The sequence below is a fragment of the Vigna unguiculata genome, chromosome 3 (assembly GCF_004118075.2).
Source record: "Vigna unguiculata cultivar IT97K-499-35 chromosome 3, ASM411807v1, whole genome shotgun sequence".
In the NCBI taxonomy this organism is placed as follows: Eukaryota; Viridiplantae; Streptophyta; class Magnoliopsida; order Fabales; family Fabaceae; genus Vigna; species Vigna unguiculata.
Window position 1 is genome coordinate 64,686,950 of NC_040281.1, and position 107,630 is coordinate 64,794,579.

The 107,630-nt window shown below is 32.7% G+C and overlaps 15 protein-coding genes, 2 non-coding genes and 1 pseudogene across 26 annotated transcripts; 7 read left to right on the plus strand and 11 right to left on the minus strand.

Moving 5' to 3' along the window:
* Window positions 1–7,061: 7,061 nt before the first annotated feature.
* On the minus strand, window positions 7,062–8,553 carry LOC114179304 (annotated as a pseudogene).
* Window positions 8,554–13,931: 5,378 nt separating this feature from the next.
* On the plus strand, window positions 13,932–15,392 carry LOC114176996 (probable F-box protein At4g22030). The gene has a single exon (XM_028062204.1). The coding sequence runs from the start codon at window positions 13,961–13,963 to the stop codon at window positions 15,227–15,229; it is 1,269 nt and encodes a 422-aa protein (XP_027918005.1). The 5' UTR covers window positions 13,932–13,960; the 3' UTR covers window positions 15,230–15,392.
* Window positions 15,393–18,061: 2,669 nt separating this feature from the next.
* Window positions 18,062–20,968, minus strand: LOC114178290 (aminomethyltransferase, mitochondrial). The gene is made up of 4 exons (XM_028064111.1): window positions 20,712–20,968; window positions 19,493–20,068; window positions 19,024–19,142; window positions 18,062–18,759 (listed from the first exon to the last, which is right to left on the minus strand). The coding sequence occupies exons 2-4, from the start codon at window positions 20,048–20,050 to the stop codon at window positions 18,213–18,215; spliced, it is 1,224 nt and encodes a 407-aa protein (XP_027919912.1). The 5' UTR covers window positions 20,051–20,068; window positions 20,712–20,968; the 3' UTR covers window positions 18,062–18,212.
* A 1,028-nt stretch (window positions 20,969–21,996) lies between these two features.
* Window positions 21,997–24,326, plus strand: LOC114178013. The gene is made up of 7 exons (XM_028063675.1): window positions 21,997–22,268; window positions 22,367–22,631; window positions 22,738–22,857; window positions 22,945–23,103; window positions 23,484–23,656; window positions 23,812–23,917; window positions 24,047–24,326. Exons 2-7 carry the CDS (start codon window positions 22,389–22,391, stop codon window positions 24,074–24,076), a joined length of 831 nt encoding a protein of 276 aa, XP_027919476.1. The 5' UTR covers window positions 21,997–22,268; window positions 22,367–22,388; the 3' UTR covers window positions 24,077–24,326.
* A 180-nt stretch (window positions 24,327–24,506) lies between these two features.
* On the minus strand, window positions 24,507–28,148 carry LOC114178012 (U3 small nucleolar RNA-associated protein 6 homolog). The gene is made up of 6 exons (XM_028063674.1): window positions 27,641–28,148; window positions 26,813–27,463; window positions 26,083–26,532; window positions 25,481–25,653; window positions 25,195–25,378; window positions 24,507–25,021 (listed from the first exon to the last, which is right to left on the minus strand). The coding sequence occupies exons 1-6, from the start codon at window positions 28,043–28,045 to the stop codon at window positions 24,929–24,931; spliced, it is 1,956 nt and encodes a 651-aa protein (XP_027919475.1). The 5' UTR covers window positions 28,046–28,148; the 3' UTR covers window positions 24,507–24,928.
* A 1,269-nt stretch (window positions 28,149–29,417) lies between these two features.
* On the minus strand, window positions 29,418–33,039 carry LOC114175743 (L-ascorbate oxidase homolog). Of its 2 annotated transcripts, XM_028060530.1 has the most exons (7): window positions 32,804–33,039; window positions 32,553–32,662; window positions 31,242–31,512; window positions 31,066–31,168; window positions 30,638–30,983; window positions 30,042–30,410; window positions 29,418–29,933 (listed from the first exon to the last, which is right to left on the minus strand). In XM_028060530.1, the coding sequence occupies exons 1-7, from the start codon at window positions 32,948–32,950 to the stop codon at window positions 29,642–29,644; spliced, it is 1,638 nt and encodes a 545-aa protein (XP_027916331.1). In that variant the 5' UTR covers window positions 32,951–33,039; the 3' UTR covers window positions 29,418–29,641. The 2 variants fall into 2 exon arrangements, with proteins under 2 accessions (XP_027916331.1, XP_027916332.1); XM_028060531.1 differs by lacking the exons at window positions 32,553–32,662; window positions 32,804–33,039 and adding an exon at window positions 31,766–31,788.
* A 2,883-nt stretch (window positions 33,040–35,922) lies between these two features.
* TRNAF-GAA lies at window positions 35,923–35,995 on the plus strand. Its single transcript has one exon. It is a non-coding gene; the product is annotated as a tRNA-Phe (tRNA).
* Window positions 35,996–37,145: 1,150 nt separating this feature from the next.
* Window positions 37,146–39,355, minus strand: LOC114176342. Of its 2 annotated transcripts, XM_028061359.1 has the most exons (4): window positions 38,795–39,346; window positions 38,571–38,716; window positions 38,368–38,478; window positions 37,146–37,907 (listed from the first exon to the last, which is right to left on the minus strand). In XM_028061359.1, exons 1-4 carry the CDS (start codon window positions 39,297–39,299, stop codon window positions 37,323–37,325), a joined length of 1,347 nt encoding a protein of 448 aa, XP_027917160.1. In that variant the 5' UTR covers window positions 39,300–39,346; the 3' UTR covers window positions 37,146–37,322. The 2 variants fall into 2 exon arrangements, with proteins under 2 accessions (XP_027917160.1, XP_027917159.1); XM_028061358.1 differs by having other exon boundaries at window positions 38,571–39,355.
* A 605-nt stretch (window positions 39,356–39,960) lies between these two features.
* On the plus strand, window positions 39,961–40,033 carry TRNAF-GAA. The gene has a single exon. It is a non-coding gene; the product is annotated as a tRNA-Phe (tRNA).
* A 793-nt stretch (window positions 40,034–40,826) lies between these two features.
* Window positions 40,827–44,179, minus strand: LOC114179136 (glucan endo-1,3-beta-glucosidase 1). The gene is made up of 4 exons (XM_028065363.1): window positions 43,686–44,179; window positions 42,287–43,597; window positions 41,443–41,470; window positions 40,827–41,288 (listed from the first exon to the last, which is right to left on the minus strand). Exons 1-4 carry the CDS (start codon window positions 43,744–43,746, stop codon window positions 41,117–41,119), a joined length of 1,572 nt encoding a protein of 523 aa, XP_027921164.1. The 5' UTR covers window positions 43,747–44,179; the 3' UTR covers window positions 40,827–41,116.
* Window positions 44,180–47,571: 3,392 nt separating this feature from the next.
* LOC114174957 (5'-adenylylsulfate reductase 3, chloroplastic-like) lies at window positions 47,572–49,588 on the minus strand. Its single transcript, XM_028059692.1, has 4 exons — window positions 49,316–49,588; window positions 49,108–49,222; window positions 48,182–49,007; window positions 47,572–48,076 (listed from the first exon to the last, which is right to left on the minus strand). Exons 1-4 carry the CDS (start codon window positions 49,536–49,538, stop codon window positions 47,846–47,848), a joined length of 1,395 nt encoding a protein of 464 aa, XP_027915493.1. The 5' UTR covers window positions 49,539–49,588; the 3' UTR covers window positions 47,572–47,845.
* A 3,128-nt stretch (window positions 49,589–52,716) lies between these two features.
* LOC114176201 (lactoylglutathione lyase GLX1-like) lies at window positions 52,717–55,916 on the plus strand. Of its 2 annotated transcripts, none has more exons than XM_028061157.1 (9): window positions 52,717–52,801; window positions 53,245–53,348; window positions 53,432–53,556; window positions 53,770–53,834; window positions 53,919–54,131; window positions 54,745–54,792; window positions 54,887–54,994; window positions 55,106–55,258; window positions 55,612–55,916. In XM_028061157.1, the coding sequence occupies exons 2-9, from the start codon at window positions 53,260–53,262 to the stop codon at window positions 55,651–55,653; spliced, it is 843 nt and encodes a 280-aa protein (XP_027916958.1). In that variant the 5' UTR covers window positions 52,717–52,801; window positions 53,245–53,259; the 3' UTR covers window positions 55,654–55,916. The 2 variants fall into 2 exon arrangements, with proteins under 2 accessions (XP_027916958.1, XP_027916959.1); XM_028061158.1 differs by lacking the exon at window positions 52,717–52,801 and adding an exon at window positions 52,828–52,999.
* A 581-nt stretch (window positions 55,917–56,497) lies between these two features.
* On the minus strand, window positions 56,498–64,377 carry LOC114179169 (arogenate dehydratase/prephenate dehydratase 1, chloroplastic). 2 transcript variants are annotated; one of them, XR_003603440.1, is made up of 11 exons: window positions 63,844–64,377; window positions 62,279–62,349; window positions 62,105–62,197; window positions 61,806–62,006; window positions 61,389–61,469; window positions 61,207–61,302; window positions 58,155–58,232; window positions 57,993–58,082; window positions 57,846–57,913; window positions 57,369–57,574; window positions 56,498–56,818 (listed from the first exon to the last, which is right to left on the minus strand). XR_003603440.1 is itself a non-coding variant. In XM_028065406.1 (11 exons), the coding sequence occupies exons 1-11, from the start codon at window positions 64,130–64,132 to the stop codon at window positions 56,762–56,764; spliced, it is 1,206 nt and encodes a 401-aa protein (XP_027921207.1). In that variant the 5' UTR covers window positions 64,133–64,374; the 3' UTR covers window positions 56,498–56,761. The 2 variants fall into 2 exon arrangements, 1 of the variants encoding a protein (XP_027921207.1); XM_028065406.1 differs by having other exon boundaries at window positions 57,369–57,450; window positions 63,844–64,374.
* A 4,713-nt stretch (window positions 64,378–69,090) lies between these two features.
* LOC114176169 (ankyrin repeat domain-containing protein 13C-like) lies at window positions 69,091–71,633 on the plus strand. Its single transcript, XM_028061115.1, has 2 exons — window positions 69,091–70,574; window positions 71,033–71,633. The coding sequence occupies exons 1-2, from the start codon at window positions 69,210–69,212 to the stop codon at window positions 71,396–71,398; spliced, it is 1,731 nt and encodes a 576-aa protein (XP_027916916.1). The 5' UTR covers window positions 69,091–69,209; the 3' UTR covers window positions 71,399–71,633.
* Window positions 71,634–75,246: 3,613 nt separating this feature from the next.
* Window positions 75,247–76,024, plus strand: LOC114179277. 2 transcript variants are annotated; one of them, XR_003603451.1, is made up of 2 exons: window positions 75,247–75,358; window positions 75,668–76,024. XR_003603451.1 is itself a non-coding variant. In XM_028065548.1 (2 exons), the coding sequence occupies exon 2, from the start codon at window positions 75,684–75,686 to the stop codon at window positions 75,888–75,890; it is 207 nt and encodes a 68-aa protein (XP_027921349.1). In that variant the 5' UTR covers window positions 75,306–75,358; window positions 75,545–75,683; the 3' UTR covers window positions 75,891–76,024. The 2 variants fall into 2 exon arrangements, 1 of the variants encoding a protein (XP_027921349.1); XM_028065548.1 differs by having other exon boundaries at window positions 75,306–75,358; window positions 75,545–76,024.
* A 1,236-nt stretch (window positions 76,025–77,260) lies between these two features.
* LOC114179792 (autophagy-related protein 8C-like) lies at window positions 77,261–80,213 on the minus strand. 2 transcript variants are annotated; one of them, XM_028066249.1, is made up of 6 exons: window positions 80,005–80,213; window positions 79,863–79,912; window positions 79,342–79,397; window positions 79,199–79,251; window positions 77,630–77,748; window positions 77,261–77,544 (listed from the first exon to the last, which is right to left on the minus strand). In XM_028066249.1, exons 2-6 carry the CDS (start codon window positions 79,897–79,899, stop codon window positions 77,450–77,452), a joined length of 360 nt encoding a protein of 119 aa, XP_027922050.1. In that variant the 5' UTR covers window positions 79,900–79,912; window positions 80,005–80,213; the 3' UTR covers window positions 77,261–77,449. The 2 variants fall into 2 exon arrangements, with proteins under 2 accessions (XP_027922050.1, XP_027922049.1); XM_028066248.1 differs by lacking the exon at window positions 80,005–80,213 and having other exon boundaries at window positions 79,863–79,929.
* An 11,520-nt stretch (window positions 80,214–91,733) lies between these two features.
* LOC114175597 (probable beta-1,3-galactosyltransferase 3) lies at window positions 91,734–97,786 on the minus strand. Of its 4 annotated transcripts, none has more exons than XM_028060356.1 (13): window positions 97,275–97,777; window positions 97,046–97,191; window positions 96,282–96,375; window positions 94,886–94,971; window positions 94,787–94,794; window positions 94,582–94,701; window positions 94,396–94,459; window positions 93,943–94,015; window positions 93,689–93,809; window positions 93,148–93,235; window positions 92,949–93,074; window positions 92,639–92,748; window positions 91,734–92,226 (listed from the first exon to the last, which is right to left on the minus strand). In XM_028060356.1, the coding sequence occupies exons 2-13, from the start codon at window positions 97,162–97,164 to the stop codon at window positions 92,078–92,080; spliced, it is 1,158 nt and encodes a 385-aa protein (XP_027916157.1). In that variant the 5' UTR covers window positions 97,165–97,191; window positions 97,275–97,777; the 3' UTR covers window positions 91,734–92,077. The 4 variants fall into 4 exon arrangements, with proteins under 4 accessions (XP_027916157.1, XP_027916156.1, XP_027916158.1 ...); XM_028060355.1 differs by having other exon boundaries at window positions 97,280–97,776; XM_028060357.1 differs by having other exon boundaries at window positions 96,282–96,386; window positions 97,280–97,776.
* A 3,246-nt stretch (window positions 97,787–101,032) lies between these two features.
* Window positions 101,033–102,952, minus strand: LOC114179361. Its single transcript, XM_028065684.1, has 2 exons — window positions 102,206–102,952; window positions 101,033–101,964 (listed from the first exon to the last, which is right to left on the minus strand). The coding sequence occupies exon 2, from the start codon at window positions 101,928–101,930 to the stop codon at window positions 101,376–101,378; it is 555 nt and encodes a 184-aa protein (XP_027921485.1). The 5' UTR covers window positions 101,931–101,964; window positions 102,206–102,952; the 3' UTR covers window positions 101,033–101,375.
* Window positions 102,953–107,630: the final 4,678 nt, after the last annotated feature.

Consider the following 107,630-nt stretch of genomic DNA (forward strand, 5'->3'; position numbering starts at 1 on the left):
CAAATGAGGCAGATTAATGATTTGGAGAAGTCATTGAAGGTTAGAAGAGGCTGCAATTAGTAATAGGGTTCACTTGTGTTGTTATTCTATTATTCGTACTGTTATTGTGTGTAATCTTTTAAAGTTCAATCTTTGTACTATTGTTAAATGAAGAAATGAATTAGTTGGATTATGTTGATATTAGTCCCAACATGTTAAAATGGCATCTTAATCTGAGCATTGAAGTAAGTGATATTGATCTAAGCTTGGGAAAAATTAAATTGATCTAAGTCTGGAAGAAGTTAAATTCATAACATTAATTCATCCCCATCAAAATGCACTACATCAATGTTTGGCAAAAGTGAAATTGAACGAAGTTTAAGGAAAGTCAAAATGCAGTACATCAATAATGAATTCTACATCAAAAATTTCAAAAAATAACTAAGACATTTGTAGCTGCTATCATGGCCTCATCCTAAACTGCTGAGATGGTTCTTCTGGTGTTGGTAGTGATGTTGCTTGACTCTCCACTTCATTCCTTGGTGGTTGAGTTGTTTGAGTTTCCGCAGTTGGTGCATTCTCAGTAGTTGGTGCATTCTCAACAATTTGGACATTTGGTGCAGTCTCAGTAGGTGTTGCAGTCTGCTCATCCATAGGCTTATCTGGGCAATTGTTCTTGTTATGTCCAATCTGACGGCATATGCTACAGTTTTTTCTATGACCTCCTTTGCTGATTTGTGTGTTATCCTTTCTCAACTCCCACTCTTCCAACCTTCTTTTTTTCTTGGGTCTTCCTGGTAAGATCCTCTTGTGTGGTGGATGGACGTCAGGGTAGGGAGTTCTTTCTCATAAGAGTTCACCATTGACTGAAAAGATAATGAATTGATATATTTTTTCATAAATGGATCTCCTGAAGCAGATTGGTATGAAGTCCTCAGCATTGACATTGATGAAATTCATTGCTGCAATAGCATGGCTGGCAGCAAAGGATAGCAGTCAGAAGCCATTTCCTACAGCTGCAATGTTGAGCATCCACATTCACTATGTACTTATCCATTTCTCGTTGAACCACCAACAGTGCACGAAGTGATACAACACGGTTGCCTCCAACGATTACAACCAGAGGTAGAGGAAGAAGATTGGGACCGTAACATACTTATATAATGGGATTGCAGGAAGAAGAAGAAGATTGCAGCAACATCAATCGGGAATGGAGGAACAAGATTGTCAAAACTCACCAACTGCCCAAACATTCCTTACCAAAACCCTAGCTCACTTATTTCTCCCCAAATATCTAATTGCCACACCTGTACAGTACACGTAACACACCCTAATACAAACAGTGTCACCTGTACAATGCTCCGTTAATGATTTAGACGGCATTACAGAAAAGGACCAAATAAAACACGAATTGCGAAAATGAGGACCATTTTAAACATTCGGTAAAAATGAGGACCATTTTAAACATTCTATCAAAATGAGGACCATCCGCAACAAACACTACGAAAATGAGGACCAAAAAGGTATTTAAGTCTATTTATTAACTAACAAATGAATGACTTACAGGATAAACAATTAATAAAAATACTAAAAGTGGGAGAGATAATAGAATGTAGGACCTAAAAGCTATTTAATTAACTAAAATTGATTGTACACCATTTAAACATAACTAAAAAAAATGTAAAGATTGTGATAAGAAAGAAAGTACCTTCGAAATGTTATTAGATTTTATAAATATAGATAAATAAAAAATAGCAGTTAAAACAAGTAATTTAAATAATGATGGAATGAAGAGAGGGATAGGTATTGAGCGGAGCGGATATGTACATACATATACTCATTTTCATGCCTAATTAAAAACTTGGATATTACTCATAACATATTCATCTATAACAATATATAAAGAGGATATTCTCTTTTGTGTCCATATTTTAATATTCTGGTTTTATCCTTAATTATTATTTTTAAAATTAATTATTTTTTTAAAATTAATTATTCTTTTAAAATTTCTTGTCTCTTTAACTGTTATGTTCAAAATTTCTTCTGTGTACATATTTTATTTTTTAAATTTTACATTTAATTATAAATTTTCTATTCATCTTAATTCAAATTTGTATGAAAACAAATATACTCTATATTAAAACAAGAATAGATTCAAATAATATTCACAAAAACGAATCTATTTATCATCTTAATACCGTTATAGTTGTAGGTATAATATTCGTTAAATCCAAAACTTTACTAGGATTTTGTAACTTAGCTTTTAAAGACTTTAAAAACACGAAATAATAAGATTGGAAAAGGAGTCTATGGATTTATAATATTGTAAAAGAAATGATGTATTTAAAAATAGAAATTGCAAGTAAACTATGCTATACTTCATTCTGCAGAGTGAATTTTCATTTCGATGTGTAATTCTTCAATTCTTTTCATTATATTTATGTATACTTCAGTAGTCTTTAACCATTTCTTACATTTCCATGTGTCTTTGTTATTAAATAGTTATTTTGTCTTAATCAAAAAAGTTTTTATTTTATCTTTTTGAAAGAAAAGACTTTGTAGCTTAATTAAATATTAGTTAGAAGTAGCATTTGAAGTATTATTACTTTATGTTTAGTCCAAACCTTGATTAAATAAACATATGAGATAATCCAACCTTGATTCCTGTCAAATGTCTTCTTAAATATGTTTTTTCTAATTAAATAATTTAACATTCATACACCATTTCTTAGATATTGATATTTAATAATTGTTTAAAAAAATGTGTAAAATAATTAATTTAATAATTGTATTTATATGTAATAAAAGAACATTGTTAATCTATATTTATTTATACTATATAAATGTTTAATTTATGTGAAGAAAATAAAAAAGTAGGTGAGAAAGAAAGAAGATAAATGGGAATGGAATTTGTGTTGGAGGAGACAATGGTTCAAATGGGAAAAGTCTCAAATCCAACTTTTTATGCAAGATATAGAAAGGATAAATCTAGATAGAAGCCACCAAGATACGTGGGAATGGGTGGATGGACATGATAAGGTATACACAGTTAAATTGGCATATGCAAAGATGCAAAGTAGTCTAATTGGAGAACAATCAGTAGTCTTTGATAGTCTACTCCATCTGCACTTCATTTAGCATGGCGTGTCATGTCAAATGGTGTACCTACAAAGGTCAATCTCAAGCTTAGAGGAGTTTTACTGAACAATTATGATTGTGGCCTGTGTGAGGATCAAGAAGAAAGCATAAGTCATTTGTTCTTTAGTTGTAAAGTTGTCAACAAAGTGTGAAACTTGTGCAATAGATGGGTAGGGGTTTTGAGTGTACAACACAACCAGGCTCAAGAAAACTTTCAACAGTTTCACTTAATTGAGCTTAACTACAAAAGGAATATAATCTGGAAAGGGGTGTGGATGACTATCATATTGAGTATATGGAAACACAGGAACAATTTAGTGTTCAGGATAAGTTGTTCAAATTGTATAAGATCTATATCATATTCATTCACAGCTATACATGACTACGTAGATTAAGAAGTACTTCCCTGGCTTGAAACATGTAAGGAATGTGTGGAAGGGAGGATTGATTTTAATACCTATAATCCAGGTTTTCTATTCTATTTACAGGTGTGGTTACATGTGATTGATGAATTAGAAGATGGAGGAAACAAAAGTTGTTTACTATTACAATAAGATCACAGAGATACTAGTGTGCTAGTGACCTTCTCTTCCTACGAGATAGGGGACATATTGAAATATTGATTAAAGGATGTGAGAAGTCTGATTTACAATGCAAAGTATATTGTTATTTGGAAACATAGGTGTGAATAGTTTTGTGGTGTATTCACACATTGGCCCTTGATATGTGAATCATATAGTAGCATCTAGAGTTTTCTTACGTATTTTGCCTCTGTGATGTTGATTGTGTTCATTGGCTTGTATGGAGTTTTCTATTTTGATGAGGCTATGAACCTAAGCTTTTTCTATATATACAAGTTGTACATCCTTCTGTATACGGATTAGAACACTCCTAAAGTGTTCTATTTGATTATTTTATTCTTTGTTGATAAAAAAAAAAAAAGTCACAGATGGTCACAAAAAATCGTGTGTGTGGTGGATGGTATGGACATTTGCAAAAGTTATAACCAATTATAGTGTACTAGTGCTGGTCAATAGAAGTATTTTCAATACCCTAAACTTTGATTTGTATGATTCAAAATAAGTATTTGACCACATCCGATTGCCAACTTCTCTTCAGCCTACAAAATAGATTCTCGCACGAATTTTGTCAAGCCTTTTGACTAATATTAATGAAATATTTTTAATAAATATTTGGGATATTAATATCTTCCAGTAATTGTTCTGGTCGAAAGTTTATACAGAATTCTAAACTGGACCATTCAATATCAGATCTTGGATAATAATATATCCAAACTCTTCTGTATATTTTCAAACAATGCAAAGAAACAATTTTGTAGGCCATCATTTTCATTAATCCAACAAATTAGATTCGTGGACCAATGAGGCATTCGTGCCTATAAAACTTAAAATTTTATTTTATGGGTTAAATATGTTTGTGTTTCTTAAAGATAAAAATTAAAATTAATTTCTCTTCAAAATTTTGATCTGTTTCCAAATTTTAAAAATATGTGAATTTATTATTTTTAATCAAATTTTTGTTAAGTTCATTTGACGTTTTAAATGTGTTTTTCAACTAACATTAAAACGAAAATGTATCAAACGGTGTAAATAACTCAAATACTATCACGAAACATGTTTGAATAGTCAAATATATTTAACAAAATTTGGTTAAAAGGAATAAAATCACATATTTTTAAATATAGAAGACTAAATTAATTCAAAATTTTAAATAGAAACTAATTCTAATTTTCACTCAATTATTTACTTTAAAGTATAGAAAATTAGATGCCTAAAATGACTCATCTTCCTCCTAGAGTTTTTCATTCCTATTTTTATGAATAATTGATTTTTTTTTCTCTTAAAAGACTTGAAAGGTCGAATATTCTTTTTCTCTTGAATTATTGCAGTATTACCAGACATGAACCAGAGTTTTACTGGTATAATAACTTTTAAAGGTCGACATCATTATTCATATTCTATATTACTTTCTAATTCATTTCTTTTACTTCCTAACTCATATTTCTGGTTTAAACTCTTACTTATAATAAAATATAAATGGTACATATTCCTCCAAAACGTAATACTCATTTACTTGAATTAGAATTATAAGATTGAATTAGTAGTAAAAGTTTGGTAAGAGTTTCAACTAATTTTGCTTTTGTATAATTGATTTCTTAATTTTTAATTTTTTTATGTCTTTTTTGTGTCGGATACACTTAACATGGAATTCAGTCCCTCAATGAATAGTTATGTTATCTTATTGCAAACTTCACATTTACAATTTACTTGAATTAATTATTTTATAATCTCTTTCATTAATTATTGTGCATCATGTCCCTCAATTGTATAATCCCCTGAAGGTGATTTTAAAAGATAAAGCATTTCTTAATAAAATATTAATAGTTCCCACCAAATTATTCAAACGTGTTTATTTCAAAACAGAAGTTGTTTCTTTCCATCATGATTTCAACTTTAATCACATAATATTGAACTTATATTATTTAGATACAGTTTTAGCTTCAATTCTAATTGAATTGATGTCATGCTCTCTTCGCATAAACTTTAATATAAATGAAAAAAATAACTTTAAATTAGACAAATAAAATTGTATTTGAACCGTAACGTGTCAAATAGTATAAACAATTTAAATATAGGGACGACAAAATATGTTGATCCGATAGGCCGGCCAAAATTGACTAGGTTGGGTTCAAAATTTTAACATGATAGTTTGTTCGGTTCACTTCGTTTGGCCCAGCCTGCCCAACTCTTCAATTTAACAGACCAAAATGCGAGCTAGCCTGAACTGACCGCTTGGCCCATTTTTTATAAATTAAAAATTAAAATAAAAATAATTTACAAGATTAACACTTCTCTATTATATTTTTTAAAGATGTAAATATATAACAATATTGTAATTTAAATTAATAACACTAACAAATTAAATTACAATTATTAGTTATAATAGGATAATTTAACATGTAAATGTAATAAACTTATCTAATTAAAAACATTAACTAATCAATTAAAAACTTAAAAACTATTTTATAGAATTAAATAAGCTTTTAATATTCATTTATATATGTATATATAAATAAATTTTAAAAATAAATAATTTTAAAACATTGAAAACAAATTAAAAAGAAAAAGTGATGGGCCAGCCCGACCAAACCCATCAACCCATCCTATGCTGGACATGTTACCATTACCGGCCTAGTTTTGTTTGACGGTTGAATCGACTTGTTTTTGACAAGCCAATGACGAACCTGGCTAAAATGGGTTGGGTTGGCCTATTTTGCCACCCGTGTTCAAATATCAATCTAAAATATTGTTTAACATGTTAAAATAATTTAATGCAAGTGAGTAATTAGGATAATATATCTATTAATTTTTAAATTTGGTATGGTAGCAAAATTTGAAATATAGACTAATTCTATATTAGCATAAATATTTAAAGACAAAAATCATATTTAACTCTTATGAAAAAAAAAAATGCATCTGCAAGACTAAAGTGCTAATACAATCCTGAATTTGTTTCTTTAGTGACATTTTATGGGAAAGTTGTACATTGTATATCTTAATTCTTGGAATGCAACTTATGTTGAACAATTTCATTTAATTTGATTTGGTTTTAAAATAACTTACATACTAACTTAGTCTACACAGCACATCTAGCCAATTGCCTCCAATAGAATATATGACCTTAGATGTAAGTTTTCTTTCTAAAACATCGGTCTGAGTTGCTTCGCTTGAGGTTTGGATTTATTCTCAACTCCTGTCGAGTAATGTCTTCCAACCACCTATGTCAGCAGCAGTAACGTTATGTTTATTGCAATGCACCATATTCATCAAATTACAGTTCCTTCGATGTGGCTATTTTTATCAGAGTTATCTCCATAAAAACCAATCTTTCAAGTTAAAATAAACATTTGCACCATTTAATAGACAAAAGTTTAATTAATATAAGAACAAAAGAATATATACAAACACGTTGTCGCCAGTGTACAAAATATATGTCAGAGGACTGTACAAAAGAATAAAGAATCAAAGAATAAATGTATCGTTCGAGATGAAATGAAATCCCAATTAGAAGAGCTTGCTCGCGAATTCATCTACGGCTATTCCTTCCATTCCACAGGAGGCAGATTTTGAGGCAAGGCGTCTCAACTCCGAAACGCTTCTCCCCAACTTGATTGCCACCTTCATTTCAAATACCTCACCGTTTTCTCTTTTTTCACTGTCTTTCTCTTCAAGCGTCTCCTTGATCGTCTCTTCCAAAAGCGTGAAGAATCCACCACAGTTTCTGTACATTTCGAAGACCATGCCCACTTGGCCACCGTGCTCAAATGCATTAACTGCTGAAGCCAACGAGCCAGCGAGGAGAGGCACTAATGCAGCCAATGAGCCATTCCCCAGAAACGAAGACCCCACTGCTGCTATCCCACTCAGTAAAGGCCCCGCAATTGCAAGACTCTTGCTCACCTTCAACGCTATGTTTCCAAGCCTCTCATAATCCTCACTGTCTTTCTTCTTTATCACTTTCATCACTTCCCTCAACTCCTTTTCAAGCTCTTCACTCCATCCATTGTTACCCCTTTTGCTTTCTTGTGTTTTACTTCTTCTCTGGGACTGAGACGAAGGCCACCAGACCGCTGGTTCATATTTTGCGGGAAACTTTTCAAGCATGGCTCCCAACAAGGGAAGTGGGTAAGCTCTGTCGAGTGCCAACACCTTCTCCATTGAACTCTTCACATCTTTCTCTGTGGGATTTCCAATTGCGATTAGGGTTTGGATCTGGGTATGAAGCTGTTTAAACAACCTTGTAGCATTGCGCTGCTCCTCGGCGAGCTGAGAGGGCTGAATTTTGTTCATGATGAGTGACATTCCAGTGGCCGCAGAAAACAAGAGAGTGGATGATAGTTTCAAGGCCAAAAGCGGAGCCCCGGCGTCAGCAGTGGTGACTGCAGCAACACCAGCCATGGCTGTGGCAGTTAGAGTGATGATGTTGACGGAGTTAAGAAGAAGAGTATTCCAGTTGTTTCTTTGTTCGCCGATGTTTGCGTGCATTTGAATCCTGTCAGCGACTTCCTCCAGAATTGCGTAGAGTTGAACAGTGGAGTTATTAGATTTGTTGGTGGTGGGAGTGAATAAATGTTGATATATGTGTGTGGTAACGACGTTGTTCTCTAATGGAATAGTGTGTTTGGATCCATTAAGTTGATGAATGGTCAGAGTTGTTGTTGATGGTAGTTTTGGTAGGGAAGAAGAGAGTGGTGAAGGATTAGGGAGACGGATAGAAGCGTTGATTTTGGTTAGAGAAGAAGAGAGTAAAGGTGTGGTTTGTAAAGAAGCCATGGATGTGTGTGTTGATGAGATTGAGTTTGGAAATTTTGGAGATGAGAATGAGAATAAGATTGAGAGATAGGAGTAGGGTTGGGTTTGGGTTGGCGTGTATATATACAGAGAGATCCAAGGGAAGAAGTCACGAATAAGGAAAACTTTGACTATATATATATATATATATATATATATATAGAGAGAGAGAGAGAGAGAGAGAGAGAGAGAGAGAGGCTTAGACTTGGCCTTGGTGTGATGGCGGACTCTTTCAGCTCTGAGATTTTGGTGAGTTGGAAATTTCAACGGCTTTGCCTTGAATGTGAGACGCAGTAAAGCCACCAACAATGCCATCAATATGAGAATTCAATCTCACTAGAACATAAAGTCAAGTATTTTTTATTTAATGGTTTTCAATAATTCGTTTCAGGTGTATTTAATTAAATGTTTATTGTCTTTATCAGGAGGTATAAAAAAGAAAAACACTGACTTGAGCTTCTCATTTAACTGTTAGGTCGTAGTGTCTCTAGTATTTCAGTATTCTATGTCTTAAAATGCATCTATGTCTATATTTATATTAAACACATCCATGAAGACTGTCTATATTTCTTATCAAACTAAAAGGTTGTTGAACTAATTGATATATAATTTCAACTTTCTTATATAAATTAAGATATTGAAGTTATTTTACAATTAATTAGTTATTATACTTTTGAATCTTAGCACCATACATGTACCTATCTTATTGTTTGGAAATCCAACATAAAAGAGGTAGAAGAGAAATATAAAATTATCTCTTGAATAATTTAATTTAGCACTTTGTTTCTTTCTATTTATATTTTTTATTGGCAAAAAATTTCATCAAAAATAGATATTGATCAAGGAGAATGTTTTGATAATTTCGTAGACAAAGATAAACAAGTAATTTGAAAAAAGTGTTGAGATAAAGAAATCAAGAGTTAAGTACTAATAAACAAAAAGTTACCGAGTTTATTCTTGATGTTCATTCAAGACGAAAAATGTTGAAGGTAGTAAACTTAATTTTTTTTATAATTATTTTTTTTCTTAGTTTTGTATAGGTTTTCTTGGCATTTCTTTTCATATTTAGATTTGTATTGGCTTTTTAGAAAGTTATTTCATCTGTTTTACATAGGTTTAGTTGATCTTTCATGTTTTTTTGTTTGTTTAATAAATTTTTATTACAAATGATAAATATTTTTTATGGTGTCAACATAACTGAGATGTCAAAATATATAATAATACCTAATATGAGTTTCATAAAGAAGAAAATTTAAAGAGAAATTTATTAACCATAAGAGGGTTCAAAATATTTATAGATGTGTGTAGTTATGTGAAGACAAGAAGCTACAAGTCACAAAAATTGTGCATGTATTTCAATGAAGTTTATAGAGGTATTATACCTATGAGAAGATAACAAGTGCTAAAGATTTTCTTACTTAAATTAAAAATCTTTAATAAGCAAAAGACGATAAGACGAAAACATGTGTTTTTCTTCAAAGTTTGATTTCCATAAGACAAAGGAAATATGAGAGAATATATTATGGGAATGTCAAATTTGTTTCAAAACTTAAGACACTAAAAAGAAAAAAAAATGTTTTAATGAATTTATTTTATATTTGTTAGGAAGTGGACTTTAAGTCTAATTCAACTCCACAAAATCGGTTTGCAAGATGAAGTTTGCATCAGGTGCGATCATTTTAAACGACCAAGGGAAGCCACGGCTCCCTTTTTTTAATTTATATATATTTTAAAATTTTTAAAATTTTTTATTATTCTATTAATTTAGTTTGGAAAAGTTGTTTAGGATTTGAAAACTGTGTTCTCTTCCTCTTCTCTTCTGTTATTTTTTGTTCTCCTTTATTTGGTTTCTTCATTTTCCATACCTCTCTTTCTCACATCTTCTTTATATCTCAATTTTCACTCTTAATTTGTCGTCATTTTCAAAATCAAATTGCACTAAAGTAAAATTAAGGAGTTAAGAAATATTTTTGGACCGAACAATTTGTTCATTTTCTATCCTTTTTTTTTTGTTAGAAGCAATATGTTTTCGTCTTGTATGTAATTTTTTTACATTATAGGTATATCTCTATTTGTTATAGATAATAAAATCATAATCTAATTATTGATTGAACTAATCATTTAAAAGTTGTTAATTTTATTAAAATATTGAGTTTTTGTTTTGAGATTTAGTTTGGGTATTCATATTTTTTTTAAATAAATACTAAAAAATAAAAATTAAATCAATCATGTATGTACACAAAATAATTTTACTTCAAAAATTTAATTAAAGTTTTATAACTTTTTTTATCGTCCAAAATATACAATGTTTGATGAAAGGTTATTTAGATACCTAAAATAATATTATGATTATGAAAGGTTATTTAGATACCTAAAATAATATTATGATTTGACGAGGAGTCAAATTAAAATTATTAAATTTTGGAATGTGACTATAGTTATTATAAAATGGATAGTGGTCCCCAACAGACAAACAAAATTGGTATTTAAGATCCTGTACATATGATTGTGCTATACTCTAAAAAAAAAAAAAATATATATATATATATATATATATATATATATATTCGAGTATAATTATTATTTGTTACAAATTTCTTTCAGGAATTCTCAACCCATCATCGATAATATCATTTTCCTTCACAACTTTTCATAAATCTAACTCTTCCTAATAAGTTTGCATTGTTAGCATGGCACTGTAACCTTTGCTTTAGAAGAGTGCAATAATGATTTCTATCAACTTTTCTTCTTTTTTACATGTCTGGTAAGAATCATATTTGATATCACTTTTGAGAATTTTAGAAGTTATAAAATATAAAAGATAACAAAGATATATTGTATAAAGGATATTATTATTTTATTTTATTGATATTGTACACATATAGAACAAAATGTGATCGAATATCAAATATTAACAATATATAATCATAATTTTCTAAATATAAACAGTAATTATATATTTTTATCTATACGAAATAAATATATATAAATATATATATATATATATATAAAATCTTTTATTGAAATTGTTGATATATCGAGATATTTAGGCTATTTTGTGTTTTTTTGAAAAAAAATATTCATAGTCCTCTTTCTTACAACTAAATAGAAAAAAACAACGTTACAATTTTAAACAAATATGCTATAATTTGAAATTTACACGTTACAAAAATAAATAACGAAATATTAATTTCTTAAAAATTAAGATTTCTATTGTCAACAGTACACACAAAATTTAAAATTTGAAATATATGATACAAACTTTGAATTTGAAATTTAAAATGGCAAACATGATAAAAATATGATATTAAAGTTTGAATTTCAAATTTGAAATCCCAAAATACTATAAAAAGTTAAAACTTTTTTAATGAATTTTTTAATAATTTTAAACAATCGTCACATATTTCTTTCCTTTAGGAAAAGTTTAGCCAATAATTTAAAATAGAATTTTGATAACGTAGACACAAATGTATAATTATAAAGTGAAAATTATAATATTTTTAAAACATTTTAAGGATATAAATTTCACTGATGATTTTAATTTCATTTTTTATCCTAAAATTAAGATACATATTTCTAAATTTAAAATTTGAATTATACGATAATAAAGTTTGAACTCAAAATTCAAAATCATAAAAATTATAAGAATGTGGTGACAAAGTTTAAATCTCAAGATCTAATAAAATTATGAAAAAATAACTCTAATAAAAGAGTCAACCAGATGTCTAACTTTTTGTATTTTTACATAGTCTTCTTTATATTTGTTCTCCATGATTTTTGATTGTTTACAATTTATATCTGATCGAATGGATAACTTTTCCATAGTGATTTTTTGCAAACTTTTCTCTTTTTCTACGAGACCTATAAGAATAATATTTAATATCACTTTTGAAATTTTTAGAAGTTATTAAAATATAAAAGATATCAAAATTATATTATACTAGCATAAACATAGGCGTTGTCGTGCCTGTATGTACGCATTTTTTACATATGCATGATATTATATTAGTAGGTGATGATATTGTAATGTTATTCAGTTAATATATAAAATAAAATTATATTTATTAAAAGTAAAATGAAATATATTAGAAAAGACTACCATAAACACAGGCGCTATCGCGCTTGTGTGTATGCAATTTTTAAATATGTATAATATTATATTAGTAGGTAATAATATTGTAATATTATTAAGTTAATATATAAATTAAAATTATATTTTTAAAAAATAAAGTGAAATATATCAGAACATATGAAAGAATAACCATTGATAAATAAAGAAGAGAAAAAGCAGAGATAGTCAATTTTATAAAAAACTTGTAAAAGTAACGGTCAATTTTTAAAAATTTAATAAATTATTATATTTAAAGGATAAAATTGGTATTTTGAAATGTGTACACACAAAAAAGAATTTTCTTTATATATTGTTATAGATAAGAGAATAACCGTTGATAATTAGGGAAAAAGACAAGAAGCAGATATAGACGATTTTATAAAAAACTTATAAAAATAACGGTCAATTTTTAAAGATTTAATAAATAATTATATTTTAAAGGGTAAAATTGGAATTTTGAAATGTGAACACAAAAGAAAGAATAAAAATAACGGTCAATTTTAAAAAATTTAATAAATAATTATATTTTAAAAGGTAAAATTGAAATTTTGAAATATGGATACAAAAAAGAGATTTTCTTTTATATATTGTTATAGATTATTATTTTATTTTATTGATATATTGTATCTATAACAATATATAAAGGAGATTCCTCTTTTTGTGTCCACTTTTCAAAATACTGATTTTACCCTTTAAATATAATAATTTATTAAATTTTTAAAAATTAACTGTTACTTTTATAAATTTTTTATAAAATCGGATGTCTCTGATTCTTCTCATCTTTATTTATCAATGGTTATTCTTTTATCTGTTCTGATATATTTCACTTTATTTTTAATAAATATAATTTTAATTTATATATTAACTTAATAACATTATAATATTATCACCTACTAATATAATATTACACATATTTAAAAAATCATACAAACATGCACGTAGTATTTATAAAGAAAATGTGACTGGATATCAAATATTTACAAAATATAATCATAAATTTCAAAATATAAATAATAATGATATATTTTTATCTATACGAAAGATATTTCTAAAAACTGATTTTTTAAAAAAATAATTTAAACAAAAATAAATATTAAACAAATACTCCGAATAAATTTGAGATTCTGGCGTTGTAGTGATTTTACTGTGTCTCACATGAAGGCGAAGGCGCTGAAATCTGGAAGTCAGAAAAGTCTGAAAGCTGAAAGAGTCCGCCATCACATCAAGGCCAAGTCTAATCTTATATTAGTCAAACTTTTTCTTACTCCTGACTTCTTCCTTTCATCTCTCTATAAATATACACGCCAACCATACCCTTATCCTTCATTCTCATTCTCATCTCTCATCAACACACACATCCATGGCTTCTTTCCAAACCACACCTTTACTCTCTTCTTCTCTAACCAAAATCAACGCTTCTATCCGTCTCCCTAACCCTTCACCACCCTCTTATTCCGTCCCAAAACTACCATCAACAACAACCCTGCGCGTTCATCAACTTAATGGATCCAAACACACAATTCCATTAGAGAACAACGTCGTTACCACACACATATATCAACATTTATTCACTCCCACCACCAACAAATCTAATAACCCCACTGTTCAACTCTACGCAATTCTGGAGGAAGTCGCTGACAGGATTCAAATGCACGCAAACATCGGCGAACAAAGAAACAACTGGAATACTCTTCTTCTTAACTCCGTCAACATCATCACTCTCACTGCCACAGCCATGGCTGGTGTTGCTGCAGTCACCACTGCTGACGCTGGGGCACCGCTTTTGGCCTTGAAACTATCATCCACTCTCTTGTTTTCCGCGGCCACTGGAATGTCACTCATCATGAACAAAATCCAGCCCTCACAACTCGCCGAGGAGCAGCGCAATGCTACAAGGTTGTTTAAACAGCTTCATACCCAGATCCAAACCCTAATCGCAATTGGAAATCCCACAGAGAAAGATGTGAAGAGTTCAATGGAGAAGGTGCTGGCACTCGACAGAGCTTACCCACTCCCCTTGTTGGGAGCCATGCTTGACAAGTTTCCCGCAAAATATGAACCTGCGGTCTGGTGGCCTTCGTCTCAATCCCAGAGAAGAAGTAGAACAGAAGAAAGCAAAAGGAGTAAGAATGGATGGAGTGAAGAGCTTGAAAAGGAGTTGAGGGAAGTGATGAAAGTGATAAAGAAGAAAGACAGTGAGGAGTATGAGAGGCTTGGAAACATAGCGTTGAAGGTGAGCAAGAGTCTTGCAATTGCGGGGCCTTTGCTGAGTGGGATAGCAGCAGTGGGGTCTTCGTTTCTGGGGAATGGCTCATTGGCTGCATTAGTGCCTCTCCTCGCTGGCTCCTTGGCTTCAGCGGTTAATGCATTTGAGCACGGTGGCCAAGTGGGCATGGTCTTCGAAATGTACAGAAACTGTGGTGGATTCTTCACACTTTTGGAAGAGACGATTAGGGAGACGCTTGAAGAGAAAGACAGTGAGAAAAGAGAAAACGGTGAGGTATTTGAAATGAAGGTGGCAATCAAGTTGGGAAGAAGCGTTTCGGAGTTGAGACGCCTTGCCTCAAAATCTGCTTCCTGTGGCATGGAAGGTATAGCCGTAGATGAATTCGCCAGCAAGCTCTTCTAATTGGGATTTCATTTCATCTCAAAAGATACCTTTATTCTTTGATTCTTTATTCTTTTGTACAGTCCTCTGACATTGCTTACACATTATTCGTTGAGAATCTGTAGATATATTTGTAAGTACCTTCATGTAATTGACACTCGACAATCGAACTTTAATTCTCACATTTCCTTGTCTTATAACTCAATTAGATGGCAGATATATTGTTATGCATGTGCTTAAGGAATTCAATTTCTAACTTTATATGGAACGCATATATATATGCATAGCACAGTATATACAAAACAATATACATATAGCAATGCCACACCAGATTTGAAATGAGATCTTCATCCATTTTCCTTAACTGTCAAGTTTTTTCAATTAACAATAGGTCTTATGTTATATTCTTGGAAAGAAATGAATTGTAGGAACATGTAAAAGAAAATAATTAACAATAATGAATTGTCCGTGTTGAAGGCGTCTGTTCACCTACCACCATAATTTCAGAAGACATTTGTGTTGGTTTGAAAAAAATTAAGGAGCTTGGATAGTCATGGCCATTGTATTGAAAATTGAATAAGTAAAAGGTAATGCCTGAAATAAAAGGCAATAGTATAATAATCAAGAAAATCATAACAGTTGCCTTAAAGTTAGTGTATGATATAATTATCTAATTCTTTTATTTGGTTGTGTGTATGATAAAATAGTGATTTTACTAGTCCCATATGTTGATAGCCCAACTGGGCATGCGAGTGGGCGGAAGTCTTGATCAGACCAAGTCAATAAAATGAATCGGTGACATATAGGTTAGGAATTTAATCGCGAGTCTAAGTTCTACATCGGTTAAAAATGTAAAAGTATAGTATTATATAAGAATAAAGATCCATAAACTCATTGTTTTAAGGTTTTTGGTTGAGAATGGTGTCAATGCCTTATGTGGTTGAATTCAGGTCTCATTGGTGTTGTATCTCTTCCTGATAGTTAAGAAAAAAAAATGACGGGGTTGAGAGTGGTATCAATGCCTTATGTGGTTGGACTCAGGTTTCATTGCTGTTGTATCTCTCCAGTAATATCCCTCCTTATAGACCTAACAGCATCAATGTTCTTCTCTTGATTTCATTTGACTCTTTCTCTTCCTTTTGGTTAACTATTATGAATAAATACTCCTATCCCACTATTGTTCTTGTAAATCCAACAGAAGAAGTTGTAAAGGGTTGAATGGGCAAGTAAGTGTAGAGAAATTGCGGCGGAGTGTTGTATTGTAACTGTCGGAAGAGACAATGTATAGAATAAGATGAGGTGGAAGAGGAAGAGTTTGAGAGAAGAGAAAATGGAGAAGACTTGGAAATGAAGTTAGGTTTGTGATGAGCCCCTAACCATATATAAAGTAACATTAATACACACATCTTGTCTTCTAAAAGCAATAAGATTAATTGTTATGAGTTTGATGTTGGGGAGAAATGCATCGCAGCTGAGAGAAGTCGCCACAAAATCAGCTTCTTGTCGAATCTGTGGTGATCTTAAGTTTGAGTATTCCATAGTTTATTTAGTTTAGATGGTGTTCCGATATAAGGTTGACTTCCCTTACTCTTTTAAGTATTTGGTTCTTCTATATATGCTTTGCCAAAATGGTAGAATTAAAGTAAGAAACTGGAAGAGTAAAATGATGATAAAAATTTGGATTGTTTAAATTGTCTGATAGGAATGAAAATGAGGTTCATATTCAACCTATATAATCCATATAATCAATTATATAATAAATATTTATTATTATTATTATTATTATTATTTGCAAGATGATTAATTATATATGATTTTTTTTGTATAGATCTTTTTACGTAAAATAAAAATTAAATACAAAAATATGATATCGTTTGGTTGAAAGTTCCACATTAACTAGAGATCACATAATTTCATAATATATAAATAAGTACAAATTTCATCTTATAAACTGAATTTTTATTTTATTTTTTTTTCTTTATTTTTCCTTTTTTTTATCTTTGCTTCGAAATCCAAATCTTAAAATATATTGTTAATCATAATAAAATAATAATTAATATTATCCTGAATTTTAAACATAATAGTTAAATAGAAAAAATTAATAAAAAAATTGATTGAATTTTAAAAGTTATAATTAAATAGAAATAATTTAAAAAAATAAAAGGTGAGCTTTAGGTAGAAACAAAGAAATAAATAGGTGTTTTGAATTAAAGGTGGTATGATATTTAAGTTAGAGGTAATTTAATTATTAAAAACACGTTTATTATAACGATAATATGGTGTATATATAGGAGTAAAAGAAATGGACAGTATTTCGTGTCTTGGTATACATATGGATAACAGTATTTTGATTCTGTAGGGATAATCTAATTTTATTTTTTTACAGAGTTGCAATTTGTACACAATGGTTAATTTAGTTATCCTACTGTTCGTGTTGACCTGGTGTAACGTTTGTAGTTTTGGATTAATCTAATGTTTAGTTGGATTTAGAATTATTGTTATACGGATTGGTTGAAGATGAATAATAATAGTTACCCCAACTTGATATATTTGCAAAGCAAGTGCATCAAATTATATGATTGTAATTGTCCAATTGAATTTCATCTCTTCCACTTGTACCATATTTTCTGACATCTTGTTCATAATTAATGTCATTGCTTTTAATGGAGTTTTGCGTAATCAGAATCAAGTTTATCTTCACAAGTAATTTATAAAATAATAATATTTTAACTATACTTCTAACCTAAATCTTTAAGGTAATAGAATAGTGGTCTTCTTCTTTATTTCATGTTTCAACATTTTCATTGTAAATGTAGTCTTCTTGTATTTCTAACAAAATTCAACTCACAGATATCTAAAAATTGATATGAAATTATGAATGCAATTGAAAGCCTGTATTTCAGACAATGACATTAACATTGACTTTTAACACTCGGATTATGGGAAAATTTGTCATGAAGAAGAAGTGATTAGGAAATGTTTGAGGTAGAAGTACAGAAATAAATTAGGATGGCTTATAGTATTTTGTTGGTACAAATGGCATTTTGGTAACGACTCCTTCATTGGCTTTTCCTCGAATGATAATCTTTACTTTGGTGCCTGCCTTGTGCAATCCAGATTTGATATATCCCATGGCTATGTTCTTCTGAAGGCAGGGACTGAATCCACCACTGGTTATTTCCCCAATGTTCTTCCCTCCATCATCGTGAATCTCACTGTGGCTTCTGGGAGGTGGACCAGAAGAAATGAAACCAACACGCCTGATGGAAGGACCTTCTTCAAGCTGTTTCAGGATAACATCAGCTCCTAGAAAACCACCTTCTGCTCTCCTTCTCTTCCCTATCGCCCATGTCAGTCCTGCTTCAACTGGTGTAGTGTGCTGTTCCATGTCATTCCCATATAAGCACAATCCAGCTTCAAGTCGCAGACTATCTCTTGCACCCAATCCTGTCAATCTTATCTTCCCTTCAGATTTTTCCAGTATTGCCTTCGCAAGATCTACACCATGCTCTGAAGGAACTGAGATCTCAAATCCATCTTCTCCAGTATACCTGAAAGTCTCGATGAATGAAGCGTTATTCATTATGCTTGGTCTAACCAATTAGATTAAGCACGGTGTCCCTGATAAACTCTACTAACAACAAAAAACTTGCAAAATAAAATCATGATTACTCGGTCAGAATAAGAAAGTTAGTGTATCTTGGAAAGGAAAAGGCGAGATTGTCAAAGTAGTACAAGATGGAGTCTCAGGTAAGTTGATTAGTACTCGGATGAACTTTGAAGAAGGATTGATGATGTTGGTAAGAAAAGCATACCCGGTTCGGGTAAGAAAGCACTGTGAACCATTTATATCCAACACACGGAACTCCCCAAAGTATAGCTTGCTCAAATCATCTTTTGTGAGGTGTTGAAGAACGGGGGCAGCAAGAGGACCCTGCACCAGTGACAACAAGAATCCTAAATTGAGCCGTCTATTAATTCAAAAGCCCCTCAATTTATTTGAATATTTTAACACGAGCACAAATCACATGAACAAGTGAATCGTTATACCTAGTTTTAATCTTGTGACTGGGAAAAGAATATGCGATACTAGAACAAAAGATACAAATGCCATGTGATATGACAGTGTACTAAATAGTTTCCTAAAGCATTGGTTTAATGTTTAATGTCTCTACAGGAGAAAGCCTCAAGCAGCAGGATATAGGCAAATAGGTAACACACGGCAGAAAAACAAGTTAAAAGTGTGTGTAGCAGGTGCCAACGTAGAAGAGCATGTGAAATTACCTGCAGAGCAAGTAAAGATCTCTCATCATGTATGTGCCATGACACATCACCTCCTTTGGCCTTGAATGCCTTCATATGCTCCTCAATATGAGCCAGATCTTTATCCCTGCAGCCAGCATTCACAACCAAATAAATGTGATCATCCGTCACCTTGGTGATTACTGAATCATCAATTGCCCCTCCCTTTTCATTTGTGAAAACAGTGAGTGTCCCAGTTCCAGGGGCAAGCCCAGCAACATCAGCAATGACCAGCTTTTCAAGGAATGGAATAGCATCCTTCCCTTTGAGGCTCAGCCCACACATATGAGAAACATCAAAAAGGCTACCATTCTGCCTACAGTTTATGGTTGAGTCCATGATTGAGTCCTTGTATTGGATTGGCATGCTCCATCCAGCAAATGGAACCATCTTCCCACCGTGAGCAATATGGAAGTCATGAAACACTGTCTTTTTCAGCTCAGCTTCAGAGGCAAAACATCGACGAACAACAGCCTTCTTGCCTCCATTAGCAAGACGACGTGTGACCAATTGCCCAAGTTGCCACAATCCCCCCCTCATTCTCTAAGCTAGAGATATCTGAAGAAACACTTAAAAGGTTAATAAGATAAGTTATTTCAGACAATGGTCACAGGATTTCATGATATTGTAATTGAATCATGTCATTCCTAATTTGGGATTTATAACTCTTTATGACACAAGACGGTACGTCATTCTCCCCAACCAAAATTGCCCAAAATCCCAATGTCAGAACTGGAACAAGAAATTCGATGACGTTGCAGTCAGAGACAAAACCAAGGCCAATTGTAACAAGCCAGATGCGACCCAAAAGGAAATAAAACTCCAATAGAACAATTAAACCACACATTCCATGAAAATTGTCATAGAAAATCTAAAACCACGATATTTTGCAGAACTCAAAAATTGAAACAACATATCAGTGTACGGTGACAAATGAAAAACCCTGCGAGGAATCAATCATATCATATACCGTATAATAAAACAGATAATACTAATAATGGCAACAATAAAACGAGGTTGTTTATCACCCACCATGCACCCGGAATGAAATAAAGACGATATGGATACACTTTCTAGATCTAAATACAATTTCCAGATGATGAGAGTGAGTAACTAAATATACGGATCAACATGACATTATTATGAAACGAAGTGGTAAAATGAAACAGAGAAAAAGAGAAGTGAAAGGTAGAGCACTGACATGAGAGAGATTGGTTTGTTATGTGTGTGGAATTGTTGAGGAAAATGAAGCAAAGGTTTGAGCAGAAAACAGAGAAGAGAAAAGGTGCGAAGTGTGTGTATGAAAGAAGAGAGAGGCTTATCTGTTGGACTTGGACATAAATATAAGATACATAAATATATTTAAATGAAGAAAAAAGAATAAGAAAAAAGCTGGAGTTGGTGGCTGAGAGTGAGAGAGAGAGGTGAGGGGTTCCTCTTCTCAAATCAACAACATACTCTGTCGATAATACCACATCGTTAGTGAGTGGTCGAAGCACTACCAAACCACACTCACTCCTTCCCCATCTCTTTTCACCAACAATACCTTCTACTATTATAACTTTCAGACAATATTCATATAAATATTTTATCTTCAAAATTTATATATGTTCGAACTATCATATGATATATAATATCTTATCATGCTTTTGATATCAACCACCTCAAATTGATTATCACAAACTAATTTTCAATATATAAAAATATAATTAATATCAACTTTGTGGTTTGATTTAATTTTATTATTTACATCAATAAAAAAAGAGTAATGGTTTAGCACGTTATTTTGTAATAAGAAAATTATTTTCAAAATCCTCTTATCCTCCTAATTTTTATATCTGATCACAAACTTTGAGTAATTATGGTATAGCGATTTGCACTAAAAAGGAAAGGCGATAATAAAGCAATGAAGTTGGTGAGATGGTCTGGTCATGAAATAGAAGTGAACCAAAACCTGACTGAAGTGGTTTGAGAAGATTTTCATTGTTACATATTGAAGTGTAAGTCTAAGTTCTAGATCGGATAGAAATGAGAAAATAAAACACTGTATAAGAATAAAAATTCATAAACTCATTATTTTAAGATTTTGGGTGGAGAATAATGTCGATGACTTATTAATTGAATTTAGGTATCAATTCATGTTGTATATCCTAGGGAAACCTCTTTCTCGGTAAACCTATCGTTTATGACAAAAGTTTGAAGAAAGCAATTGGGTGGTTGGTGGCAATTAATCATTGTTTAAAACTAAAAATTGAAGTTGTAATGCATATTCTTATATGAGCCAAAACTTGTTATCTCTAAAGTTCATCGAGTTCAGATTTTTTTTTTTTTTGTTGAATTAGAGTGTAAAAACTTTATACCGCATCTATTGATTATTTTTAAAAAAAAAATCTTAGTTTAACATTATTTGAGCACTGATCAGCTGACCAGGAAAATAATATATAAACAAATTACTGAAATGAGCCTTTGGTGATGGCAAAAGCATGAGATAACATTTTTGGAATCGATACTAAATTTAAATGAAACCTTGTGGATGTTGGGAGCAGAAACGAAAAACAGTACACGGAACGTTGGTATTGTCTGTTGCGCGGAGATTTATGATATTAAGAGTTGAAAGCGATTGTTGGTAGCCAGAAACCATTCATCATATTCGTGGTTCCGCTGAAGCCCCGTTTCGCAGATACTTTTCTAAATTCTCTCTTCTCATTTTCTATTTCTATTTGGTGTATCAGTGAAGTCTATGCTTACCCTCCACCAGGTATTACTCTCCCTCTCCAAACCCCTTTTCCTTATTTTCTTCCTCTTGTCTTTATTGTTCTTGAACCAACCTTTTTTCATTCTTGGGTTGTTTTGAAGGGATCAATATAATGGTTCAAACATGCTAATGGTGTATGCTCCTAGAGCTATTCTGAAGTGCCATTTATACCAAGATTCAGCTTCTGCTCAACAAACATACCCATGCAAGATCAATAACAATGTTAATTTGGTGAATTGCAATCCTAAACCTTTTGGCAGTCCTTCTAGTAATATATTATTTCATAGTTCCTCCTTCTCTGGGAAATGTGATAAGCTACAGAAGAGCCTTCATCTGTTTCATCATGTTGCCACACATAAATGGCTCGTAAGCATGCTTGCTGGACCATTGACTTGTGTAGTTTAGTTGATTCATCAATTATCATTGCTCTTGCTGATTGATATGTTTTGTGTTTTTTTGGTATCATGTCAAGTGTGGGTTACAGGATTCCGTTTCATCTGATGATGAATATCGTTCTTCGCGCAACATAGCCATCAGCTTGTTCAGGCGTTACAGGAACTTCATTGATCGTGGTGGAACCGACAATCTAAAAGTATTACCATTGACATGCCTCCTTTTCATGTTCTTTCAATTCTTTATATTCTAATTACCAGTTTGTGTTGTGTGGTTTCACTCTCAGGAGTTCATCACTGCCGGGGTAAATGCATATTCGCTCGGATGCACTGATGAAGGATTGAGGAAAGAACTTATGGATATGAAGAACTCTGGGATTGAAATTGATGTAATGCAAAGCTTTGGTGGAAGCACCAGCTTGAAATCTAAGATCATCTCAGAGGAGGTCAGTTATAACCAGCTAATTCTAAGCCATCAATCATGATTATCGGAGAATTTCTTTTTAGGATTAGCCTTTTGAATACTGTAAATTGGTAGTGCTGTGTCCGTGTAGAAGGAGCTGATTTTCTCCAATATATTTAGCAGATTCTTAGAGACAGGTTTGTCTGCATATAAACAAACAGGTTAAGCCTCTTTGAAAGAAGCAACGGTAACAGAAATTATAGGACTGATAGTTGTTAGTTAAGCTTGCTAGTTTATTAGTTTTCTAAGTAACTACTAAATGCTAGCTCTTAATAATACAAAACTAAATTGGCATCACTTGCATTACCTGATATGTTCTGCTAGATCTGAGTTGTCTTACTCTTAATGACGTGTATGATGCAGGTTGATGAATGCATTTTCTGGTTAAGCATTATATTCATCACCATCTTGTGCACACCCCAACCAACCATTGTTAGATGGTCATCTACACCTCCGGTGTCAGATGAAGTGAGACTGCAATGGAAAGGCTTTTGTGCTCTTATAGCAAATGCATATTTTATGAAGGGAATGGCTTGGTGAGATGCCATCCTTGCACCTTTTTTTCCTATTCTTTTAGTTTTCCTTAATTTTCAAATATGCTTCTAGTAGAGTAGTAGTGTTAGTGGGGGAAGTTTGCAAGTAACAAAAGCCTGATGGAAATTCACAGTAGTGCTTAATGTGTTTATTGAAGGCTTCCGGTGAAGACTCTTCAATTAGAACAGACAGCTGTGATGGGAGAAGCTGAGAAACCGTCGGTTGTTGCTAGCCGAATGCGATTAGTCTTTAGCACGCTTGAGGTTAGCAGTTTACATATTATTTCGATCAATGTTTGGAAATGGTTACGGCATGCATGCGATTAAGATTACTATTCTTTTGTGTCTCGCAAAATAGAAATAGAATTTGATGTACCTACTTGACTGTTGTAGGTAGTGAGTCCACAGTGGCCAAGAGCATAGAACACGAGATCAAGATAAATCTTCCTCTCAACAATATTGCCCGTTGAGTTGTATTCCGTGTTTGCTGACAAATGTAGCAGCATTTTGCCTGCTGATATTAAAAGGGAAAGCAAATAAAAAACTAGATAACGATGTGGTCATAAGTATGTTGTGCAACCATTTGGATTTCTATTTTGTCTGTCATTTAAGCGATGCGTATATTATACACGTATAAATATAATAATGCCCTTCTGGTCCTTTAAAAATAAAATTTGGGGAACTTACCATCAGTTGGTGCAAACAATACAGAGGATTATTTCATTCAATGGTTGTTCAGTTTCCCTTTAAACGTTGATTTTACATACTTCCCTACGTCTTACATGATCCACTTCGTAATCACTTTCCAACCCGTAACTTCGGATTCTTACACACGATATCGTCCAAAATCATATTTGAAAGTCTTATAAGATAACGTCTATTAATAACTTTCTCTTCAGCATGAAAGAACACCACAAGGGTATATTACAATCAGTGTTAAGAACACCAGAAAACAAAAGTTTTGGGAGAATACACTGATTCTTACTCAGAACAACTGTGGTTTATAATACTTTACAGAAAACTTAAAGATACACGTTCTGCCAAGTTTACAACCTACCAATGACAGTTACCAAAATAAACCCTAGAAGAAAATCCCAAGACTTCACCAGTTAATCTCTAGCTTTCCGGAAGAAAGAACGAAGGAAGCTCTATTTCCCACCTTCTCGAGAAGGGAAAACAAATTTGTGTCTAGACTAGCCAAAGGAACAAATTTCTGACGAAAAATAAAGTGGTCAAAATTGAACTCTGATAACCAAGGTCGTAAGTTAGAAATTGTCACATATCTGGAGAAGCGACAAATTCACTAGCATCTTTCAGTACTCTCCTTGCACGCCAATAAATAGCAGTAGCCTTTTCTGATGTCCCCATCTGCACAATCAACCGAAAAAATAAAGATATGGATGCATCACTAGGGTTGAATGATAAACTATTCGCTACACATAGGTACAAACCAGATATGGAAAAGGATTTAAAAATAAGTAAAAGAGCAATTAAAGCAGTTTTCCCAGCAGGAGTAATACCAAAAGGCGGGAAAATTTTACCTTGGTCTCCATGCGATAATAATCTTGCCATAAGCTGACATTTTGGTCATAAGTTGCGAGTGCAGATTCATACAACTTCCTGGCATTTATGAGACCATCTTTATCTCCTATTGATGCAAGGTTTGTTTCTAAGTCGATGCAATGTCTATGTAACGCAAGGCCAGGATGCGGCAAAGCTAGAAATCTGCAATGAGAACCAATTGAGGAATTTATAGATTTAAGACATAAAATCCTGTGGAAGAATGTTTTGGTAACCAGTACCCTGAGGTAATCCCACTGCACATACCGTTTATAGATATCTCTAGTCTGCTGAATTCCATCTTTTTGAAGTACAAAACTTACAATGGCAGAAGAAAGGGAAAACCCATTTTCACTGCCACCATCTCTGACCAAAGTAACAACAGAAATCTCTACCAGTTTATCAAAATATTGTCTTTGATTTGCGTAGAATTTAAGGGCCTGTATTAAAGAAGAATAGAAAGATGAACTATATGAAGAACTTGGCAGTTTTAATATTATACAAAATAGTTCAAGTGACGGACAAATCCATTCACAAGCTGAACTGAATAAATAAAAATGCATGACCATTTAATAAAGAACCGTACATAAATCTTTTCAGCACTAAGTAGATGCATTCTTTTACCAATTTCAGTTTCAAGTTCAACCGGCAAACAGCAATAATAAAGCATATGGATATCATATTGAAAAAAGAAAACCAGATAAACTGAGACACGGTTCAAAGATCAAATGATCAAGGAACAAATGTTGTTTAATTTAAACCCTGGAGGCAACAGAAATTTGTGTTCAAAAATAATTTGATTGGAATAGATTTCAAGATATGATTGATCGTAGAAAAATAGAAACAAGATATTGCTGGTAACAGCATACCTTTAACCACAAGTTAGATGATTTTGAAGCAGAAAATTTCATTAAACTTTGTTGAAAGAGTTCAAAAAGGGTTTGCATATCAGCATCACTAGGTGTAGGAGAACTTCTTGTGATGTATCTAATTTCAATAGTAATCCTCAACACCCATAACTCCACCGATTCTGCAAGCTTTCCACTGCAAAGCTTTGCTGCCAGTTTCCGAGCCTCCTCCAGTTGTCTCAACTGCAAATGTAAGGACACGTGCTTGCAAGCAAGTTCTTCAGTTATACATCCCATGCTTTCAGCCCTTCCGTATATTGACAGGAGATGTGATATATAGTTTACAGCCTGACCAGATGGCTCAATGATATTGGTTTCTCCTTCTTTAGGAGCTATAATAGCTAATAGAAAATTTGCATACAAACTAAACATAGTTCCTGATGGCATATTTTTCAAAGCCTCGTCATAAACCTACAAAACATATAGGGGTCAGTCCCAACTTTCACCAAACCAACAGGCACATAAGAAGAATCATAGAAAAATCCAACATTACCACGATCTAACAAGCCTTATTCCTAGAGCTGGATACAATTAGATTATTTAAATAGAATTTACCATAACAACCTCCTTCATCAAATATACCTATTTTTCTTAGTTTCAGGCTAAAGCAGTCATAAATCTCAGTCACCAAAATAGCCTTTAATGACGTACCATGCTCACTATGATTTCAGAAGTTCCCAAAGATTCATACCTGAATAGCCTTTTCCACCTGAGGAATTATGACCTCTTCACTCATCCCCTGACCATTTTCAAGATCACATTCACGCCTTGCAAGCCAGTCCCAAAATCCCGGTTGTGATGAAAAATCCCTCTTCGTGTCATTCAATATCTTCTTACACATATCTTCGTAATCTGACAAATTTGTACCCTCCAATATTTCCAAAAATCGCTTCCTAAGACTGAGACTTGAAGGGACAGCTTCAACCGCTCCGCCGTATACAGTCTTAAAAATGTTCATACCATGTTCTGCAAACAATTCCTGCTTCTTTTCCGATTGATCACTTCCAACATTTGCTCCATCATTATCATCACCCTCCACTTTTTCATCCAGAGACATGAACAACTCTTTGTTTTCATCCCTCCATTGTTTTTCATCGTCACGGGTAAGAGTTCCCTCATCTTCACCCAAAGCAACCTTTCGTGCCTTCAACTTATTAAGGTAGGTAAGTTCCAAGCGAAGATACTCCACCCAAAGATCTTCCGAAGTTGGACAAACTCTGAGACCCTCCTGCATCAAAGCACGAGCAGCCGCAACATTCATGTTGTGATCAAATTCCCAAGCCGCAGCATAAATCCAAACTCCCGGAACCTTTGGATGAAACCTAATAACTTTAGCCAATGCCTGCATATTATTCAAAACAGCAATGTTCACATATACAAACCTACATATATAAACACATGTATGAATTACATTTTATTTTATACACGCATATACATACATGTATCCCATAATGAAGAATGCAAACGAAAATGCAATGAAAATGGTCGGAGAATAAATGAGTAAAACAAGATTAAGTACCTTCTTCATCCTGCCATGTTCTCTGATCCTGCAAAACTCGAGATAGCGAAACCAGAGATCGATGTCGCCCTTGTAGCGCTTCAAAGCGAGCTCGTAAATCTCTATGATCCTAAGCAAGCCGGCGACATCCGACTTGGACATCTTCAGTTTCTTGTTGCCTTGCTTTTTCAATTCCCGCGCCACGGACTTCTTGCGGAGCTCGCGGAGAGCGTCGAGCTGAGTCTCATACTCAATATAGGTCAAGAAATCCTGCTTCAGAGGACACGGACGCTTCAGCCTGTACTCGAATTTTCGCCGCTGCTTCACAATCTCGGCGATTTCGAGGCGGTTGAAGAGACCGCGCTGCTCGAGGTCGTCAAGCTCATCTACCATGCGCTCCAATCGGTACTGCACCACGTCCGCCATGTTGCTTGGTTACGAACACCGTCAAACAGAGGAGCAGCGCAAGGAACTATGAAGCTTTTAGTTTCGAACCTGAACCTATCTTTCTGCCAGTTGAGGTAGAAGGAGGGTTTTTCTCACGTTGGGGCTCTTATTGAAAACGGCCCAATCATTGTACGGCCAACCTTAATATTGGGATGGGCCTTTGTGGGCTTCAATTAAAAACGATATGGGAAGAAAAAAAAGAAAAAGCCCACCAACCTTACTATACATTGAGAAGCAAAAGATGTGCAAAATATACACTATCCAAGAAATTTTTTGGTGAAAAATTAAATACCAAGAAAATTTTTATTTATATATATATATATATATATATATATATTTGTTTACAACTTTTTTTATCTTATTTATGCTTGTGGTTAGAACACTGAATTAAAATTTAGGTACATTCTTATCTTAGTAAAAAAATAGTATATTTCTGTTTTTAGTTATATTATTGATATAAGTTATTGATCGACTTTATTTATTTCCTGTCTAAATATATAATTAATTACCTTTAATGTGATATCATCTTCCGAATACTTCTTTTTTCCATTCACCATTTTTGAAGTCAAGAACTTGATTAAGTATATATATATATATATATATATATATATATATATATATATATATATATATATATATATATATATATATCCATCATGATCATTGTAACAACAGCAGTCCAGATTTTATTTTATTCTGAAATATAATTAAGAGTAAAATAGGAATATAAAAAAATGTCTTCTTATATATTATTATATAAAAATAAATAACATAAATATAATATATGTATATGTAAAATACAAATGTTATAGATGAATTATTAAGGTAAAACAAGTATTGTCATATTCTTTTACACAAATGCAAAAAAATAGTTAATGACCAGTTGTACGATTTTACAAAATTAATGTTATTATTAATATTTCTTTTGCTATTAAAAACACATATAAAAAATAATTAGTATTATTAAATATAAAAGATAAAATACTCTTATTTCTATAACTTTTTTCTCATAACATTACAGTTCTTGTGAGGATAAGAGAACACTAATCATGAAAGATGAAATACACTTGTCCTATAACATTTTTTTTTATACAAGGAAACAAATTAAAAAAACATTTTCTGTTTCAATGATTCTAAAAGAAAATATTTTTATTATAATCTCAATTATTAGGCCTTTACTCAATGATTGTAAATAAATTTTATTTATTTTCTGAGACATATGTACGCCCTCCCATCCAAAACGTTTTTGCTTTGTACTATACAAAATTATAAAAGAAAAACGCATACCGAGTCAGAGACACGAGTACGTTGAAGACAATACTACATTGGTCAGAGTCACGGGTGACCATACTTTTGGTTCACGTACTTCCAAAAATGCTGGCTCTTTCTTCTTCAGCATCTGATTTATTAATGAATACGTGAAAATGATGGAACTTTGAAGTTCATACTTACTACTACCATTACTACACATCTCAAAAAATTGAAATACCCGTAGTAAATATGCCACCCTCTCGTGACATGGTGCAACTGCGATGCATGTAGCTAGCTACAACCTAAATAAATCGAATTATGAAACTAGAAAGGCCTTGTGCGACGACCACTTGCCCTGCCACAAAGAAGTGCATTCTTTGGGACAGGATATTCGTCTCTCCATGACTTCGATGGTGTATACACCCTCAGATAAAATTGTTGTCCCAAGTATTGCCTTGCCCAATTCTCGGACCTTATGTTCCACATTCCCACGTTGTCTAGTGCCATGTAGATTGCAGTCCACGACCTTGGATACACCTGTACGGTGCATCTAGCGACCGTGTCTCTCAGATTGTAGTGTACTCTACTGTCTTGTGTCCACTGTCCGCTGCCAAACCTATTATTCACCTCACAAAACAAAATCATGTTAGTTGTTGTTACACTGTGATTACATGAATGCAATGCAGATTTAGTTGGTTAAATAGTAAAAAGCTATGGGGCATACCCTACAACAAAGAAGGAATAGCCATCAATATGCCATGACTGCACGGAATCCTCCCAATTTTGGAACACAATCTCCACGAACTCGTGGAAATTGGCCCCCATGACAGAGGTTTGGAGGTAGGCATTATTGCCACCGTTTGGATTGGTAGGAATGCTTCCAACGTAGAAAACTCCTTGGATGTTGAAGTAGTCGGCTATTTTCAAAGGGGTATCTGGTGCAACGTATGAGACACCATTCACAGCGTACCTCTGCTTGCCATTGATGTAAGGAGCAGAGTTTGCAAGCATGATGGTCCGGCTCGGTTGGATCAATCCATAGTGGTAAGATCCCTGAGGGTTTGGTCTTGGCCCACTTGCTGTCAGGTTCCACCTGGTTTGGGATCATCAAAACAGAATACTAAATTACTGGTATAATCCTAACAGGTGCATCATGTAACAGTTAATGCAAATTTGTCTCCTGTATATATCAAGCACCAAGGCAACACAATTACCACTTCAAGGACCAAATTGTGCATTAGCTCAACGTGTAACAATAATATGTACTCCAATAGTTATAAAGTTAAACAACAGAATAGCAATATCCAACCAAAAGAATACCGGATAGTTCTAGCCTGATAAACTGATGATGTGATATCAAGGGTAGGCCCTGGAGGAACTGGTCCAGAAACCCCAATGCGTGAATAGCTGTAATGAAGAATGGAAGTTGTTGTGAGTATCCGTCTGGTGAATCTTGTAGAGACAACTATGTAGTAATCCTTGACAGGTTGATCAGCTGTGACCAGCACGGAATAGGACTGTCCAAGATGGATGTCAAGGGAAGAATAGGAGTTTTGGAGGGTATGAGATCCTTCCACCTCCACAAGTTTCAAACTGTGACCCTGGATTCTAAAGTTGATTGATGTTGTGAGCCCCACATTTGATATCCTGAATCTATAAGTCTTACCTGCAGATAAGGCATTGAAATAGTGCTGTAATAAAAGCTTGCATTTTGAAAATTAACAATGACAAGTTATTTGGCTACCTACCTTGATCAACAGTGAATGTGTTTCCATTCCAACCGCGTCCATTGATAAGAAGGCCATCAGGGAAAGGGAGATTATGACCATTCTCTAGTACTCGTCTCAGTCTCTACAATAACAAAGCGTAAGTATAAATGGAATGATGAAGAAAGGATAAATAGAAATGAATGCGAAGGGTTTACTCGGTGGTCTAGCTTGAACCAATCTCCAGCAAGTATGGTAAAGTCTCCAGCAGGAGGAGGAAAAGGGACAGGAATGAGAGGGCGGCTCCAGATTCTGATGCCACCAAATGCTCCAGCAGCTTTGTGCATTCCAAGAGATGGGAAGTAGAAATAACTACCAATCTGGTCTTTTACCTGAATAGCATATGTGAGGTTCCTCCCAGGTGGAATTGGGCAATTTGTGCCCTCCACTCCATCCTGCCAAGAGTTCCTCCTGTGCTGTAACCCATTCCTGCAGAAAACATGCTAAGATCATCAAATCAAATTCTCACAAACGCAATTGTTTCTACCTGCTACATAAACACACTATATAACTTCTGTGTTTGTAAGAATCATTGGTAATGATTGGACGTTGGATAAACAACCTCGGAAAGAACATCAGTTCAGCAAAGTTAGCATATACATTTGTTATAGTAGGGATATGATCCAATTTTGTCAAATCAAATAAAAGATTATTGTCAATAAAATAGTGTTGGGCCTTTTACCATCTCATGTAGCATGGTCCCAGAGAAGTCTCATGGGCACTCTCTATGAAGATATGGAGTCTTATGTAGACTCAACCACGCCAATATAGGACAGAGACTGTAGTTAAGACATCTAGAATGTGCTAGGTGACCTTCCTAAGTTGCCAACTGCTCAAATATACTATTTTAATAGCACGGATCTATAGAGTCGGTCAATTGCAAGATGCTCAAACAGAATATTGTAAAGATGAATACTTTTATGCAGCCACTCATGGAAACATAATCCACGCGTTCCTTAATATAGGACACAGATTTCACCGTAAAGCGTCATTAAAAAAGGGAATCTAACCTCTAATTTACTGTTTGTTTGCAAATGGTTTTTACAAAAAAATTCTCTAAATGATTGATTATTAGAAAAGAGACCAAAAAGATAGCATTGACAAAGACAAAAAAGTTCACAAGTTTGCATGCCCCTGTATATAGCAAGATTTCCCTCTTTCTCATGTACTGAGGCAAATTAGTAGATTTTGTTAAAATACCACACTAACTTGATATATCAAATATAAAGTATTATGTGGGCTCTGAATTTCTTTTTCCAGGGAAGGAAAAAACTGAAATAAGTTATCAGAAAAGTTAAGGAACGGAAAGCGTAATTTTGATGGATAAAAAAAAAGGTAGGAACTTCGAATAGTTGTTATTTAAAATCTGCACAGAAAGTGTATAACTTTCATAAAAGGCATGCTTCCAGGACAGAAATTAAGGAACAAAAGCAGAACAATGCGGATAAGACTAAGATGCAAGAATGTACCAAGAAATGAGGAATGGCTCTCTGAGGTAGTTATAGACATTGATAATCAAGTTGTCATTTGTAACAGCGTCTATTTGAGGCCCCGGAAACTGGCCATTAATCAAGATCCCCTGCAGGATTGGAACCAAGAACCACATTGAACCCAAACATTTTCATCAAAGGGTACCCTACCCCAACCTGTGCTGAGCATAAAGCAAGAAAATTTTTCTTTCTGAGAAGAACAGATATGAAGAGTGGAAGTAAGAAAATACCGTTTGTTTAACACCAAGAGGGTAGATGTCGCCATAGGTGACCTTCCAAGTGAGGTAGCGATAAGGGTCTTCACAGTGGACGAAAGCAAAAGGAAATGTGACAAGAAGAATGAGGAAAGAGAGAAGATTACACTTGCATGGTCTCATTTTGCATACACTGACCTCGGAAGAGTAAGGTGTGGTAACTTGCTGCTTATAATGTAGTGTGTGAACCTCTACATTATAGATCTGTCTGCGTTTGTTTTGTTTTTTTATTTTGTGATGTTTATTAGAAAACAGATTTATAAATTATAACAGAGACCAATAATACAGAAAACACCCTACAACCAAGTCTACAACTAAACAATGTTTCACTTTTTCTAGGTTCTCCTCGTCCTTCTCCTTTGGTGGTTTTAATTTTACTTTGGTTTGCAATTTTTTTTTGGTCGGTGGAAGGAAATGTGGGACAAGTGAAAGTGAAGTTGTGCGTATTTAGAAACAAAAGTTCACGGTTTTATTTTTATACTACATTACACTTAACTTTGATTAACTAATTAAAAGTAAAATTACAATAACTTCTATGTTTTTACTAATTAATTATTTTTTGGTGTATTTATGTGATTTAAGAGAAGAAAAGGGGTAACCTACGATGTGAGTTAAGTTTTGTTTGGTAGCGAAAGCAAAGAAAGATGGAGTGAGTTGTCATCCAGTTGAACAAATAAAGGAGCATCGTGATCACATGCTTCACAGTGGTCCCACTCACCTGCATCCATTTAACATGTTAAATCAACAAAATATATAGCAGTGTCAGCACCCGCAGTAACAAAGACTCACTCGTGCTAATATTTTTAATCTTTTTTACTTTTTTTTCGGTCTCTGTATTAATATTGAAGTTGGTGAATTCAAGTCACGTGCATCTGACATTTTACTCATCCCTAACCCTAACCCTAATTCTAATAAGTTATCGAGAAAAGGAATCCAATTTTGTGATTCAACATGATAAAAATTGTTTGAGTCAGAGTTTAAGTATTTATATCATTTTCAACTGGGCATGGTTTCAATTGCTGCAATTAATAAAGTTGTGGAGTTAAGAAGCATAAGCATTTGCATGGCAACACGAAGAAGGAACATACTTGATTCGTGCAAATGTTGTTACCAATTATTATGCAAAAAACTGAAGCTGAGGCACATTTCAAAAGGCTCATGATTGGTATATTTATAGTGCATTCATTTACAGTTACTACTGACAATACCAACTCAAAAAGAGTCAACACTTTCAAACTTTAATACAAGATTTATAGTCATCGGTTTATTTATAGCGCAATCATTTACGGTAATTTACACAACAACATTACTAGAATCAAGAAAATGTATTTATATTTCTAGTTTATGTAAAATAATCCTAAAATACAAATTAAAAAAACAAGGAATGTGGTGGTGATAATAATGGTGAAAGGAGTTATTATTATAAGATAATGCAAATGTGGCAAGTGTATCTAAACTAAGCACCGCTGTCCCTCAAACAAGTGTTAATAATGGTATAGATGGAGTGAAAAAAAAATTAAAACAGAGATCAAGTAAGATTATTATATGGTGAAGAAAGTCAAACTTAGAAAACAATTAAAAATAACTATTTACCCACATCTTTAGATACTAGTTTACATATTACGTTTTAAAAAACTAGAAACTATAATTAGACTGTAACAGGATCACTCTCTACTTGCTTCGAGATATAGTAAGGTTAATAGTTATAAAGAAGGTAAAGGGTCAGAAAAAATATTAAAGACCATTATAAAATCTGAGTTCAATTGCTATAATCAGGATGTTATAAATATCCGTACCTGCAGAAATTTACGGATAAAACCCGCAATAGATAGAAAATGGATATTAAAAATGGATATCCACTATTCGCGGGTACGGATATTTTTGATGCCCGCATGTTAAAGGGGCGGGTACGGGTATCATAATATCCATATCTGTAGATATCCGTACCCGCTAAACTTTAATTCACAAAAATACCCTTTATATATATATATATATATATATATATATATATATATATATATATATATATATATTAGTAAAAAACATGCTAACCAAATTTTTTCTCATCAATAGACATCAATTGGAGAGAGTGAGTTTGTTCATCAAAGCACTAATTAAAGAATTTTCATCGTGTTGAACGTCATTTTATATTTTTTTTTTATAATTATTTGGACTTGTATGAACTTGAATTTGTTTGAACTTTATTACAAATTGATGACAGTGATGTATTTTATTTTATTTTATTTGAATTTATGATTAAATATTTATTTTTTAAATAATTTTATAAATACCCGTGGATACCCACGAATATAAAAAAATAGACAGATACCCAATGAATATGGATACGGATACGGGACGGATATTTATCTTGCGGGTATGGTACGGGAGAGCTACTATCTGTACCCTACCCGCCCTGTTGACATCCCTAGCTATAATAAGTTAATATATATTTTAAATTAACTAAATGAAGTGTTTGATATAAAAAATAATCTTATAAAAGAAATACATGTTCCTCATATTTAATATAATATTTAAAAATAACATTGTCAGGAATGGAGAATAACATTATACTATGTAAAAATGGTAAAGATGAAGAGTTTTAGAAATTTACAAAAAACGTATGAAAGAATACACACTGCATTATCTTAATACGTCGTAGATTTTAAGTTTTTCCACAACAAAAAAGTTTATAGTACTCGAGTTTATAGTACTCTTTAATCGAGAGAAAATATACAACACTTTAAAAATAATATATAATTTAATTATACACGCGCGCGCACACCAATAAATGTTAGAAGAAACAAATTCTCCAAAAACTTCATATTTATTTTGAGGTTACAAAGCTAATGAAAAAAAAAATTTGCAATTTAAAAAAAAAGTATTATTAAAATGGCTCTATAAAGTATTTTTGCTTTAAAATTTGATTGTAATTTTTTTTTTTTTAAATTGATTGCATTATTAGCTCTGCACGTTGTTCAGTTTACTCAGGTGTAATAGACAAAAAACCTTTTTCACTTTGTCAGTTTTCCGTTCTTGATAGATTAACAAATTTATGAAAAGAAATGACATGCATAACTAGAAAAGTTTGTGCAATTGCGGGGATAGCTCAGTTGGGAGAGCGTCAGACTGAAGATCTGAAGGTCACGTGTTCGATCCACGTTCACCGCATTTCTTTTACTATTTTTCAATTACTTTTCTTCATATTCAGGGACTAGACCCCATCTGTGTTTTCTGGGGCAACATTTGCAGTGAATGAATTAAGTAATGATGGTCACAAACCTATTTATGATTTTGCATTGAAATGGAATCATACTGCCAAATTAATAAATGCAATTTGAAATGAAAGCAGTATAGGGCCACTGGATCCCTCGTATAATCAATACTATAGTTTCAACAAATAACTTCACTCAAATGCCAAGGATCCTCCTTGTTTTGTCGTCACAAGTCTTAACCAAATTATCAACCAAGCACACCACAGAACTCAGAATTACTTTCTTACAAATGTTAAACTATGTTATAGGCTTTTCGCTCTTAATTATTTTTAAACATAAGTTATTGAATCCTGTCTAAACTTTAGAGCGGATAGCTATAGGGAAGAGAGAAAAAGTAATGGATGACTGTGTTGAGAAGCTTGAGTTGAAAGATTGATTGATGATAAACGTTCTTTGAGAAGTAAGAAATTATGTAAACTGTACACAAATTAGAACACTAATAATTCTCAGAATTGTTTTTATTCAAATGAAACAGCTTCACCACAAAGAATGTTAGCACTTGAGTGGATACATTCTTTTGAAAAGTCCTGATTTCCTTGATGATTATTACAAAGATAAAGAACCAGTGGCCATCTCAGCATGTATTAGCTCGAATTCTCGATCAAATAAGCAGAATAATCAATTTCAAGGGTGAATTATTTTACTATTCTATTAAATAACTCTCGAATGCTTATAAACACGCTTAAATTTTATTACGGAAATCGCATTTCTCAGAATTTGAACTAAATACTTAATATTCTGACAGAATAGCAAAGAGAATTTTACACGTGAGGATTTCAAACCAACGAATTTCAGAAGCTATTTGCAAGCAAAGCACCAAATTTAATGAGTCTCGTCAGACACCCTATTACCATTGGCTAAAATTTTGGTAGTGTTGGACTCTTTTGGCAATATTTCCAGAGATGAATTTAGGGATGGGATTGCCACCTGTCGGTACTATATCCTAAGCAACTAGAGATTGCTGGCCAAAATAAAACAATACTATAATTACAGAATAGTATAACCCATTCGAATTTCAAGAAAAATGCAATACAGAGGAAGGGAAATTATATATATCAAAAGCAGATTAAAGTTCGAAAAAATACAGCATTTGTCCCCATATATACAATGTCAGTAGCGTCTCCATTGCATTTTTCCTGTAATCTGTACAAAATTGCTGCAAAACATGCCTTAGAACATCAAAACAAAGGGTTCACCGGAAAGCCAGATTCTCCAGACAGGCATTACACACTAGAAATTGTCAAAAGAAGACCATAATGATCACTAGGCAAAACTGGAAGTACCAGTTGTTTGATCTCATTTCTTACTTTCTTCTCTTTGTTGTATGAAAGACCAGGTATTACTTCCATCCCAATCATGTCAACACTAATGATCTTAAAATCAGTTAAATGACAAATGAAGCGATCTAATCGCTTCTGGAGAGTACGATTGCCTGTCAACATCTGGTTCGTCTTGGTGTCATAAGTCCAACCACTTTCATCTGGCCTTAGATGAGCCCAGGCATCGATCCATCCATCTTGCAACGGATATTGGCCATCACCTTTATCATCCCAGTTCATGTCACCTCCAAAAACAACATTTGCCTCATTATTGAGAAGGTCTAAAGCCTCATTGGCCTGAACTACTCTTTCCTTGCTGAACATCTGATCCCATTTGGGGGGACCTGGACAGGGACTCTCAAGATGGCTAGTGGCAATAACCAATGACTTGCCATTTTCAGCTTCAACTTCGGCAATGCAAAGTTCTCTTCCCATAACGGAATTGCTGAAGGGCTTGTTGCGGAAAGACTTAACAGGCAGTTTGCTTAGCTGCAATTGTGTACACAGATATGGCAGAAAACATAAACTACCTCTTCGCCAGATAAAGTGCTCACTTAAAAGTAAATATAACCTACAACAACTGTAAAAAATAACTTCTATCTAAATGCAGTCAAGCCATTAAATGCCAAACCAGCAACAACAAGTTCAAAGGATAGACAATCACGATGATTATAAGTATTATAACGTATCAGCACATATTTATCAATATGTGAGTATGAACAGATTTGTTCCTACTTTCTAAAGACTCCTGAGTCCTGTGAACAAACTGCATGTTAGCAGAAAAAAACACTGGCAATCACACCAAAAATGGTGATATATTTAACGTGAAGTAGTATTCAGGTCAGCAAAAATAAATGCAGCACATGGACTATAAAGGGGGTTCAGTCTAGAAACCACCGAACATGTATGTATCAATACAGAGGCAAAGGTTCAAAGATATCAAACTTACCACCATACAGAAGTATGGTCTTGAATAAGCCATCTCAGAAGAAACCGAGCAACGGTACACACTCCACCAGGTAGATTGCTTGAATATATCATATATATTAGGAGTAACCTCCTGAGGTAGCAGAGGTCCAAATTACACAAAGCGACAAAACTTCAAATAAAGTCATCAAATAAGAAAGATAGTTACGGCACAAATATTGAAACCTGGAAGCAGATAAAGTCAGGGGAATGCAACTGAACAAGATCACCAATAGCCTTCATCCTCTTCTGCAACTCCAAATCTTCCCGGAACCAGACATTGTAACTCAGTACCTTAAACGTACTAAAAGCTTTTCCCGACTCCGCATTCTCTGCCACATACGATAGCATTTCATAAACCACGTATTTTGCAGACATTAAAACAATAGAAACGAATAAAAAAAGCTCACCATCGCCGGTGGTACGTGTATCCTTATTGAACGGCTTAACCTTCTTTGAAGTATCAACAACATCATCATCATCATCCTCGACAACATGAACTTCATCGATGGCCTTTCTCTTGTTGCAGGGTCGAAGAGGGAAGAAAACAGAGCCAACGGAAGAATCGTGGTCAGTGCCGTCAGTCAAATCGACGAGATTGGAAAGGGAAAGAACGGGGCATCGAGTAGCGCAGACTTCGCAAGAGGAGTTGTTGTAAGGGTTTAAGAAAGTGCAGGCCTTGCAGGACCATTTCGGAGGCGACGAAGACGAAGAAGAAGGACCCCTTGGGGACGCAGAGGACAGACAAATTTCGCACTCCCATTTTTGAGAAGGAGGGTTCAAGAAAGTGCATTTTTTGCAGGCCCAAGACATCGGAGATGAAATGCGAAACGATCCAAAAATTCTAGGGTTTATGATAAACGATGATGAAGCAAGTGAAGAGAAGAGTAATCCCAGAGGCATTCTACTACTCATATTTCAAATTTCATGCCGTTTTTGCACGACTATCAAAACGCAACGCTTTGAACAAGGTTAAAACGGCACATACCACATAGCCGTACGTGCATAAGGGTGTCCAGTAAAACCCTGCTTACACCGAGGAATAAAAATGAGATAAAATTTTTGGTTAAATACTTTTCTTATTTTTTATTTTTCTTGAATTTAATTTTTTAAATTAAAATATTTTAAATATATTTAAGGTTTCAAACATAATATATAAATTGTTTATATTAATATATTTTCGTATTTTATTTGGATGTTAATTAAGAAATTATTATAAAAAGTGTTTAAAATTTTAAATAAATTTACAAAATTTAATTAAAAATATTAAATTTACATGTAATTTTAAAATTAAAAATTAAATTGTGTCAAAATAAAAGAAAAATATTTTTAATTTGTACTCTAAATTAAAAAAAATTAGAAAAAAATGTATTTAAGTCTAAAAATTTAGTAATAAGTTGGAATGCATCATGAGTTTATTAAGTATATTGATTTCTTTTACAAAATTCAGTCATTTAATTTTACTAACGTTTGAAGATTTTTAATAATTAAGTAATTACCTTCTCTGAATATTAACAGACGTAGTAAGAGAATTTCAATTTGTTTTTATTGCCAAAGTATACTAAATGAATCAATTGCGGGGATAGCTCAGTTGGGAGAGCGTCAGACTGAAGATCTGAAGGTCACGTGTTCGATCCACGTTCACCGCATTTTTTTTACTTTTTCATCATTTTCATTTCTTCATCCATGAATATCTAAGTTGTCGCTAAATTCTTTAATACTTATATTAACATAGCTTATTTCTGATAGCTCAGCTGGGAGAGCGTCAGACTGAAGATGTCACGTATCCGATCCACGTTCACCGCATTTCTTTTACTTTTTCATCATTTTCATTTCTTCATCCATGAATGTCTAAGTTGTCCCTAAACCCTGTAATACTTATATTAATGTAGCTTATTTCTTATTTTAAAATATAAAAACAGGTTCTTACTATAATTTATTCAATTTGAAAAAGAAAATGTGACAATATGAAGTAACTCTGTAACTTATTTATATGATAATATATATCATTATTTTTATTTAACATATATTATTCGAATCTATATTTATAATTATTGAAACACATACATTTACATTATATCATTGGTTAGACTATTCAATTAAATCGTAACTATTTAAATATTTTTCAAGATATTAATTATAATTTTAAAAATAGTAAAAAAATACTAAATTTGCGTTATTTAGTTCTTTTTGTTTTAATAATCTTCACAGTTTAAAAAAGAGATTCTTTTTTGTTTTAATAAGTTATTTAAACATCACTTATGTTATATTCTGAAATTATTTAGTTTGCTACACAATTTAAAAATATTCAAATTAATTATATACGTGTATTCCATAACTTTAAGGCACGTTTACTGCTACCTTTTTTGGTAAGGAGAAAAAAAATGCATTCTCAGCTAGACAACAACCTTTCAAAACTAACTTCTGAATTTTCTTTTCCGGTGAAAATAAATTAAAATTGTTTGGTATTTGGTATACAAATATTCAGATAAATCTTTAGCCAACAATGGTGGTGACACATTCTAAACAAATTGATTAAGAAATACGTACGTTAATTACAAGAGCCCCACGAAAAATAATCAACGCTACTTTCTAATAAAAGGAAGCATCTAAATAAGCCCTAAAAGTTTAGACCTACAAAACATGCACGATTCCTCTCCTCTTATGACCTTATCCTTAACTCTATGAAATTCAAAATTCCAAAAAGAACAAAAAATTGAATTATTTGCACCTCATAAAAGCACCAACAACAAAGTAGGGAGAGACGCAGCCAAGAAAATGTGCAAAACGTTGTGAATTGCACTTATTTTTATGCTGTTAAAGGTTTTGAGCCTAAACTTTTCCCCTGCACTGCTCGACACGGTTGAGTTCACCACCTCCTTTGTTTTGTTGCTCACTTTTTTACTGCATCACATGAAATAATAACGGGTAATCAAGATGCAGGTTGTTTAAAAAATAACAATATGTTGAGATTTTGAGCATAACAAAGATACTACTCATTACAGGACAACATATGATACTTTAGAAAAACAATACGGAGTTGTTTCTGTTATCTTACCTTCCAGGAAATATACAGCTCCCGTGACCTGCAAGGGTATTCCCCACATAAAAGAAAAAGAACATATTAACCACAACTGTTATACCTGGAAACAGACAACAAAGAGAAAAAAACACAAAACTGTGGAGCCCATTCGGCACTGATCATATCTCAAAAGTACTTGGTGGAGCTAGGAGGCAAGAGTACAGTAAGAAATTGGTCTGTAAAAAATTGGAGAGTACGAAAATTACAACTCCATGAAGGTAATCTAGAAACACGGTCCAGAATCCTAGCATTTGTCAGGAGAAACAGTGTGCTCTCAGACAAACCAGTGTCCAACTAAGTCGTGGAGTGGGTGCCAGTCCATGCAAATGCAATTGCCAGCTCCCACTTTCTCTTTCAATTTTCACATAATAATGCCAAACCAAAGGGGGCATTTTGCAGTGTGTGGGCACCACGCACAAAAGTGCCTCGAATCATTACCTCCCACACCTCTTGTGAACTTCCTAAAACCCATTTACATGAACTTTTCGTTACAGAAAGAGTAAACCCTCGAATCACTAATGGTCATGGCGTTATCCTAATGAGTTTCGCGAAACTAACTCACATCTAAACTTTTAATTACCAAAAATAAGTAGCATTTCTCACTACAGTCACACAAAACTTTTCCTTTTGTTGTTAATCAGTTAATTCTGCACCATTGCCACAAACTTAAGGTATGCTAATTAGAGAAAACATGAAAGACCGACAATGATTACTCTAAATCGGCACCCCATTTAATAAAGTTGTATTTCTCGTTTATCTTGGCTCCGATTGCAGCTTAATTGAGCAAAATGACAATGAGAAAACTGAAAACTGAACTTACTGGGATCGGTGGTGGTGATCATAGCCACCCCGTTGAAGTCACAAGTTCCTTGAGTCTTGCCTTGTTTCTGGTAGTAGCTATCAAACGCATAAGAAGCATGGTTCTTCACAGTATTAGGCTGGTAGCAACTCTCCCCAGGCTGAATCTCCGAACAATTGGCCCTTCCCGGTCCACAAGCCCAATCCAGCGCAGCCTGCAACGTCTTCGAATCGAACCCATCCATGGCAATGCAGTATGTCTGATTCGTAGTATCGTTCGCCAAAAAGGTCCCAATTCCGGACACATGAAGCAGATACGCCGGCGTAGAGTTCCCGTAAAACAAACCCCAATTGGCCTCCGACACCGGCGGGGCCCTCAAGTCTTCGTTAAAGAGTTCGTAGATAAACACACTGGAAGTAGTTTCTGGATGCAAAGGGGATCCACTGCGATCAAACACGTGCCGAATCAAGTTGGAATTGTAGGTATCGGCATTGTCCTTGGTGGCATAAGGCTCCTTGGAGTCACCCTTGGCAGGCCACCCAGTTTCGGTGACAAGAACAACAACATCGGTGATGTTGAGGTTCTTCATGGAGAAATAGGCGGCGTCGATCATGGCGTCGAGCACATTGGTGTAGTGAAGCAAGGTGTTGGGGTCGACCATTTCCTTGTTGGGAGTGAGGGGTTTGAAGAGGGCATTGTCGAGAGGAACCACGCCCTTGTTCTGCATGAAGACGTAGTAGGGGTAGAGGTTCATCATGAGAGGGGAACCGGTGCGGGAGAGGAACTGAAGGAGAGGGAGAATGACGGAGACGAGGGTTTCGTTGAAGTAAGCCTGAGAGGGAGGGAAAGGGTCGAGGATGATGGAGGCGGCGTGAGGGGTTGAGACCTTGATCTGTTGGTGGAGGTTGGAAGCGACGAGGGCGTTGTAGAGGGACTCAACGGCGGGGAGAATGAGGGGGGCGGAGGAGGGGACGGTGGTGAGGACCTCGTCACCGACGGAAATTCCGGCGATGAGGGTTTGGGGATAGTAAGCGACGACGTTTCGGTCGATCCAGGAAGCTGCGGTGGCGTTGGAGGAGCCAATGGCGAGGAGCTGGTTGTTAGGAACGCTGATGACGGCCCGAATCTTTGTCCCCGACAGGGCTTTGAGGATGTCCGGGTTGGCATCGTAGATTCGCACGTGCGTTATCTTCTGCAGTTGAAGGAACGCGACCAGGTCCGAGGCTGGTGGGAGGTTGGAGACGTCGGTGCCGATGTTGACGCCCACGAATGGAAGCTTCTCTTCCTCTTCATCTTGGTCCTTCAGCAGGGAATGTAACGGTTCTGCTTCAGCTGCAATGCAAATTGAAAGCAAGTTAATTACTATAATTGAGCACTGCAAAACGGTAAAGTTGGAAAATTTGAAGAGTTTATCGATTACCCAAAGCGTAGAAAGAGAGGAAGAGGATGTGAATGAGAAGGAGGAGCTTAGAGTTTGCCATTGAAAAGGAGGGTGAGCTTCACTTCCTCCTCCCCTGCTTCTGATTCTGCTTCACCTGCAAATCCTTGCATTATCTCATCAAAAGATTATTATTATTATTATGAGTTATTTAAATATTATTTAGTATTTAAGGTAGGTGGAGTTTTGTTGTGTTGGTGAGTGAAGAGAAGAAGAAAATGTGGAGAAGAGGGATGGGGTTAAGAATTGAAGCGGGGAGAGATATCCACCAAATAATGGAGATGTTAGTTTGTTGCACTTACTTCACTCTCTTCTCTTCTCTTCTCTTCTCTCACTTTACTCCAAACTATTCTTCTCTCTCCCTTTTCAGATTCGCTTCTCCTTTCTCTAAAATGCCCTTCAACTACAACCCTACATACCCTATACCAGAGGATTAAAACAGTCTATTTCTTTGTTCCATAATAAAGAGAAGTTAACAAAGGCCAAATCCTCCAAAAGAGGTTTTATTTTGAACCTATTTCTTTGTTCCATGTCCTTCACCCACACAAAGTTGAAATATGTTTTAATTATTAAATTTGGATTAATAAAAAAGACATCTCACGGACTTAATTTGGGAAAGGGGCTTGGCTTTCTGTCAGAGTTTTTGGACACATTTGCGCAAATGAAAGTAGAAAATTGAAAAAAAAAATGGGTAAAACTGTAATTCAACAGTTCATTGGTGGAAGACAGTGACTTTGCTCCCCATTTCTTTTTGGTCTATTTGCCTTCCCTTCTGATTCAACTTTCTTCCCAAAACATGCTCTAACATGTGTTGCCGCCGAATAACTTTAAAATCTAATATCTAGTCCATTCTAATATAACATTACAGTAATTAATCATAAAATTACAACAGGAAAACCATATTTCTAAATTTCAACGCTGTAATGCTTTCAGAAGGCACAATGGCTCAAATAACTAACAATGATTATGTAAGGAAAGTGTATTTTTAACCTAGTTGAGAAAAGCTAACCAAATATAACTTTTTTTAACCTAGTTGAGAGGTAGAAAACAAGCGAATATAACCAGCAGAGTTGTTATTGATTTGAACATGTGAAAACCCTGTTAGCAACAAAACAAGTAACATTCAGAAAAGTAGCAGGAGTGACAGTTTTGCTCCGGATGCAAACAGAGAAACACAGTTGGCTTTGTTAATTAAACTACCACAAGCACATACATGGCATAATGGAAAACACATGTTGATGCAGAAAGACAGAATCACTATGAGCCTACATCACAAGCATTGTCAAATCTATTCATTGCTTAATCTCAAGAAAGTTAAGTTTGTGCCACCAGCACGCCACTCATATATTTCCTACTTTTGAAGCTTTAGATTTTAATAATAATTATGATAATTAGTTAAAGATTAACAATCATTATGTTTGCTTAAAGAAGAAAGGGGAAGCAAACTCACCACAGTGAGGTTCCTCAACCACATGTTCACGTCCTATGATCCAAATAATAGACCTTTAACTAAAAAATGGCAAAAATCTAAGCATCATAGTAAAGACTGTGTATATTAATGGACAAAAAAACTGTTGCAGTCTTTCTGTTGAACTTGAAATAGTGGTTCTGGCAACAAAGCAAAATTGTAAAACGTGAGAGTTTACTTTTCCCACTTCACATTCACTGCTGCATTTTCTGCAAAATACCACTTTGTCGGCTCAATTTTCCATCAGATCATTGGTTGCTAACAGTTATTCAACCATACCAAACATAAAATGCAAACCTAATCTTGGTCATTTTAGTTATAATTTGCATTATTTTGTCGTACATGTATATATCCCAAGTTACACAGTAGTTTTACTAGACTAACAACACTCACTCTAGTATCTAGGATCCGAGGCAATCATAATAACTAATGAGAATTGAGTAACTTCATTTGGCCATATCTCATGAAAGGTAATTAACTTTGATGGCAAGGCAAACACAGACTAGAGAGCACTTGAGAAGTGACAAGAACTCTGCAACTTGACAGTGATGGCGTGTGTATGATATAGTTCTGACAACAACGACAAATCAAAGTATTGGAGGGTTTAGATTATTGGTCTGCAAGATTACTACATCCTTCAAGACCACAAACGTGTCCTTCATGCTTTTGCTTCAGTTATGTCTGCAAAATTATATTATTTTCAGTCTATTTTATTGCAAACACCAATAGGATTATTCAAGCAAAATCATATATAAGAATTGCTTAACAACACTAACTTAATTATAGAAGATGATATAACATGTTCAACTCAGTTAAAGATGTGGATAACTCAAATTTAGAGAAGAAAATGTTTTTAATTTGGTTAGGAACCAAATAAAATTTATATAAGAAACTAGATTACTAATGATATATGGTTGCTTATTTGAAAAATATATAAAACTACAAAAGAGTGGAACAGAAAAATATGAACTGTATGAGCATAATTTTATTGAGCAGTGACATAAATGCACGAAAATGTTAGTAAATATAACGACTAACAAACTAGTGCACTAGTGCCTAAAATAGGAGATAAATTCTTTGGTTAATATGACTTTTATTTGCTTAAAAATTAGTACAAAATATTATTTTTGGGTTGTTAATTTCCAAAATTAACACTCTTCCTTAACTTTTGAAAGGTAAACTTCAAACTTTTACCTCAAGAATTTAAATATGAATTTTGGAAGTACCCTGGTTAGAATATCACCCACTTAAATATGAATTTTGGAAGTACCTTGGTTAGAATATCACGGTTAGAATATCACCCACTTAAATATGAATTTTGGAAGTACCTTGGTTAGAATATCACCCACTTCGTATTCTATTTTGCAGTAAACTAGCTTTTTTTTTTTTTTTTAATTTCTCATTGAACTTATCTTAAAAGGGAAGGTTTTATCTTAAAGTGCTTTGTTTTGACATAAAAAAACTATTATTGACAATTGAAATTGCAGACTGTTGCCTACAAAAATCTCCGTGCAATCTTCTTATTCTATTTGCAAATCATTCCGCCATTAAGTGGGCTATAATTTGTTGTTTTTTTGAAAATCATGAAAAAGTTTTAGAACCGAAAAATAAACCGTAACCAAAAGTTCTTCTCATATCATAAAAATTAAAATGAGAATCATATATCAAGAGTAATGCCTCAAGAGGGCGGGTATGGTGAAAAAAAAAAAGGCCCAATGAACTGGGCCGTCACCAAACACGTGCACCAAAAGAAGAAAGGTCATTCTGGCGTTAATATTGGTTCTTGAGATTTATTTTGTTCAGCTCGCGCAGTGTTTCTTAGTAATGCAAACAATTTTGGAATAGAACAAACTCCTTTTTAGAAAGAGTTTGTAGGAAATATTGTTTGTTAACCCAATAATATTACAGATAAAATAAACAGTAGAGAAGAAGAAGATAACTGCATGATGAGGCGTAGAAAAAATGTGCTGTAACAGTGATATAAATTCAATATTTTTCAAAACAATTTCCTTATGGACTGCATATGATGATTTAGATTTAGGATTCCTTGGGTATAACAGAGAAAGGAGGGAGAGGAAAGAAAGAAAAAGATTAGTAATTTGATACAGAATAAACAAGGACAAACACATGAAAGACTAGGTAACGAGTGACTGGAGTATTGGTAATAGTATATATATATATATATATATATATATATATATATATATATATATATATATATAAAATACTTTTGAAAGATGTTTTGCGGTTTAATCATATTGTTAATAAAATATCGAATTTAAATATAGTTTGAGACTTATTACTGACGCTCCAACAAAAATAGGAAAGTGTAGGAAAGACAAGTTTCATGCCTCTTTATCATCCTACTATAATTTAGGATATGATAATAACAGATATTCATATGAGATGAAGTCACAGTATTATGTATTTATAAACAGATAACTCATCTGGAAAGGATCAAAATAAATCACTTCCTACAGAATGACTACTACCACAGATCCACGCAAGATGGTCTAAAACTATTGAAAGCTAAGGATGTTATTTGTATAAACTAGAGTCGAAACCTGCATTCCCACTACCGACCACTTATCAGAAGAATCTGTGAATGAGCCTATACCAATGTAAAGTCACAGTGGAATTGCAACCCAACAGTCAAGAAATTTGTTGATAACCCTCATCTTAAGGCATTTACAAAAGCCATCAAGGAATCAACATCTCTCTTTTCTGAGGGATACTTTATTGGCCTAGACGAATGCTTTGGGAAAAATATTATTGTAGGGAAGCTTCCTAATTCCAGTTCACGCCTTGCAAATTCTTTCTGCTCTCCATCAGCTCTAAATTTCCCTACCTTCATCCCCGACCCTTCTAACCTGTGCGCCAATTCAACATAAGATTCCTCCATAGCCTGTTGCAATTCATGATATACAATCTCATTAGATAACAGACATTTCAATTCAGCTCACCTTAGTGAGTGAGGCAATCTTAACACAATACAACAACTTGAGTTTACCTGGCAATAGGGGCACCATGGTGCATAGAGCACAACAAGCCACGGTTCTTTCCTGTCCTCCAATTTCGCCAAATTCTCAATTCCTGTCCTGCTCAAGTTAACTACACTCTGGCTGTTGAAAATGTCAGGCACAGTGGCAACACCATTTGCATGAGCTTGGGTTACCCCATTTCCATTTCCTTCAATGTGAGCACCATTCTCCTCCTGCTGCTTTAAATTCCCTTTGTGAAGGCCACATTCCTTAGCTTTGGCATCCTCCCACCACCACCTCCCTTCCCTTTCATGTTGTCCAGGTAAAACAGGCCTAGTGCAGGGCTCACACCCAATTGAAACATACCCCTGTGAATGCAAGGAATTCACAGGCACATCCATGGTCCTAAGGAAGTTCCAAATGTCATTGCCCTTCACATTTGCAACCGGGTTCCACTTCACCAAGCTTCCAATTCCACCATCCATTCCCTCAAAAACCGGATCCACCTGAACAACCGGTACTTCGGACCTAGTACCAGGTGACTGGTCTTTCCTCTGACCGGTTATCCATGCTCTGAGACCCTTGAGTGCCCTCCTCAAAGGCCTCACCTTCCTCACCCTGCAACACTCCTGATGACCATCCTCGTAGAAAGAGAACAAACCCTTACTCCTCACCAATGCCTGAACCTCAACAGCATCAGGGAACATGTACTCAATGCGGATCCCGTAATGCTTCTCAACCGCATCAAACAATCGATAAGTTTCCGGGTTGAGTCTCCCAGTGTCCAGACTGAAAACCCTGAAGGGTCGACCCGTCAACTTTGCATACTCGATCAAAGCAACATCTTCAGCACCACTGCAAAGCGCCACGCCAACGCATAAACAATAATTAGAATATAAATTTTCTTTTTGTTACAATTAACGGAATAATCAGCAACGAGGGTGGTGTTAATTACCTGAATGCAATGGCAATGTCGTGGCCGAATGTGGCGAGGGCTCTATCCATGATTTGAAGAGGTGAGGCATCGTCGAGATCAGTGGCTATCTGTTGAAGATCTTGCTCTTTCGTCTCTGATGACGGAATACATAATCACGTGGTTGCATTAGCAGTGGCACGTGCGCATGATGAATTCGAAATGAATTGATTAATAATAGAAAACGTACCGGAAGCAACCGCGGTTGATGCTGCTGCGAGAGGAAGAAGGGAATCCTTACGAGGAGGCTGGGCGTTAACGGGCTTTGCGAAACTCTGTCTGATATTAACGGCGGCTCCATTGGGCCTCTCCGAAATGGTGATTGATCCAATTTGCGGAATGTTATTGGGTTGTGATGATGGAAATTTGAAGGAGGAGGGTGTGGAGATTGAAGAAGTGAAAGCGAGGGCCATAATGGGAAATAAAAGGAAAATTGTTGTGAGAAACGGTTGAAGAGGAATAGAGTTGCGTTGGTATATATACAGAGGAAGAAACGAAAGCAAAATCAAATTAAGAAGCGAGCATTAAGGTTCATTGAATGTGGACGTTGGTTTGTTGGATGCTTACGTGGCATGCGGAGAATGTATGGTAGTGTGCGTGTGGCCTCATCGCTTCCGTCAGATCCAATTCTTCATGCAATGTTCTGATTGAATTCTATCACGTTTTCGTTGACTTCTTCCCTTCTAAAATTATTTTTTCAACACATAAAAAATGTAAATTTGTTTATTTTGATATAAAATTATTTTTTTAAGAAAAAACAAACAAACTCAACCAACATACCCTATAGTTAGTGTAGTTTTAGTCATCTAAATTAACGTCTTCTGATAAAACATATTCTTTTATTTATCTATTTTTTTTTAATTTTGAAATAATATAGTTATCGAAAGAGTGAAGTTGTTCAAAAAGGTAAAAGAAAAATTATTATTGTTCTTCCTTTGCGTAGAAGAATCTTAAATTACGGTCACTTATTTGATGAACAATAGTTTATGATCGACAACTTTTTTGGATATTTATGAGACCATGTATAGTATTATAACATATGTGTTCACCTAGTTACTAATCTTCTTTATCCTATTATGACTATCTAATGCATGGCATATATTCACTTACGTTACGTAAGTATTTTGTCAAACTAGAGCACAAAAATTAACCTTATAACGCGGAAATTGTTCTCGCTTCATGATTCACCAATATTGTAATAATTTCTAGAGTTGATCTTGTTTTTATTTTTTTAATATCCAACAAGAAAAACGAAAAAAATATATGAATATCTATAACAAAAATATTAATCAAAGACGATATGCATTAGCTTCGGGTAAATATATTTCAATTCTCAACTAGTTGGTTAATGATGTCTTGTCTTAGTTAGCTTGTTTGCTCAAGATTATTTACTATAAGATGTTATTTCTTGTTCTTTCCCTCTCTCTATATATATACAGGTCTAATGTTGACATGAAATATAAAACTACTACTGTTTTAGACATGGAAAATGAATATTTTAAGATATTCTACATGATAATTATGAAATTTTATATGACAATTATTATATATATATATATATATATATATATTTATATATTTATATTGTTCCAATAATTGAGATGTCTTCTAAGGATAAAATTGTGACGGAATACAAACTTTAAAGTGGACCATACCTTGGATGCATGGTGATTAACCCTAGTGATGTCACTTAGTGAACTTGGGACCGAACGTCCACTGTAAAGCCGATAACGAGGTTCTAAGACAAATCATCGATTTCTTAAGCTCTCCATTAGGATGAACAATCATTTTCCTTGGACCTCGACTAGGGGTCTTATATTCTTACCATGCCAATCGCTTAGGAGTCAATGTCAAAGGCAGTTTAAATACTCATTTCATCCTTCGGTACGCCTTTTAAGGAAAACCGTGATGGTGCTCTAGGTTCCGAAAGGAACAATATCTCAGATGCGGAGTGATTGAACCTCCCAATGATAGTCGACGAACTTGGGATCGAAACATTGACTCCCATCTTGAGATCGATAACGAGGTTCTAAGACGAACCATCAATCCCTTAAGTCCTCAATTGAAGATGAACATTCTCCTTAGACCTCAACTAGGGAGTTTATGTTCCTATCATGTCCAATAGTTTCACATTGTTTAAGACTAAACCGTGACGGAACTCCAAAGCAGACAATTCTTCATATATATATATATATATATGATAATTATCCCTAACAATGATAGTCTATGAACTTAAAATCAAAACATTGAATATATATATATATATATATATATATATATATATATATATATATATATATATATATATATATATATATATATATACATATTATTTGCTTAATCTTATAATTTAAAAAAAAATTGATATCTAATTGAAAACTTCAAAAATAATGAAATCAATTCAAAAACAAATAGACGAAATAAACTACTAACTCAAATTTATATTATGATTTATGTGATGATAAATAGTTTAGATTAATGTGAGTATATCTATAAAATGCGAATTTAAGTGTGATAATAAATTGTTTTCAATTCAAATATCAACAACCTCGATTGAATTTTTAGTCACAAATCATGCACTAGAAAACGTCTTGTGAAAGAAAATTATTTGCAGTATGTGGTTGAGAATTAAGTAAGAAAAAGTTTTGCATTAATTGCATGTCATTATAAGATGTGCTTTACACTTATTCTTTAGTTGAGAATGATACGTTGACGATGAAAGGATATGTTAATCACACATTTTACCACTTAAATATTATTAATTTGTAATATTTGTTATTTGATTTTTTTTCACACATTTTATGGATATCTAAAAAAAAGTAAAATGATTTATTGTTGTATTAAATATGTAAGAAAGTGTTATTTTTATTAATTTAAACAAATATATTATTTTATTACAAATATTATTAAAATGTATACAAGTAAAAATAATGTTAAAATTTGTGAAACAAAACTTAAATGATCGAATTGTGAAAAGGAGATACGATAAAAATATTAGAATGTAATAATAATAGAATTAGAATGTAATAATTAGAATACCTTTTAAACTCTTATAATTTAAATCATTAATACTTCGGATACTAAAATAATTTAAAAAGAAATATAATAATTATTTTAACTTATTAATTAAAAATATTAATTAATTAATTAAAACTTAGATAAAATTAATTGTATTTTAAATATTTATTTATAAATATATACAAACACATTAAGAAAAAGCTAAATAATTAAAAATTAAAAAAAATGGTGGGTGAATCTATTTAGCTATTCTGTGGTAAAACAGGTTGTAATCTTTGACTATTTTCTTTTAGACTAATCTTATCCAATTCGTTTTTTACATATCAACATATAAAAAGAATGGACCGCTCCGTTTTGTCAAATCCTAGGCATTTTTATAATACTGTAACGGAACTATGAAATAAAGTATGAAAAATTTTGGTAAATATTTCTTTTTTTAATTTATTAAATGAATTAAAATAACACCTACAGAATAATAAAAATCAAATTCACGACCAATAAGAGAAATCACATTTTTACAATAAAAAATTGTTGAAAAAAGTACTAAAGTGTAATTTCATTAAAAAGTAGCAATATAAAAGCAGTTTATGTGAATTATATATACGCGGGCTTCTACTACTGTAATCACAGACATACACAGACCCAGAACAATCTATAGGTAAGTCACTTCAAATGTTTCTGACATGTCTTTGATTGTAGTTTTTGTTTGATTTGAGAATACTTGTTTCGTTTGTAGGAATTTGTTTGGTTTAATTCTTTTGAACCACTTCTCGTTTTCTTCATAATTTCTGATACCTGGGTGGGTTTAGTTTACTGTCGGTTTTGTTGCTATGCTCCTAGCAATGCCTTAAGCTTGGTACTCCACCACTTTTGCATCTTGATGAAGTCCTAAAACAAACCGATCTGGACTCGTTATTTAGATTTTCCAACTTCTTGTTTGCTTTTATAAAATCTTGATATATGTATGTTTAATAATTAAATCCAACAAATCTATTCACCTTTTCTTAATGCAGAGTGATGGTGTTTAGTTTGGTTTTTATGCACTGCAAATGTAAAACTTTTTGGGAGATGGTGTTTGAATGTTTATGGCTTGTGTTGCAGAATCAAACACCGAATATGGCTGACTTGTTGGAATGGCCAAAGAAAGATAACCGTCGCATGCTCCATGTTGTCTACCGTGTTGGCGATCTTGATCGCACCATCAAGTTGGTTTCTTGTGACATGGGTTCTCGTTGATTGGTACACTCTGTGTTATTTGGTGCTTAAAATTTTCTCACGGTTCTTTCAGGTTTTATACAGAATGCTTTGGAATGAAACTTTTGAGGCATAGAGATATCCCGGATGAAAAATATGCCAATGCTTTTCTTGGATTTGGCCCTGAAGAATCCCATTTTGTTGTCGAATTAACATACAGTATGCTACGCTGATCTTTTCCTTGTCGCACATGCGTACCTTGGTGTCTGATTGAATGTATATTTTGGGTTCAATGATATAATTTTGATGTTTTTCTTTGTCAATGGGTTAGCATTTGTTTATTTTTCACTACATGACAAGTATGTTATCACCACGCCGTAACACTTGGACTTTTGTATTTTTCTAACTGCTTAAATGTCACCTTATTGTCAGATTATGGGGTGACCTCGTATGACATAGGGGATGGCTTTGGACATTTTGCAATTGCAACTCAGGATGTAAGACAAAGTCCACCTTTACAAAAGCTTGAGTATTTATATGCACAGTGAATAAAATGAACTCTTTGTTGCTTCAATTTTTAGATTTACAAATCGATTGAGCTCATCCGGGCCAAGGGAGGAAACATCACTAGGGAGCCTGGACCAGTTCAGGGTGGGACTACTGTTATTGCCTTTGTGAAGGATCCAGATGGTTATACTTTTGGATTTATCCAAAGACCTACTGTCCATGACCCATTTTGTCAAGTAATGCTTCGTGTTGGAGATTTAGAACGCTCAACTAAGTTTTATGAAAAGGTAACTATCCATGTTTTCCCCCATATAATCCAGTGCTATTGTTGTAGTCAAAACTGGTTCAAACTTTGTCTTTGGTACAACTGGATCAGTATCCACTGACTGTCAACTTTGAGAAGTTTTCCATTAATTATTTATTTTGTTTTTGTGTCCATAAGCAAAAATTCTATTATGCTTTTAGTTTGTGTGCTGTGTAACTGTATTCAATCAGCAGAATTCAGTATGAAGCATTCTTAATGTGAACCAAAACTCAAGTTACAGATTTTGGTTTGTTCCATGGAAATTCTATTCAAGTGCCCTCTTATCTATTTCAACTGTTCTTTATAGAATTGACCTGTTTTATTGGTGGGTTTCAAGACCGGAAAATCAGCTAACTGTGTTGTTGTGGCTTCCAATTTGTAGCTACCATTGAAAGACTGAAACTTGATGTTCTATTTTGCATGGAACAGATTTGGATTATTTACCTAAAAAGGCCTGGTGTAGCAATTGATTGCTTTTGCTTGTGATGCTCAAAATAGGATCATAAAACTGCTTTTGATGAAATGTGATTTAAATTTTTATTAATCAAATGCATTTTATTGACCAAAGAAATTTTCTTATGGGATCATTTGCACAGGCTTTGGGCATGAAGGTTCTAAGGAAGGTTGATAAGCCTGAGTCCAAGGTGAAATTTCTTATTGGTATTCCTTAGCAATGCATTTTTCATGTGTAAGTCATTCTAATAACTAGCAACATTTTTCAACTTGCATGTCCTACAGTACACTGCAGTTATGCTTGGGTATGGAGAGGAGCATGAGACAACTGTGTTGGAGTTGACTAATAACTATGGTGTCACTGAATACTCTAAGGGTAATGCCTATGCACAGGTTAGTTAACAGCTTCTGTTATCTGACTTTCTTGGAACCTAAACTGTTTTTCTACACTTTTCTCTGTTTGTGTACTTCTTAATGATAAAGTTCATGTTCCTAATGTAACAGATTGCTATTGGTACTGATGATGTATACAAGAGTGCTGAGGTAGTTAGCCAAGTTATACAAGAGGTAGGAGGGAAGATTACCCGGCAACCAGGGCCAATTCCTGGCCTTAATACAAAAATCACTTCGTTTTTAGATCCTGATGGGTGGAAAACTGTGAGTCTCTCCCTTCTTCTCACCATATTGAGGATCTTGTAGAATCATATAAATACCTGTTTGCTTCAGGGTCTGATGATATCATACTGTCATATAAACTTAATGTTTGGGTTGGGAGATTGGAGTTTTAGATTCCATCTAACATGACCTAAAAATCATGGATTATATGTTAAACCTTTAAGTGACTGGTTTAACGGTAACTTTCTATGCTGTTAACTTTTTGGTCTAAAATATGTTGTTTCAACTTTTGTAATTCGGTTTCCATGGAGATGGTCAAATGCTCTTTTGTTAATGTTCTGTCATTTTAATAATTAGTGCTTGGTTGTCTGATTCATTTTGTTTGAGTTTTGTAGGTATTGGTTGACAATGTTGATTTCTTGGAGGAACTGAAGTGAAGAGCGAGCTTAACAGGAAATAACTAGTCCTGATTATTTCGTATGAATAAGTTGTCTCGCATTTTCTCATCCATTGTGTTGTATCAGGATACCATTTGTCAACATGTTTGTTTTTTTGGGGGGTTCTTTCAGTGACTTGAAACACAATTGAAACCTCATTATCTATGCAACCTATGATTAGTATACTAATTTATTATATACAACTCCTGTTGAGCATTGTTTTAAAAATGATTTTGTGTAATGGTTTAGATTGGTTGGTACCATGAACAGAAGCAAGTTCCCATTATATTTTTAGTTTTTATTGGATGGGCAAATTTAAAGCTTCAATCGATTTTAACACGAATAGACAACTTGAACTGTAATTTTTTATAATATTATTTAAGATTATTTAATAATTTTAATAAAGATTGTTGTTAAGTCTTTCTAAACTTTGAATTCATATCCATTAAACTCAATAAATTAGTACTAGTAACATTTTTAAATTTTGTATTATAGGAATTTTGATTATAGAAATTGAGCTCGTGAATAATTCAATGATTGCACATTCTTATGTGTGGGCAATATTCTTAAGCATTGTTTGTTCACAGGATGAAATAAAAGATTTTGGCCTGCATAACAGACATGAAATTATCTCTGTACTTCAATTTTAACTACTTTCTAACTTTTTTAAAGAGAAGTTATTACTTGCTCCAAGATTATCTGATCTCAGTAAATTTTCTAATTAGCACAACCATAATTTATTTTTACCAAAAAGAGTCAACCACATAAGGGAGTGTGTAAGGAAATCTGGTTCCCTAAAATCCCGATCAACAAAAAAGATAAAAAGCCTTGGTGTAGCAGATGATGGAAGAAGAAAACTTTGGGTGGCTGGGTCATTCATTAATTTGCCACAATAATTCAATAGAGTCATTTATTTATATACTTTGGAGGCAAAGTTGGCATTGCCAGCATTCACTCCACTGTCAAAACTATGATAATATACTCCAAATCACCTCCTTAGGAGATGCAAAGAATTTTGAAAGAAATGAAAGGGGCAATGCTTTTCATGGATACTTCCTCCACCGTGTCTCTGATTATAAATCTACCTCTGATGAACAACACTGAACTCCTATAACACTGTATCCATAGGATAACAACCAAGAACTCGAAGAAAACTAGCAAATTCCTGAAATGGAAATGAAATAAATAAATAGACGTTACCAACAACTAGAGATAACGTTTGATTTGAACGCTGTATTTCATAATATGGAGTCACCAAAGATAAAAACATTGCTTTAATACTTTTTCTTTACTGAAAAAGAGTGAGGACGGATGAGTTTTATGATTATGCATGCATTTATAGATTAGTCAAAGGAAGCTTAACAGTGGACTACGGAACTGATATTATGTAAAAGGAGTTAAAGTTAGAGAAGTAAAAGCAAAAAAAGCTTTCCCATCAGGATTGTGGAATATGCAACCAGATTAATGGGTTTGAATGTGGTATCTCCTTTTTCAATCAAATAAAAGTACTCTTTACAAATTGTCATCCTTGTGCTAGTTTCTAAAATTCAATATTGTGCAAGTAGATTCATTATTCATCAATATAGTATTAAATAATTATATCAGATGCACCTGCACTAATAAATTTTATAGATTTCAACCAAAAGATTAATCTAAAGTATTTGAATTCATAAGAAACAAAATATTAAACTGGGTTGATGAGATAATGGGCAGACCTGCAACTGTCCTAAAGCATATTGTGCACGAGGTTCTGCCATAGAAGCTTCAATGTCAGTGTAGAAGAGGTAGTCAAAGTACCTGCTACCAGAGAAGTTTTATGCCTAAAACCATTCACACGTATGCAAAATACCAGTATCGTTGATCATATTCATAAAGTAAAAACTAAACCGCGCCTGAGAACCTTTTCCTTTCTGCATTTGAACTGGAAACTTGAAAATTTGTTATTTAGAATAAAGTGCAAGGAAGAGTTAACAGAGAATCTTTTCAAAATAACTTCTTTTTAACTTATTTCCGTAAATTTCATAGTGAAGATTACGAATAAGTTGGGCAAGTGTTAATAAAGCTTTTTATTGAAATGTACCCTTGATCAATTTGAGATAAAGTTCGAACCACTTATCAATTTGCATTTTAAGCAGAGAAATTACACCCTAAATTTTACCATCGCAAATCTTGAACCGAACGGAATTACTTACTTGGAATTCCCTTGATTTGAATCATCCACAACCCTTAATGGACGCTGCTTCAGCGGACAGCTCTCTATCTGAATTTCCATGAAAAAAATAAGAGGAATGAATGCGTGTCTTAATTTTAAAACTTCAATATCAATAACTATAACACACCTTTGACAAATTAATATCCCTCATAGCAAAAACTGCCAAGGCTTTGAACAGTACACCAGGACCTTCTTCTAGACTGAAAACAATGCTAGTCTGAGAGAGAGAAGTCATGAACTCATAAGCACATTTTGTAAAAATCAATGTAAAGAACTAAAATTAGTATACCTTATGTGGCTTGTCAGTTCCTGGAATTATAGGATCCCTTGCAAGGACCAAGAAACGAGTAATGTTCTCATCATCATCCTATCAAAATCGCAATGAATCATTTAAGCTAGACTCTTGTTGACTTCACCAGAAACTGCAAACATGTTTTTGTTTTCTAGTTTTTTGTAGCTTCAACAGAATATATTATCCAATAATAGCTAAGGATGGAGAAAGGAATATCCAGTAATTTTCTATGTATATCTGACATCATCCAGTTTTAATATAGAAATTATATATTTATGAATTGTCTCCTCTTCATCCGTTGAAAGTCGTATAATGACAACATCTAGCTTTGATGCATCTGATGGACATTGTCTGATGAAAGTCGACTGTCTTCTATAGCACATGCGAATACTCATAATCATTCTTAGATGATTTTTTTGTTTAATGAGTTAGGTTTTTTATTATTTTGTTATTTGTTAGGTACAGTTGCAACTAGTCTACATATCTCGAGCCTATCTAACTTAACCAAGAGCTGAAGAGTTTGATTAATATGTGCTTGTGTAATTTGTATTGATCACTCCTGTAATTCGTTTTTTCCTATATGAGCGAGTCTGATATGTAAACTCTGTGTAATCATCGTGTTCTTTGTTCTTGTATGTGTTCATCAAGTAGGAATTTACTGAATATATCATTTTTCTCTTTTCACCATATTTTTTATATTTACTTGCATGTTCTATATTACATTCACTAGAGCGTCTAATGTTCTTCGCATCTAGTGAGTTTCTTCATATCTGATACCAAAAAAAATGGTAGTGGAGCTTCAATTCTTATCCGTTCTTCATCTATAGGCGGTAATCCCCTCTGTTTGTTTATTTTTGTCGTAAAGAAAATCTTCAAGAAGACATTCAAGAGAAAGGTTATGGTGATCAAAATTGAAAAGTTTACAAAGAGAACTCTTTCAATCTGTAGCACATCAAGATGATTGCTTTATTGAAGGACAGGGAGTGTATACACCCCTATCTGGTAGGACTGAACATCCAGAGGAGTTTGTTGTGAGAATTCAAGAGTTGAAGGCTCATTCTCTACTCCTCTTGTCCCTTTTAGATAAAATTCTTTATAAGGTAGTGAATGACTACTTTTGGGTTGCAGTTGAAGCTGAAGAAGTTGTGCATGACAAAGTCCATCTGTAACAAATTGTTTCAAAAAGGGAACTTTATTGACGGAATACAGTTCCCATGTTAATCTTTTGTTAAATGTAGACAACCTGCTTATAGTGTTTATGCATAAGGTAGAGATTCAAAGTTCAAGTCACTATTGAGCAGTGAATTTGAGATGAAAGACTTAGGAGATGCTGGTAGAGTTTTGAGCAAGCACACTAAGCGAGATTGTGCTCAGAAGAAGCTCTTTCAGGGTCAATAAAGTACATTTAGAAGGTCTTGGACTGTTTTGGCATGAGGGTGTCATGTCAGTTGCTACTCCTTTGACATTGTCTATTCATCTATTTATTATAAGCAGTACTGCCTTTTCATAATTCAATAAGGAATACATGACTCATGTTTCTTATGTTAGTGCAGTGGGGAGTCGGATGTATGTTATGGTAGACCTTTCTCCTGCCGGTTATAGGACGAGTACGTATATGGTTAATCCTAGAAAGGAGCACTAGTAATGGTTAATTGTATTTCTAGGTACCTTAAAGGTACATCTATTGTTGGGCTCGTGTACAAGGATGACCCAGGCCCTAATGGTGATACAGGATGCTATTATCATTGTATGATAGTCTAAGTGCAATTTACTTAGCTAAGGATCGAGTTCAACATGAATGAATCAAGCATATTAATGTTATGTATCATTTTCTTTGCAAAAAAGAATGATTCGAAGTGTGCAAAATTGGTACAATGGAGAATCTAGCTGATATGTTCAACACCAAGCCTATTCCAAGAAGCAAGTGCGTCTACTATTTGGATTTGTTGAATGTTGATTGCTGGTGACAATCGTCTGATGACACTGATTTGGAAGAAAACTCAAATCAAGGTGAATATTTGTTGACTCATGCCTTGTTTCTTTTTTGTTTGCTAAAAGTAGTATAATGATAACATGAAACTTTATTTAGTGCACGATTGTTTTGTTTAGTTAGTTAAGCTTTTTATTATTTCATTACATAGTTGGTTATAGTTGCAGCTCGTCTATATATACTCGAGTCTATCTAACTTAGCCAAGAGTTGGATTGATACGTGTTTGTGTAATTTATACCGATCATTTCTGTAATTCGCTCTTTCCTGTTTGAGCAATTATGTGTGATATGTAAACTCGATGTAATCATCGTGTTCTGTTCTTGTACGTATTCATCAAAAATGAGTTTATAGAATATATCACTCTTCTCGTTTTGATCATATCTTTGATCTTTCCTTACACATTCTATACTACGTTCACTAGAGCATCTAGTGTTCTTGATCTCTAATACCCAACAAAACTACTTACTTTCTATTAGAAAACCAAATATTTTCTATGACATAAAGTCATACTAAATCCAATCCATTAATGGATCCTTCCTAACTAACATGGATTCAATTCCCATTAAGCCATCTACATATCAACACTATCAGGTACCAAGGCCTTCTTTCAAATTGTATGTTATACCATGGAGTTATCTGTGCAGCTTTTCACTCAAGCTTAGAGCTTACATGCTTGACAAACAAACAAATTTCTTTTCTGTCAACATCTGGGTCCACCAAGATACAAACTTGCACAGAATCAAAAGAAAAGGAAAGAGAAATCGATAGGAAATAATTACACTATAAATGCTATCACCAAGCAAAATACAGCATGATCACTTACTTTTAGAAAATCTATTAATTTGGTTACAGCCATATTTTTCATTGCTAGAAGTGATGATCAAATTTCAATTTAATAGACTGGGCCAAACATTTAAAATATATCAATAAGGCATCAATTTCTAACCCAATGACATCCAATTTGCATGCATTAAAGTTGGTGTTGTGATAAAAGAAAACGTGAGCTAAGGCAATATAATTTAGCAGCTAAATCTTCCATAACACAAAGGAAACCTTACCTGAATTCTTTCTGTCAGTATGTCGAGCCCATATACTTTTGCAGCTCGGGAACTTGCAATAGCTCCTGTGTCTCTTGCACAATTTGAAGCCACTGTCTGTTTTCAAGAACATCATTGTTAGGAAATGCCACAGTACAACCTAATCAATGCTTACTTTTTGACCAAGAGAATTCATAATACACCTGAGCAGCATCAGCAGTATCACGTGCACCAATCTTGACAACACCTAAATCATTAAGCATTTTCTCACATTGATCTAACGCCTGCATGTAAAATTGTCATTGAAACAATTTGTTGGAACAGGTAAGCTTAGTTTGGTGACGTAGGCAGCTGTCTCAAAAGTCTGTGCAATCATAAACCAGGTTAATTAAGACTTAAAAGTTCGCATGTTGAGGTTAGCCATTATTACATAGCAGAGCAATAAACATGATTGATGAAATCCAATAAATTGTACTATTAGGAAGTCGATGCTATCTTAAGGCAGAATCACACATACACATTCATTTTATTCAAATGCGAAACATAATGCATCATATTTATTCACTCTTTACCTCGATTAAGAAAACAGAAAAAAAAAAAAACTATATGTAATAACCAACCTGGGGATGACTCACAACAACTTTGAGGTCCTCCTTTCTCACACCAGGCAATCCTAAAAGGCAGTGATTAACACGCAACTGAACCTCCCCAACAATGTGCAGCCTATGGCGAAGAAGTAACTCATAATTACGGTGGATGCTTCCAGCAACAGAATTTTCAATGGGCAGAACAGCTTTATCCACTAACCATAACTCAACTGCCTGTGGAGAAGAATATAAATATATCACTGCAATAAGTATAACTTACAAGCGAATGCATCAAATATACACAGAAGATATAATAAAATAAGAAATGGAACCTTAAATGCAGATTCAAAATTGTCACACGGCACAGTCTCGCATTTTGGATATGCTTTCAAAGCTGCATCCTCACTGTATGCCCCTGGAAGTCCCTGTATCAGCCAACTGACTAGTTAGCAAAGGTTATAGTGCCATGAATATTTTATTTTGAAAAAAAGACTTAATTATCATACCTGAAAAGCCACGCGAACCTTTGATCCATTACTTGAAGAAGAAGAAGAAATGTCAATTGTTGTTAATGGCTCTGCAATTAACCAAATTACATAATTGTGATACAATGTTAATTAAATACCAAAGGGAATTACATCACTTACTGGCTATTACTAGCATAAAAACATAATTCCATCCAGTACATATCATGAAATTGTCTATCTGCATGCATACACATCCATATGCTAGCAAGTGTGCAAGGCTCAAAGTGTACTAAGCTAAAGTATAATAATTTAATTTACTATAAGAAAGAAGATCAATGTGATAATCATTACGCTGTATAAGAAAAGTACAGTTGTATCTATCTGAGTAACCTAGAATTTATTGGTTAGGCAGTCCTGAGGATCATTCAATTATATATATGTTGCTCTGATAGAATTCATAATATCTGAAGCGGGAACAATTAGTGCATGCCTGCATTAAAAAAGTCATAAGCCATATCCGCTGATGCCATCGTAATAAGCAAAGAATTTAGGCTGTGTTACCTTGAGTTCATCACGGATCACCAAAATTACATCAAATGCAATGAACAAGGTCAGCCGTTTGGAAATATTGATGTTGCATGTCATAGTTAGTCTATTGTCTTTCTACATATCTTACAAGCACAAATGTAACCAGTCACATCACTAACAATCTCCCTTTCAGGTAGTTTTCAATTCAAACAAGTAGACTCAGAGGAATTGGCAAAAACAAAAATAGTGAGAAAAAGAGAGATTTTCCCCTGTGGAAGACGGCCTTTTAAGTTCGGTATATGGCATGTGTTCTCCCTCTTCTAAGACAACATATCTGTTCCTTTCTAAATTCTATTTGCAAGTTTTGGATTTTGTGCGTTTTACTTTGTGGGGGCTTATCCTCTGTGTTGGTTATCTTTATTATCAACAAAATTTAACCAATAATTCCTCTAACAGAAGAAAATGCTCATTCAGATGCAAGTATTATCGTAGCAAATTACTGTAACACCTTCAAGAAACATCAAATCCATTAACATAGGACGGCCCCTGGGGCTGTTAATTAAAAAGACGGAACTTAGATAAAGTAGTTTCTTGCAGCCTTGCCATAAAATTCTCCCATTAAACGACAAAACCTGTTTATTTATTGAAAATTCAAAACGTATATTCAATAGAAGTGATTTGATAATGGAGAGAGCATTCATGTGTAGTCATTTGAGTGGAGAATTTGAAGAACATGATCCAATTTTCTCCTTATAAAAAAGGGGGGCCTTGAAAGACGACAAGATGTAAAGAAGAACTACCGCAATGATGATATCAAATGCATATACTGTGAAAGTCTTGCCCTGCCAGCATCAACCACAAAATTGTGTGTGAAAAGTGAAAAAAGCAAAGGCACCAGTAGCAAAATTATCCCTCCAAAACACCAATAGGAGAAACATTAGTTGAAAAGCAAAGTTTGGTCACGAAATCAGCAACATTTATAACTTAAATCATGAGCTCAACTCTAGAATTCTCGGAGTGCCAGTTAAACACAGATAACAAAATTATGATGTGGGGGAAGAAATCTTATAACTCACTAGGAAGCTGGTTTATGTCCTTGTGAAAGCCCTTTGACTCATTTTGGTGAACACCATCAGCAGCCCCAGAAGACTCGACCAAAGGGGGGACATTGGGCTCCTCATCTTCAACAGCAGTGGTAGCTCTCTGAGCCGAAACACCCAAACAACAGCATTCCCACCTGCGACATTTGTCAAAATCATATCTTTGATTCCAAATCGGAGTAGGATGAGAATTGGCAAGACCAGCACCCAATTGAGGAGGAGGAACTTTGGAATAACCCCAGATGGATACGGCCTTAAGAGCCATGAAAATGAAGGAACCTAATCTACAATGTGAAGGAAGAAAGGGAGAGAAGTTCAGAGTTTATCAGAGTGGCGATGGTTGGTGAGTTTGGGTGATTCACAGCATGACATTGTTTAAGAAATACGTAGTGTGAATGTATGAATTACGGTTGGCGCTTAGAATTTTGGGTGACCCCACAATAAATAAAACAGATGGTATAAGCATATGAACTATGCCAGTGCTTCCACCAGTTGAAACAAAACAAAAGGTTGCATTTGGTGATTAAAATGCGACAGAATTTAGAAAAGGGCCAACCAAACCAAACAATTGGCTAAGAGAGAGGTAGGTGACCAGAATTGTCGCATGCTACAAGCAAAATTTCTGCAACCTTATTCAATGTACGATCTGTGTTTAAAGAAATCGTAAATCCACATTTTCTTCGGTAGAGTACATAGATCTCCGTTTTTGCTCACTGAAAGGTATACTAAAGTAATCAAATGCCAAAATAAACATATCCATTGTTAATTTATAAAATATTTTAATTTCAATTAATAATAGAGTATTTAAAATAAAAGATATATATTTTTGAAGTGATGTATTTGTAAGAATGTACGGAGTTACTGTATCATGCAATTATTTTTTTATTTTGGTATAAGGAAATGCAGTTTTAGTTAGTATACTCAATATTTGTTTATTAAAAAATTGTTTTATTAAAGCACATGTCAATGGAACTCAACTTCTGATTTCAGAACTCATTTAATTAAAAATTTTAAAATATTTGTCATAGATCATAATTTAATTTTTGAATTTAATTTTGAGATATTTTTGTATAGACAATTTTATTATAAAAAATATATTGCTATCATTTTTCACCATTTTTATCATCAAACAATATTTATTGTTCTTTTTTAGCACTCTACGTAAATCGCATTCAATATAAAATTAAATATTATTTTCTTAAGTTCAAATGTGACATAAACATGTGAAAAAAATATCGAGCTTATATTCGAGACGGTCACCATGGTCACTTTCGGTCAAACTTATCTACCAAATAGACAACTTTTTTTTGTCGATTTAGCCTCAAATAGTCTCACATAAAGTAAGCTAATGTCCATAATTTACACCTAACCATACAATTAACACGATTATATATAATGTGACATCATAATCATAATTATAAAAATATTTATACAACTCGAGATATTCACGGTTTTGTTCTTAAAAAGATACTCAGAAAGTAGAATGAGAAAGAAGTATTTAAACTGTATATTGTTCACTTTTGAATGTGGAGTTCCATCAAAATTTTGTCTTTAGAAAGTATCTAAGAGGATAGAGGAAGGAAAAAATATTTAAATTGTTTTTGACATCGACTCATAAGCGATGTGAGACTATTGGGTGTACTGGAATACAACGGATATAATTTTTTTTTCATTCTTATTCTCACTACCATTAGGTACCAATAGAGATGTCAAAATAGTTTCTGACCCATGAACCAACTTAGCCCACCACGGGATCGAGCTAGGTTAGGTTGATAAAATTTTAGTTTTTTTTTTAAATGTGAGTTGAACTAAACGTGACTCACTTAACCCACGAGTTAAACGAGTTTGAATAAGGTTCAAGGTGAGTTGACCTATAATCTACCAAAAACAATACTTCATTAAAAATTATAACATTTTTTATAAGTTTTTTATTATAATTATTTATTACTTCTAATAATATAGGTTCACAATTTGATATTTTTAAATATTCAAATTTTATTCAGTAATATTTGAAAAATTTGAGTGTTTAATTTATTTGTTTGTCAAAGCTATATACGTTCATACTTTGGTTCCAATGTCTTTATGATAACACTTGCAACATTTTGTGAGCACTCTGATTCCACTATTATTAAAAAAAAATAGATCAAGTCAATCCACTTTCATGATTCTATAATAAATTGCAAAAATAAAATATTCGTTAGTGAGTCAGTTGGCTAATCCACCAACATGTAGTTGGTAGAATCAGGTTACAAAATTTTGGACACATAAAAAAGTGAGTCAGATTGAGCTGACATGTAATGAGTTGGCATGTGTGAGTTAAGTTGGCTCACTTTGACACCCCTGAACAGTGACAAATCTTCGGAATTTATTTTGGGGTGTTAAAATAGATATAAAAAAATTTTGAACATGTGAAACATATTAAATAAGATTAACTATGTTTTTTTGATCTCTTAATTTACAAAAAAAATGAAATTCGTTAAAAAAATAAATAGACGTAGTCTCCTTAATCCAAGAGCTTTGGATTTTGTTTAACTTGTCAAATGACAGTTTAGATTGGTGTTTAAATTACTTACACCATTTAACATTTTTTCGACTCAAGTGTCTATCAAAAGTGTTGTTTGAACACGTTAAATGTATATTCAAACATGAAATCTAAAAAAATATCTGATTCATTATAATCAATAATATGTTATTTAAACATAATTACATATACAACAAATATAATAAAAATAAATGCACCTTGGATGTAAGTGGATTTCATGAGAATAAAACAAATCAAGCAATAAAAATATAAAGTGAAAGAAAATTATAAATATTCATATTTTTGGTATTCTCACTTTTTCTTTCTTTCTAATTTTACTCTTTAATAACCATTTTTTCTAAATTAATTTGATTTTTGTTCCTTTAAAACTGAATTATAACTATCTAAAATAGAAAAAAATACCAATAATATAAATAGAAAATTAAATTTTTCATTTTCATTTTTATTTTTATAATTTTATTATTTTTTATAGATGTAAGAGTTTTCTATAGTTATATTAATATATACCAGCGTAAATACAGGAATTATCACGTCTGTGTGTACGCATTTTTTTTAATATGCATGATATTATATTAGTAATGAATAACATTGTAATGTTATTAATTTAATAAACAAAATAAAATTATATTTATCAAAAACAAAGTGAAATGTACGGAGAAAACATGAGAAATAACTGCTGATGAATAAAAGAAAAAAAAGAAAATAAATAAATAGTTTTGTAAAAACTTGTAAAAGTAACTGTTAATTTTAAAATTTAATAAATAATTATATTATAAAAGGTAAAGTTAGAATTATGAAATGTGGACACAAAACAAAAAATTATATATATATATATATATATATATATATATATATTTCCCTTCTCTTTGTTCCGTTAACATTTTACAATGCATTTAACTTTTTTATATAATTATGTACTTTTATGAAAAATTTGACTTACAACTAAATTATTATTGATTCAATCGGTTACAAAAATAAAAATACCTTTACAATAGGTAGATGGATGCATAAATAATCTACCAAATGTTTCAACAACCACATAATTACTGGTCAAATTTAACAGCTTCAAATATTAATTATAAATAAGTAAGTCAATGATAGATAGACAATGACTATAATTGTAGCTGCATTATTTGGGTCAAAATTCAACACAGTTACTTTTAATGTCGGACGCAGTTAAGTGGTCCGGATTAATTTTATTGTAAAAAATGTTGACCAATAAAACATTATGCTGCAAATGATTCTTAACTTATGAATATAATTTATTATCATATAAGATTCTTTATACACTGCTTGTTATGAAAGAAGATAATACAAGTTATTATGAAACAAAATAGGACAAGGGCAATCAAAATATCCTAATTAAAAATTAAATTCAGGTAGTGGATGAAATTGGCATGCTCTAAGTCTAATTTAACTTTTCTCTACACTCTGACCTGTGTACAGTTGATCTAATTATTGAAATGATACTAATAAAACAAATAAATTAACAAAATACTAAAAAAGAGAAAAATAAAATTGACTCCAATATTCCAATTGAAGAAAAGTCATGTTCAACAACCTTACTGTCGTATTGCATGTTCACTGTTACCAATATCACCAAATTATTCAATAATACAACCAAATATTCTGTGGAAATAAAAAGAGACATGAGGCCTCACCTCACCATAGATGAAGTTGGATCTTGTTAATATAATATAAATTTAATATTTTAAATTTATATTATTATATTAGTCGAATATAATTGATTAGGTTGCAGGTTAATGAGAAGGAAGTATTCGGATTATAAATTTATATTAAATTATTAATTTTTCTTTGATTAAATAAAATAAATATAAGGATTGTTTAACTTTAATAACGAGTAATTTTAATAATAATTATCAGAATGAATTATAATTTTTTTTAGTTGTTTTATTCTAGGTTTTTGGAAAACGATTCATCCAACATAAAAAAAATGTAATGGTCCGGTATTAATTTTACATGTTATAAAAAAAATTCATAGATTTATGATAAAAAAATTAAGCGTACATTATGTTACCATCCATATAATTTTTACATAGACATTTTAGTATCAAATTATTGAAAATTGGAGGAAAACAAGTTATCGTGATCATTTTGACCATCTAGAAACCAATTTTAAGTGCGCACATTGTATGCAACGTTAATTTTCTAAAAATTAGACAATAAGTCCAACTTTGTACGTCTCACAAACAATGTCAAAGAAACAAAGACAAAAGAAAAATTTAAGGAGAAAAATGCATTATTTTAAAAATAATACTGAAAAATAAATAGATGATTTGTATATGCGAAAACAAATAAAAAAATTAATTATTTAAAAAACTTACCTCATAAAAGAAATTAAAGAATTATACAAATTAAAAATTTGAAAAAAATGGGGGAACAAATACCCTTTTCCCCTAACATTCAAAGCAGATTCATCCATGCCACATCTCTTACCAATATTTACCTTTTTTGTTTTCAATTCAGAAGGTGAAGAGAGTTAAGAGTAAAAAACATGATTTGAAGGGATTATTGTGTGGTTTGAATGTATGTTGAATGTAAAATTTTGAATAGTTGGAGTGGAAGGTGTGTTGAGTGTGAAAGTGGAAAAAGCCTAAGGAATATGAAAGGACGAAAAGTGACAGGTGAAGGAGTATCTCAACAAGGTGTCCCTTTCCCTTTGGTTTTTACAAAAAGCCGCGCCTATTGCATTCGGACCATAATACCCTTCACTCCATAACATAACATAAGATAATAACACTGTCACTACTAAACTCTAAAATCTTCTTCATCACAAAGCATGGCAAAGTCGAACACTGCTCCCATCATAAAACCACAGAATTACGCCCACAGTCCAGTCCACCACGCTGTCGTTTTGGCCGATCACACCACTCTCTCCAGAATCATCTCCTCGCTCCCGCGTCTCCCCGATCCTTCTCTAATCCAAACCGAATCCGATTCCCTCGCGCAGGAAAAAATCGCTGATCAGATCTCCGCCCTACTCGACCGCCGCGACGTTCCTTACCGAGAAACTCCTCTCCACCTCGCCGTACGCCTCAACGACCTTTTCGCCGCCCGTGCCCTCGCCACTGCCGGCGCCGATGTCTCCCTCCAGAACTCCGCTGGCTGGAACGCCCTACAGGAGGCTCTCTGCCGCCGCGCCTCCGACATTGCGCTTGTCCTCCTCCGCCTCCACCACCGCAATGCCTGGTCCAAGTGGCGCCGACGCCTCCCCCGCGTCATCTCCGTGCTCCGCCGCATGCGCGACTTCTACATGGAGATTTCCTTCCACTTCGAGAGCTCCGTCATTCCCTTCGTCGGCAAGATTGCGCCCTCCGACACCTACAAAATCTGGAAGCGCGACGGCAACCTCCGCGCTGACACCTCCCTCGCCGGCTTCGACGGTCTCAAAATCCAGCGCACTGACCAGAGCTTCCTCTTCCTCGGCGACGGCGATCACGCGCACGATGTCCCGCCCGGTTCGCTTCTCGTTCTCAACCGGGACGACCGCAAAATCTTCGATGCATTTGAGAACGCAGGCGGACCGATGAACGAGTCCGATGTCGCCGGATTCTGCTCCCAGACGAGTGTGTACCGTCCTGGCATGGACGTGACGAAGGCAGAGCTTGTAGGCAGAACTAACTGGCGAAGGCAAGAGAAAACAGAGAGCGTGGGAGAATGGAAGGCGAAGGTGTACGAAATGCATAACGTGGTTTTCAGTTTCCGGTCGAGGAAAGTTGCTGGCGGTGAATCTGAAACGGCAGGGAGTGAGCAGGTGTTGCCGTTGGAGCTGGACGAAGACGACGACGGTTTTCTTGTTGCGGAAAATCCCAATTTCGGGTTCCCCGTGCCAGACAAGAGAAGACACAGTAGTTTTGTCCGAGAAGATAGAGAATGGGTCCCAATGGGAAGGAAAAGCGTGGACCTAACGTACGTAACGGCTCCACCTCCGCGACGATCTTGCGCAAGCGTGACTGCGCCACAGACCAAAGAAAAAGAGTTTATCAGAAGCTTACGGCCATCGGTGTGGCTAACGGAGCAGTTTCCGTTGAAGACGGAGGAGCTATTGCCGTTACTCGACATACTCGCCAATAAGGTGAAGGCTGTGAGGAGGCTCAGAGAGATACTCACTACCACGTTCCCGGCGGGAACTTTCCCCGTTAAGGTAAGGGCATCATGGGAATAGCAGCATTTTTAGTCTTTTTATAAGTAAATTATTTTAAAACTCAGATTCTATTTTGGCTTTACCGTTTGTCAAGCCTATCGGTATTATTTTTGTTGTGGGCCATAGTCGAAGAATCCCCCGCTGAGAATTAGAATTTGGGTGGGGCCAATGTTGTGAGTTATGAGTAATAATTTGGATGAACAGTGATGTGAGGTGAATAGCACGGTCCCACACGATGATGACGTGGTGCTGGATGTGTTTGGCGCGTAGTGAATCGACTGCGGATGACCCTACCTTTACTGCCAACGTCCATGGCGAAGTCAATGTCGGGGTGTTGACCGTGATTTGTCTGCCACTAATACAACATTCAGCTAAGATCGTGAGGATTGATACTTTGACAGATGAGGAATAATAATGGTTAGGATTAATAGTAATAATTGTGGTTTTGGTGTGATCAGGTGGCTATACCGGTGGTCCCTACAGTGAGGGTGGTGATTACTTTCACAAAGTTCGTGGAGCTGCAACCTCTGGAGCAATTCTACACTCCATTCTCCAGTCCCAGACATTTGGTGAGTGGAGAGGAGCAACAAAAGAAAGCAGAAAGCAGATGCTCCTCTTCGACCTCTTCGACCACGTGGCTGAGACGAAGTAGCAGCGTGTCGGGTGCGGGGAATAAGCAACAGCAACAGCAACTGCAGCGATGTTCCTCCTCCATGACATTGGATTCGGACCCTTTTGCGATTCCTGCAGGGTATACATGGACGAGTGTGGATGATAAATCGCGGAAAATGAAGAAATCAAAGTCCGTGAGAAAGTCCAAGTAACAGGGCGAAGAAGACAAGTATGAACAAAAGAGAATAGGAATGGTTTAGTTAGGTGGTTTTTAATGTAGATAGATAGATATCCTTCTAATTTTTTTCAACTGCAAGCTATAATAGGTTAGAGCTTCTAATGGAATCATCCAAAAGGTTCTTAGAAGCTAAGCCTTCATTTCTTTGCTTACAGTTTTGTTTTATCTATCTTCATTGAATCATTATATTACATGCATTGATTCTTTTCTTTCAACTTGTAAATTGTGCGTATGCATGGTGGTTGGGTGGGGAAGGGAAGGCCCATAACAGAGTTTTCTTTTTTTCTTTTTTTCCTTGAAGAAGCCGAAATAACATATTGTCTGGAATTGCCAAAAATTCACATTCACAACATTAACAATAACAAACACACGATTCTTTTCTTGGCCACTTTCGTCTTGTATCCAACCATCAGTTACCCTCAGCTGTAGAATCTTTCCCTAAGTTTCACGGAAAACAATACTACAAAAGAAGGATTAGTCATGTTATTTTACATTTCTTTATCCTAATATATTGTTAAAATACTTCTAGTTTATTCTTCAAGAGTTTTTATTTCGGATTTTACCTTTCCACATATTTTAATAATTATTATAAAGTTCTACTATTTACATTACATTTTTAATCACTTAATGTAAACTATTCCCTCATAAAAGAATGATCAGTTTTGTCTTTAATAAAAAGTAAAGTTTAATATGAGATTTTATAATATTAAAAATTCTAGAAACGTGATATTATATATATTTTTACTTTATCTAATAGTTTCAAATCATTTAAAAATAAAAACAATTTAAATATGTTTTTTCCTTATTCTTCAAAGCACCTCTCAAGAATAAAATTGACTGTGATGGAATTGACACTACAAAACATACAATACTCACATGAAAGATAATAGCCACTAATTTGGTATTACATTTTTTTTAAACATTTGAAAAAGAAAGTACAAATTAATTAAAACAATAACACAAAAATACAGTTAATATCTTTAAAAAAAATCAAAATATTATTATTATGCTTACTGTTATCATGTCCGATAATAAAGTGCATGAAAATTGACGTTTTAAGATAACTGTTGATCATTATAAAAGTGTGCAGGTCATGTCACACAGTATAAAACTTTTATTTTTGTTTCAGGTTTTCATCATTCAAAATTTTGTATATATTACCATTTCAATGATTAATTTTTACAAACTTTATGAATTGGTTGAATGGTGTGACAAGCATACATACAATTACAGCTCATATTAGTTGAGAAAATTAATAAGAAGGGTGAGATTTATTTTTATAGTACAAGTCAAATTTAAGTTTCATTTGGTAAGCATGAGAAAGTGGGAAGAGAGGGAGTTGGTAGGTGTGAAATGTAAAGAAAAAAATTGAAGTGGTTAGACAACATAATTCATTACAGTAAACTTGGGTAGAATGGTGGATAAAACGTCTTCCTCAAAAACTTAAGATGAATAAAATGGATAGAATTGTGGACAAAAATTTAAGTCTTTCTTTTAATAATAAAATATTAACTTAAGATGTCAAATTAAATTATTTAATAAAAGTATTAAATAATAGAGTTATTAATGTCCGATAGGAATATTGTAAGATGTATGGAACTCTACTAAGATATATCAAACCATCAAATTTCAATGTGTCTCATAGAAAGTAACCATATTTATGTTGTGGAGATGTATTTTCCAAGCTCAATCCTTCTTTATTTGCGTCTTCATTTCGATACTTTATTATTTGTGGGGTTCTAGACAACAATTTCTATTATTTGAACATTAAAATTCTACAACTCTTAAGATAAAGTTCACCCTTATTTATATGTGGTAAATTGATATCATTTCTAATAACATCTCCAACAATATCATTTAATGTTAAATAACATTTAGCTGTATCACGAGTGATCTTTTAAAAAAGTTATTATGAGAGTAAAAGAAAAAAGAAAAGAAATAAATAACGAATGTATTAATGACAACAAATTATATGAAGTACTTGAAAATTTCTTTAATAGCCACCTGTGCCTATATCTTTTAAAGACAAAAGTGCTTACTTTATTTACCTATTTTTTTCTTTTTTATGTTTGTAACTTACATGACAAGTTATGCTAATCATCAATAAGAAAAAGTGTCAACATGACACAAGACAGAGGAACTGAACATGACTTGATCAAAATTACTAACTTAAAAAGTGAAGAAAACTTTAAAAATTTATGTATTACTAAAATTTTTTCAAAGAACAATTAGATAAATTCCGTATGTTTCACAAATACAAGTGTTGATTCATTGAAACCCATATTTTGAGCGTGTGTTTGCTTCTAATAATTTAATTATTCAAAGAACTTTACGAAGACGGATAATAGAAACGAAGTGTGTTTGTATGGGTTGATTTGTGAAGATATGAGATGGTTGTAATAAATTTTAGGGTTAGATATGGTTTTGGTATTTTAAGTTCCAGTGAAATCTGGAATTAGTCTCTTTTCGAAATCTTTATCAATTTAGTCATTCATTTTTAAAAATATGTGAATTTAGTCCTTTTAACCAAATTTTGTTAAGTTTATCTGACGTTTTAAACATATTTTATGATAGTATTTGTATTATTTACACCGTTTGACATATGTTCGCTTTAATGTTAACTCAAATATGATCATATTATACGTTTAAAATGTCAAATAAATTTAACAAAATTTGGTAAGAAGAACTAAATTCACGCATTTTTAAAATGAAAGACTAAACTGATATAAAGTTGATAATATTTTCTGAGCTCCGATCAAAATGACCCATATTCTAATTTAATTTTTTTCTTTATGAAAAAACATGCGAAGATTTAGTGTTGAAGAAGAAACTATTATGATTCTCAAGTGCAAAGGTAAGTAGTTAATTCATTATGAGTACCAAAAACATACTAATTTAACTTTAATCGAGTGGTTTGAATTTGAAAGAGGGTTGAGGTAGCATCACTTTAGTTTAATGTTGGATAAATACAGGCTCATTCGTACAGAAGACGTTACCATGTTATGTAATCTTTGTTCTTTTTCCCCTCTCACCCTCTCTTTTCACAAACCTTTCTTTTTCTTTTTAAACCTTTGTTTATAGCAAGCATTGGACCACACCTATGGTTGGTTGGATCCAATTAATCAAAACTCTCCAACCTTCATTTTTTAAGACTTCCAAACTTCTCACCAATATTACCCTTTTCTAACCTTTTTTTTCATCAGAAAAAACCAATAAGAGCATTAAGAGGGAACTACCACAGCTGCTACTGCATCATTTCACAACCATTTATGCAGACAAGTTTTCCAGAAAACTTTTGAAAGAAGGTTCGGAATTTTAAAAGCAAAGATAAACCAGACAGAGAAAAGGGGTTGATACTAGTAGTCTAAACATAGACTAGTGTTCCCCCTAATCATACTTTAATGAATATATGTTCTTTATCTTTTTGCCCACAAAAGTATGGGTGATAAAACAGTAATAATTATATACCTTTTTATAAAAAATATATAAAAACAGAAGTCTCAAGATTCTTGATCCATGCATTGATTAAAGTGTCCAACAACGTTGGATGAGAATTGACAAATACCATTGGCCTTCTATGACAATGCCTCACAAACCACACCAAGCCTCAACAAAGACCTTACCCAACTCACACACTATACTATTATTATGAGATAAGGTTTAGTATTTATTTCAAATTAAAAAAAAACTAGGAAAGATGGCGCACATAGTTTGCTTAACCAGATGGGAATACTCAAACAAATAGGTGAGTTGTCAAGTCCTGTTATGAAAAAGATAAAGATAAATTAGGAAAAGGAAAAGCAATGTAACATAACATTTCAATATATATACATATATATATCATTTCCATCAGTCCTCCTTCTGTACCTTTTAAATTTGAAGTCTTTCATCAACCATTCTTCTGCATCAAAAATCTCAGTCATTCCATTTGGAGGTATTGCTCCTGTCTTTAAGCTTTTCTGTCTCAAGTTTTCACCACATGCACTAGCCAAGTATTTCTAGATTTGAAAGATTTTATTAGATGTGTCTTGCAATTTATATGAATTCATGATCACGTGCCCGATTCATGATCTATCATATTTTGAAGAAAAGTACTTAAATTTATTATTCCCTCGTTCAGCATAAGATTCAAGTTGGCTACTGCAAATTCAGAAAAGCCTCACTATTAGAGTGTTCTGTAGCAATGATTGTTGAGATTTTGTCTCTTCGTATCTGAAAGGTTTAAGATTGTTTTATGGTGAAGGCAACAACAGTGAAAGATGGCAAGTGAAGCTCCAAGTTGGGCTGATCAATGGGGTGCTGGTGGTATTGGTGCCATGGAAGATGATGTCACAAGATCTCAGAAGGAAACAGGAAAGAACAAGAATTCAGGTTCTAAGGGTGGTTTCGGCAGAGTCAAAGCAACTGCTTCAAATTGTGTCAAATGGTTCAAAAGCCTCTGCAAAAGAAAGAGTACATCCAATTAATGTATAATGTGTGAACTACTACTTCACCACTATGGCAGCAGTTTTGTAGCCTTTTTTTTTCACCTCTTTTAATGAATTGAAGATGTATCAGACAGTTAAGGTTGATTGAATGACATTACTTAATTATGGAGGAAGATGCTCTTTAAATTTAGCATTATTAACACTGCATGATTGATTGCGTACGAGTTAAGACATCTTTTAGGATAGCATGTCATTGTTTTGCTTAATTATGCATCATTAGTAATAGGTTAAAAATAAAGGTATCTACTTTGTTAAGAAGTTTTATTTTCCTTTAAATAAGTCTCGTTATATCATATTGTTTTCAAACAGTTTTTGCATCATGAAATTTTATTACAACTCACAATGTAAAATTTGATCAATCAGACAATTTCCTTATGTAAATGAACTTATTTTAAAATACAAAGAAAACATGTGATCAACTTTTGAAATGAGCCAAGTACATAATTACAGAAGATAGGAGTAAAGGAATGGTTAAAAATACTTTTAACAAATTCCTAATTTTCATCAGAAAATAATAATTTTAAAATAATTTTGAAATATTTGTTCTGAAAATACAAAATTTTGAAACCTTCAGAAATTTCCTTTTGGTAGAGCTTGTTCACAAAAGGAATTGTCAGTTATTAGTCAAACACTATGCTCTACTGGAAAAAACAACCCATTCCAGTATCAAACTTGTACAAACCTTCACTTGAGTAATTACTAAGTCAAGCATCCAACAAGAGGTCTCACAATTCCGTGCAAAAATGATTAGTTCTTGGACATTATCACTCACTTGAATCACAAATAAATCATGCCAGAGGAGAATGAGTTGATTAGATGATTTAATATGATTATGAAATATCTTCTGATATACTACAACATACTATCAGCATATATAAGAAATAAAGTGCAGAAACTTTGTCTGATATATTGACAAAACTTCAGATTGATTGATTGATTGCTATTGGTTAGCTGTTGCAATTTCAATAATGACTCAAACAACGAAACCACAACTTATTTTTCCTGAAACAACATGAATTCCATTTCAAAGCAAGCTTTCCAGAAGCTTTATAAAAACACTTCTCAAAAAGTACATTTGGGAATCTTTTAAAAGTTTACTGGAAAAGAAGTAAATATTTCTTTGAAAACTGCTTAATACATTATTTTTAAAAAGTTATATAAAACCAATCTCAGAAGTCACTGGACTACTCTAAGTCGCTATTTTCTTCTGCATCAGTGGCGTTCCTCTCTTTTCCCCCAAAACAATGAAGCACCGTAGTGTCCTCGTTGAGTCGTTACCAAAACCAAACCAGATTAAAAGCTTCATAAAAATTACAAATTTGAGCCCGCCACTAAAAAAAGAATTCAACTGTCAGCATAAAATATAAATTCATATATTGAAATTCATATTTTTAGAACAATACACATAATCAAAGAGCAGGAAAATCCTGCTCAATATATACGTAAACCATACCATTAACAATAAACAGGATATGCATTGACTATAGACAACAGAACTTGCAGCATCTATTTACAGAGTTCATCATAAATTATTAAATTTAGTGGGAACCGAAAGTGTTCTCTCCACTGTAAGTCATGTAAAGAAAGCCATCATCGTCCTTATTTTCCTCATAAATGGAAGACATCAATGCGGCTGCAACAAGAGATTCAGTTTATAAGTACAACTAGAATTTGTCATCGTAATAATTTATAATTCAGCTTGAGTCGCGGCTACTAACCAGTTGGAGGTAATGTGTTATTGATAAACACAAAAATAGCCTTCTCCGCACTGACCTTGATCCTTTTACGAACAACATAAACAAATTGACCAACAGTCAAATCCGCTGGGACAAGGTACCTGTAGCATCAAAACAGAACCAAGTGAGAATCCACTACTGCACAGAATAATAGATTTATGCATAGTGGTCCAACCCAACGCTATATCAATGGCAAAAATCTTCCTAAACGAAGTAATGAAGTGGGTGCAAACTAGTTCATAGATAGAATAACCTTCTGCATACAAGTGACTAGCATTTAATTATTTACATTAAATTAAGCAATTATATTTTATAAATGCAACAAAAAGAGAAAGGGAAATATTTCGCAGAAAGTAGTTGACAGGGCTAGGAAGAGTAAGCTGCAAACCAATAAACTCAACCCTGAAAAACTTGTTGGTAATGTGAGGACTATTCAAGTTGTATAAGTTCTGTTTAAAAATCATCTTTAGTTGATGTGGGGTTAAATAATATCTTTGAAGTTTGCTACAACCACCTCCAAAGCAGCCACAACTAAGTGAGCTAAGGGTGACCACAATTAAGACAACTTTCAAACACCTTTCCTCACGCCTAGGGCTACTACCTTGTAGCATGGCAACGCAGATGACCAGACAAGGGATCAAGGATAAACTATGATACCATCTAATAATTTGGACTTGGGATTAACTTAATCTCACAAAATCAGCTTGAAAAACGGAGCCTTTCCAAACTAATAAAGCTCCATTTCACTTCTTCTGAAGTATTTTACACTTCAGAGTGTTTCCACACTGGTGACGAATCTCACAACGTCTTCCCCATTAAAGGCTGGAAGTTTCACTTTCTTCATTTCTACATGATACCCATCCTAACGTGGAAATTCGAATATGATCCCTGACTAGAGGAATTCCCTTCTTTGATAGGAATTCTCATTTCCTCCACTGTTCTCTTCCTTTACAGCCTTTGAATCCTACAGAAAATCCTCTCTTCCATGTGTCTAGTTAGGACTAAAACTCGAAATAGGAAAGAAAAGAAATATTTTAGTGAAAATTGAAATACATGGAAAGAACAGAAAAAAGGGGAGAGATCTCTCTTCAAATGGCATCCTCTTTACCAAGAATTTTTTCTTTTCATGAAGAGCACATGCTCAATCTAAAAATGATAACCAAACAGAATGAATCCTTTCCCTTTAGCTGAAGAAATTTATCCTAAAGTGCTTCTGGAAAACTTTACCCAAGTAGACCTTAAGCTGAAGTCACAAATATAGATGCACCGTTCAGTTGTATTGTACATATTTGGAGTTGAGCTAGTACTGAATATAAATATATTCACTTTAACCGTAAAAACAAAGCATCACTTGTACGATGCTGATCTGCTTCCAACTTGTCCATTTTCACTGTCCACACTACCGTTACGTTATTTTTACTGACACAACAAACAAAAGAAAGCCCCAAAATCTTTACAGAAAGCATCAACCAACTTCAAGAAAAAAGAATACCCTTGAGAAAGCAAAAATATACATGAATACAGTAAGTGGTGTTTTATACGATCACTAACTTCTTCTTGTCGATGTCTGGAATGTCAGTTCTTTCCGCTCTCTCAACAATCACCTGCACACAATGACTGTATTTCAACAAGAGTGCCTCAAGAAACACAAACAACCAAACAATCTAAACAAAAAAAAAAAAAAAAAAACCCACCGGTATTCTATCAGGATACTTGTCTCTAATGCGAGCAGACTCGGCCTGCCTTCTTTCTGGCATAGGGAAAAACAAAATGTTGAATTCAGGAGTTTAAAGGGAAAACTATGCAACAAAGTACATCTTAGATATTATTAGAAAATGCAAACTCCAAAAGGGAGGAAAAAACTTGCCCTCGGGCAAAAGATTGGGTCTTTAAATCCAGGAATAAAAGAAAGAAAAACCCAGAGTTCAGTTTTATTCCAAATAAACCAAATATCCATCTCGATTGATGTCATACTACACTTAATGGAAATCAGTTCAATTTTCATCTAGATAAATTATCTTCCCTACAACTCTTCTTTTCTACAGAATACAAAAAGCTCGTCGATTTTAAATTACACGAACACAATTTAGCTCTAGGGTAGAAGTGAAGTGCTAATTAAATGTAAACCCTACTAAGGGTGATGAAACACGTGACCCACAGCTAAGAATAGCAGAGTAAAAATATTGAAAGAAAAGTTAAAGAAGTGGAAGAGGACCTAAGGGATGCTCAAGTTTGAAGGAGCTTTTGGCCATGGTCTGTGAAGATCTGAAACAGCGAAACATTAGAAAAGAAAATTGAGTAACGAAAAGAAAGGGAACATAACACGAAGACAAAGGTTGGAGAAAGGATTGACATACCCAACACACAGTCACAGGAAAGAATGGATGAAAGGATTGATTGGGGAATTAGGTTAAGAGAAGAGAAGAGAAGAGAAGAGATGAACGTAATTGAGACGGAGAAGAAACCTATAATTACTACTTTTTTAACTAAAACTATTATTAACACTTGCCAGCTTTATTTCTTTTTCTTTTGTTTTTTATCAGTGTCATCTCCCTTTCTTATCCTATCATATCTGTTTTCTTTTAAATAAATATTTCACTTCAAACAAAATTTACACGCACTATCTATTAATTGATAAAAAATAAAGAAGTTAGTTACCTAGCCCTACATTATGCCCAAATAAAGCTCCACCCAACTTATGAGTATTTACAAAAAATATTTATTCACTTCAATTTATATGTATTGATGATTCATGATTCATTTATATTGTATCTAAAGTGTATACTGGAGGTAATTATATATATTTTTTGATAATGTTGATATGTGCTTATTTCTAATTTAATTAACATAATAAGGATGTAAATGTAATTAAACAATTACACGTTAATTTAACATTAGGGTTGTGTCAGACATTTAATGAGGGTCGTATGTTATAATAGATGAAATGAAGTTTAATATATAGACTGTGTATTTATTATTCATTTATTAATAAATAAATTAATTTAGAGTATCAGAGTGTGTTTTTTATAACATACATCCACTGGTAAGTGATCATCATATCTACCAAAGGAACATTTTGCAGGAAAATCGTTAAAGTATAATGTTTATTCTATTATTCTATTTTGATACCATAATAAATAATTCTATTTGAAGGTTTGATTGTGGGTATAAGTGTTATTTTTATTTTATTTTTTATAAAATATTTTTTTCCTTTATGTTTTTTATTGCAATCATAGTGACATTATTTATCTCCTTTATATGATATTTAAGTATTGTTTTATAATATTTATTATGAATATGATTTTTTTTCAAAATTAAAAAAAAAGTGAGTTACATTTAATTTTTATTTAATAATTATACACAATCAAATTATATTATCTTAGATATATTAGATATCTTATATATTATCTTTTATCTTATGTTTATCTATTATTATTTGCAATTTAGACTTAGCACATAATCTTTTTATTATAAATATATTATTCTATGTGTATTTTCTATACAAGAAAGATTAATATTTAATATGTCATCAGAGTCAAGTTCTGATCTTGATTTGAAGAATTTAGTAATGTTATTCAACAAATTGATATGACTCGGCGGTGCAAGGCAAATTATTTAGTCTTTTATCATCACTCTAGTGTTTGATGCATCTACTTGATAATATATATGTTGATGACATCGTTATTGCAAGAAGTGACAACCATGACATCTTCTAGATGAAACAAAATCTTTGCAACCATTTTCAGACCGAAGATCTTGGTAAACTTATATATTTTTTCGATATTGAGGTGGTATAATCCAACGACAGTATTATTATATCTCAAAGGAAATATGCATTCAATACTTTAGAGGAAACTAGATTGATGAATTCAAAATTTGTTGACATACCCATGGATACTAATACTAAACATCTACCAAATCAATGGGAGCCTATGTATTAGATCTCGAGCGCTACATAAGGGTATTGTCCATCTTCCATATTTTCTTTTGTACAACATTTCAACACCTTATTCATCTTTCGAGTTTTCTTCTGCACAACGTTCTAGCGCTCTCATCAAGTGTCCTTCACTTACCACCTTCTCCACCTAAACCATTGTCTTTATCATGCAGCCCCTCCTCGTCAGAAGCTCCATTAGCACCATATCGAAGTAGTAAACATTTATCTTTATTTAGCAATTTGCTACTACGGTGGCGCTCTCCCTTTCAAACTTTTGGAACCTGAAATCTTCGATTCACGACTTGAAGTCGTCATTAAAGGATTTTGGAGTTGATGAGATAGTCATGCACGATGAGCTTTGACCTCACGTGGTGAAAAACACCAATTCAAGTGCCACGCCCTTTATGATACAATGGCCTATTGCCTAACCCATCTTTTCTAGGGTCGAGACTCAAGAAACGACACTGTTTTGAATAATCTCCTATGTGTCACCACTTCAATCCCCGATGTTAGTCTCTCCTGCTGGTAGCTTGTGCAACCACCTACTTAATGTGTATGGAGTGGATCAAAAGTTGATGAAATAAGACATGAATGGTAATCGAATGGATCAAAGCTAGATAACTCATGCACTAACATTGTTGAATTTGTACGCCAATCTAGTTTAATCAACATCACACAAAAAATAACTTAAAAAAATAGACAAAATAGTTTAATAGACATATAGCACAAAATCCATAATTTGCTTAAGCTTAGTGGATTTACATGTAATGAATCCACAAAATAGTTTGAAGTTGAGAATGCAACATGAGATAACTTAAATAAATATATTTTATAAAGCTTTATTAATTATTTACATGCTACCAAATAATATGTTATTTGGATTTTTTATCTGCTGAGGCTGAACCATGTACATTTAAATGGAAGGTTAGTGTTATTTGACACTATGATTTGATGGAAGAATCATGGGGTGTTAATTATGCCACATGTCATTTGGTAAGGATAACAAGTTAGGTCCAAATAAATATGAATCATCAAAGTGAAGGTTGGACCTAAATGACAAACTTGAATACACTCTCAAAGAGTTGCCATTTGGTGTTGTAGTTGATAAAACTATGTCTTCACCACCTTAAATTGATTCTTATAGTCTTCACCATTTGCTGGTTTTCATCGCAGGGCATAAAAGAAAACCCCGTATAATTGATGTGAAGGATGACCATTTGAAAAATCAAAAATAAAGTTAGACACATTTTCATAAGCACTTAGTACAAGAAATGTTGCGATTGAAATATGTTTGAGAATTTTGCACAAGGATAGTTCACCCTCCAATGTTAATGATTTTTTCGTACTTTTTAGGTTTTGTATTTTAAACATCACTTACAATTTCAAGGTTTGAAATAGTATGTGTCTCTCGCAACTTTGTAAAACAAATATCTCATTAAGGTATTTTATTCAACCTTGAAACACACGAAATCAGATAAAAAGGAAACCAACTCTTGACTTATTGTGGCTAATCAAGAAACATCCCATAAAAGTTGCAATACAACCATGACATGACATTTGAGTTTCATAGTCACACTAGAGATGTAGAGTTGAAATGTCACTAAAGTTTGAATATCAATGAAATGTTTATGTAGTGGTAGAGCTTTGTTATGAAATAAGGGGTTTTGTGCATTTTCTCCCCAATTTTCTTTTATACAAACAAAAATTATTATATAAATAAAAGTTGTTTTTTTAATTTTGATAAATTATGTGTATTTGGTACCCTTAAATTTATATACACTGTAAAAGAAAATTTTAACACTTCAAAACATTTGTTGAAGATTCGTTATTGGGCTTCTACATTACAAGTATACGTATATTTAGAGTCCTCTGACAAAATTTTTTGCACTATTATTACATGAAAATATTTTTATATTGTGGTCATAAAAAATAGTATTGCGATTAATTGATCTGCTCATATCATAAAACATATAATCGAATTTAAGGACACGATATCTTTTCAATGAAACATTCTTATTACACACATCATAACATAATGAGGTAGACTTATCTATTTATTTATTTCGTCACATTATTTTTAATGCAAAAACATTCAAAAAATTGTGTGTGGTTAATCCCAATAATGTTTGGTAACATGACAACATGAACTAGAATCATGAATAATATCTCGATTATCAAGATCCACAGATGTTTACGAATTCATGACTCTCGAATCTCTCTAATACTTTCACAAATTTAAAATAATATTGAAAATTTTTAATTTAAACAGTCAAATCTCGTTATGTAATCACATTTCACACATTTACATTATTTAAGTATATTATGTAAAATATTTCTTAACTTGGTTTCAATTTTTTTTGTAATATTTTTTATTTTTATTTTTTTTCAATTTAACTTCTTAAAAGTATATTTTATACATTTTTATAGGTATCAATTTATTTTTCAATACAATCACTTATCGTAAGAGAAATAATAATTATATTATATTTTTAATATATAAACTATAAAGAAATTATCACTATTAATTATAATTTTATTTTTAATACGAAATAAAATTATAATCTTATAAATTGATTAATTAACAAAAATCAGCTATCACAAAAATTAAATAATTCATAATTTTTTATTTATTTTCTTTCACTTCTCACCTTTTTAACTTTCATATAAATTTCCTAAAGAACATTTGTTTCATCGTTTCTTTTATTTTTTTTCACTTATATTCATTTCCTGTCCAAATATACTCTTAATCTTCATTTGGAATTGATTTCTATACATACACACTTATTAACATTTTTTTTTTTTGGATCTTCATATAATGTTTTTCTATTATTATAATTATTTTTAAAGTGCGTTCTGGAGAAGGATTTGTACCTGTCAATTACAGGTTAAAACTGTGAAAGAAGCCAACCAATTGACCTGATTTTTGTGTATTGGATTAGACCTGCCACCACAGCTCATCATTTTTAGGTCACAGATAAGATAGATGTTACTTTTGATTAATGGTTTGACCAGTAATCCAATTATTGATTAGGAGAAAAAATAAATCATAATTAATTTAATCTATAAACATTTCAACAAACAAATTTTTCTGTCTTTCACAACTTCATTACATACACTTCATATAGCTTCTCCATTTCACCCCTCAAGTTATATATTTTAAATAAGAACCTGTGTAACTATTATCAATAAGGAATAAGATATATGTGATAATATTTATTTGAGAAATAATATATATATATATATATATATATATATATATATATATATATATTTCCTCTTTTGTGTCCATATTTTATAATGCTAATTCTACCTTTTACAATATAATTATTTATTAAATATTTTAAAATTAATGGTTATTTTTATCTATTTTCTATAAATCTGTTTATCTTTTTTTTATTCATCAACAATTAATTTCTCTATTAATTTCACTTTATTTTTAATAAATATAAATTTATTTTATATATTAATTTAATAATATTACACTATTATGACCTATTAACATAGTATCATTCATATTTAAAAAATCATACACATATGCTATAACGTTTATGTGTACGTTAGTATTTATTAAATTAATGCAATAATATTAAGTTTGATCAAATATTTATTATTAGATTAAAAATTATAATTATTACTCATAACACGATTTTATAAATTTGATAGTGTAACTAATGTAACCATCTAAACTATACTACTCTGTTCACATGATTTCTGTCGAGGGACCACTGATGCCTCTGCAACATGTTATAAAAGATTAAATAAATGAATACCATATTATTTAATGATCTACTTATAAAATTAATGATTATTTAATATAAGATTAATCATTATAAAAGAATGAATGAAGGGAGAAATTTAAAAGTTTGTTAGAAAAATTGAATGAAGGAGAAATAAGTTATTAATATAAACTAAGCTAACCTATCTAGGTTTAACTTTCATACTATACTTCAAAAGTTAATTTAAATGAGGAAAGAATGAAAAAATATTGTATTATTATTTGAATCATGACTCAGAGTAAAATACTTTTTACTTTAAATTATTTCATCATTGATGATTGGGGATAAATGTTTACCTTGATTAATATATTATCAACTTAGTACAAAATTGTACACAAATCAGTGTTTTTATATCTAGTAAAAAAAGTAATATCTAATTATGAAATTAGATAATTTAATATAATTAATTAATTAATTAATTTTAAGTAAAATAATAATTTTTTGTATATATATTTTAAGGTCAGTTGATTCATAAAATAAGAGGGCCAAAATATAATCTTGATGTTCATCATATTAATTAAAAAATATATATTTGTAGAGTCCACACAAACTAAATATCTAAATTTATTTTTTATTATTTAATATATAAAATTTGGATAAAAAGTAAAAAAAAAATTACATTGTATAACTTAACAAACACTTGAATCTATTTTTACATTTGAGAGGTAAATACTTTTAAACAAGTAATCAAATCAATATAATTGTTTCACATTTTGTCCCATTGGTTTAGTAAGTTAACTTAACCATGTTACAGTATATTGAGTAGACATAATATACATTCTTTGAACACATGAACAAAATAAAAAAGATGATGCTGAGGGATTGAATCAGTACATCATTATTGTTCATTCATTTATTCTCTACATTCGTATACCTGGTGTGTGGTGTGAGTAAATGTGGAGATTGAAAATAATGAATGATGTTAATGAGATGAATTGATTTTGTCTTTTTATGCATGATCGATTCCAATCCAAGTTGTAATACATTAGATCCTTGGTTTCCCAAGGGCCAATCCAGTGAATCCAGTACCCAGAACTCAGTTGGGAGGGCCACTGTGTGAGTCAGATCGTACCAGGACCACAATATGCATGCCATTGGACACTGCTGTGCTGTAGTGTCCATAAGCCATGCCAAAATCTCTTCACACTTCTCATTCTCACATTTTTTTTTTCATCTTCTCCCCTCTCTATATTCTATCTTCCTCTTTTTCACTCTCTTCAACTTCCACACAACACAATCCATGGATAATAATCCTTCAACTTCCACACAACAACCTCGTCCCTGTGAGAAGGCTTCCAGCATGAAGAAGAGATTCCTCAAAAGGGCCAAGGAACACAGGTCCAGGCTCTATATCCTAAAGAGGTGCATTATTATGTTACTGTGCTGGCAGAAGTACGAGCAGTATTGATATTCAAAACCTCTCTTTAGCAGGTGGATACCATTAACTACATCAACCCCACTTTTTTTCTTTTTCATTTTTTATTTGCAAGTTCTGTAAATCATCATCATCACTATATATATATATTATGGTTTTACTTAGAGGGAGGGAAGAAGTTATATATAGAGACAGAGATATTTTTCAGTGAGCATGTTGAGCACTTTATTGCACTGTCTGAAGAAGATTCTTCCATGAATTGAAGAAGATGGAATTAATAGGGTGGTTTAATTAGCCATTGCTGTGAATACAGTGTGACCGAAGGAGGTGGGATATCACTTGCAGGATTTACACGTTATTGTGTGAACTGACATTACTCAACTCAGTTTGTTTTCTAGTGTAAAAGAAGCTGAAAGAAAAGACATTATTTCACATGAAGATAGGGACATATCGTTGCTACTAAGTACAATGAGGTTTTGGTAGGACTTCGGTCAAGAATAAGGTTTGCCCACTTTTCTACTTATTTCCCCACTTATATATTACATAAAGCTTAACACTTCATCAAACAACCTTCAACTTTCCCTTTTTTTTTTTACTGCTGTTTGGTTACTTTTTATTTATATGGGATGGACGGTAGAAACACACTTGAATACATACTATTAGTGTATACACATCAAACAATAACAATCCATGAGTTTTATCTGACAAGCTTTTCAAATTTGAAAATGATTATTCAACACACACACATAATATGCATCTGTGCTTCTGGCAGTTTACCAAATCACATGCTAAGTATAAACTAAAATTAACTTGATTATGCAGTAGAAAATATAATGATTGATGGTGAAGGGTTGAGGGAGGAGTAAGATAGTGTGTCTCAGCATTTCATTTCCTGTCTCTCAATTAACTTGTCTTTGGTTGCATGTGTGTTTGGTTGTACATTCCAATACGATTGGCTTAAAAAACCAGAAGTTAATAATTGAAGTAGTTCCCTTAAACTGTGACTTCTTTGAATGGGTTTAGTTTTGTTTAGTGACATACTATTGGCTGAGATTTGAAAGTTTAAGAAGGGTTAGTGAATGGGATGGATTAAAGAAGAGCATGATGATAAATTTAGATGAGAGAATCTGATGCAGATCTTGAGATGCAGTTGGTTGAATAGTACCTATAAATTTTCTGGAGCAGTATTAATTTGTGTGTGTTAAAACAGAGAAGGTACTTGAAGAGCACAAGTAGAGAAACAAGGGCACGGTGTGAGCATTTATTTGGAATTGACATTTGGCCAACTCTTTGGTCTAGTTTTGGTATTTCAAAGGGTCCTCCGAAGCTGCAATTGGAAATTTTGGAATGCTCACCATTTGAGGTCTCTCCCCAAAAATAGTGTTCAGATGCCTCCATCATGCACAAAACATTCTATTACTACTTAATTAGAACAAACCCTTTCTTCTTCTAATACCATCACACTCTCTTCATGTACAATGCAACTCTTTATTGCCTCCATTAGTTACTTACACCTTTGTGTTTTTCTCCATTTATACTCTTTCTTAATCACATTTATACCAAATTCTTTCCTCAACAAAATATGTCTCAAACGTTACAATCAACAACGTTAACTGCACTATGGCCTTAACCCTCGTCTCATGTTAAAAAACACTGTTTTACTGTCTTGCATGCATTGTCGCTGTGAGCAGATTAGATAAAGCTAAATTGTAATCCAATTATTGTGAAGCAAACTAAAAAAAGATTGTTCTGTAGTTATTTTATTAATTTTGAAATTGTTTTATTCTCCTGGGTGGTGCCAAATTGTTGATAAAGTAAAACTTTTGGTTCGAAAACGTGTGCGAGCAAATCTTCCCCTTAGTTATGGGCATTACTGGCGGAAATGCTCGAAGCAACATAACATGTCACAGGGTCCCTCCCAACCTATGCATCAGAACTAATTAACACTGTATATGCTAACCTATTATTCTGCTTCTCTCATCAAAAAGGGGAACTAATTTAGGTATCACCAGCTGGCACCACAACTCTATCAAAAAGACTAACACTTCATAAACATCTTTTTTTAACAACAATTTATTCAAATCATACATCTTTCTCTAATATTAGATTGTACATGATCGTTACATCAAAATTTTCTACAGATAATGTGAAGATTTTCCATCGACCGAAGATAAAATCAATTTACACGAATCCAAATTGATAACATTGAGTTATACTTAAAGTTCACTCCTTAACATGATAATATAATAATGGGTTAAAGTCTATCCTAACAAAATAAGTTAATTTTGTAAAATTGAGTTAACTTTAAAATTCAATTCTTAATCGGATTTGATGAAAAAAATAACTATGGAGAAGTCAGAGTTTTGAAATTCATTGGAATGTTAGGAGACGTGACATCCACCTCTTCCATGGGATTTTGTGGATCCTGTTCATTTGTTTCCTTTTCTCTCTTTCTTTATTAATATTGATTAATCATAAATTAAACAACCAAGATTAAAAAAAAGTAGATTCTATGAATCATGAATATACTTTCCTAGTGATCTATGAACATCCTTGTATGGATTTATACCAAAGAGGGTTTAATTTTTAACAACTATGTCCACTTACATCTATATCTCTGCCTTTGAATGTGGAAGAAAGTGAAGATGAAACTTTTTGCACCACATAGATGTGTTGTTGAGAAACCAATTACCAAATATAATTGGTCGAACAGAGAATCAATGACACGAGTTAGCATGACTCAATCAAATCACTACATTCACAATTTGACACCAACCACTCACAAACTTTCCAAAAGCCATTTCATACTATTTGAATTTCAAATGTGGTTGGCAGCATACCAACTTACCCTCCCAGAGACTCATAAATATAAAACCCTGGAACCTCCACTCCTTCTCTTCTTGTCACACTTCAAAATATGCCTTTCTTTTCCATTTGTTTCCACTCTCACAATTTAATGTGCCCCCTCCTTTTTTTCTCTGAGTCGTTGGCAAAGTAAATGCCACCATATTTAAGGCTCTGCATCTCTCTGTCTCTCCCTCTCTCTCTCTTCTATTATATTTTAAGAATCTCACAGGACACACTCTTTACTTACTTCAAAGGAACATGCTTTCTTCATCAAACTTTCCAACGATTATGCTTTCTGGTTATGATATGCTGCAGCCACCATAGGGGGTAATTAGCTTTTGTTATCACATTTATTAACCAATGCTTGTTTGTTTCTTAAGAAAGTGCAGGAATGGAAAGTGGTGGAGGATCATACTTCAAAAAGTATAATTAAGAACTTGAGATATTGGTGCGGTTCAATCAGAAGCCAGTGTTTTATTATCCAAAAGCTCTGTGTTATTTGATTGAGCCGTGCCAATATCACATGTAATTCATCTTTTTCTTCATGCACACTACTACTCAAACTCTTTATCAACTTCGGTAAGTTCTTAGAATTCATAGATAGCAAAAAGGAATTGTAAATGAAAGTTATGTTAGCGAAGATTGTGCAGATTCGATGTTGAAGATGATAGCTGAATTAGCATGTTTTTTTGTGTCTCCGAAAAGCAGTGATGTGGGATAGAGTGAATTGGTATGGTAGGTAGGAAAATTGTTTTAGCTTTTGCATTTTGTTTTCTCTTTTGAGAGTGGTAGGGACTTCATTAGAGGCAAATCAATGAAGTGGGAATTGGCAAAGATAAATCTCTCTTTACGTTTTCTTTCTTTGCTTCTGTGTAAAGGTTCATATCATCCCATCTTTCTCGTGTTTACATTTAAAGCACTAACATTCATTTTCGACATGTTTCCAACTACAAAAGTTCTCAACTCTGATTTGCTTCTCCAAACAAATCTTTTGATTCCGCACAACAAAGAAAAGGTTTGTTTGTTATATTTTTATTTTTTTTTATTAATTATTGTTATCATTATTCATACTTTTTGGAAAATTTACAATAGGAAAATTTTCTTCTTGCTTATATTCATTTGGAAATGTAATTTAATTTTCATTTTTACATCAAAAAGTTTAGTGTTGGTGTAATAGATTTGTACTTCTTCAGACGTGTTAAAATAACTTCATATATATTACTTTTTCTATTGCCTATCAATTATAGTGAAACAATATTCAATGGATGATTATATTATAAAAAGAGAATCAAAACACTACAAAAATTTCTGCTATTCTTTATTTATTTCACTTCTTTTATTGTTTTTTTTTCTCTTTTTGGCTTTTAAGAATACTATCAAAATTGTTTATAACAAACCGTAAAGCAATTCAAAAAATACTTTCTTAAAAGCAATCATTGTTTAAAGTTTTTTCTAACCAATTTATTTTCCCTTTTGGTTGATATTGTTTGGCCTCATTATCTTACAACATTACTTTTTAATGAAATAGACCATTTTAAAATTAATGAGTAATATTTAAAAAAAAAAATAGAATAAAACTATATGCTACAGCGTATTTGGGTCACTACTTTTTATTTTGTTTACTTTTTAACAATTCAAGACCTGTTCCTCCTTTGTAAGTTAAAGATTTGTGTATAATCAAATCAAATTGAATTATATTTTATTTTTATCAAATCTCCTTGAGTTTCGTTCATTATTGTACATGATTTTTTTATACTTTTTATTGTTGATTCAAGAAAAAGTTGTATATTAATCATTGGAATACAGCTTATATATAGAAATATATTTATGCATATCTGATTAAAAAAATTGATTACGAATTAATCTAACATTTATTCTTTACAATTAATGCAATTTTTTTTTCCTGACAACAACTTTTGAAGATTACAAGTTTTTTTTTGTGATTTATAATAAAAACTAAAATTAGGTGTCAGTTTCTTTTCTTTCTTTCTTTTTTCTCATAATTTAGAGTTGTATTTTTGCATCAACTTTTCTTCTATGAATGAACAATTTGTTCACTGGACAAATAAATCACATTATTTATTCAATGACTCTCATTCAAGACTTCATAAGATGTTGTTAGTGAGGTAAACAAAAATGAAAAGGTAACACTTTTGAGAAACAAATAAAATTATATTAAACTTGTGTAAGAAAAACAGAAGAGAAATAATGATAATTATTATGAAGAGTAAGACATGACAGAGAACTAGAATGTAAAGTCCTCCAGCCACTAAACAACAAAAGAATGGGTTTTGTTACTGCTGCTACTATACTCTTCCTCCTTCTCTTTCTTCTCCTTTGCAGCTGCAAAAGGGTTGCTTGTGTCCTCAGTTCACAAAAATTGTATCTTAATACCATTTTAATCCACCTACTACTACTCTTATACTACGTCTATGGCCTGCGCCATTCGTGTGTTCTTCAAGCTTTCTCAATTTTTATTTCACTACTTCTTTAGTTTACAAGGTTGCACTCCACAAAGCGTTTTCATCCTCTCCACAACGCAGGTGAACTTCTTTCATCCTCTCTACAGACCTGCAGATTCCACTGCATTTCCAATCAAACGAAGCAACACATATATTACCAGCCTGCGCCTTCCACTCGCAATCTGCAAGAGGGTAGCACCACTGTTGGTAAATATAAAGACCTACGATCTTGTCTTCTATACCGGATGTCGATTTCAGAACCAGTATAGGAAACTTTTTATACCATATGCTGGTTATAAAACCGACATAGAAAACTTTTTCTAACCAGCATAAAATGGCTTCCTTGCACCAGTGAAAGAACCATGTAAATTTATCATTTTGTCATGTTTACTTCGAATCACAGAATTCAGAAAGAAAACTACCTTACAAAGAATCATAGCATGACATCTCGAACATTACTAGAACAATTGGATGATAAGTTTTTCATTGGTTGCTCAGATTTATATAATGCTTTTGAAGAAGTGTTTGATTAATGATAGTGGGTAACATGAATTTTCTCTAGAATAGATTATGGTACAATAAAATAGAACATACCAGGGGGTGTGCCACAACACATTCTCCTATCATCAACATGCTCCACGTCTAAACCAATAAACCAAGATCCCAATGAGACATCTTCGTTGGCATATCTATGAAGCACATCCCTGGTATTGTAAAATCAAACTGTTATCAGTCCATCAAAGTAGCACTAAATGCCACATTAGTTTGTATAATATTCAATTCTTTACTAGTAGATGAGAGTCCATGAAGTTGTTAGTCTGCATAATGAGAATCTCAATATCATCGACATACAAACACCCACTTGCCTGTGTTAACAGTTTTGAGAAAGGAAAACAAGACTTACTGATTTATTGATATATAAGTAGCCAAATCTTGGGAAATGGCATATAATTGTCCTGTAGCATGACGGAAGTACTTGTTTCCCACCTCTCCAAACTTCCAGTATTCTGGTTCATGGTATTTCACTCCCCTGTGGTAAGACGGTTAAACTAGGAAGTGTATTTAAAGTACAACACAAAAATACAATACACAGGCTTTCTTACTTCTGAGCAAGGACAGGACCGGATTTCATGCACCCAACATACACCCGAGGTTTCATTCGGTGCATGCTCAAAGTCAATGCAAGTGTTGCTGAGATTGGAAACGGCACAATAAGCACAATGAGGAAAATAATGGTATATAATGAAGTATATATTATGAAGTGTAGTAAAAAAAATCTAAAAGAATCATTAGTCAAGTGAATTTTATGCCTTTCACTTTTCTGCCAATTTGTATCCAATTAAGCAAACACTCCAAATACAGCTATGAGGGCAACATAACAATTACAAGAATGTTCTATAGAGAATGTATCAGCTGTCAATATATAACAGTTCAATATACCAAACATAGAGAAAGCATTGCCATGGCTTAATTGAAATGATATGGTGTTTCTTTCTAAAGAAATGAAGTTATTTTTCTGCACATATCATGTGTAAAAACTGACTTACATTTATCACCTCAACTTTTACCGGTTACTTTCTCCTAACTCTCCACATATCATATTATCAATTAGTAAGGATACACGCTGAATATTTTTTCTGTTACCTAAATTGACATGAACATCATCATCAACTTTAATATAAAATTCCGCATCCCACAAGGCAACAGCAGTCGAAAAGTAGGTCTTTGTCTTAGCTGAGAGTTCTAGGTATCCCTCGACGTGGTTCTGCTTAACACATGTATTTTTTTCATCAACAAAAAAAAATAATAAATAAATAAATAAATAAATATATATATATATATATATAAAAGATATGGATTATGCATCTAAATGAAAATTGGAGGGAGAGAAAGATTACCAGCCTCAAAAAGTCAGCATGAAGCCTCTCCTCAGCTTCAATAGCTTTGTCAAGAATGCCACCAGATGTAGAACTATAGACCAAAAAGGCTAATTAAATCTGTAGGTTATGGTTTCTTAGCATCTCAAGAAAGTATGAACTCAACCAACCATATTGGAATTCATCATATGGGTGAGCCCAAGGTTTCATGACATTGTGTCATTGATATAATTATTTATTGTTTCATCTACTAAAAGAACAAGTATACCACCAATCAACACAAAAAAGACGATATAAATAAACACAACTTGCACCAGAAAGAGGTAATACAAGGTAATACAATTATCAGTTGGATACAATTTGATAGTTAGGCCACAAAACAAAGTTCTGAGATCATGAGAAAATAAGCGCAACAGAATTATCAAAAGTAGGAAAGCACAACAATAACGGAAAGTGAATATCAGGAAATCTCACCTGTGACCTATAACAAATCGTATGATTATGCCCTTTTCTTCCTCCAACTTTTGCCTTTCATTAGCTAATGAATTTCCATTAGAAACCATGGATTAGATACATGATGGCATGGAATTTCTTAAGCATGCTAAAGGAGAACTTTTGTGAGAGGAAAAACTAGAAAGTGATGAAATATCATTAAATCACCTCGTGGCATCCAAGTTGTACGAACAGAATCTCTTCGTTTCCTGCTACTGAAAGCTGTATTGATCCCTATAACCATGAAATATTTTTTCCTGGTACTTGATTCATCTGTCTCTGATTTCCCTGACACAGCACAACCATTCAGCATAAATTCAGGAAGTAGCAAAGCAAATTTAAGATTCAGTTCCAACGTAGATTTTTGTCTTACTTGGTCTCCTGCAATTCATGTATAGAAATGGATTAGCATTATAGTTATTTGATACGAATATAAGTAAATCCCATGCAAAGAAGCAGTGGCTTGGCTTACTTGACATCATTGTTGACATCATTGTTGACAACATTCTGTGTATTTGAAACTTCCACTTTACTGTAATTTGAGTTTGGCCTTGCAACCTTAAAATAAAGGTAAAGCATCAAGCAGAACATGTCATCATTACAGATCTTTTTTTCATAAATAGCACAAGATGCAGCTGAAAGTTATATGCCTGAGATTTTAGCATTACTTTTCAAAAAGCAAACAGAGAAAAATGTGTCATATAAAAAGTACTCTTATTTTGCACCTAAACCCATGGATTTAAATCCCTCATAGTAGTGCATAGCATCCAGCCCCAAAAACACTACAGTGAGATAGTGGATGGCAGGATATGTGCAATCTTGAAATATTTATATAGTTTATGTACATAATTCTCAAAAACGATAAAAAAAAATACTCAATGACATTCATAATTAAGATAATGCCATAGGTCTCTTAAACAAAACATACAAATAAATAGAAACAAAAGTCAAATCTTCACTTTTACTGCTATTATTACAGCTTTAGATGTCATTGTGGAAAGGAAACAAACCCAAACATATCCCCGCCTAAAAAGCCTTAAATGAATCTGTTCTGAGGCTTTTTTTTTCACTGAGCAGATAGCACAACTATAGTGTGCTATAACCACTATGTCATACACTACAACTGCTACACTAAACCACTCTACTATTCAACCCCTGTACTGTAATCAAGAGCCATTCAAAGCTTAGTCAAAACCTAATCTTTTGAAACATTTGGTTGGTCTGGAACCCTCTCAACGAGCAAGAGTTCAACCCTTTCTCCCTTGTTAATATCAAATTAACAATAAGTCAATACAAATGAATTGGTGGCATGTGCTTGTTGTCCACACTTCATGTCCAAATCAGATGGCATATCATGGACAACAAAAATACTCTAAGGTAAAGTTTGGCTCAACTATTTTTGGGTTTCTCTTAGAAGGAGAAGTTAGGCCAAATACAATCCTTGCAAAGCTCCTCAGAATATAAGAAATCCTTTGTCTTAATGAACAAATCCAAATGAGAGAAAACTTCTATAGAAACAATGCAGAGGAGTTCATTCTTATTAGATGAAGAGATGCTAAAAGATGTTGGGCTTAATTCTGAAGGCATATTCATCCCCAATGAAATAAATTACCAAAAACAAAGATACATTAATGACATATTCCACCATTCTACAACGAGTGCAAATGAATAATGAACTAACCACAAATGTAAACAAGTGTAAATATATTACAAATATTGTTTTCTTAGCTCCTGATCATTTCAAGGGAGAGGAACTTCTACTGTTGTTACAAATTCCAGTAGTAGTTATAAATATTATGGGATGGGGGTAAATGCATGCATAACATACAAAAATATAATATGTACAAAAGAGAAACAGACACACTTACTGTATTTAGATTACAACCATCAGAGTTTAATTTTATTCTTTCAATCTCACTAGTAGTCCCTGGAAATTCTACATATTCAGGCATAGACCATATCCTGAAGCAAAACTGTTGTTAGCATTACACATATATCATAATCATTAGCTCCCTTGAGATCTAGTTTAGTAACTACCTATGCCTTCAGCATCTGATAATAAAAGCAAAAAAGTTGTGAACACTTAAATGAACTCAGCTTCACAAGTTGATATTTGTTCAAACATGATCAAAACCACCGAAGGCGACGAAGAAATGTCAAAAAAATATGACAGGCCACACCATGTGTAAAGAAGCCTTCATTTAATTAAACTCAAGGCAATGTCTAAATTGAATTAAAACTTGACAATTTTCAGCAACTACGTAGATAGAGGGAGGGAAATAAAATATGGATACCCACCAATCACTTTTTTTATTCAGAGGAAAAGAAAGAGATGCAAGAAGTGGAAGAGAGTAAAATAAAATAAAATGAGTTTGAATAACGTTGGTACATTTAATGAAACGAACAGAATATCATGTGGAGAATTGTAAACAAATATTTACAATCGAAGTAGAAGTGTAAAACAAACAATAAAAAAGAACAAGAATAAATGTCCCAATGCAGAAGACAAAGGTAATAGAATGTCCTTTCTTAGAGCATAACCACAGTTTGCAGGAACTGATCACTGGCCGAAGATAACTAAAGAAAGAGAAAATTTTGATACTCAAATATGCAGAGCCAGAAGGGAAAGTACCTATTTGTGAAGAACATTCCAGCACAGAAGCTTGCCACACAGAGCAGAAGAGCCCATTTCCTGTGCAGAACGTTCCTTGCACTCAGTTCTACAGCTCCTCCCTTGCTCTTCATGGACATTCCCCTCCCCTCTTTTCCCTCGCCTCACTATACAAAAATGCACAATGAATTAAAAACACAACGAGTTACAAAGATCAATTACATGCGAAAATTATAAAAAAGAGGCAAACTTTACAGCTTCTGTGGCACCCAGCCACTATCCTGTTCCTTGGGGGCAAGAGAGGAAGACCCACTTAGCCCCTACTTTGCCCCTTTATCTTCCAGTCTCTGAGAACCGCCCCTTAAACGCCTCTTAACACCACAAACGTTATTCGCAATCACACTTAAGACAACAGATAACGGCAACAGTTACTCAAGTGTTTATCTTCTCAGATCTTGTCCATCATCAGTTATTTTGCTCCCATAAATCCCTGGTTCTACAGTTTTTCAGCTCAACTCAAGTGTTTGGTATGCTTCATAAATCACAATTCATTAACACTAACAAAACCATGCCCCCCAAAAATAAAATCCCACTAAGAATAGGGTAACAAAATTTTGTGTGTAGTAAGTAAAGTTATTTGAACAGAATGGTGTTTTGGTTTCTTATAATTTTCCTTAAAAAGTGTCGGTTGATGATAAGTGAGCATTAACTTTACCATGACACTTGAGGTTTTCTCGAGAGTGGGTTGAATCCAGTTCAGATGGATCCCACCCGAATGCAATTCAATCAAATTGTGTGTACTTTTGCAATTGTAACGTCTGCACAACTCTACATATTCTTCTACTAATATTAAATGCATGAGGTTTAATTATGAGTGTTATTATTACAATTAGTTCTGTTTATTCTCTATCCTGTGATTCAGTTTCTCCCAGAAAATAAAAAAAATGTGCTTTGTTACAATTCTGAATATGAAAGAGGAGCATATGAAAATAACTTATACAAGTATGTCAACTCATGCTCTCACTACGACTTAACCGTGAAACATAAAGTGTACTTTATTTTGGTTACAAATTACATAAACACACTCCCAGTTTGAGTCATAAAGTTTTGTCTCAGAATAACTAGGAAAAGTCGTGTTGTGTTAGTTGATAATTGATTGATGCGATTAATGATATAAAATGTAGGTTTAATTAGTCAGATCTTATCCGTTTTTGTTCAGATATATCAGTTTGGCACATATTTTTAAAAATGTGTTAATTTAGTCTTAACTTTTAAAAAAGTGTCTTAATTATGTTTCTTTCAGACAAAAATTACACTACTGTTAATGGTGTTAATAATTTTTTACTAAAAAGGACTTAATTGAGACATTTTTTCAAAAGTTGTGACTCAATTAACATCTTTTTAAAAGTAAGTACCAAACTGACACATTTAAATAAAAGTAAGTATCATCCGACTAATAATTAAACTTGTATTTTTAATATTAGAAATTAGTGCCAGTTTAATTCCGTATATTATCTGTAAAGGAGCAATTGTTTGTAGTTTGTTTCGCAGGTTGAATGTTTCTTTTTTCCAAATTAATTATTTGGATCCCTGTAGTTATTGAAATAATAGTTGCAGCATGGCAAATATGAATAAAACAAGGAACAGAAAGAAAGGAAAGAGGCCGAAAGTTACAACTTTTTTTTTTCATAATATATCAACATTCAAGCCCAAAAGATAAAGGATATTCCATAATTTATTCAAACCATTTCAAACACAGAAAATACCCAATTTAATATTAGACTTACTTGGGTGTTTCACATTAACTGTATATTTACACTTGGCCCTTAAGTCACCTAAGGGAATGCACTTAATCGTATGTTTTAATCAAATTTATGATGCAGATTAATTTATTAAAATTTCAAATAAATGAATTCAAGTAGAAGTTTGAACTTTTTTTTAATGTAGAAGTGTGGATTAAGATACTGTAGACTATTGTTATCAGCATATACATTTTCTAAAATTTCTTGTTTTCATGAATCATATATGAATAGTGTCAGTTCTTACATAACTCATTAAATACATGTTAAACTCATACATGAAGAAATTAAATACAACAAGATAGGAAAAAAAACAAAAAATGGGCTTATAAGGCCCAACAAAACTAAAATGTGCAAAAATTCAGCATATTAGTCACATCTTATATCATCCCAATCTAACATTCAGATCAAGTTTTAAACCTGACCTTAAATATGCTTGGCACTCCAAAATACACGTAATCAACACTAAACAATAATCCAAAACAACTCTTTGAAGATTCAATATTTCTAAACAACTTTTTAGATTTTTAATTCACGTATAAAATTTCAAATGTATTTTTACACTATTTAGTTTAAAAATTAATAAATAATACTTTTGTTTTTTTATATTTGACCCCTCATGTACCTTTCAATCTATTGAGTTTAGATATTGAATTTAGAATTCACTCAGAACAAGAATTTCTATTAACAGTATTATTATCTCAATGCTCCTGATATCAATGAGACGGGTAGGATATGGATAGTAGTTCCCTTATATCATATTTGTTGAATAAATATTCGTCTTGTATAACGGATACCCGTATAACTTTTCAATATTCACGGATATCTACGGGTACCCGTGAGTATTTACTAAAAAGTAAAAATAAATATAAATATAAATATTTAACAACATATTTTAATCATAAATTCAAATAAAATACAGTACATAACATTCATAAATTTTAAATAAAGTCTAAATAACTCATTTAAATAGTGTTGAATAACAGTTTACAAAGAAATGAATTTTTTTAAAAATTAATTAATAAAAAATAACTCATTCAAAATCAATATGTTAACATGCGGGTATTAAAAATACCCGTATCCGCCGCGGATATCCATTTACAATATTCATTTTCTATCCATTGCAAGTTTTAACCACAGATACGCATACAAATTTTTTTTGACATTCCTCCTAAGTAAAAATGTGAAAAATAACTATTTTTATCGCTACAAATAAACATATACGTGATCGCTAACGGGAAATATACATGTTCAATATTTTTTACCTAATCTACTTTCATATTTAACAAGAACAGTATTATGTTTTAAAAATCTTATATTACGTTCATCTCCATGACAAGTGACAAGGATTAAAGTTATTAAAGGAAGACAACTACATTAACAACATTAACAGGATATTGTAAGTAATTTTTTTTTTATCTCTTTCTTACCCTCCATTCTTATTTCTATTCATTATTTTATTGGTAATTTCTTTCATTCATGGCTTATAATTTTTAGTATGATTATAAATTACATTGATGTTATTTATATTTCTAAAAAGTAAATAAATATATGCAAAATCGAGAAAATAAATTATTGTTTTATATTATTTTTAATAACCTTTTACCATTTATTACTAAAAATAAAAAGGGTTGGGATGGCCATTCTTTTTATTTTAATAATAGCATTGCCACTAACTTTATTTTTTGGTAGATGGTAACTTTTATTTTCTTAACTCATACATATGTGAAGGTAATGAAAACAACATTGTCAGTAACTTTATTTTCAATTTCTTACCAAACATACAAAAAGATTATAAAGTCGCTTTTTAAGTTTATTCAAATACACCTAATATTTTATCAGAAGATTTCGAAAGAAAAAAATGAGGAATGCAACTTTATTTTATAGTGGTTCAAACACTCCCTGCAACTACCATTCTCACCTTTCATAACTTTAACATGTATCAGTGGTGGTCCCTGCATCACTGATGTTTTCATTAAACTTTTTCAAAGAAATAGAAAAAATAGACATTATGTAACAATTAAAGAAAAAGTGTTGTGGTAGGTGGTTTTTGTTTAGGTTCCAAAGCAATGATGAGTTGAATATGCAAAGAGAGGTTTTAGAATACTAAGTACAGAGATATGTGGGGATTGTACCTGAATGAAGATGATAATAGAGATAATGCAAGAATGAGAAAAACATATTCTATTATGTCTAAATCATTAAAAGTTAACTAATGATAAGTGAAAAAACATGAAGACTATTAAACTCAGTAAGAACACAGAGTGTACTCCACTGGCCTTAGTGCAATACAATACAGATTCAGACAAAATTTCAGAGGCTGCCACTCCTCCTTTTTCCTTTCCCTAAAACCTCTTTTTCCCAGAAAATTTAGAACAACAAAACAAAACAAAACAAGAAAAGAGAAAAACAATTTCCACAGCAGCAGGACCTCACATTCCATACATGAGTAGCAATAATCAAACACCTAAAAAAGATTGCATGGGATCCTAGTATGACAATGCTGATGAGGATGATGACATGAGCATGAGTCATAGTGGTGAATCCACCAACTACTCGATGAAACCTGTTTTGGTCAAAATAGCATTTCTCACTTTGCTGAGATCTCTCCCTTTCAGTGTTCTCCCTATCCCTTCACACACAGAGAAAGATGAAATCTGGCTCCTTGCAAGTTTCCTAGAAATCCATTGATGAGGAGGAATCATACCATCATCATCATCTTCATAATCATCAAGACAGTGATCCCCATAACCAAAATCAAACTTTTTGTTTACACCCTCTTCCTCAATGCCCTTTTTCCCATAAATTTTAGACCAATCAGGAATGTCCATAGGTGCTGAGGATCTTTGAACCACATTTGAATCAGATTTCAAGGAGTGTGGTTTGACATTATTAGTCCTTGGGATCTTTCTCGGAGAGGTTGTCATGCACCATGCAGAAGAAGAATCGGAGGAGTCCTTAGATAGCTTCATTTCTGGGCAGAAAAAGTCAGTCTCCCTCTCCAAGGTCACACCACCCCACACATCTTCTTCGTCAAAATCTTCATTCCTGGGTGATCCCCCACCAAAACCGCTGCTTTTGTTCAGAAAACCACTCCAATCTGCCATTGGTATCTATTAGTTCTGCAATCTCTTCTGCTGCCTGCAAATACAGATAAGGGTGGTTGAGAGGAAGCAAAGCAAGGGAAGTGTATTGAAGTGGATGATAGATAACACAGTTATCTATTTCAGTATATATAGACACAGATGACTAGAAACTTTTTTTCACCCAAATGTGATCATGGTTACCCACCAATAAGATAAAAAAATACATTTTTTTCCCCTTTCATTGGGAATTAAAAAGCAGAAAGGTGTAAGAGAAGAGAATACTGTCAAGAATCTACCTTGTCCTTGTTTCAAAAACCTCCAAAAAGGAAAGGGTTTTGAGAAAATTTCTGAAACGGGAACCTGATACACCCTTTTGAAAACCACGCAGGAAAAAGGAAGAAAGGCTTGAAAATTCTTCCCCGGCCCCTAAAGGCTCCAAGGAAAATCACAGGTTTCAAGAGGGCAGACTCACTCACAGAATGGTACCTGAAAAAAGACAAAGGGGCAGAAAAAGACAAGAAAGCAGCAAATGTGTACAACTACACCACACACACAAACACGAAAAAAGGGTTGTATTATTATAGTTTTGGCCCATAAGTGAAAAACCTCATATGGATATTAAAGAAGGCAGAAAGAAAATGATGGGTCTTGGAGTGAGTCTGAGTTGATCTCTCTCTCCAATGGTTAATTGCAAAAGTCCAAAAGAGCACAGATGAAGGACATGAGCATAGCGGCATCGATCAAAACCCAAAGAGAAAGTCCCATCATATCAATAGCAGCACAGCACTATTAAGAAGAGGTGAAAATTTTTTAAACGCACCCTCAGGCTTCTGCTGCTGCTGCTGCTGCTGCCTAATTTATCACTCAGTTGTTGCAGATACACTGCATGCTATTATGTATCTTATCAGCTATGCAATGTATTTATGTGTGTATGTGCAGAAACAGAACTTCAATGGCTTTTGTTTTTTCAATATCTTTGTAAAGTTCTGAAAGGCTGCATCCTGATTGGGAGAGGTGGTGATGCACGATTGGCTTGAACGTACCTCAAGGATCTGCAACCTTATCCTCAACTACTCATCTATTTTTACGTAGTAGTAACTCATTCGCCACTCAGAGATTAAACAAAACAAAACAACAAAAGGGTTTTTCTTCCATTGGTTCATCTCTTCTGATTAAGTGTGAAACTTCAAAGTGTGAGCCTAACCATCCTTTATTAATTGCCTTGGAGAGGGTGCTTCCTCCTACCAAGTATATAGTAGTTGTTTCATTGGGTTTTACCATAACATTGAGATATGTAGCCAGTTTTTTCCTGACGAATAACAATGCCTTCAATTCTCCATCATCACCTTATGGTTGTACACCTAGCATTTATCTTCCACCTTTTTACTCCTACCTTGTTGGATCATTAATGCACACTGCTCAGGGTTAGAAGAATGCAGTGCCGTAACTCTTGGTGTTAGATGATATACTTAAATCACGATTCCAATTGTATATCGATAACATAGCATGTTTATTTGTCTTTTTCCTGGTTTACGAGTGAAGGTTGTGATGATATGGTGTTCTAGCAAACCATTATTTTGTTGAAGAAGTAGTTTTACATGTTGTTTGGTTACTTTTAAGAGTTTGTTTGTACTACTAATTGTTTATGCGTGCTTAGTTGAATGAAGACATGTTTTAGTGACAGCATTATTTGTTTTTGTTTGTGCTCCACTGTTTAATGTTCTTATCCACCCATGCTAGTTTTCAGTGGATGCAATATTCTAGTATACTGTAGCTTAGCCAGATAGCAAATTTGCACGTATATCAATATCAATTCACATTTATTACTGAGGATTCGTAACTAGCTGTTTTGGAAACATTGACAGCTATCCTGGCACAAAAACCATAATCAACTATAGTTACTCTGACCCCATTTTATAACTATTAGTTCCCTATTTTATTCACAAAATACTTCGTATAAACTTTAACATACATCTATGAAAAAGAGTGTTTTCTTGTTAGAAAAGTGTTGGATACTTTAAGAAATTCAGAATTTATATGTGAAAGCGCATAACATTTATTCTTACAACAATTTGTTATCTTTCAATCAACTTCATTCCTTCTCATTACTAGACCCAATCTAGTTTTATAAACAACTTTTGTTTTAAAAAATATGCATCATCCATTACTTAACTATAGCATAGTAAAAATGTCAAGATGGGTTCTATCACACAAGTCATTATCACGGGATTTGAATCGGATTGGATCGAAAGAATTTCATATTTTTCAAAAGTAGGTTGAATTGAAATCGACTTACTTAATCTACAGGTTAAATGGGTTCGAGCCGGATTGAAGTTGGATTGACCCACAACCCTCCAATAACAACGATATCAATTTTTTTTAGAATTTTTAATTTTTTTTATTATAATTATTATTACCTATAATTATATAAATTCACAATTTAATATTTTTAAATACTAAAAGATAACTCAATAATATTTGAATTGTTTGAATGTTTAATTTATTTATTTGTTAAGTTATATACTTTGATGCTTTAACTTTTAATTACTATCTTTATAATAATATTTCGAGAATTACATAAACAATTTGATTCTACTATTATAAAAAATAAATTGATTAAATTCACTTTCATTGTAATACAATTAATATATAAATAAATTAAAAATAATAATATGTAAGTCAAATCATTAACCCACCAACCTATAATAAGTCGAACCGGATTACAAATATTCTAGCTCACTAAAAAATAAACCGAATTAAACTTACTCATTTTTAATTCAATCCATATGAGCCAACCCAACCCGACACTCTTTCATAAACATGGTAAACAAAAAGGTTATCCATGATATTTCATTTCAAAATAAATTTAAATGACAGCTATATATTTGGTAAGTGTGTTAAAATAGTTTTTAAAATTTTTAAATATATTTTTAGTTTTTAGTCAAACTAAAAAAATGTTAATTTTAAATATTTCGCATTCTTTTAATCGTTCTCTTTTACTTTTTACTATTAACTATGTTAGTGCAACATAAAAATATTAAAAGGCAAAATAAATAAATAAAAGTTAAATTAAAATAATTGTGTCATATATTCATTATTTTATAAATAACATCATTACATGTACCGTTCTTTTTCTTATCATTTAATAAATTACTTTTAATATTATATTTTATTACAAAATTAATTTACTTTAAGTGCTTATAATTTATTTTTGTTTAATGATTTTAATATCATTTAATTTTTTAATATATATCACAAACAATTATTTACATATCAGTTTTTATTTTTTTAATGTTAAGATTGTATGTAATAAAAAAAAATAGTTACTCTTTTTTTTAATTATTATACAATTAAAAATTAGGGTGTCAAAGCAGGTTTGGTTTGTCAAACTAATCCGTCAAAAAATAACAGGTTAGGTTGGAGTTTTTAAATTGTCAGTCCATATTTTAGTCTAGTCCGCCTAACTTGTTAAATTGGCGGACCAGTCTGTCTTGACCCGCTGATCCATTTTTAACTTTTTAAAAAAATAAATAAAAATAATTAATTTTCTATATTATTTTTTTTGTATAAATGTAAATTTACAATACTATTATAATTTAAATCATTGACACTTACAACTTAAGTTTCAATTATTAGTTATAATATAGTAATTTAGCCTAAATATATAATACTTATTTTAATTTATCTAATTAAATATATTAATTGATATTAAAAGCTTAGAAAATATTGAAATAAACAAATTTTATAAATAAAAATTTTAAAAAAATAAAGTAAGGTGGCAAGACAAGTTAGAGTTTGTGACCTAATTTTTAGTGGTGAACCAGTCAAACTCGACCATTTTTCACTAATCAAGAGCGAAGTAGGCCAAAACAAATTGGATTGACCTGTTTTATCGCTCTCCCTTAAAAACTAATATAATTTTTTATAATATATTAAATATTCTTGTTATTAACCATTTTTTACACATAAAATGATAATAAGTACATATAATTATAAAATAAAAAGTATATACAATTTATTTCTTCAAATAATATTGTATGATGAAAATAAGGAATATTTATAAAAACTAATATTAATATTATAATTATAATTATTGTTTAAAAGATGTTATAACACACACACACACATATATATATATATATATATATATATATATATATATATATATATATATATATATTGTTTTGTAAAGAAAATTCATTATATTACTCAATTTAATTATTCAATTAAAAATAATTTAATAATATTGACTTACCTTTCTTTTATGAATGACTTATCTTTATTGATATTAAATTAAGAATTTAAAAGTTTCGAAATATTTTCCAACATTAAGACAAAAAATATTTACGTAAATTAAAACATATATAAATTAATAAAAAAAATACCATGCATGAGTTAATTATATAACATATACAAATTAAAATAAGAGAACTTTATACAGTTGTGCTATGTCAATGTAACTTACTCAAGTTTGGCTTCCTAAAATAAAACGATAAGAATGTGACACAGAAAGTATACATCGGTTGATACAAAAACCTAACCTACTTATAACAAAAATGTGAGTTGAATGGATAATCACAAAAATTCATATCACAACTATGCTATATCTAATATATCATTTTACGAATATCCTATATAATCATAAGTACATTTGTTGATTTTTTTTATTTTATTGTTGTATTATTTATTGATTTTTGTATTCAGGATTTGACTGACTATTCATTTTAAATGAAAAAAAAGTTTCAACTATATATAATTTTAATACGTTTTTAATTCCTAAATTTAACATGAAATTAAAATTTATGTATGTTCAAAATTTTAATATAATTTTATCTTCAAATTTATAAATAAATAGATATAATTTTGATATATCAAAATTTTAAATATAAATTTATATTTTTTTGCATCATATCTATAAACTAAAATCATATTTAAACATAATTTTAAATTTTGACTTAACTTATATTTCATCAAATTGATTATTAGAAAACCATTCAAAATGTGAGCTTAATATGACAATTATGTTGCACGCGTGATTTTTTTTATAAATAACATAAAGAAAACTTAAATTTCTATTTTTTAAAAATAACTTTTTTTAATTTGTCATCCAAGACAGTTATAAGAAGTTATGTGAATAGAATATAATGAAATATATGTGAATAGACAGCGAAAAACAAAGTCCATAATTGCATTGTAAAATAGAATTAAGTGTGAACATTCATGACCATCCATAATCCGTACATATTTGTGAATAAAGTACGACTACTACCACCAATGCTTTAAACAGAGAAACTTTATGTCCAAAAGTAGATACCAATAATAGGTAAGTGAAATTATGAAAAACTTCTTTTTGGACCACAAATTAAAGAGTGTTGTCAGTCCAATACAACCGTAGGAGAATTCTTGGATCTAACTTCACAGACTCAAATAAAAAAGAAATTATAAAAAATAAATTAATTTAGTTTCTCTATTTTTATTTATCTTAGTTATTATTTTAGAAAAAATGTGAGACAATCAAATTCTTCCCCTTAGCAATGTAGTAACCACATTAAAAAGAGTGTCATGTATCATTTCCAGATTTATTTTATTTTATTTCATTAATTTTTATTCTCTTAAAAAATAAAAAAAATTATGTGACAGTAATAATGTGATGATGAGGTAGTGATAATATATCATGTGTCATTTCGTCATTCTTAAAACCTTTTTGTATTTATTTTTGTC

Excerpts from the sequence above, each read along its gene's own strand:
- LOC114176996 (XM_028062204.1), top strand. The coding sequence starts at position 13,961 with ATGGCTTCTTTCCAAACCACACCTTTACTCTCTTCTTCTCTAACCAAA.
- LOC114178290 (XM_028064111.1), bottom strand. The coding sequence starts at position 20,050 with ATGAGGGGGGGATTGTGGCAACTTGGGCAATTGGTCACACGTCGTCTT. Across the intron at positions 19,143-19,492 it reads GATCTTTACTTGCTCTGCAG|GGTCCTCTTGCTGCCCCCGT; the intron begins GTAATTTCACAT and ends TCACTGGTGCAG. Across the intron at positions 18,760-19,023 it reads TGCTTTCTTACCCGAACCGG|GTATACTGGAGAAGATGGAT; the intron begins GTATGCTTTTCT and ends CGAGACTTTCAG.
- LOC114178013 (XM_028063675.1), top strand. The coding sequence starts at position 22,389 with ATGCTAATGGTGTATGCTCCTAGAGCTATTCTGAAGTGCCATTTATAC. Across the intron at positions 22,858-22,944 it reads GTGGAACCGACAATCTAAAA|GAGTTCATCACTGCCGGGGT; the intron begins GTATTACCATTG and ends TTTCACTCTCAG. Across the intron at positions 23,104-23,483 it reads CTAAGATCATCTCAGAGGAG|GTTGATGAATGCATTTTCTG; the intron begins GTCAGTTATAAC and ends TGTATGATGCAG.
- LOC114178012 (XM_028063674.1), bottom strand. The coding sequence starts at position 28,045 with ATGGCGGACGTGGTGCAGTACCGATTGGAGCGCATGGTAGATGAGCTT. Across the intron at positions 27,464-27,640 it reads AACATGGCAGGATGAAGAAG|GCATTGGCTAAAGTTATTAG; the intron begins GTACTTAATCTT and ends AATAATATGCAG. Across the intron at positions 26,533-26,812 it reads AGGTGGAAAAGGCTATTCAG|GTTTATGACGAGGCTTTGAA; the intron begins GTATGAATCTTT and ends TATGTTTTGTAG.
- LOC114175743 (XM_028060530.1), bottom strand. The coding sequence starts at position 32,950 with ATGAGACCATGCAAGTGTAATCTTCTCTCTTTCCTCATTCTTCTTGTC. Across the intron at positions 31,513-32,552 it reads GAGCCATTCCTCATTTCTTG|GAATGGGTTACAGCACAGGA; the intron begins GTACATTCTTGC and ends TGTTTTCTGCAG. Across the intron at positions 31,169-31,241 it reads GGTTCAAGCTAGACCACCGA|AGACTGAGACGAGTACTAGA; the intron begins GTAAACCCTTCG and ends TTGTTATTGTAG.
- LOC114176342 (XM_028061358.1), bottom strand. The coding sequence starts at position 39,299 with ATGAGTAGTAGAATGCCTCTGGGATTACTCTTCTCTTCACTTGCTTCA. Across the intron at positions 38,479-38,570 it reads CTGACTTTATCTGCTTCCAG|GAGGTTACTCCTAATATATA; the intron begins GTTTCAATATTT and ends CTGCTACCTCAG. Across the intron at positions 37,908-38,367 it reads GACCATACTTCTGTATGGTG|CTAAGCAAACTGCCTGTTAA; the intron begins GTAAGTTTGATA and ends ACACAATTGCAG.
- LOC114179136 (XM_028065363.1), bottom strand. The coding sequence starts at position 43,746 with ATGGCAAACTCTAAGCTCCTCCTTCTCATTCACATCCTCTTCCTCTCT. Across the intron at positions 43,598-43,685 it reads CCTCTCTTTCTACGCTTTGG|CTGAAGCAGAACCGTTACAT; the intron begins GTAATCGATAAA and ends TTTGCATTGCAG. Across the intron at positions 41,471-42,286 it reads GATCACCACCACCGATCCCA|GTCACGGGAGCTGTATATTT; the intron begins GTAAGTTCAGTT and ends ATACCCTTGCAG.
- LOC114174957 (XM_028059692.1), bottom strand. The coding sequence starts at position 49,538 with ATGGCCCTCGCTTTCACTTCTTCAATCTCCACACCCTCCTCCTTCAAA. Across the intron at positions 49,223-49,315 it reads ATCAACCGCGGTTGCTTCCG|AGACGAAAGAGCAAGATCTT; the intron begins GTACGTTTTCTA and ends TTCCGTCATCAG. Across the intron at positions 48,077-48,181 it reads CATGGTGCCCCTATTGCCAG|GCTATGGAGGAATCTTATGT; the intron begins GTAAACTCAAGT and ends GAATTGCAACAG.
- LOC114176201 (XM_028061157.1), top strand. The coding sequence starts at position 53,260 with ATGGCTGACTTGTTGGAATGGCCAAAGAAAGATAACCGTCGCATGCTC. Across the intron at positions 53,835-53,918 it reads TTGCAATTGCAACTCAGGAT|ATTTACAAATCGATTGAGCT; the intron begins GTAAGACAAAGT and ends TTCAATTTTTAG. Across the intron at positions 54,132-54,744 it reads CAACTAAGTTTTATGAAAAG|GCTTTGGGCATGAAGGTTCT; the intron begins GTAACTATCCAT and ends TCATTTGCACAG.
- LOC114179169 (XM_028065406.1), bottom strand. The coding sequence starts at position 64,132 with ATGGCTCTTAAGGCCGTATCCATCTGGGGTTATTCCAAAGTTCCTCCT. Across the intron at positions 62,007-62,104 it reads ATTTTGAATCTGCATTTAAG|GCAGTTGAGTTATGGTTAGT; the intron begins GTTCCATTTCTT and ends TCTTCTCCACAG. Across the intron at positions 58,233-61,206 it reads TACTGACAGAAAGAATTCAG|GATGATGATGAGAACATTAC; the intron begins GTAAGGTTTCCT and ends CGATTTTGATAG.
- LOC114176169 (XM_028061115.1), top strand. The coding sequence starts at position 69,210 with ATGGCAAAGTCGAACACTGCTCCCATCATAAAACCACAGAATTACGCC. Across the intron at positions 70,575-71,032 it reads CGGGAACTTTCCCCGTTAAG|GTGGCTATACCGGTGGTCCC; the intron begins GTAAGGGCATCA and ends TGGTGTGATCAG.
- LOC114179277 (XM_028065548.1), top strand. The coding sequence starts at position 75,684 with ATGGCAAGTGAAGCTCCAAGTTGGGCTGATCAATGGGGTGCTGGTGGT.
- LOC114179792 (XM_028066248.1), bottom strand. The coding sequence starts at position 79,929 with ATGTTTCGCTGTTTCAGATCTTCACAGACCATGGCCAAAAGCTCCTTC. Across the intron at positions 79,252-79,341 it reads AGTATCCTGATAGAATACCG|GTGATTGTTGAGAGAGCGGA; the intron begins GTGGGTTTTTTT and ends CATTGTGTGCAG. Across the intron at positions 77,545-77,629 it reads TAACACATTACCTCCAACTG|CCGCATTGATGTCTTCCATT; the intron begins GTTAGTAGCCGC and ends CTCTTGTTGCAG.
- LOC114175597 (XM_028060356.1), bottom strand. The coding sequence starts at position 97,164 with ATGTCCATGAAGAGCAAGGGAGGAGCTGTAGAACTGAGTGCAAGGAAC. Across the intron at positions 96,376-97,045 it reads GGAATGTTCTTCACAAATAG|GATATGGTCTATGCCTGAAT; the intron begins GTACTTTCCCTT and ends GTTTTGCTTCAG. Across the intron at positions 92,227-92,638 it reads GTGTTGTGGCACACCCCCTG|ATTGCGAGTGGAAGGCGCAG; the intron begins GTATGTTCTATT and ends ACCCTCTTGCAG.
- LOC114179361 (XM_028065684.1), bottom strand. The coding sequence starts at position 101,930 with ATGGCAGATTGGAGTGGTTTTCTGAACAAAAGCAGCGGTTTTGGTGGG.